The sequence below is a fragment of the Pseudochaenichthys georgianus genome, chromosome 17 (genome assembly GCF_902827115.2).
Source record: "Pseudochaenichthys georgianus chromosome 17, fPseGeo1.2, whole genome shotgun sequence".
NCBI lineage: Eukaryota > Metazoa > Chordata > Actinopteri > Perciformes > Channichthyidae > Pseudochaenichthys > Pseudochaenichthys georgianus.
The window spans coordinates 13,789,968-13,901,264 of NC_047519.1; the positions used below are offsets into that span (position 1 = coordinate 13,789,968).

Below are 111,297 nucleotides of genomic sequence, written 5' to 3' on the forward strand. Positions count from 1 at the left end.
ACACACACACACACACACACACACACACACACACACACTGTAAGGAGAGGGAGCAAATCAGACGGAGTCAACAGGCTTGTTTGAGACACATTGCGGCTCGCCTCGAAAGTAGCCGAGAGTAGCCGATCGCAGCCGGGGGAGGTCTCAAAAAGCTTGCCTGAAGTCGGACAGCTCGGAGTGGGCTTGGTCTTCTTCTTCTTCTTCTCTCGGTTTTTTGGCGGATTGCCAACAACTTTAAGGTGCATACCGCCACCTCCGGAGTCGGCTTGACTCGGTTTGCATTTATAAAGAATGCACACATGTGTTTAATCGTTAATGTCAGATATGTAGGTACTAAGTAAATACATTTGTTCCTGCTCAAGATTAGATTCAACTTTATTGTTATTGCACATATTACAGGTACTGAGACAACGAAATGCAGTTTAGCTTCTAACCAGGTGCAACAAGCAGTAAAGTGAAAAGTAATGTACATAATCTACAGAATAACATATAGAATGAATTAGATGATGAATAAACAGTGAGGGGTATGAATACACTATATCAGCCTGTGAGCAGTATGAACAGTGTGTATGAATATGCTAAGATAGGCCTATATAAAGTATGAAAACGGTAAGCAGTATAGTATAAAATATATAGATATTAATTTCATGATGATAAACATTGTGGAACAATGATGAAAAATGGGAATGGATGTGGCGACGTAAAACTGACACAAAACAACAACAAACTTTTGCCAGCCAATTGGAGAGCTTCATCAGCAGCACGTGGTAAAAACCACCAATGAGCGCTCAGCTCGAGATACCAGCGAGCCGTTTCCCATCAAGCATTTTGCTTCCGCAGCTCGTGGAGAGCAACTGCGCCAACTCGCCTCGCCTCGCTCTCAAGGCTGCGGGCGTCTTTGTCCCGCGAGATTTCAAAGTCTCATGTGGGCGAGCCTCCAGAGCAAGTCGGACAAAATGACTAACCATCATGCAACGCACTAGCAAGACGTTGATCGCAACTGCGCAGGTCTGCGCAGGTCTGCGCAGGTCTTGCTTGTCTCAAACAAGCCTAACAACTGCTGACTCATTGCCTAGGGTCCCGCCCAGAAGTGAAACTGGCCAATGGAGAACTACCAGCTCACTGTCTTGGGCTCGCCCAGAAGTGAAATCGCCAATAACAAGGAGGAGCAACCGACACAACTCCTCCCACAGAATGTGTTTAAATACTGTAACATTCTTCCAGTCGGCGCTCTCTTCCTGACTGGCTGTCGTGGTACGTTTATCACACGGTGGTAGGAATTGACCCCGGAGTACTCTGTATCTTGTACTGTTGCAGAGTGCTCTGTATTGTGTATTGTTGCTCTTACCATTAAAACAGATTATTGTATAACCTTTATCCTGGTGCTTTGAATTCCTTCTTTTATAAATTGACCAGCTCATCAGTCATCAAGGGACGCCACGGAGCAGAAGTGAACCTTCCACCACCGCCATTGGGTGGTGCTCCAACATAACCCATCATCCAAGGTTAGTTTTCACTATAGGTACAAAATATTTTTTGGACGGACACTATCATTTACAGTTTTTTACCATGTTCAATCTGAACATCTATATTTATTCTGACTTTTCTACATCCAACTCACGGGTTTATCATTACTTTGAGAAAAAAGATTATTAATTTAACCCTTTTAGAAGGGAAGATATGGTCATTTGTTCTGGGAATGTCATTTTCGAGCCTGAAACCTGAAAAACAGGCTCGGGTTAAACAGGTTTTAAGACCTTCCTTTTTGATAAAGCTTATAGTTAGGGCTGATTAGATTCAGCCCCTAGTTTTGCTGATATAGGCTTAGTTTGTTGGGGGACACCTTACTTCTTCCTTCTCTCTGTCTGTACCTGTGTACTCTCATGTTCCAAATAACCCAGCTTCCACACATTTCTTTTTGGTGTCTATCTACGGCGGGATCCTGAGTCGTGGCTGTGCCTGTTGCTGGTCCTGGATCCTGAGTCCTGGATCCTGAGTCCTGGATCCTGAGTCCTGGATCCTGAGTCCTGGATCCTGAGTCCTTGATCCTGAGTCCTGGATCCTGAGTCCTGCATCCTGAGTCCTGGACTTCGAGTCGTGGCTGAACCTGTCACTGTGGTCCTGCCTGACTCTCATTATACTACTTCTCTGATGGCTCCCACAGGATTGTTGACATCCTCGTGGATTCATCTTCTTATTATAGACACATGCATTTCCAAACATTTGATCTACCTATGTTGTAAATGTATTATCTCTTAAATTTACACACAGCATCTATTGCACGTCTGTCCGTCCTGGGAGAGGGATCCCTCCTCTGTTGCTCTCCCTGAGGTTTCTCCCATTTTCCCTTTAAACTGTGGGTTTTCTTTGGAAGTTTTTCCTTGTACGATGTGAGGGTCTAAGGACAGAGGGTGTCGTATTGTCATACTGATATTCTGTACACACTGTGGAGTCCACTGAGACAAGTGTAACATTTGTGATATTGGGCTATATAAATAAACATTGATTGATTGATTGATTGATTGATATGAACATAACATAACGCTGACAAATTCAAGTCTCCATAACTGCAGAGCACTGTCATCACGTTGCACGTCTTGTCATCGATGAGAGGGTCTTTTTGCGTGACATTTTAAACGGAGAGAGTTACATTTGTCAGACTTCAACAGATTTACCAAAGTCTGGCAAATACCAGCTAACGGGAACACTGCTGTTAGCGTTGTTAACACTTGTAGCGCTGTTAGCACTGCTAGCTGAGAGCTGGGGCGAGGCATTCCCTGTGCACTGAATTCCATAACTAGCCCCTTTAATGTTCTAAACATTCATTGAAAGTCTACATTGAAACCAAGGAAACTGACTGTACTGCTTAAGACATGAACATATGAGTAAACCTGCATTCAGAATAAATGGACAATAAAGCCAAAACACCAACTCATAAAGAAATGACTGCAAACATGATGACAGTGTTGAGAGGAATCATGCTACTGCTACTGCTGCTGCTAGTGATGAAGGCAAACATAATGACTCACTGCTTTACCAATCCTCTAAAATAGAAACAGCTGGGCTGTATTTGCCCTTGCGACCATGGTGACGGCTGTCAAAACATGACATCAGAGGCTATGTATAAAGGAGCCAACTCATGTACAAATGATATTTTTATAAGCGTAGCAGTAGTAACAATTCAGCGAGACAAAAACAAATAATGTATACTCAATCACCCAATATTATGAGGGCTAGTTCTGTCGTTAAGGAAGTATTTTTCACGATACAAAACTGAGCAGCATGTGACTTCATTTAGCACATTACATTACTATCTGACTGGAAAGCAATAACCCCCCCAAATGCAACGCTACCTGATACTTCCTGTTATGCCCAGGACAACAGAATGGTGATCTTAAAAGGAGGGGTTATTTTCTAGAGATAGTATCCACCAGGAAGGAAGGAGGAACTGGGGCACAGTAGTTTCACATGCCTGAAGCTTTGTCAAACTCTGTCAGTTTTACTGCTGTATGTGGGCCATCGCTGGCACAGCTTGACTGAGAAAACGGGGCCACAAGAGCCAGTGGCACAATCCTGAGAGGGTGCCATAATGTAGGTTAACTACTGTATAAGTTATGTAACATGGACTCTGGACAGAGAGCACTGTAAGGCTTTACACTAGCTGTCCGCAGTTTGAGCAGATACAGAATAGAGACGGATGACACAGGATGGGAGAAAAGGAAATAAATCAGATTAGGAATCTGGGTTGGTTATGCTGCTGATTAGTTTTCATGCGGAGTGACTTATATCCAAAAAGCAAATGAGCACATATCTGGTAAACATAAGATTTAAGGTTGTACTTTTTCATGATATTTTTGAAGAAACTCAGTTTTACAGGTCTGTCGAGAATAAGAATACAAATGTCTTTATTCCAGGACATTCCTAAACTTTGATGGCTGCTTGAGAAAGTGAATAAATACATTATTGTGCTAAACTAACTGACCATTGCAGTGGTACTTTCCATGACTCATCTCCTCCTCTGCTGCACTAGTGTGGTCCGATCAAATCTCCTGACACATTGAAGCACACAACAACGTCACATAAGGAACAGGAAACACCAACTGTGTTGCATAAATGTATTTTCGGAAAGGCAGCATGATTGTGCTATTAATATCAACGTAGCTTGAAAGTCCTTTTTGATCCTGTATGAGTATGTCATTTCAAGATTTCTGAGAGGATACACTGTCTGGACGTACCCTCAAGATGCATAATTTACTTGAAATACCCTTTTCACAACCAGTCCATGTTTGAGAAATACATTTAAAAAACAACGTGCTGTTTCACTATGACCTCGCTGGTGTTTACTCCCCACCCAGGTCAGTGGAAAAGAAATACATGTGCACTCGAGTGCTCCCAGCCAAAGTGGGTCACACTCTCATAATAACACACTTCCAGTGAGTGCAGAGGACGGGACGATAAGCCCTTCCTCTGGACAAAGTATTTGGACCAACAGGTATTGAGGTGCAGTTTTTTACTCCAACTGAAGCACTGATGTGTATCAAAACATGGGGTCAAAGCTCAAGAGTATTTTGGACATGTCTGTCTTTTCGTCCACTGGCTCTGTTTGTCTGTTTCTCTAAAGCTGAGCTTCATTTTGCTCCAAGTCAAGGACACGGTGTAGCCTATGATTATCTTTAAAAGCAGAGACACTGGAATGTTAATCCAGTCGCTTTACTTTTTCTCACTCAGTATTTTTCCCAAAAAACACTGACTTGACAGTTTGAGTTGTTCATAATGAGCATGTTTGTGCAAAGGCCACATTTGCTCTCTTTTTTCCTAATGCCAACAACTGTTAACATGAAATACAATAGAAACAGGAAAGCAGGGAGGAGGCTGCACACTCAAATTCCATAATCCTGTCCATCTACAGCTTCTCTACAGTTTCTAGGAAACAAGGCGTGTCTGCGTTAAATCACCATTTTGGATGAACACCAGTGAGTCATGGTACAATAATGTGAAAAAGAATACCTGGCAGCATTAGTCACCTTTTAAAGAAGTCTGATCACCTTTTTTATTAGACCTGCCAGACACAAAATACCAGACATTAAAGAAATGAAAGACAATGAGGATTTGAAAGTTACCAGAAACTTTGTGTTCAATTGATTTTAGTGTCACTAATTTATTAAACACCACGGAAATTGTTAACCAGACAAAATAATTCTGGTTTTTAAATTGCTTTTTACATTTTCTGATAGAGGAACTCAAACCACTTACTACTACCAATTAGTATTCAAGTTTATAATCCTAAATGAATTGCAGCATGATGGTGCTGCTGCTTGAATTAGCCTACTGTTGAAAAAACGTTACATGATTAAATATAAAGAGGAGAAATTGAAGGAGAGAATTTTAAAAAGTAATGTCTACTTTAGTGTGACAATACTACACCCTACAACTGTCTCAAAAAGTGTCATCTTCCCTCAAAATTGTTTTATTTTCTTATTAGATAAAATAAGAGAATTATCAAAGTTAAATGCTAATACAGTAAAAATGTCCACTTGTTTTAACCTTTATATATACAGTCTATGGTTTTAACTCATGTACAATGTTGGCAGATCGACTTCTGATAATCACCAGCTGGTGGTTTATAAGTTATTAATGTACCCCCATATCACTGGTTGTAACAATACAGTGTGAACACACACTGGATTTTGGGCCCCATGAAAAGATATCACATTGGGCCCCACCACCAGGCCCAGGCCACACCAACCAAGCACAATTGCTGTAACCACACCTCCAGAACCCAACCCACTCATTTATGCTTTAAATAACCTGTACAGGCTTGCATCTATCTTGTAGTCCAATACTAACTGCACAATATTTACTGACACTGAGCGGTGAACATATGTGCAGACTGTAAATTCTACTGCAGTAGATTTCACTATTTGATATAACACTAACATTCCTGACAATAGACCTCAATAGTAATAATAATAATAATCCTTATATTTATTATAGCACTTTATCAATGACTCTCAAAGCGCTTTACAAATACACATTACACATACAGATCATACATACATGTAATGGTCATCTACTGTGGACAATACCCACAGGAGCAAATTCGGGTGAAGTGTCTTGCCCAAGGACACAACGGCCTGACGCAGTGGGGCGGGAGCGGGTTTCGAACTGGAGTTCCCCAACGCCCCCTTGATCTGATAATCAAACGCACAGACCACTACTAAATATACATAGCAACTACAAAATAAGTGGGTATTAAAGTGTAAATGGACAACAAAACGGAAATGGAAGTGAAAAGGCCTGATGGTGGTGCTAAATCAGAGCCTATCACCTGTTCTCAGTCTTTTTCTCATCATGCATCTGGTGTGTAGTGATCCAATATCGTTACCATAGCCTTGCCCTTTAACAGTTAATACGAGCCCTTGCTCAGCCTTACTCACCAAGAGCCCAGCGCCTAGCCTTCTTACAGGCAAAGTCACTGATCAAGTCCTTGAAGTCCAGCTTTCGAGCCAACTGGCTTTCAATGGACAGCATGGCAAGACTGCAAAGCCTTATGGGGGGGACAGGGCTGCTGAGCCTAAAGATGGATCTGTTGGTCCTGGCACCAGGGGGAGGGACAACTGATTTAGTATGAATAGCTGCTAAAAATGTACCTGCATTTATTAAATGTCAGCTAAAAGAGGAGTGAAATTAAAAACTTCTGCATTGTCGCCCTTTTGTCCCTCTCTCTTGTCTTTCTCTCCTTTCTTTTCTTTTTGAAAGCCTGACTTTGTTAGTCGTTGAGACATCGTACACACGTAAGTACTAGCATCCCTCCTCACATAGTCTCACTCTCTGCTAGAAAGTGCGGTGATGCACAGCGTTTGGAGGCAGGACCAAACCATTACATGTAAATATTCGATGCTTTGGATAATTAACTTTTGGAAGAAAATAAGTTAAATGAATCGTAAGTTTAGTGAGTACATTATCAATATGACGTTATATTAATGTTAATTATTGATGATTGATGAAAGGTTACTTTTTTCTTAATGTTCTAAAAATATTTGGGTCCCCTGTCAGTCACGGGCCCTTAGAATCGTCCTAACTTTTCACCCCCTTACGGCGCCCCTGTGAACACAACACAACAGTGAGTCTGTGGGCAGCAGTGACAGAAGAGCGTCTCCTGCCTCTGTGTGTGTCACCGTCTGCGTCAATACAGTCAGGAGAGCCAGGAGAAAGGACTATGTGGAGCAAGATGATTCCCGCTCCCAGCCACTTCCGGGTTCGTTTGGCAGAGTAGTTGTTAACCGGCTAACAATATGATTTTCCTACCTGGCTACAAGTATTAGAAATATATATATATATATTAAAGTATACCATTGAAAAACGTTCCTCGTGTTTGAGCTGTTGTGTATCATGTTTAGTCGTTTGGTTTGAATGAACGACGTTGTACCAATACTAGTATTTGTGTTTATGAGAGCGTTGTGATGTTGTTTTTTTAACAGTTACTACGTTGTGACTGTTTAATTAAGTAGGCTATCACGTCTATGTTATACTTTTAGCTTTTTCTCTGACTTTTCGTACTCAAATAATAAAGTTGCAAGCTCTTCTGACAATTGTACTTTTATGCAAAGTCTAAGGCGCTTCCAAGCGGGGGTTACTATCTTGCTACACTCTTCTCTTTGGCTGCTGCCAGCCAGTCCTCCCATGTTCACAGTGGTACTACAGTGTAGCTCCACATAAACACAGAGGGACACACAATGCTCAGCTGGCGGGACCGCGGACAAGACCAATAACTTCGTGTCAAATTCAAGCTTTTATTTTGTTATTATGCTGTAATTTACTTCGTGGTGAGTAACTGAAAAACAAATCACAGTCTTATTTTTGTTAAGCGTTATAGACTGTCACTATTTATTGTGGTTTTGGCTTGGGTTATCATATTTTATGTTTATAACTTCGTGATATGTTTATCTAGTATAGAGTAGTATGGGACATGCTGGCAACCTATACACCGTTACTGTGGAACTTGACCGTTTTAGGAAGAGTCTACAAGTTGTACACTACTGTTTAAACAAACTTCCTATCACAACCACACGGTCTCCTGTGTGTCTGTGCTGCTGTGAAGGAGCAGAGGCAGTTTGGTCGCTGTTGAATGGGACTGTGGCTGCTGTAAAGACAGGGGAACAGTGTTGTCGTAGCTGACATGGTCGCCGTGTCCGAGGGGTGAAGAGGTCAGCTATCTAATGTCTGTTATTCTGCCAAACAGGAAACGACTTGTGCACTCCAATGAAAACTCGGTCTGACATCCGTGCAACATTCCTATAGGGATTTAAATTGTGTAAATACAATAGTGACATTATTGGCTACTTATTCTACGTCATGATAGTTTTTTTCCCAATGCCACTATTAAGAGGAGTGGGCGATATAGAGAAAATCACATATCACGATATATATTTACCTAATATCCCGATATATTGCGACGATATTGTAGGATCTATTATGGGGGCTTAAATATTTATACAATGAGATTTTTGATAAATAATCATCAGTAATATGGATATAATGACTTAGTGGGTAATGAACAATAATACAAAGTAGAACATTAAATTACCATATTTTAATGGAGCCTTCAAAATCAGGAAAAACACTTTACGATATGCAAAATCGAACAGGATATCTAGGCTCATATCAACATATTGTTATAATATTGATAATATTGCCCAACCCTCTCATAAAAATGCACTGCAGTCTTTTGTCTTAGCTTTTCAGTACATACAGTATAGTCCCCCCTCCTGTATCGCACAGTGCATGTGCACTTTGTGCTTCTGCTGCTTTGAACTTTAAATTATTGATGTGGTCTCAGCGGATACAGTAAAGCCTCTCCACTCTGTCAGATTTTAACAGTAATACATGTGATATAATTGGAACAAAAGGCAGCTAAAATAACACCGCAATTATGCAACATTCATTAGATAGGCTGTGAGCCATGCATATGTCTTTTAAGCAGAGCTACATCTAAATGCTTAAGCAGCACAGGGTTCTACTGTGTAAACAGTAAAATGACACAAGAAGTTGTATCTTGTTTCACCGCTTATTTGCTGATGGATCCAGGAAGTTGCTCACTCTGAGTGCACGCACACGCACGCACACGCACGCACACACACACACACACACACACACACACACACACACACACACACACACACACACACACACACACACACACACACACACACTGGTTGAACTATTTGCTTACTACAGACAATCAGAGGCCCCTTGTCTTGTGGACTCAGAATGAGTGTGAGTTGTAGCAAGACGATGGCCTGTCAGGGCAGACGACAGTAGACAGTAGACAGTGTTTTACTTTATTTTTCTGACCAGACTCCTGACCTGGTGTAATTTCTGTTTATGAATGTAAAGATAAGCTCGAGGGGACTCGAGGGAAAGTCAGTCTAAATCCTGGTCAGCTGATGTATTACGGTCATGTATTGGAGCATGCTGGAGTTTAAAGTATGGCTGCACGAAATGAGGAAAATGTTACCAGAAATATCGTAATTACAACATTACTTCTATGTCTGCTACATTAGGGATACAGATCAAATAAAACAAATAGCTTTGTTAGGATGTTTTTTTGTTGTTGACTTAAATAAAACAGAATATTGTTGTTCGGACAAAATAAGACATTTGCAAGTAGCTTTAGGGAAATTGTGATTTGCCTTTTCAGTATTATCTGATATTTTATGGACCAAGAGAAAATATACCAAAAACTAAACAATAGCTGTTGGCATGATGTCCAATAGCTCATAGGTCACTACGTCCAAAAGGACTTCAATGACAGCTTTAAACATATTCTGCTAACTTGACCTATCTAACAGATTATTTTGAACAACACAACAGCTTTTCTTTATTTCACTGTAACACCACTCTGCTTAGGTATTTTACTCAGTGGCTCTGCACAGCCTTGCTTAAGCTTGTAACCCTGAATGTATTCATGTTTGGACTTATTCCCCATGTTCACATCCAAAAATAGCAGCCACTTGAACCATTACACCCCCCCAGCATGCAGCCATTGGACGGTCCGTTTCCACGTTTTCTTCACAAAAAACTTGAGGAATCATTGGAATGTTAATTACTTTTCAGAGAAAAGCAAAAGACCTTCTTAATGTTTTTCGTTTTACTCTCTAAAGTGCCCAGCTGGTTTGCAAGCGAGAGTTAGGAGTGCTGTTCATATTTGTACACCAATAAAACATCAGTTTGTGAGATAACAACTATCAAGATGTCATTAGCCTAAACAAACTCATGCCCTGAAACCGGCTCGACCGGCAACTCTCACCAGGAAGACCTTTCAGTCGTACAGCGATCATTTAATTTGCCTGTATATTTGTTCTGTCAAACAGAGCAGGAAACACAGCATTGTTACATAAAGTCTGATCTTATGTTGCTTGGTTAGGAATGCTCTTTGGATTTATTGCAACTTGTTTTTTGCCTATTGCATTGTGTATTTGTAACCACAGTGCGACCAATGCTCCTTCTTCTTTATGTTCACACAGAATGTATATCAACCACCACGGCCAAACAATGCGAGGCATCCTTAAGAGAAAGTTTGCGGAGGTAGATCCCTGCTACTCCTCCTCTTCCTCCTCCTCCTCTTCCTCCTCCTCCTCCTCCTCCTCTCCCCCGTCCTCCCTCTCCTCCCCTGCCTCCTCAGAGTGGGAGTCTGACGGGGAAAGCGGCCCCTCCGACAGCCAGGACTTCACACCTCACAGTCCTTCTTCGCCCACCAGTTTACCCAGTAAGTCAAACCAACAACCAATCATTTCCCCCCCCCCCCCTCCACTTTCATATGATGCAAACCTCGTCCATATCTGGCTTTGTATCCCCTCAGTGTTTAATAGGAGTGTCTCTTATCAGCCCGCAGCAGCACCGATATGAAAACCTTCTAGATAATGCACAGAGAATGACCCGCCTCTGTCCGGTTGCGTAGAAGATAATTTGCCTGAGCAATAGGATGTTGTGGAATTAAATTTGAATAGCAAGATCCTTTTAAAAAAAAAAGTCAATCAAATGGCATTATTAAGATATCACAAAGCTGCAACGAGGGCCTGCAGGGACAAGATACTCTGCAGTTGTTGTGCACTCTGACACCTGATGTACAACAGCTCCAGGCTTGTTTTCTGTTCACTATTGAGTCAGGGTGCAAACAGTGCCCCAGTGTGGAACTCTTTAGACACACAGCAGTGGAGATGAGCTCCGTCAGCTGGTCTCTGTTGTTTACTGACTTTTAGAGTTCAGCCTCAGTTATGTGTGAAGGTTTGAAGAAAAACTGTCAAACAAAACAGTCATCTGATAAATATTGAAGACTTAACTGTCAGATGAATTATGATCTTGTAAACCTCAGTTGGAGACGGCAGTACTTCTTGTCTCTATTCATCTGTCCATAGACCCTTTGCCTGGTATTTCCTCCCAACATGTTTTTTGTTGAGACAAGCCACTTCATTGAGGCACCTGTAGTGTGTCACCTAGTGGCCACTTGGAAAACTACAGCACACAGAGCACGTGTCAAAGTTCAGTGGCTCAGCTGTATTTATCAAGTCCAAGTATCCTTTCTCGGAATTGCACTAAAGGTTAAAAGACTATTCCACGTGACCATTTGTATATCATTAATCATCCCTTGTTATGCAGTTTTTGTGAAGAGGTTTTTAGTGTTCCTCCATGCTGGACAAAGAATCAGAAGTCTTGATTAGTTGAAGTAAATGGGGGAAAAACTATATCAAAACATCTGTTCACAAACTCTCACTTAACTTGTGCAGTATAACCCAATACTCATTTGCTCATTACTTCACACAACATCATTTCCCCTAATAGATTACAATCAAAACACGTCTGCAACAAGTAGAAAGTAGTTAGCATATAGTTTTGTAAGAGTTTCGAAACGGCTGTTTTGGTCAAGTTTTACTGTTGTTAAACGCAGCCCCCATTTACTTAAATGTATCAAGAATTGTCTCTGTTTTTTTTTTGTTTTTTTTTATATATATATATATATATATATATATATATATTGTAGAGGCCTGCGGAAAAAATAGTTTTCTTCAAGATTTCATAAACGCACCACTCTGATAATCTTTGACGATGTAGGACTGATTTTCCTTAATTTGATAAGGGGCCTGTTTCAAAGCGTATCATGAGTATCTGCAGTGCCTCACTTTTGTTTGTTTTTTATTTGAAGCAGTTCGGTCTATCCTGAAGAGGACGAAGCTCGCTGCAGGCCCGCAGAGCAACGTGCGCTTTGACAAGGTGACGGTGTTCAGCTTCCCCCGCTGTCAGGGCTTCACCAGCGTGCCCAGCCACGGGGGGGCCACCCTGGGCATGGTGCAGACGCACAGCACCCTGCGGAGATACACGATGGCTGATCATGCGCTGGAGCGACGGCGCTGGCGCAGAGAGAGGCTCAGAGACAGGCGGAGGAGAGAGAGGCTGGAGGCGCTGAAACACAAAGTGAGTGCAGTCACTTTCTACATCAGTCTGCAAGGAGTGGTGCAATGCTGATGTGCTATAAGCAGACAAGGAAGTTGACATCACAAGGGGTACCTCAACAAATATGTGATGGGATTTTTGTTGATTGGATTTTGGAATATTGCAGAAAATAAAACCAACATTTATAATACGTTAATAATACATTTTGTTCAGTTGGATAAACTTCACATTATAACACCATGTTATCAGAATCAGAATCAGGCTTATTGCCAAGTAAGTTAACACATACAAGGAATTTGCCTTGCTGTACGTGGTGCATACATAAACACAGTTAAAGAAGATACAAAAAGTATGAAAAACAACCCAAAAATTGAAACTATTATACGTTGAGATATAGAAAATTATTTACATGAAATCTGGATACACCGAAAAAAATTATACTATTGCTAAGTACGTATAATAATCAAATCCAATCAAATATGTGCAGTATTGGTATGGAAAGTGGATGAGAGGTAGCGTGTCTGCAAATGTGCAAAGTATTGGACGGTTGAACAGAACTGGCAAAACTTAAATGAAATAAATAATAATAAGATTTATGTAGTAAAAAATACATAAAATATCTTGTCTACTTATTTATTTCTTATATTTCTAACTGTATCTATTGTTGATTGCAGTTGATCACCAGCGGGGCCATGGACCAGGGAGAGGCAGACCGGCTCACAGTGGAGCAGGTCCCAGAAGAAGACGTCCCCATCAGTGATGCAGAGCTGGAGGACGAAGGGTTCCTCCAGCCATACTCCTCCAGGCAGCGGCAGGCTCTCCTGCAGGCGGCGGGGGTGAAGCGCGTGGACCGGGAGGAGAAGAGGCAGCTGCACGCCCTGCGGCTCTCCAGGGAGGCCTGTGGCTGTGACTGCCAGGGCTTCTGTGAGCCGGAGACCTGCGCCTGCAGCCTGGCAGGGATCAAGTGCCAGGTACGACACTGAGACCAAAACACAACTTCATTCACTAAAAGCATAGAGCGGCCCCAGGACACTTTATGCTGCATGAATGAGACAACAAATATTTCAACATTGTAGTTTGAGCTTGTTAAAGGTAGGGTAGGTAAGAATGGAGAAACCAGCTCGAATGCGCTAGAATTTGAAAATACACAGCCGAAAAAAATCTGCCCCTTCCTTCAGACTTCCTTACAGAGCCCCTCCTCCAACACACACCAACGCGCACATGAAGTTTATGCACAGATAGAAGGCTGACAGGCAGGTAGGCCATCCAATTATTTTAGCCGGGCCGGCTCAAATGATTGGTCGTGCTTTTTACAGCGCCACGGCTTCCACGGATGAATTGTTTTAATGTATTTATTGTCAAAGCATTTAATGACAAATAACAAATAATAACAAAAAGTGTTTCTGAAGTGAATTACTTACCCCACCTTTAACACTAGAACCGCCAGAGGTCGCTGTATACCTAAAACCGCCAACGGGTCAAATGTACCGGCTATTGATTTTCAAGGTACAATGTTCTTTTATTTATCATGTAGAACAGTGAGTTTTGATCGCACAGGGATGAAATTTATACCAATATAATCTGCGGAATCTCAGTTTTTCATATGCTATAGTTTGTGCAGATAGCATGAAGTAGACACTATTGCTACCACTGCTGATTTAAACGCTTGGTGTTAGACTTGTGTTTTGTTTAGTACAAATGTCTCTATCTCTCTCTCTCTATCTATCTATCTATCTCTCTATAACTATCTATCAATCTATCTCTCTCTCTCTCTCTCTCTATCTATCTCTCTATAACTATCTATCAATCTCTCTCTCTCTCTCTCTCTCTCTCTCTCTCTCTCTCTCTCTATCTATCTATAAGGGACCGCAGTAGACAAAAGGCATTGCTATAGCAACACGTCATGTTTACGCTGCATTTTCTATAAGGTAAATATTACCCGCTGGCGGGTATAGGTATAAATGGCAATTCTTTTTGGCGATTTTTTCAATCTGACTTCATATTGGCAATTTTTAACAACATAACGCACTTTCAGGAAAAGTCACGGACTGGGAGACTTTAATATTTTATTGAAAAAAAGTGACATACAATCAAAAAACAGCTGCGGGTAAAATAGACCCGTTGGTGGTTCTAGTGTTAAGCATCTCATATGAATTACAAAAAACAATTTTGATATTTACTTTAGGTAAGCAATTTATCTATTGTCTTAAGTTTAATGTCTATTAGCCAAACACCATCATTCCTATCTCGTGATTTTAAGCATTAACAACATTTCTATCAATTAAAACAGTATGCAGGGACATTAAAAGCAAGACAATATTTATGGATAATAAAAAAAAAAAAATACAATTACTCAAATAACTATTTATTATTAACAATTCAGCATAATCATTACATGTACATACTAAAGCTACAGCTTACTATGCGGACCCCTTTTACAGTACAGATCCCCACATTTCACATCAAGCGTAGCAAAGAAAGAGACAGAAACATATATACTCACAACAATGTGTCTTTCTGATCATGTATTTGTCAATCAACTCTTTTTTTTTAAAGGGTGCACCACATTTTCACACTTTTAAACCAATATATTTATTTACATTGGTCCTGTAATTTATTATTAAAACAAACAAATGCCTGTCAAATCATATTGACTTTCTCTCGTACAAACAACATGCTGTATTTGAGGATTTTAGACATATCACTCACCAAATGCGTGCTATCATTTTGCTTGTCACTGCAGTCATTTAATTGGAATCTGGCAAATCCCCTTTTGATTTAAAACACATTCAACCCCCCTCTCTGATGGTGAACTATTGATCATGGTGTTAATCCTGTGTATTCCTGCAGCCTTACCTTAACTTCCTGTCTTTTACTCACAGGAGGACCGCTTAAACTTCCCGTGTGGCTGCACTAAGGACGGCTGTGGGAACTCTCAGGGCCGCATCGAGTTCAACTCCAGACGTGTGCAGACTCATTACATCCACACCGTCATAAAGCTGGAGATGGAGAGGCGACTGCAGGAGGAATCAGTGAGCCAAGAGGAGCAGACGGGACTCCCAGAGGACCCGGACGTGTACGGGCAGCAGGAGGAGGCCGATCCGGGGCAGAGCGCACAGGACCAGAGCTGCCCCTTCGGCTTCACCTCGGAGGAGGACGCCCTTCCTCTCACCATGCCCACAACGCCTTCATTTCACTTCCCCCAAGAACGGTTGTCGATGGAGGAGAGCAGTTGCAGCAGCGACATGACCGAATCCTCCTGCTCCTCCTCCGACTCTGCGGGAGGAAGCCTCGATGGGAGTCAGGACCTCCCTGATTTAGATAGAGGGTTGTCACTTCCCCTCAGCATGTGTGAAAATAATAACTACTCTGCGTGCAGCCAGCTGAACCACAAAGTACGGCAGACAGCAAACCTAGACTTCTTTGACTCTCTGGAGGGCTTCCCCAGATCCCCCTCCCCCACCCTGGACTATTTTTCCGGCAGGTACATGGACCTGAGTCTGGCTTCAGACTCCGACATCGAGTTCTTCGACAGCGACTACACCTCTGGACCTCTGCACAGCTCTTTTAAACTTCACAGGCACCCCGACAGCTTTTTCCACCTGCAGCTGCTGAGCTCTGTGAATCTGCCGCAGTACGAGTCCAGCACATTCCTCCTGGAGTCCCTCATTGGGCTGACGGAGCCCGGCCCGGAGCAGGGGTAGCACAGGGCAGATGTTATAGCCACGCATTCTAGGGACATGACTGTGTAAGATAATTTAATGTACAAAGCACTGCCTATGCATTTGTAATAATATTTCAATGGAAAAAAGGAATCATTGATAAACTATTTTTCCTAGCTGGATATTTTTTCTATTGCCTACAAATATTTGCCTTTATTTGAAGAGAAAACGCACTTGAATAATTAATATGTATTTTTATTTGATTTCCTGATATTTTTTATGTTATTTAATTTCTTATACCATGGCCGCTGATATTTCTTGGTCTCGCCTCTGTTGCTACCGCTTCATCATTGTAAGTTAACTTGTTTTATGTCATATTTATTACAAAGGTCATAAAGGCAATAAAGCATTTTAAAAAGTGATGCCCCACATATCATAACACAAATGTGCATACTTTCCAAGTAGCTGGCCATGGTGCGTAAATCCACTTAAAGCAGTCAGTAATTAAATGATAACACTCCTCCATTTTGAGCCTTCGAGTTGTGAATTATTTTCTACTGCCTTTGCTGATTGTGGATTATCAAGTATCTGCTTAACAATATTTTATAATATGTCTGTATTGGAGTAATATAATAAAACTTTTCAAATGTATTCACTTTATGGGTATTTATTATATTCGTGTATTCCATTAAGACATATTGAGTTTGAATGTTTGGCCCTCAAAAGATTTCCGAAGCACTTATGCTATATATATATATATATATATATATATATATATAATATGCTACACAATTATAAATAGTAAATTCACTTAAATGTAAGATGCTCAACACGCTCGACTGTTGGACATTTTTTATTCAAGGATTATTTTAAAACGGTACAACATTTCTCCAATTTGCACTTTGATGCTTCACTTTTTTTATTATGACACGCTATAAAATGACGTATCTATGGCGTACTGTACTCAAGCTTTTTTTCAAGAATCTTAAATGGAATGCATTCATATAGCATTTATTTTCAGTCTTTTCGACACCATAAAGCACTTAAATATATACGAGTCATCTTTCATCCAGTCACACACACATACAGAGGCAAGGGCTGCCATGCAAGTTCCCACCTACACACACACACACACACGCACGCAGATTGGCCATGCCATTCGGAGGAATTTGGGTTTTTTAAGAGTCTTGCACAAGAATACATGTTGACAACAGGGGCTTCCGTCATAGTTGACTGTTATTTTTCCTCATATTTTAATCATACTATATTATGACTGTTTTTGACACACTTTACCATTTTGTCTTTTCAGATAATTTTCAACATAGAGGCCTACTATATTATGTTGTTGTTTCTGATAATTTCCACATAGACCTACTAACTATAGTATCAAGATTTTTATATATATTTTTGACAAACTATACTTTGTTGTTTTTTCTCATATTTGTATCATAGGCCAACTATCAGAGAAATGTATCATAAGTCTCCTTTAATATAGGTCACTAACTTTGATTTTCTCATGCCTTCAACAGACAGAAGGGTGTCATCTTGACCATTGTCAGGCATTTATATTATGGATGTTAGGTTTGTTTGTCTGATCACCATTTAAACTAACTTTAATGTACATTTTGATTGGATGTACCCTCCATTTTCCTGTGTATTTTTCCTGTAGTAAGTGCTTGCCTTTTAGTTTGAACTTGGCCAGATCATTGTAGGCTACTACATTGCTGGTGCAAGACTCTCCTTCAAGCTGGAATACATTTATTATGTTGAATGCTTTAACTCTTCATTGAATAACACAGTTTGGTTTAAACTTGTATATTTGTTGATTTCTTACCAGAGGGTGATTAATTGTGGAATTTCGACCACACTATAATATTTCCTTTTTTGTTATGTTTTTTTCATACTACACTAGGACGTATTTTCTCATATTTTCGACATAGGCTACTATATTATGGCTTTGTGTTGACATACTATACAATGTCATTCTTTATGAAGTCTTCTGCATAATTTCGAAATATATATCGATATTTTGATAAACTGAAGTAATATTAAATGTAGGCCTATAAACAAAATAAAGTCGAACAGTGACAGGGACTTTATAATGCGACATATTTTAACTTTCTTTCTCCACACACTCTACCATAATTTAAAAAATGTGCAGTACATTAAACGGTGACTTATCACTGATTTCCATAACTATGGTCACAAACACTACGATGCGTCATCCTGCGCGGTGTGTTCGATACCTGCCATGTTCGATTGTTTTGGACTACAGACAAGATGGCCGCCGTCTGTCAGCCGTAATCATTCTCATACTCTTGATATTTTCTGATGAAATTAGCTCATATTTGAAAGTTCCTTGCGAAAATGGGGTTATCACAGAGTTCAGAAGTATCCGAAGGAGGAACCTATGGATACCACGTGCATGGCGTAAGACGTTATTCCTCTTTCTTTGATTTAGGACAGCGTGTACAGCAGTTTATCATGACTGTTACTATATGCTAACTGGGAGCTAGCTGATGCAAACCCCACCGGTTAAACCCGATGAGCTGGCACTGTTTACTTATTGACCATGCCACATAATCTCCTATCTACTAGTGTAATACTGCAGTAAATACGGTCAAATGAGGCTTGTAACTTGTTTTATATAATGTCCACCAGCAGAATGGCGTTAGTCCCCTGATAATTACCCTACATAATTGGTTTTTAAAACCGTAGTCATAGTAGCATAATTGCTAAATATTAGCTAATGCTCTGACTAATATAGCTAATGGTTTTCAGCTTGATGGCAAATAAAACAAGATGAATTTTCACTAGCCTGCGATCCTCTCCTTACTAAAACCCTTTCTTTAATCCCGTTGCATGAAAAGTATATTTACAGTAAATAACATTAGTGCTGATTTGATTAACTAAATAATAAACAAAATCGATGCATCGATCGAGAGGGCGACCAAGCGATAATCCCCAACATTTGGTATTTCAAACGTTGGTGCTTTTCTGTTATTTATATGCTTGTAATTGAATATTTTGACTGTAAGGCTGACCAAACCACCATTATAAGGAGACTTAAAGATGAATATATAAATGATTAATCCATAATAGGAATCCCTATTTGCAGCTATTAACCTTGAAGTAGGTAGGGGAAGAAATAGATGATTTACATGCTCCAAAAACAATATTCTGGTTTTGTCATCATTTTCATATTTAGACATTTCCAACTCATTTTCTAAAAGCACAATTCTTTCGGTTTCCACAGCTGCAGCCAAATTCCCCCGCAGAAAAGGCCGGACTGCAGCCCTTCTTTGACTTCATTCTGTCTCTGGACAACAAAAGACTTGTAAGTTTATTGATTGTCCACTTTTGAGTAGTAATGTCCCTTGTCACACAGGTTGGTCATTAACAAAGATTGCACAGACATACAGAAGCATAAAATAATGACTCTTTTGACTCTTCACATCACCAGAACGAGGAGAATGACCTGCTGAAGGAGATTCTGAAAGCCAACATGGAGAGAGCCGTGGGTATGGTGGTGTACAGCACCAAAACCACGAGCGTCCGTGAGCTGGAGGTGGTGCCCAGCAGCATGTGGGGGGGACAGGGCCTGCTGGGGGCCAGCGTTCGCTTCTGCAGCTACCATGGAGCCAACGAGAATGTCTGGCATGTTCTGGTGAGCTTCTTCATCAAGAACTAGGAAAACCAAACCAACTGTCCTTACAGATTTGAACTTCAATACCCCATTATAGCTCCATCTTCAGTTTACTAACGCCTGTTAATGCTTTCCTGCAGGATGTGGAAGCTAGTTCTCCCGCTTCATTGGCCGAGCTTCAGCCTCACAGCGACTACATTGTCGGAGCGGATCAAGTGTTGCAGGATGTAAGAATCATTTTTATATAATGCTTACCTTTTTTTAAACTGATAATCATTAGTAAGATTCATTGTATCTTTTAACAAAGCTGTGAAAGATGGCTCGTGGTTAACTTCTTCTGCTGATTTCCAGTCAGAAGACTTCTTCTCGCTGATCGAGGCCCATGAAGGGAAGCCTCTGAAGCTGATGGTGTACAACACAATTTCAGATGCCTGCAGAGAGGTGGTGGTCACACCAAACGGAGCGTGGGGGGGAGAGGGCAGGTACGTGAGAATACACAGAAACATGCTTTAGTGACTGCTTTTGTACTATGTCAATCAACCATTGTGAGGGAACAGAGAGTAAGCAGTCCATTATTTTACAATGAAGATTTCCTCAGATCATACAGCGTTATTCTGTTTTCTCTCTTAGTTTGGGTTGTGGCATTGGGTATGGCTACTTGCACCGGATCCCAATAAATCCTGAGGAGACGCCGGCAGAGCCTCCCACCTCTGCTCCTGAGGAGGAGCCTGCTCCGGAGCTGCCGACACATGGATACACAGAGGTACATCTGAGTTCACATTAAGTCATTTTTTACGAATCTATTGTTCTCTTTCCAATTAAGTGAATAATTATCAAGACAAAAATATTTCCAAAATGTTTTTAATGTCACATTTGAACCGAGAAAACCAGCAAATATGATGGCATGTATTCTAGATATATTGCTTATGTCACTGCTTATTTTTTATACACAAGATTAATCTATTGGTAGAGGCAGGGCTTACATATTCTTCATCTGTTTTCCAGACACCTTTGATGGCACCTTCAAGTCTAAGTGAAGACGTGATAGATCTGGAGAAGATCACCCTCGATGAGGCTCCTCTACCTCCACCCGTCCAGAGGGTCATGGACCCTGGTCAGTTTCCTTAAGAGGATAATGATATGAGGATAATGATATACGAGTTGAGTCTTGTGTGTCTCCCTGCAATCTTATTGATTTTTTTTCCTTTAGGTTTCTCATACACTGAGGCGGCAGTTGCTACCCCTAACCCGGCAGATCTGGTGGACAGACTAGATCTGTCCGTGTCTTCTATCGACATGACCAACAATTTACTGGCCATGCACGAGGAGAAGGACGAGGAGAAGGACGGGGAGAAGGACGAGGAGAAGGACGAGGAGAAGGACGGGGACATCTCTGGCGTTGGTAAGTTTGGGACAACATCATACAAAGTTTCCTGGAGGAAAAAACGTGGGCTGAATGGATTGGGAGATAAGAAAGTTAATCATTCATTCCAATATTTTTAACCAAACACCTTCCTATCAATATGGCAGATTTGACCATTTACAACATATTTACAAATTGAGAATACTGATAAATAAACATCACAACTGTGTAATTAATGACTAAGTGGGTAAAGGCAAGTAATAGTACAGCTGAAAAAAAGTCAAAAAATGACATCACTTAGGATATTACATATGTATTACAATATCTTGTCTCGTATCACAGTATAGATATAATATCCATGGGCGTCGCAGCCATTATATGAGGGTGGGACAAGTCCCCCCCACCTTTTGAAATGATTAGTTTAGACCCCCCCACTTTTACTATGCGGAAAGACCGTGAATCGGTCTATCCACTCGCCGCTCTCTGTAGAGCGCTGTGTCAGTGCTTCATTATCAAATCCATTCCACTTGCTTATTGTGAGAAAGCCCAAATCAATGAAACACCGTACCATGTTTTCACTGCTACTTTGTACCAAGGCAGATTCTCAGAGCCGTACACATGGATGTATAATAAGAACGGGATACAGTGTGGGAGGTGGGGCCTCATTAATTCCTATGAGAGTTGTTCATTGGAGCATGATGATAAAATGGCCCAACTTTTGAGAGAGCGAAACGTCACAGATTACCCGGCATGCCTGAGAAGTACCCGTATGTGCGCTCATAGCGCATGCGCAACTTTAACCAAAATGCTCGTTCACATCAAGCACGTCAATTTGCGTACACGTAACAGCACCGCACGTTCATGGTAATGGATTGTTATTATGATGGATTTGATATTAACCAGGCGGCAGTTAGCAGCTAGCGGCTAGCTAGTAATTATGCTAATGTACATCAATCGTTATGTACTTATATTACGCTGTAACAGGATCTAGTGATATCCAAGCAACAGAGCTTCATTTAGCATGAAAGAATTATTGCACTGTATATATATATATATATATATATATATATATATATATATTAGGGCTGTCAAACGATTACAATTTTTAATCAGATTAATCACAGCTTAAACATTAATTAATCATGATTAATCACCATTCGAACTATGTCCAAAATATGCCATTTATTTATGTATATTGTTGTGGGAATGGAAAGATAAATGAAAGAAGGCGGATATATCCATTTAACATACAGTATCTATGTTTATTATAACATTTTTCCGCGTGTCAAAATGAAAGACAACCCACATACCTATCAATCATCAAACCGTGGGGTCTTAATTCATTACGTGTTGATTTCTATCAACGGGGGAGTACTTCAGAAAAGTCGACAGAGAGGGGGGGGGGGGGCTAGTGGAGTACTTCGTGACCACAGTGTGAACGTTGTGATCAGCTGTTTTAGCGCAGTTCTCCAGTGATGGGTGGAGTCTCCCTCCGCAGCCGGTTGGCGTAGTTTTGGCACAATTCCGTTGTACAGACCGACGTTAACAGCAGCCCTGTCTGTGCACACGGAGACCGACTCTGTCGTCCGGTGATCTAACCGCCTTCTGGAAAAGCTTCACAAGTACGTCGGTACGCAAATGCGCTTTGTGACACAAGTGACGGTACGCATTTCAGATTACGCACATAACCTGCGTACCAGTTAGTTATGTGCACCCCTGTACTACAGCAAAAGTATTCTCCGTCGGGACTTCCTGCAACAACACGATGCCGTTATCTTGATTCTGATTCGCCAGAAGACATTATCAAAGATGTTCTATTGAGAAGTCGATCACTACGTGACAAAAGTTTTCAAAACCGTGGCTACTGAAATCAATCTTACTAACTGCTGTCTGTGCAATTTACTCCGTGAGTTGCAGACTTTATTTTGCTTACTTTAACATCATTTTTCATGGTGGGGCTAAGCCATTTCTTGGTATGGGTGTAGCCTACCCCAGCCATACCCTGGCGCTGCCACTGGTGGCACGTATGGGGCGGGCCATTCTGCACATGCGTTAAATATTTTAACGCAATTAATTCAAAAAATTAATTACCGCCGTCAACGCGATAATTTTGACAGCACTAATATTATACATATAATATATATATATATATATATATATATACATACAGTGCAATAAGCTTCTTAGTGCAATAAGAAGCTACAGGGACCTTAATCTAATATTAACTTTATTTAATACAAGATTTACGGTACAAGATTTACATCATACAGCCCATGTAGTATAATATTTTACAAATGATGAATTACAGCAAACATGTGCAATATATCCATTATTACATCTCCGTGGGATGGCAGTAAGGCGATATGGTCCGTTCTTATTGTACATCCATGGGTAAAGATAAACGCATGTAGTACTGAACACGTAACATGAACGTGCCGGGCGGCGCGGTCCCGTGGGTTAGATGTGCGTTCATAATGCAGAGGGAAATAACTCTCAGAATAACGTTATTAGCAAATTTTTACAACTTGAGGAACGAATGTTTTTAATAAGGGCTATACAAACGTTCATACTGGGTAGTTTATTTAGTTTAAAAAAAATTATCCAATGATTTACAGAGCACTCTTTCCCCATGTAAGTCAATGGGAAAAAGTGTTTCCGGGCCTGGCAACCAAACGGAAGTGTAGTACCGCCGTTTGGCCGCCACGAATATTTTCATCTGAGTCCGGCGCACTTCCTGGGGGCTTGGGAAATACACATGCTGCGTTTTTTGTGTTTGTGTTTAGTTGTACAATTATTTCCACGCTGCGAGGCTCCGGTGTAGGTACCATATCTGCTCGGGGTACCATATCTGCTCGGGTGTATTTCCGTCGCTTACCAATGACGTCACGCGTTGTGATTGGCTGTACGCGGTAGCGTTTTTATATGTACAAAAGTGGTGGGGCACAAAAAACTTAGATGTCTATTTATTAGGGGTGTAACGGTATCCGTATTCGTCCCGTACCGTCACGGTTCGCACGTCACGGTTCGGCACATGCAGTCACACGGCGAATACGCCTTTTTTTTACGAGTGGGAAAAAAGTCTGTCACTCAGGGCAGTATTACACTATATATAATCCATGGGGCGGTATTGCGCCTAAAAGCCAGCCGCTCGTAAATAACAAATGAAGAACAAGAACAAAACACAACAAAACGAACACAATACATGAAGAAGAAAAGTTAGTAGCTACGGCGAGTTCACACAACACACAGGAGCTAGAAGACCCACCTGCTTCTTTTAAATCAGCTGTGTGGGAACATTTCGGGTTCCCTGTGGACTACAACAATGATGGGGTGCGAGTTGTGGATCGGACGAGGACGGTGTGTCGGCGTTGTTCGACAGCGGTGCGGTATGCTAGTGGTAACGCGTCAAACATGCTCAAGCACATCCGAGTCAGTCTCAGTCCCCAGCGAGAGGGTTTTTTCTCGACGGCAGGTGACATAGTTACCGCCAACAGATCTGCCCTCACCACTGACAATGTAGACAAACTCATCTTTTTGATGAACAACTTGAAAATAGAGTAAAGCTTGAGTACCTTTATTTAGGCATAATGGCCTCATACACTCACAAGTTAATTACACATGTTAGACATTGCTCCTAAAGGTACAGATTTTATTTTGTTTTATATTTATCATTGTATTTATTTTATATTTTGACATCAGGAGATGTCATACAGTTCTGTATTGCCTTTTATTGATTGTGATTCAAACACTTTCTTATTATTTATTTTTATATTTTCAAGACATTCTTTTTAGTTGTACAGCTTATTTAACCTTTTTGTTTGACATCAGCCAATATAAATAATATGGCCATCTGAGTGTTACTGTTTGTGGTTTGTTTTTAACTGTGTAATACAGTTAATGATCCCAAATGTTAGAGTTCCTTATTTTCACACCAAAACTTGCACTACTGTTAAAAATAAATAACTTTTTTTTGCTTGTCCTTGTTGTACCGAACCGTGACCCCCAAACCGAACCGTGACTTCTGTGAACCGTTACACCCCTACTATCTATATATAAGCTTCTGTAGTGAGGTTCATGGCTGGTGAGGCACTGGCACTGGCACTTCAGGTTTACAAATATTATATTTTGACCTAAATCAAAATATAATATTATTTTCAAAAGCTTTTTTTGTCTGATCCTTCGATTAATTTTAAACCGACAGTTCAACAAAAGGATACCCATCCATCCATCCATCTTCTCCCGCTTATCCGTGGTCGGGTCGCGGGGGTAGCAGCTCCAGCAGAGAGCCCCAAACTTTCTTTTCCCTGGCGACATCAACCAGCTCTGACTGGGGGATCCCAAGGCGCTCCCAGGCCAGCGAAGAGATATAATCCCTCCACCTGGTCCTAGGTCTACCCCTTGGTCTCTTCCCAGCTGGACGTGCCTGGAACACCTCCCTAGGGAGGCGCCCAGGTGGCATCCTAACTAGGTGCCCGAACCACCTCAACTGGCTTCTTTCGACGCGAAGGAGGAGCGGCTCAACTCCGAGTCCCTCCCTGATGACCGAACTTCTCACCTTATCTCTAAGGGAGACACCAGCCACCCGGCGGAGGAAACCCATCTCGGCCGCTTGTATCCGCAATCTCGTTCTTTCGGTCATGACCCATCCTTCATGACCATAGGTGAGGGTAGGAACGAAAATGGCCCGGTAGACAGAGAGCTTTGCCTTCCGGCTCAGCTCCCTTTTCGTCACAACGGTGCGGTAAAGCGACTGCAATACCGCTCCCGCTGCTCCGATTCTCCGGCCCATCTCACGCTCCATTGATCCCTCACTCGAGAACAAGACCCCGAGATACTTGAACTCCTTCACTTGGGGTAAGGACTCATTCCCTACTTGGAGTGGACAGTCCATCGGTTTCCTGCTGAGAACCATGGCCTCAGATTTGGAGGTGCTGATCCTCATCCCAGCCGCTTCACACTCGGTTGCGAACCGATCCAGTGAGTGCTGAAGGTCGCAGACCGATGAAGCCATTAGAACCACATCATCTGCAAAAAGCAGTGGTGCAATCCTTAGTCCACCGAACTGCAGACCCCCCCCCCCCACGACTACGCCTCGAAATCCGATCCATGTATATTACAAACAGGATTGGTGACAAAGCGCAGCCCTGGCGGAGGCCAACCCTCACCGGAAATGGGTCCGACTTACTGCCGAGGACCCGGACACAGCTCTCGCTTTGGGAGTACAGAGATTGGATGGCCCTGAGTAGAGACCCCCTCACCCCATACTCCCGCAGCACCTCCCACAGTAACTCCCTGGGAACCCGGTCATACGCCTTCTCCAAGTCTACAAAACACATGTAGACCGGATAAGCGTACTCCCAGGCCCCCTCCAGGATCCTTGCGAGAGTAAAAAGCTGATCGTTCCACGACCAGGACGGAATCCGCATTGTTCCTCCTCAATCTGAGGTTCGACAATCGGCCTGACCCTCCTTTCAAGTACTTTGGAGTAAACTTTCCCGGGGAGGCTGAGTAGTGTGATGCCTCTGTAATTGGCTCACACACCCTCTGATCCCCCTTTTTAAAAAGGGGAACCACCACCCCGGTCTGCCACTCCTTCGGTACTGTTTCCGACTTCCACGCAACGTTGATGAGACGTGTCAACCATGACAGTCCCTCAACACCCAGAGCCTTCAGCATTTCCGGGCGGATCTCATCCACCCCCGGGGCTTTGCCACTGTGGAGTTGTTTGACGACCTCAGTGACCTCCCCCCGGGAGATTGGCGTTGATCCCCCGTCATACTCCAGCTCTGCCTCTAACATAGAGGGCGGAGTTGTCGGGTTCAGGAGTTCCTCAAAGTGTTCCTTCCAACGCCCCAACACTCCATCAGTTGAGGTCAACAACGTCCCATCCTTACTGTACACAGCTTGGATGGTTCCCTGCTTCCCCCTCCTGAGGTGTCGGACAGTTTTCCAGAACAACTTTGGTGCCGCCCGAAAGTCCTTCTCCATGTCTTCTCCGAACTTCTCCCACACCCGCTGCTTTGCCTCGGCCACGGATGAGGCTGCTGCCCTTCGGGCCTGCCGGTACCTTGCAACTGCCTCGGGAGTCCCCCGGGATAACAAATCCCTGAAGGCCTCCTTCTTCAGTCGGACGGCTTCCCTGACCACCGGTGTCCACCAGGAGGTTCGAGGGTTACCGCCCCTTGAGGCACCTAGGACCTTGAGACCACAGCTCCCCGCCGCGGCTTCGGCAATAGAGGCTTTGAACACCGACCACTCTGGTTCAATGTCCCCAACCTCCACAGGAATGCCCGAAAAGCTCCGCCGGAGGTGTGAGTTGAAGGCCTCCTGAACTTGGGCCTCCTCCAGACGTTCCCAGTTCACCCGAACTACACGTTTGGGCTTACCAGGTCTATCCAGAGGCTTCCCCCGCCACTCGACCCAACTCACCACCAGATGGTGATCAGTTCACAACTCCGCCCCTCTCTTTACCCGAGTGTCCAAAACATACGGCCTCAGGTCCGATGATACGATAACGAAATCGATCATGGACCTTCTGCCTAGGGTGCTCTGGTACCACGTACACTTATGAGCATCCTTATGTTCGAACATGGTGTTTGTTATGGCCAATCCATGACTAGCACAGAAGTCCAGTAACAAACCACCACTCCGGTTCAGATCAGGGGGGCCGCTCCTCCCAATCACGCCCCTCCAAGTGTCTCCATCATTGCCCACATGTGCGTTGAAGTCTCCCAGCAAGACTAAGGAGTCCCCTTCAGGAGCCCCAAACAGGACTCTTTCCAGGGTCTCCAAGAAGGCTGAATACTCTGAACTGCTGTTGGGTGCATAAGCACACACAACAGTCAGAGTTTTCCCCCCCATAACCCGCAGGCGTAGGGAGGCGACCCTCTCGTCCACTGGGGTAAACTCCAACAACGAAGCACCTAACCGGGGACTTGTGAGTATCCCCACACCCGCCCGGCGCCTCACACCTTGAGCAACTCCGGAGAAGAATAGAGTCCAACCCCTATCCAGAAGTAAGGTTCCAGAGCCGACGCTGTGCGTAGAGGTGAGCCCAACCAGATCCAACTGGTACCGCTCCACCTCCCGCACAAGCTCCGGCTCCTTCCCCCCCAGAGAGGTGACGTTCCACGTCCCCAAAGCCAGCTTCTGCCGCCCGGGTCTGGTCCGTCGAGACCCTCCGCTTTCACTGCCACCCTTCTGGCAGCGCACCCGACCCCATCGATGTTTCCCGTAGGTGGTGGGCCCGCGGGACGGAGAAGCGGAGGTGTTGCCCACGTTGCCTTTTCGGGCTGGGCCCGGCCGGGCTCCGTGGCGGGCTGGGCCCGGCCGGGCTCCGTGGCGGGCTGGGCCCGGCCGGGCTCCGTGGCGGGCTGGGCCCGGCCGGGCTCCGTGGCAAGCCTGGCCACCAGACGCTCGCCGACGAGTCCTCCTTCTGGGCCTGGCTCCAGAAGGGGACCCCGGGCTTCCTCCGGGCCGGGTATCCTCACTTCTTGTTCTTGTTTCTTTCATGAGGTCTTTTGAACCAATCTTAGTCTGGCCCCTTGCCTGAGACCAATTTGCCATGGGAGACCCTACCAGGAACACAAGGTTCCAGACAACACAGCCCCCAGGTTCATCAGGGCACACAAACCTCTCTACCACGGTAAGGTGCTGGTTCTTCAGAGAGGATACCCAAAAAATGTAATTTTATCATTTAAATATTGAATTGTTCTCTCTTAGTAAGATCCCATTTTCAATAAAATTGCGGTCTGACCTTGACTTGAATATGAAGTCCATTTGCCTATCCTTCTGGACAAAAATCTCTACTTTTTTGTAAAAGTCCTCCTTATCTTCTTGTAGTTTCAAAAGTCTATCATAAATCTAATCGATAGATTTATGATTCGAACATTTTAAAAGTAGGGTAGACAGGTGGATATTATCCGGCTGAACAAAACGTGCATTTATCTAACAGGTACGTTTCCCACGATCTTATTTTGAGCTATTTTCTAAAATCCTATGGAGAAATCTCATTGCTTTTTTGTCGAGGGAAGTCATGCGCAGCTTACTTCCTGGTTTTAGGACGCGTCTCTCTCCTCTTCACACACCACACTTTTCGCGGCACACGTACTTATAGCCAATCAGCTCTGAATGATGTGAGATGACGTATGGTGGGGATGGCAGCTCTCTGCCCCTATGGTCATTATTTTTTTGCCACACACATTAAATAGGAAAATACTCTGAGCATGCGCAGTGTAGTTTTTACAGTCACCATTCAGTTAGACAGTGAGAGGGAGGGGCATGATCGGGTTTTGTCCCACATGGCTCTTAGAAGAACACAGACTAAAACAGCAATGTACAGACGAATCAGATGATTAAACATGATTTTAAAATATATTTTATATATATTTTTTGCATTTTTTTGTAATCATTATATTTAATACTTTCTGCTGACACTAGGTGGGGCTGTGTCCCTGAGTATTTTATTAAATATCTGAACTTTGCAGAGGAGTTGGGGGACACACGACACATCAAATCACATCTACAGATCAAGACGAAGCGAATGGAAGTACTCCCATACTCCTAGCGTGTGAAAATGTTTGTGAAAAACGTGTGCAAAGTCTCGGAAAACGGAGCAGTGGCTATGATGCTAGCTTTGCGGCTAGTTGTTATTTTTTATGTTTGAATGTTAAAAAATAACAATCGACAGTGTAAACATAATTATGTAAATAACCAATTTGTGTTCTGTGAAACGGAAAAGGATTTTACATTGTTTTTGTTACTTTCGTTGCAGTGTCTTAAATGTAATTTAGGTTAAATTCCTGTTTGAAGTTGTTGCTATGGAAACAACATGACGGAGAAAAATAGTAATATCTTCTACATATAATAACGGACAAAGTAAAGAATGAAGTGTAGGCTATGCCTGTTTGAAGTTGTTGCTATGGAAACAACATGACGGAGAAAAAAGTAATATCTTCTACATATAATAACGGACAAAGTAAAGAGTAGGCTATGTTTAAATGTTCGGAATTTGACCGTGTATGGTGGCCCTCTTGAGTTGCCGTACAATATGATGGATGCGACGGAAATACACCCGAGCAGATCGGGGCCCTTTCTCATTTCATCAAATCCCCCTCCTCGACTCCTCTGTCCTCCGGTAGTGACCCGGAAATGAATTTTAGCGCGCCATGTTGAAGGACATCCCATTTCTCTAAATGCACGTCGAGGACCGAGCATCGAGGAGGCTCTCTGGAGGAGCTCTAACCGAGGATACACTGATGGGTCCTCCACGGTCCTTCACGGATGCATTTCCGGGAACAGAGATGTTTCAAAGAGTCGTGACGCACGGCCGGACTTATCTCAGCCAATGACAGCTCTGCATGCATCCCCTGGATATTATTTTAGAAACTGCTTTCATCGCGACGCGATGTTTACAGTGAGAACAGCTGTGAGGTGCAGAAAGCAGAGCAGTGTGTAAAATATATATCACTCAGTATAACAGTCCTACTCTCTTTATTTGCTTTAGTTTAGTAGATATCTACAAAGAGTCGATATTTTTCTAAAACCATTTAGTGCTTCACAATAAAATACACTGTGTGTGTGTGTGTGTGTGTGTGTGTGTGTGTGTGTGTGTGTGTGTGTGTGTGTGTGTGTGTGTGTGTGTGTGTGTGTGTGTGTGTGTGTGTGTGTGTGTGTGTGTGTGTGTGTGTGTGTGTGTGTGTGTGTGTGTGTGTGTGTGTGTGTGTGTGTCAGTTGGTTTGGTGTCCTCTGCATACTTGTAAATACAACTTTTGGCCCGTAATTTATTTTCCTCATTGTAGCGGGGAGAGGGGGGGGATATATCCAGTCTCTGATAGTGTTACGAGTTATAAGAGTGCTCTGTTTGATTCTGAAATTGTATTTATTTACATAAATATATACACATATATATGTGTGTGCGTGTCCGCATCTGTAGCCTGTTATTGTCTCATGACACCGCACTGTGAATGAATCAAAGTAAATATATAAGTCGTCATGAACACATCTGTCCATCAGACAGAGGGCTGCTGTGCCTCCTGTCATCATTAATGGCCGTCTCTTTAAAATGACCAGAGGAGAGGAGTTCTCATTTCTCTAACCGCCTGCTGCTTCCCCTCCTCTCTCCTCGGTTCCCCTCCTCGGCTCCTCCGCTCGCATCTCCTGTGGGCGGGACTAAGTATCGAGGATAGGAGTCGAGGAGGGGAGTCGAGGAGGGGAGTTCGAGAAATGAGAAAGGGCCATGGTACCTACACCGGCGCTAACGAGCGTGCTCCACTAGCACCCGGATATAAGGTGCTGTTTTTAAAGAGGTGGAGGGAGAGTCCTCTCCTGTCAGACTGAGAGGCGTGTTCTCTAAATGGAGATTGGCTAAGATAACGCAGTATATGCTCCGACCGTCCACACTCACAACAACGTCATACAGACATAAATAAACCAGCGACTGTATTCGCCATGACACAGACAGTCTGTGGTTTGTACTTGTTTAACTTCTAGTTTCTGAACAGATATGAGGAGCTGTGAGCTTGAGTGCTAACAGCTAACGGCTGATGTTGTCTGTGGTTCGCTTTGACGATGACATCACGGCTCCGCCTAAATCAAATCAAAGTTTATTTATAAAGCACATTTAAAAGCGATTTTTGGTCGGGCCAAAGTGCTGTACATGTAATAAATACTACAATCACTTAAAAAAACATTACTACATTCATAATAAAAGACAATAAATTACAACAGATATATAGAAAACACAGGGAAAAAAGCTCACTGCGTTACTATAGTTACTGCCCCAGCTACTAAACTGTAATGGAAACGCAGCATAAAGTGAGCCAGTCCTAACAAGGCCTAACTATACCGTACTAAGCCGAGCGAGGCCCTGCAATGGAAATGTGCCATTAGTGACGTAACGACAACCAAAATGGACCCATTGGTGGAGCTCCTCACACACACACTCTTTTAGCGGCGAAAATGTGACGAGCTGGGGGGTGATAGTGGAGCTTCGCAGCGCGGCGAAACTGTGGCGCGCTTACACTGTAGGTGTGCCGCGTTTGGGGATGCGGGTGCTTGTGGAGCCTCGCAGATGGGGTTGATGGGGCTGCTGCAGCACCCTCAGCACCCTTCCCGTGTCCATTCGCGCTGTAATCCTGGATTACCAATCAGAGCACACTGGGCTCACAGGGAGGGGGGGGCAGGAGCTCCAACAAGGCGTTTAGGACAGAGTGAAAGTCAGTGAATACACATACTATACAGAGATGCTGTATGTGAAACCAATGTGAGTTTGGAAAATTGCACAGTATAAATATATTCTAGTAGACCTCAACAATGGAATTATGATCAGTAGAAATGGCCATGTCATGGGACCTTTAATGTATTTAACACTGTGCAAATCCAGAAATAATATCTTAATACACCACTGTTAATATTGTAATGTACATGTTACATTTTGTAGTACAATGTGCACATTAATAATTGTTTGTATACATATTTGATTATTTTTGTAATCTTTTATACGACATATCTTTAACTCAAGTTTATAAAAATAAATGTAATTTGTATTTAAAAATAAATTGAACATTCTAATGTGAATTGTATATGTCAATATACATATTTTTATTCTCTTTTTGATCTATTACATTCTAAAACAACTGTCACAAAACCCAATTTTCCCGGGATAACATTTGTTTTAATTCTACTTCCTGTTGTGCAGAGGAACTAGAGGACAGTGTGCTGCTCTCTTCGTCAGCGGAGAGCCAGCCCGACCCGCAGGAGCTGAGCTCCGAGGCGGCCATGGAGCTGAGCTCCGAGGCGGCCATGGACCTCAGCTCCGCTCTTGCTTCCACGGACACGGACCCATCCCCCCCGCTCACAGAGGCCACGTCCCTCTCTCTGTGTGAATCCACTGAAAATCCACCTGTGTGTGAAGCTTCTCTCCCTGTAGAGTCTCCAGAGCCCTCTTCTGTCCCAGCAGAAGACCCCACCCTGTCTCCTGTCCAAATCGACCAATCTCCTGCTGCCGATGAGTTCACGGCGGCAGAGGATTCTCCTGCAGAGCCAGCAGAGGAGACAACAGAGGAGCCAGGAGAGGAGACAACAGAGGAGCCAGCAATGGAACCAACAGAGGAGCCAGCAATGGAACCAGAGGAGCCTCTAGATGTTTCTCCTGCTCACCAATATGAAGGTGACGAGGAAGAACCGCCTCTTGAGTAAGCTCGCACAAAAAAAAAGTGATGTTGACAATCACTGGGGCTTTTTTAAAGGAACACTGTTTAGGGAAAAAACAGAGACACGCTTGTCTGATTTTATATTACAGTCTAACAATCCCTCATGAAGTAAGTTACGCTACAGAAACAAACTCATTAGAGAAATACTATTTGTTTTATATGTGGGAGAGTTACTGCTAATTTGTACACAAAGGTCAAAGCATTTTCATGCTTTGGTGCAAAATTATTAGATTATACGGGTGACTGGGCTTTGCTTCGGTTGAATGAATACTTTAACACTTCCAAAGGCATACAGCAAAGCACAGCCGCACCTTAATATCCCAAAACACTATACTACTTTTTTTTTAAGCGCATTGTTACATCTGTTGTGTTTTTAAAAGAAATCCCAAAGCTTTAAAAAGGTAGCATTTAAGGTTATACGAGGGAACATTTTACAGTACTGCCCATGTTATGGATTTTTTAAGTGTTTGTATGACGGAAATGTTTGTGCAGAAAATGAGTTTACTCCAGGTTTCACGAGGTCAGTATGTTTTAAACACCGTTTCTTAAATTTGATTTATTCAGCTATGCAGCCTGGGATCTGTTACAAATAATTTGTATGGCTGGAATCATATCCCCCATGTCTGATTTTACTCTTTTAAATATTTGTAATCTATGCAACAGTAGACATATGCTGCCTGTGAGTTGGCAGATAATGTGCAATTGTTAGATATACAGTATGTAAGACGTCTAGCCACAGTGATGCTGCTGTTGAGTTATTATTTCTCTTTCTAGGGGGCTTCTTAAAAGTTTTTCACTGTCAAAGTAGGTGCTAGTGTGTAAAATAAGGAAAAGTATTTTTGCAGATATTTTATCAATTAATTGTATGTTTTATTAGGAATGAGTGCAGAATCTTTTGATGAATGTGAATGGGTGAAGGTTAAACAATCATATCACTTTAAAAAAGAAAAATCGTCCCTTGTTTTTCTTGTTCCGCACACAAACACATCCATTTACAATCCCCATAATGTGTCATTGTTAAACCATTCCAATTTATTTCTTTGAATGCCTAAAATATACATATTTCACAAATTATTACAAGGGATATTGCAGCGTCATGGCCTAATTGTGGTACCCATCATGATTTTGGCCAATTAGATCTCACTCGATGCGTCCCCCCCCGTGATGGCGTTACACTCTTCATGGCAAAAATTAACTGCGGAAAATGTACAATGAAAAGATCTGCAAGAAGAAGAAAAAGTGTTTTCCTGTTCACTTTGGAGATTTCCACATGGTGATATATTTATATATTCTCTTAGATGAGATTCCCCTTCAAGTTCTATTCATTGAACTATTAAATCTAAATGAATACATTAGGAAGAGCCCTCACTGCTCATGAACCAAGGGTAAGCATGTTATTAAAGATATATAACTTTAATTTCCCCGATTGCTAAGATGACTTGGACGACCACTAACAAGATTTTTTGGGTTGTATTAAATACAACAAATTAAATATTTTAAACATCCAAGTCAAATTAATGACCGTGAATGTGCTCTAGGGATTTTGGAGAAAAAAAAGAAATGTTAAGTAAACTGTACAACAACGGAATAAAACTGCTGCAAATGAAAGTCACTGAAATCAAAAAAAGTTGTACACATATTTACAACAACGAAAAAGAACATTGAGACCAGCACAGCTAAAAAAGACAGACAAGTGCTTCTGTCAATGAGGTTTCAAGCTCTGCGGTAATTTGATGTCTAAGAGTTAAGATGACAGCAGAACAGAGGAGAGGCTGTGACGCTACCCAGAGACCAAGTGCCCCGATCCTGCTGAGTGTTTGTGGAACAAGGACAGTTTCCTGGAATGTACTAGAACAAACAAAACAGTCTACTACATCCATGTGCATACACACACACACACGCTTGGACACAAACACATACCGTCCCTTCAAAATAAAACGCCAATCAGAGGGAAAAAGAAAGTCCTTTCTTCAAACTGTAAAAAGAAAGAAAGATGAAACTACGGACCCTTGTGTCCCCGGTGTCTCTCGGCTGCTCCGGCCTGTTCTGGTCACTTCTCTATGATACACTGATACACCTCGAGCTTCGTTTCCTCACACATTTTTCTCATTGATACAGCGACTCTCGACCACACGACGATTTTTTTTAGGGTACTACATGTCAGAGGTGGGTGGTGATTGGCAAATGACGAAGAGTTCGTGTTTGTTTTTTAAATGAGCATTTTCACGTGGACTTCTGCCTATAGTGAAGCGTCAAGTCCCCTCCGCTCTTCCAGATAAAATGTTTAACTGTTCGCAGGTCCATGTTGGGATCTAGAACCTGGTTGGAGGATGAAAAGATAATAGGTTATTACAATGACTTAGCTCGTAGCTTTGACACCAATACATCTGGAGCAAAGAGCCCACCTGGTCTTGACACATTAGTTCGATCTTCTCCTCGGCGAGCATGGCCATGTCCTCCTCCTTCTCCTGATCCCCCGGCTTGTCGTTGGCCGAGGAGCTGGTGGTCTGCGACTCGTTGTCCAGGTTGATGATCTTCTCGTAAACGTGCTCCATCACCTTCCTCACCTGGAGCATGTCGCTGGCCGAGAGACGGTCCCTGCAGACAACGCACGGGGAAATCAGCACTCCAAGCATCCATGCCTGTAGATGTACGGTTGTTTTTGCATCCCATAATTAAAAAGGAATCACACCCCCAGAGTAGAAAAGACACTTACTTCTTTAGAGTTTTTGCTCCGGAGGAAGAATGGGGCTGGAGGTAGAATGGGATTTTGTTGAATTTGGGCATATTTTTCTGGAATAGAAGAGGAAAGATGATGCGTGAATATATGAAACATTGGATAAGGAAAGAAGATAACTGTTAGTGCACAAGGTGTTTTATAAAGATGCTAATAATGTCTTCCTTGGAGAAACAAAGAGACATTCTTTCAAGACGAAATTCTAATTTTCCAAAGCAAATAATGGAATAACATTAATGATGGCTGAATTCCATTTATCTCCTCCAGTGGCAGGATCTGTAGAATGCGTACATCAGCGGTTCAAATCTGTTTTTGTGAAGTACATCTCATTTTCCTAACTGTTAACAGCACCAAGCCCACAGAATCTGATCGGTTCCATTTGGATTAGGTCCACCTTCCTCTGCGGTCAGATACAGGGATTTGTTTTGCAATGAGACCTCAGTCTAAATGTTTAGAATCCATGTGACTTTAACTTCCCTCTAGATTGGCAGATGTGAAATGTCTGCACTGGCAGGAGTCACTCAGTGAATGCAGATGCTAATGGTGTTGTCAGCGAGAACCGCTAAGGACGTCACAAGTAATCCTGATTACACTTGTGATTAACACCTCCGTAGATAATTAGCCGCCAATGCTCCAAAAAAAAGCCAGTTAGAAATGTGTCTTTTTACTTATTCTAGACTTAAAACCACCTGAAATTCGCCATAAAAAAAGGTGAATACAAATTCTGAATCAAGCACTGAATCTCGCAGTGAGAACTTTGTGACCTTTTATATAGAACCTTAGCTTTTCCTTCTATGACACAAGGCCAGGCAAGTTTATTTATATATCACCTTTCAACACAAGGCATCTCAAAGTGCTTTACAAAAATGAAAACATTAAGAGCATTAAGAAACAGAGCAGATTGATATTTAATCATTAAATGTGAATAAAAGAAACGTACAAAAAGCCACTAAAAACATCCTCTTCCTCTATAGCAGGGGTATTCAACTAAAATTCAACAAGGTCCAGTTAGAGAAAATCTTCCCATGCAAAGGTCCGGAACTTCAAAATGTCTAACTTGCTTTATGAATTAGTGTGATATATATTTAAGTAGCCTGCAGCTTTATCAACGTCTGCATGTAATCAACAACTGACTGCCAGATAAAGAAAGTACAATTCATAAACAACAATATTTATTGTCAATTAACATTGAACTATAAAGATATACAGTAAATACTGTGGATATGTGTAATGTTCCTCTCGGGCTGCATTTAAAAATAAAATGGAAAAAATAAATAAAATAGCTTTTGAAAATGTGTGCATCTCAAAAGTGCTTAATTTTAGATAAATAATTATCACTGGCCCCGTGTATCTCCTAATCGCAATAACCGGCCTGCTCTCGTCTATCCCACATGCTCCACTGACATCCAACATCTAGTTTCAGGTGGCCTGTGGAACTGCCAGTCAGCTGTTCCTAAGGCTGACTTCATCTCTGGCCACGCCTCCCTGCAGACCCTGGATTTCCTTGCTCTCACTGAGACCTGGATTACTCCATTCAACACATCCACCCCAGCAGCTCTCTCCACAGCATATTCCTTCTCCCATACACCCAGACCCACTGGCAGAGGAGGTGGCACTGGTCTCCTGCTCTCTCCCAAATGGAGCGTTTCCCTCTTCAAGCTACCTAACTTCGCTCCTTCCACCTTTGAATTCCATGCCGTCACAGTAACCCATCCTATACAATTAACCATTGTTGTTTTCTACCGTCCACCAGGCGCCTTGGGGGACTTCTTGGAGGAATTAGATCATCTCCTCTCACACATCTCTGAATCTGGCCCTCCCGCTGTACTTCAACCTCCAGACGGGGACGATAGACGAACTAACATCTCCGCCTTTGCTTTCTCACTGTCTCCGTCCCCACCAACTCATAAAGCTGGCAATGTCCTTGATCTCATATTCTCAAGGAACTGCGCTACTTCTAACCTGTCTGTAAACCCGCTCCACACATCCGATCACTTCTTCATTTCATTCTCTCTACCCCTTTCCAAACATAACAAACTAATCTCTTCTCATCCTGCACCTGTCCGCCGTAACCTCTGTTCCCTCTCCCCCTCTACCTTTGCCTCATCGGTGCTCTCAGCCCTCCCTTCCTCTGACTCATTCCAACTCCTGCCTCCAAACTCTGCTGCAGAAACTCCTCTCTCATCCTCTCTGGACTCTCCCCGTCCTCTCACATCTCGGCAGGCTCGTCAGTCCCCTCCTGCTCCCTGGCTAAATGATGCACTGCGTGCTAATAGAACCGTCCTTAGGGCAGCAGAGCGGAAACGGTGGAAATCCAAACACCGCGACGACCTCCTAACCTATCAGGCTCTCCTCTCCTCTTTCTCTGCTTCGATCTCTCAGGCAAAAAGCACTTTCTTTCAAGATAAGATCCAATCTTCCTATTCCAATCCTAAAAAACTATTTTCCGTCTTCTCCACCCTCTTGGACCCTCCCCCTCCTCACTTCTGTCAAGCGACTTTGTTAACCACTTTGAAAAAAAGGTTGATGATATTCGCTCTTCTTTTTCTGACTCACCGATGAGCAGAGATGGGGTCGTTACTAAAAAAAAGTAATATATTACATATTACTTTAAAAAAAAGTAATATATTACACTACTTCGTTACTATCTACATAAAGTAATTCGTTACTTTACTCGTTACTTTACTCGCAGGGCCGGCCCGCCCCTCCCTACAGGCAGATCACGCAGACTGCTAAAGTTTCAAATGTTCTCTTTAGTTCAGTTTCCATTGTCGCATAAGACTGATCCAGATAGCTCCTGAATGTTTTCCTATCTGACCATGGCTGTCCTCTGTCTCCTGCTATCTGACCGTGGCTGTCCTCTGTCTCCTGCTATCTGACCGTGGCTGTCCTCTGTCTCCTGCTATCTGACCGTGGCTGTCCTCTGTCTCCTGCTATCTGACCGTGGCTGTCCTCTGTCTCCTGCTATCTGTATATTTTGCGCAGTCTATCTCTGCTCACGCTGTTGCGTCAGCGTATTCTCCTGCGTGTTGGCCATGTGTTGCACTGGAGCCAGACTTCAGCCGAGCACGTACGAACTGCGCATGCGTGAGTGGCAATAACTCTCCTTACCAGCAGGCAGCGGTACTGTGTATTCGTCATTCAAAACAAGCAACAACCGGAAAACAGAGAAGAAGAACTACGTGTGTGTGTGTGTGTGTGTGTGTGTGTGTGTGTGTGTGTGTGTGTGTGTGTGTGTGTGTGTGTGTGTGTGTGTGTGTGATATAAATAAACAACAGCTATGTGCGTTAGCTTCACCTAGCATGTGTTCTTTGCAGGTGTTTGTTGAGGTTTGATTATGACTGATTTTAGAAAGTAACGAAGTAACGCGTGTCGGGGCAATGTTAGTAACTGTAGTGTGATTACTGGATTATAAAAGTAGCGCGTTACACTACTCCGTTACCGACAAAGTAATATTATTACAGTAACGCGTTACAAAGTAACGCGTTACACCCAACTCTGCCGATGAGTCACCAGACCCTCTTTTCACCCACACACTGACCACCTTTTCCCCTCTCTCGCCAAGTGAGGTTCTTACCCTCATTACCTCTGCCCGCCCTACCACCTGTCCTCTGGACCCTATCCCTTCAAACCTCCTTCAGACTATCGCTCCTGATATTCTACCGTTTCTCACCCATTTCATCAACACTTCTCTAACTTCTGGTCACTTTCCAAACAGTCTCAAGGAGGCAAGAGTAAACCCTCTCCTAAAGAAACCCACTCTCAACCCGTCTGATGTTATAAACTACAGGCCTGTCTCTCTCCTCCGGTTCCTGTCTAAAACACTTGAACACGCTGTCTTTAAACAACTCTCCTGTTATCTCCATCAGAACAACCTTCTAGATCCGCACCAGTCTGGTTTCAAGGCAGGTCACTCCACAGAAACTGCTCTCATTGCTGTCACTGAGGAACTGCACACGGCTAAAGCAGCCTCCCTCTCCTCTGTCATCATCCTGTTGGACCTGTCTGCTGCATTCGACACGGTGAACCATCAGATCCTCCTTCACACTCTCCAAGAACTTGGAGTGTCAGGTTCTGCACTTTCCCTCCTCACCTCATACCTCAAAGACCGTACCTACAGGGTAACTTGGAGAGGGTCCGAGTCTGACCCTTGTCAATTAACTACAGGGGTCCCTCAGGGCTCTGTTCTTGGTCCCCTCCTCTTCTCCCTGTACACAAACTCGCTCGGATCTGTCATTCACCCGCATGGTTTTTCAAACCACTGCTAAGCTGACGACACCCAATTAATTCTGTCCTTTCCCCGCTCAGAGTCCCAGGTCGTCGCACGCATCTCTGCTTGTTTAGCTGACATCTCTCAGTGGATGTCCGCTCATCACCTCAAGCTCAACCTTGACAAGACTGAACTGCTTTTCCTTCCGGGAAAAGATTGTCCCACTCTTGACCTGACTATCAACATCGGCACCTCTGTTGTTTCCCCGACCCAGACTGCAAGGAATCTGGGTGTGATCCTAGATAACAACCTGTCCTTCACTGCAAACATCGCTGCTACAACCTGTTGCTGCAGATACACGCTTTACAACCTGTTGCTGCAGATACACGCTTTACAACATCAGGAAGATACGTCCCCAGCTGACCCAGGAAGCGACGCAGCTTCTGGTCCAGGCTTTCGTCACCTCACGCCTAGACTACTGCAACTCCCTCCTGGCTGGTCTACCTGCATGTGCCATCCGACCTCTGCAGCTCATCCAGAATGCAGCGGGTCGTCTGGTCTTCAACCTTCCTACATTTTCCCACACCACTCCGCTCCTCCGCTCCCTCCACTGGCTTCCGGTGACTGCTAGAATTCACTTCAAGACACTGGTACTTGCGTACCATGCTGCGAATGGATCTGGCCCTTCCTACATCCAGGACAGGGTTAAACTGTACACCCCAGCGCATGCACTACGCTCTGCATCAGCCAAACGACTCGCTGCACCCTCGCTGCGAGGGGGACCCAAGTTCCCATCAGCAAAAACACGTGGGTTTGCTATCCTGGCTCCAAAATGGTGGAATGAGCTCCCCATTGACATCAGGACAGCAGAAAGCTTACACACCTTCCGGCGCAGACTGAAAACTCATCTCTTTGGACTCCACCTCGAGCCATAGAATGACTAACAAATAACTGCCAACAGAGCACTTATATACTAATAAAGGACTGGCTTATCTATAGCCAGTTGAGTAGCACTTGAAATGCTTGGCTCTATGAAACCTGATGTACTTATATGATTCTGTTTTGTTCAAGGTTGTGTCTTCCTGGTCGAATGTACTTATTGTAAGTCGCTTTGGATAAAAGCGTCAGCAAAATGCAATGTAATGTAATAAAATAAAGTGTAGCAGCAGCTTGAGTTTCTCTTTTTCTTTGTTAACCGTTTCACATCATGACTTAACACTTTCAGACGATTATAGAACAATATTAATCTTTACACATCATAACAATTGAACAGTTTTAAAGTTTCTCTTTCTTTCCCTCTTATATTGCAGTCCCTCACTCACTTTTTTTTTTAATTCAGTGCGAGAATTGAGCTGGAGCTTGTCCTGCCAGGAGTTTAAATCTGGGCTGAAATGGTGTCAGGGCCATTCTCATACACAGGTGCTCATTGGTTAGCCTGCGCTGGAACGATATTTAGTTTTTGTGACCTCAGTTCTGACTTGAGAGGGAATGTTTGGTCAAACACTTTGTGTGTTGTCTCATAGTGGCGTGTCAGCACTTTTAATGAGCGGCACGGTCTCTGAACAAATGAGACACACTGGCTCTGTGCTCCCAGTGGGCAGGATAAACATGAATGAGTCCGTCCACTCGGGGTTAAAAGCTCTGTTCTCACTGTCCACTTTCCTCTTCTTGGAGAGCGCCATGTGTAATTATGTGTCTCTCCCTGTCTGCCGCTAACACGCCTGTTCACTCTTCTCTCCGCTTCTCTCCCTGTATCGCTAATTAATCTCTTCACTCACTTTCCTCTCCGCTTCTCTCTGCCGCTCTCTCGTCTCTTCTTCTGTGTTTCGCTCCCTGTATCGCTCACTCGTCTCTTTTGCCCCCTGTTGGCAGCGAAATTGAAATCCTCTATTAATGTATTGATTATAGGTCCGGGTCCGTATAGGTCGGGGTCCGGATCCGGACCATGGTCCGCCTGTTGCCGACCCCTGCTCTATAGTGACATTTAAAAAAGCATATCAGAGTAGAAAATGCTTGTTAGCATGTTGTGTTTTTTTAGCAACAAGGGTTTTGATTTATTTTACAAAAATTACAAAAGCACACACGTGTTACCTAAAATCACAAGCGGCATACTGGCAAACATGTATTAAGTAAGCTTCTCTGAATGAATGAGCTATACATGTATAACGCACAAACACATGAGCCTACAAATGTTCTTTTTATAGTCTAAATAACCTGTAATAATTTGTACTTATTTAGTGGGAATGCTGTTAACAGCATTCCCACTAAATAAGTACAAATTACAAATATGTTCTTCTACGCACGAAAAGTTTAGTATTCCGCCGGTATTTTGCCGCGCTTCTCCTCCCGCATTGAACATCGCAGAAACTCCGTTCAAACATCAAAACGTTCAGCGCGGTCGGGAATCGATGGCTCTTACTTTTCTCATTCATAATTTTCATAATTCCAGAGATACATCCCATAATTCATCACATTTTTAACATTGAAGTCAATGGAGGAAATCTTCAGACTTCAACAAATCTTCATGCGACTTCAACTGCTAACTGTTCATTCATACTTTCACTCAGAAACCTCATTCCAACTTTAAAATGTTACACATCTTTCTGACATTATTCGTGTAAAACTACTTTTAAATCTGATTCTTACTTTTAGAGATATTAAACATTGTTCAGACCTTGTTTTAGAGGTTTTCTTCACATTTTAACTAGAGTGCGTGATGTCACAGCTAGAGGGTAGAAAATCTTGAAATTTGCCTTCATATATTTTTTTTAAACTGCCATGATTCCCAAACCCTACATTCCTGAGACATAATTTATCATGACAAACGTAGGAAAACATCTCGTAGCTTGAAAAATGACAAATAATTAAGCAAAAATAATTAAACAAAACGCCTCTTGAGGGCATGAAGTGACAAAAACTTTCAACATGCCTCCATTAAAGCCCATTGTAATTTCAGGCAGATATTTCCTCACGGTAGCAGCCACACACCTTTAGTTAAACTGCCAAAAAGGCCACATTATTAACCCGAAAGTACACAAAAATTACACTCCAGATACTCAACTTCCTTAACATGCTTCATGTTTTGAAATTTCACAGATATCCGTTACGGTTCTTCCACAAAACGTTCACATGTAAGAGGTTTATCTCATTCAGAACAATAGAAACCTTTGATCTCTGGACACCTCGTTAGCTCAAATATAAACACACGTGTAATGGAACACGATGATGTCATCACTCCAACTGACATGCTCAGAGCAGCAGACTTCAACAGTCCAGCCGTGAAGACATCTTCGGGACAGTTTTGAGATTTCTTCAACTGTCGTTGCCATGGCAACACATTGCTCGCCTTGAAACACGGTTTTCTTATAACTTCAGTGAAAATACTCCAAACAGCCCAGAACTTCACAGGTTTGGTAACGATGCAGCCATCAACGCATCTAAGCGTATTATGGGGTGTCATCAAATGTCGTTGCCATGGCTACAGACTACTCGCCATGAAACAGGATGTCGCTGTAAGTCCAATCGTCCCCCAATCTTCACTTGTATATCACCGGTCCATGCCTCAACAGCTCTACGCCAAATCTGAGATCTTACCATATGCCATTTCCATGGAAACTCATTCCTCGCAATAAAAAATGATGTCGCTATAACTCCTATGCAAATGGTCAAAAAGTGCTCAAACTTTACCTGTGTGCCAACAGTCCGGCCGTGAAGACATCTACGGGACAGACAACACAATGCTCGCCTGGAAACATGGTTCTCTCATAACTTCAGTGAAAATACTCCAAACGCCCCAAAACTTCACAGGTTTGGTAACGATGCAGCCATCAACGCATCTAAGCGTATTATGGGGTGTCATCAAATGTGGTTGCCATGGTGACAGATCATTTGCTATCAAGTTAGTTCAGAAGTTTGCAGTTCAAATATTCTGCTGCTTTTCCAAGCCTTTTCACTTTCTTTTCTTCTCTCATCACACATTCAAGCCCCCAGTGTTCATGTATCATTTCAATCTAAATTCTTCACTTTCTTCTTACACATTACATTTCAGCATAGCAGTTTAGCATCAGATTTTTAGCATAAAGCATTCCCACTAGCAATTTCTTCAGGAATTGCATTCTCTAGTTAATTAATATTAGTTAATAAAAAAAAAAAAAAAATTAAAAAAAAGTTGTACTCACATCTACCGTTATGTCTATAACCCACTGTGGAACGGTCTCGTTCAGCAGCATGGACTCCGTCTCTCCACCTGAATCTCTACATAGCAACCTGCAACACCAGATCAAATGAGTAAAACATCTATAAACAAATATAATCTGATGAGGCACAGTGATATTGTTGATGGTGAAACATTACCTAAATAAAGTTCTGCCTCCTGCCTCTCCAAAGATGACTGGCGTGTGTGGTGGCACTTGGAAATATCCATTTCCTTTCTGGACCCGGTTCTCCTGCTCTCCGTTCACTGTGGGCACAAGAACACGTTCCTACTGTGAGACAAACTCGGTGAGGTTTACAGAGAGCAGCAGGAAGTGATGTGGAGAGAGCAGCCTTCACAGAGCATCACTGCAGAGGGGTGTCTGTTTTGCCAGTGGCTGGATAGTCCCCCTTCCTTACCGTGGTTCACCTCGTTCTCCTCCTCATCCATGGGGTTGATGCGAGTTCTGGGCCAGAACTCCAGCAGAGCCTGGAGCAGGAGTCCACCCAGGTTCACTGTGGGGAAGAGGGGGGGAATTAAGCTAGCAAGTTATCAGAAGACGCAAGTTGTCCTTGCATTGTTCTGTTCAGTTTAATGTGAAGATTGTAGTAGAGGGACATCTCGGTGTAGTGAATGCTTTTATGTGTGGAAAAATAAATCCGCAAAGAGTGAACATCAAGAAATCTCTGCTGGAAATTTTCTTTTCAAATGTTTTTGTACTGAGGTTACTGTGGAATCTGGTGCCGTCAGCCCAAAGACTTTAATTACTTTCAGTAAATACATTGAAACGAAAAAGACAGTAAAAACCACCAAAGCTGCCAATAGAGTTAGCTTTAGTTCTGCATGAATAAACAGTTTTTATAAAATGTAATTAGGTCAGATATCTTACACTTTGGGTCGGATCCATCAGAGCTTGAAAAGCCGGCGTCCTTTGCAGAGACCCAGGCAGCAAAGCAGTCGCTTTCATCCAGCGTGATGGTGAGCATCTGTTGAAAAAAAGAAAAATGTATAAAGACCATTACACTGACTTAGGAAAATAAAGTCCCATCCGCTGATACAGATGTAAAGCTATGTTATAAGCAGGTTTGAGACTCACCCCGGTTTTCAGATCGACAGAGAACCAGTTTGGCACGTAGACCATCTTAAAGCGCTTTTTAATCTCTTCGTCAAACTCCACTTTCCCCAAGTCTTCACCCTTGCAAGCCTGGAGTGATGAAAACATGAAGTCAATACAAACCACAGGTATCAGCAAAAGTGAATTAACACTGGGCTTTATTTAACCGGAGTGACTGATTTCATTGGTTAAGCTGATTTCATTGGTTAAGCTTATAAAGGGAACAGGGCTCAAATTAAAGAGGACATATTATACTCTGTTTCAGGTTTAATAATGTTATGTTGTGACACTACGGTGACATGTTTACATGCTTTAATGTTCAAAAAGGTCTTTCTTTTTCTCATACTTTGACCCTCTGTCTGAAACCAGAGCCAAGACTGCTCTGACTGGTTAATTGGCAGGGTCTGTTGTGATTGGTCAACCGCTTGTAGATGTCCCGCCCCTTAGCCCATCACGGACAATGTGTTGGAACGCTAGCCAATAGAGGCGTAAGTGATACGTAGTGATGACACTATGTTAGAACATTTTAACAAAGGATCCAATGGAGACGTTTCAGGCAGGTGGGGGTGTGTGTGTGAGGGACACTTCCTCTGGAGGGGAATTTGGGATTTTAGCCTTTGCAGACCCTTTACATGCATAAAAAACCTATACAACACAATACAGGAAAGGGAAAACCCCAAACACATGACGAGGGGTTACGTATGCAGTGTTTCCCCTAGGTTTACTGCCTTGGCAGGGTGCTGCTCGGGTAACCCACCAACACGGGGGTGCCCGGGAAAAAAACCGTAGGCACATTACGCCCGGGGAGGGCGTCAGATGCCCACTGATCCACAGCCCCCCCCCCCCCCTCCTCACCAGTCCTGTGTTGCCCCAGCAAGCACAGACGATGAGAAAGAGCCAGACATGTCCAAGAGATAAAACCTTTCTCTTTCTTTCTCGTCTATGCTCAGCTTGTTCACTCCCGCTCACTGAAGAGAAAAGGATGACAGTCAGGAGGCGAGGCCTTCTTTTATATGGTGAGATGCGCGCGCATTCAAGTAGGCCCGCCCCGGGCTTGCAGGATATGATCAAGGGGTAGTACCCATAGAGTCCAGTAGAGGGCGGAGCCTGTGAGATATATAACAGGGCCTCTTAAAACTCTAACATACTTAGAAATAACATCATGGAGTTTACCTTCAGGACGTCCCAGAAAGCCACATTGTTGTTGGTATCTTTGGTGAGTATGTGTCTCTTATCGTTCAGAATGTGGCACTGTATGATACTGGCTCCTCCTGCAAACACAACAGAGAAGGTTTGAATGTCCAGCAGGGGGATATAGAAAATAATATAGCTTGTTAAACATTTACCCTTGATGACTTGTTCTGGCTGAGTGCACAGAGGCGTCAGAGGGTTGGTGCAGTCGTTGTCGTACTCCCCTGATGATCGGAAGTTGTGCATTCCCTTTAGAGACTGCACGCACAGAAAATAAATAATCATGAGAGACTGTCCCAGATTGTAATAATCATTTAAATCACTCCCTTGCAGCAATAAAAGTGATTAATGTAATGCAATTATCTGTTGTGTATCAACCACATCCTCACAAAGCTGGTTTTAATTCATACACAAATTACAGGAGGATTACAACAGAACAGCATTAGCTTCAGCTTTGACCGCATGCAAACGTCTGTATTCTGCAGTCATTATGCTCACAGTGGACCGCTGATCTCAGAGGTGTCACGCATGCTTACCCATTTATTAACGGATGACTTGGTGGTGGAGACCCAGATTGCAGGAGGAGGGTCAGCAGATCTGTCTAGTTCCATCTGGTCAACAGAGAGGGGAAGGTTGAATAACTCCAAATGGTCAGATATGAGCACAGGAATAACTGAGGAGAATATGGGTTTTTAATACCTTTTCAAAGCTGTTGGAGCTATTCATTGATTTATATTATAACAGGCAGGTTTGGGCACCTGGTGATTATGTATATATTGGAGACAGGTATTGGTGGGATTAGCACACCAAAATTGGCTCGTGTTTTTTCCAGGGAAAGAGAATAGGTGAAACCTCTATGGTGTTGGATTATTGGATTACAACAAAATAAATGCACAAAAAGATGTTCATGCCAAACCTTGAATATGTTCCTGCTTTAAGATGAGCTTTTTGATACCCCAGCGGCAATTTCATTTGGAATTTATTCTTTTTTTAGTTTTGTTTCATCCGCTATAAAAACAGTACAACTTTTCTTTAAAATAACCGCTTTTGGTGCTATTCTTCTCGGGTTTGATTTCAAGTTTATAAAGTTAGTCGAGTTACATATAATATAAACTGCAAACATATGTAAAATAAAAAAATTAAAAACAATAATAATAATAAAAAAACTCCTGGAGAGGTTTTTTTTTGGCCGCCAAAGTTGAAAGGGAGAAAGAGGGGATGACCCAGGTCGGATTAAAACACGGGTCCTCCGCACAGGGATCAAGCACCAGTCAGTATACGGGCCGCTGTAGAGCTACATTTGGATTTATTTAGGCAAAAGACTCTTTCCCATTGATGCTGTGCGAGTATCTGTTTTCTCCTGGTGTAACATTGGACGTCACAAACGCACAAATAAAAGTCTCACAGTAGAAAGCAGCTACAGGGGTTAACTCTCCTTTATAGCTGTTATTTCAAACTCCCAAACCACAGTTGATTATTGCTGTAGGAAAGAATAATACAGATTTTGATGAGTTTTATTTAGTTTCTGTCAAGTTTGAATGAAGAATGTTTTTTAAAGATCAGCAAGGTAAGGTTACAGTTTCCTCCAATGGAGTCTGGTGGCTTTAAGGGATAGGATATTAATAGTGTGTTTTGTAAATCAATACATAATACCAATAGTCCAAATCCCTTAGATTCAATTTAAAAATGTGGGTTAAATTCTGCGTGTCCACCCAGGTGTCATGTTTAACTGGAGACAATTCTAAGGTTTTTCGTTAAGGACAAAAGCCAGATGTGTTATTTTTCTCCAGTGGAAAAAGGAGCATAATACATTTCCCAAATAAAAGTTACTAAAAATATTCAAGCATACATTTTTTATGAAACCATAACTGCAGATTTGTTTCAAGGCAACGGTTTCTTACTTTGAGCACCGGGGCCTTCTCCTCACAGATGAGCACGCGGATGTCGGGGTTACGCAGGTCGGTGCAGTAGATCTTCTTGTCTCGGCCTCCAGAGTACACGTGTGTGAAGGCCTCGTTGACCTGCAGGGCCCACACCCCCTCATCGTGGACCCTGTAGGTGGCGATGCACCTCTGCTGACCCAGGGACCACAGGCGGATGGTCCCGTCTGAGCTGCCCGACAGACACTGAGGGGAAGGACAGCGCTTTAGGCTTTATTATTCCTCTTTAAACAAGCCCTGCATGATTTAGATATCCAGACTCACTTGAGTGCCGTCTCTGTTCAGCAGCAACGACTTCACGTTGTCTGTGTGTCCCTTAAGCTTCATCAGTTTTGCACATGTTCGGGGATCCCACACTCTCAGAACCTGAAGGAAGAATAGAGGAATGTTTAAGACAGGAACACTTCTTCACAACATTTACATACACACTATGAACACATTACTGTGACTAAAAGTAAAATAACAGTTTAATTAAAGCATTGCCATGGTTACTTCCTGTAACCATAGTTTGTAAATTATTGTCCCCACAGATGTTTGGTGACCTACTGGAAATCTTACAAACATCTCAGCGGAAATGAAGAGAGGTGATGCACATTTCCAATATAGTTTCAGGTTAATCATTTGTATAAAAGTCATACACAGGATGTTTACATGTCAGGTGAAATGATCAGTGTTGTAATTGATCTATTTTGTTGTGACAGGAAAAGAAATATTTTTTAGATTAAAAAAATATTTTTCTGCCTTTTATATCACTATCTTTAAAAGGTGGGGTCGGTAATTTTGGAGAAATCAGCTCGAGTGCGCTAGAATTTGAAAATACACAGCCGGGAAAAATCTGCCACTTCCTTACAGAGCCCCTCCTCCAACACATACGAACGCGCACATGACCAATGAGGGCACGAGATAAGTTTGTGCACAGATGGAAGGCTGACAGGCAAGTAGGCCATCCAGTTATTTTAGCCGGGCCGGCTAAAATGATTGGTCGTGCTTTTTACAGTGCTACGGCTCCCACAGATTAAAAATTGTTATGGATTTTTTGTCAAAGCACTTAAGATATTCATTGCTATCGGGATGTTAAGAGCATTCCATGGAATATAACAAAAAGTGTCTCGAGCCGGTTTCTCAAACTTACCTACCCCACCTTTAAGTACAACTAAATCCATAGTTTTACAAAATATCTTTAGTCTGCTGTGATATTAGCTGTTCAATGAGGAGTCATTAAGACCCAACAGTCAGTCGCTGCATTTAATTCTCTTTGTATGTTATAATCCATAATTACCCGTCATATCTTGAGGATAATACATACATATTAATAAGCATTACATTCCCATTCATTCAATGACATTGTCTAGTTTATGTATTAGTGGTTGCATTTATAAAAGGCATGGAGGATAAAGATGAACACAGACAGCAAGCTCACTTTTCATGTCAACACACAGAGCAGATGAGAGATTATTTCCCCCTTTAGTTACAGCTGAGGACAATAACAACACTTTGGGCCTAAACAGTTAAATATGATCATTGCAAATGTACAAGGTTAGTTTATGTGTGTGTGTTGCCTCGGACAGATGACTTCTCTGGTCCATGTTAATATTGCACTCGCTACGCGGGCGGAAATCCTGCATTATGCGCTCCCTGCCCCTAATCTAGTTTCATTAAACTAATGTGGAAATGTGTGTATCACACTGATGAAACCCAAACCTTTTCAGTGGATCCGGATACAATGACCGTGCCCATCTGGTTCATAGCCAGACTGTAGATAGAGTCCTTGTTCCCACTCAGTGACGAGGCTGTTGCAGAAGGATTATAGTGAGTCCACAGGTACAGAATATCTCTCCAAGCCATTAAAGAAAACTCACAACACTCAAAACCACAGTATATTTTGGACATAAATTGACACAACTGCCACTGAGTATAACCACATACTTACTGGTGACAGTGTTGTTGGAAGCAGTGAGTGCTGTTAGTGTGTTCACATCCCAAAGGAAGATCTGCCGGTCGAGGCCTGCTGATGCCACAAGCTCCTTGTCCTTAGCGTAGGCCAGAGCTTTCACATAGTCCTTGTGTGTTCGTAACGTGGACATACAAAAGCCTTTGTGCGCGTTCCATACTTTGACTGTTGTATCTGATGAGGCAGATATCACTGAAAATAGAAGACAGTTATACAAGTTAGCAAGAATAGCAGAAAAATGTATGCCTTAACCCGTAATAAAGTCAACAGTAATAACACTCACATGTTTTGCCATTGCAACAGAGAACTATGTCATTAACCCAGTCTGTGTGATGCTCCATTGAGGCAATATATGGATCCTGCTGCAATAAATGGGAAGATAAATTAAGACACTAATACCATAAAGCAAAATAAAAGAAGATGCATTTGGCAATACAGCTCCATTGAGCCTAATAGTTAAATAGATTCAGAATAAAGGAAGTCGTACCTTATGCTGGTAGACACTCCATATCCGGATGATAGAGTCTCTTCCAGCAGTGAAGAGCCGGTTTAGAGCGGGGTCTAGCTGGAGTGCATTCACCCCATTCCGGTTGTACTTCTCCACCTCATCTCTAATGACATAGGACACCTGAAACACAAAGAGGAGCGTGAGCACCGAAATCACACTTTCAGGACCATTTCTGGATTACCCCACAACACACCCACCTGCAACGCGCTCTTATATTGCATGACATGCAGTTAGTTTAGGAAACGTGCAGCGTGGCTAAATGACATATATTAAAGATGGATTTATGTTATCTATGGACACAATCAGAATTTATATGGTGCTTTGATTTGCTAAACAGAACCACCGAGACATGTACGTTTCCCAGCAATTAGACCGAGCCGAGATACTGTGCAGCTAAGCTACCATAAAGGCTGTAACAGCATTAAACATGCAGCTAACACAGCGCATCAATCATTTGTGTTAACGTACAAGCTTAGTAGTAATGCTTTAACGTATTTACCACGTACGCATGTGCTAATTGTTTATAAGAATATGTTATCTTTTGGACGCCAGCGTTAGCTCAGGACGCTAACAACTATCGCGAGCTAAGCTAGGTGGGTTAGCTGGCTTGAGTCATGACTCATAAGAGCAGCAATTTAGCTGTCTGTCAAGTATCCGTGAAACACTTTTTAAAATGAATGACATTATGTTGCCGTTGCCATTATGCATCTGTTACAATGTACCTGTACTTTTCTCCGCCCAGCAGCATTTTGCCTGTGATGCGTGGCCATCTTGCATGTTGACAGTCAATTCATGTGATGCTACATCCGGGGAAAAAAGAAAACATATGCACCTGAGCTTTATGGGTAATGTGTTTTCCAGACTGGACTTGTTTCGCAGTAAAGATGTTTGTTGGAAGTCATTTGCATGGCATTAGACGAGCTAGGCATCTGGCTCGGGCACCTAACTAAAGGTCCCTTTTATTTACCAACTTACAATTCTAAACTGTTTTAAGGCCCTCTTCAAACTGCCAGAAATTAAATAGTTTTGAAGAAATGTGCTTGAATACCCCAAGTAGAACAACGGGTTAACAAATAGTAATCACTACATTTTCAGCCTGCCTATTTATTTTGAATTCTGTATCATGTCCAACATATGGCCGATCCTACATGGGATTATAAACACCATAGGCCTACATCTTCTGGGCGTGCATAATAAAGCATGTGGAAATAAGGAATTAAACACAAACACAAGATACAAAAAAGAAGAAAAATAAATAGAAAAGCAAAGAAACAAAATCATTATCCCATAAGAGCTATCTACCAGAACTAGGCCTACCTAGCATATATATATATATATATATATATATGTATATTCAAGGTCTCCCTTGAAAAAGAGATCAATGATCTCAATGGGACCTGTATACCTGGTTAAATAAAGGTTTGAAATGAAATGAAAATATTGTTGGCCACTAGAAGGCGCAAAAGAGACCAACACCAGGCGTTTGGCGGTAGACTGCTGGGTCATCCAAAAGAAAACAACACAACATCTGAACATCCCATTGGAAACACACAACAGAAATGTTGACAGTTTGTTCAAACCATGTCCTTTTACGGTTCATTGAAATGTAACAGGTTTCCATATTCAATTTATTAACAATTATATTGATTAATTATTCATTTAAGTCAATTGCTTTAAAAGTTTGCAGACACCTGTCTCTCAAACGAACTGATTTCGAATACATTATATTCAAGTCAAAACAAGTTAATATAGCCTTCTTTCAGATAACAAAAGTCATATAGCCTAACCCTAAAAAAACTATGCAAATTTACTTAGGCCTATTATGTTATATGAACCACACTGTTAAACGGAACAAAAAGTATTTCTCGCTCTGAACGCTGGGTAATACAAATTCAAATTACCAATTCAATGTGTCCCTCATAGGCTTCTGTATTTTGGGCGAGTTTGGGGATGTTTTCAAACTGCCAGCTCTACAGTTTATCACTGTCATGTTGAGTGGACATGTAGCAGCGGTAATCCCCTGGTCCAGCGGCAGCTTCCTCCCTCCCTCATGCTCTTGCTCAAGGGCAAACCAAGGTGCGCCTCTCCGCTGCGCAGCTGCTGAACACCGCGCAGCATCTATGCTCGCTCCGCGGCTCGGGAACCTTCCTCTGTGGGATGGTTAGGGAGAGACACTCGGAAGGCGGAAGGAGACAGCACGTCTTGCACTTGTGACAGCTTTCAAAATGTCCAACTTCAGGTGATAAAACGACTGGCTTTTGTTGTGAAGTCGGTTTTTGTTCGCTAAACTTTGGATTTTGTTGATAAAACGCACTTTCAGTCCGGTCGGGGTGGAGATTTCTGTCCATCATGAAGAATAAACCTTGAGAAGAAGTCATGGATTTTGCACGGAAATTCTGGATGTCGCTTCTTCTAAAACCCAAAGAACTTAACTATGGATATTTTTGCAGTAAAACTTAGAGTTTCATACGTAAGTATCCCTGTCAACTTTTTGTTTGTTGGTTTGTTTGTTTCTAGATTGTTTTGTATTCATATTGAACATGCACTTAGAGAGAAAACTACTTTTTGAAGAGTAGACTTTTAGTTTTTTTCTAATTATATTGGGTTAATGCAGAATTTCTCAATGGAATAATAACAAAACAAAACAAAAACTCCTTATTATTATTATTTTATCGTGTGGTTTTACGGTACACATAATTGAAAATAACACAAAACTATATTATACAGTCTATATGAAAATACAAAAATATGACATTATACAAAATATAATTGTCTTGTTGTAATGTGCGGTGTTGAGCATTAAAGGCTTACGTAATTCATTTGGATAATCTCTCACTTTAGCAAAATGTGTTGTGTATAGCATACATGGAGGACATCAAATCATTTTTCTAGTTGAAAATGTACTGTCCCTTGGCTTTTGTGAGAAATTACAAAACGATATGTGAGGAAATGGTTTCACATTTGAGATGCATTTTCCTCTTATGGTGCAATCTTATGGTGCAATCTGACACATTACTCCTTTTGTTTAATGTGTAGAATTTCTTAGTTTTAAGATTTCCCCTTTTGGAGTGGGTTACGTTAAGCATAAACTATATCTGAAACAGCATCGCTCATAAAGTCATTTTCGTAATAGCCTATCATCCCCCTGGACATTGTAATAAATTCCCCACTCTCTCATTTTGTAGATACAGTCTGTAACGTACATATTTAAGCTATCTGGTGCAATTACATTGAAAGGTTTGTGCAGAAGAAGTAGGTCAGTTTAGTTTGTGCACCTAGGATCACAGTATGCAGCTCCGAGAGGGCACAGACAACATGGCCCAGTACAGACCAAATGTAAGGTCAGACTCCCAGTCTCTTTTTAAACGTTGTTGCCTTAATTTGTGTAATTCACAAGTATTCATATGGTTTAATTTGATGGTAAAGCTGCTGTCAATGATTCCACATAATTGTACTTGTTTCCACAGTATAATATTGTCTTGATTTAGAAGGAGAGAGAGCAGATTGACAGGCCTTTGCAGCCTATAGTCTTAAAAAGACCCTCATGAGAGATTATATAATCATCACCCAATATGAGCAAAAAGGGTTATCCTGAAATGAGTTTCTGAAGGATTAAACCCCATACATTGCTAAACCCTAATATTAAAGTAACATAAAAACAAAAAAAATCACGTTCTTATAATTGTTTGTTTGCATATTTATCCCTACATGTTTAGTAATTATACATACCCAAAAGTCTCAACACAAATAATGTTAAAAATCGCATTTTTATAGAAAACACAACAATAGTATAAAAACCATTGCTTGAATTCAATAACAAATACATTACTTACAACTTCAATAAAATAACACACATGTAAAAAAAGAAAATAATGTGAATATGAAAACCAGATATACCGTGGTTTAATGATGTTTCATGTATTTAAAAAAATAATGCAATACAGTTTTTTGTCATGAATGTATCTATCCATTTATCTAAAATGACAAACATTCACTGTAATGATACATAACATATTATCTATTAGCATTACATTGTCACGTCAGAGAGATGTGTAATAGCATAAATGCCCATTCTTAAATAAATGTATACAATGACATCCCCATGATTTATTTAATGAGAAAACAGTAGGGAGGACCTTTAGATGTAATACATATATATTATTCAACCCTGTAAGGGATGTGCAAAGATTGTTTTCTAAGTTAAGAAGAAGGGGAAGTCATTGGTGGTTGATCAATCTTTCCAAATGGGTGACACAGGTTAGAGATAGCAAATTATTACAAATGTCTTTTCCCCCAGGTACAAAAATATAGCTAAACCAACAAATAGGCAGGCTGATATAACGTATTATGTATTTGTTGGTAGATAAATAAACTAATCAATGGTAGAAAAATGCTGAACTAGATTTAGAAACACTGTCCCTTTTACATAGTCTTTCCACCAAAGAGTAAGAAGACTTTTACCCAATAAAATGTCCTGCGACATATCTTAAGCCTCTTACACACCAAAGAACACCAAAGAACACCAAAGAACGGGACCACGCGTCGCCTCCTTTATATATACAGTCTATGGTCGCCTCACGTCTCCATGGATGTATAATAAGAGCTGGATACAGCGTTGGAGGTGGGGTCTCGTTCTTTCCTATGAGAGCTGCTCAATGGTGCATGAAGTCAAAATGGCCCAACTTTTGAGAGAGCGAAACGTCACAGATTACCCATCATGCCTAGCTGTCAGAGCAGAAGAACCATGAATGTATAATAAGAACTGGATACAGCGTGGGAGGCGGGGTCTCGTTCTTTCCTTTGAGAGCTGCTCAATGGTGCATGAAGTCAAAATGGCCCAACTTTTGAGAGAGCGAAACGTCACAGATTACCCATCATGCCTAGCTGCCAGAGCAGAAGAACCTGTATGTGCGCTCACAGAGCATGCGCCCCTTAAGCCCAGAGCTCCCACTCTCGGCTCATTAGAATGAATGGAGAGAGAAAATCCATCTAGGTTCGGCTTTTAGTGCATTTTACAACTTTAAGGACCTAATGATTATAATAAGGGCTATAAAATAGTTCATACTGGGTAGTTTATTTAATTTTAAAAAGTATCCGCTGATTTACAGACATCTCTTTCACAATGTTAGTCAATGGGGAAAAGTCTTTCTGGGCCCAGTGACGTCACGGACTGATACGGAAATTGTAGTACCGCCGTTTGGACACAACGAATATTTTCATCAGAGTCCGGTACACTTCCTGGGGGCTTGCACATCTCCTGTGTCTTGGCCATGTTTCGCTCTGGAACACACCGCAAAGACTTCAGCCGACAGCCAAGCTGCACATACGAACTGCGCATGCGTGAGTGGCAATAACTCTCCTTACCAGCAGGCGGAGGTAGTGTGTATTCGTCATTCAAAAGAGGCAACAACCGGCAGACAGACTGTGTGATACACCGAGAGAAGAAGAACAGACTGCGTGATATAAACAAACAACAAATAGCGTGTGCGTTCCATTTTCACTCTACAGCGAGAAGCTCATGGGGCTTTCCCGAACCTGTGTCGAGAGCTGGAGTTAAATTAAATCTCAGATTTGCCTTCTTAATAGTTTGTTTGGGTCCCTCACTTCCGTTTTGCTTCTCATGCACTGATTCGCTAAGCTGAACAGCCAATCAGAGTGATTTCTTTGGCCGACGGCCTCCCGATTCAACATGTCGAATCGGCGGCCGAAGGTGTCGGCACAGCCGAAAAGACACGACGGTGCAGTACACACCAATCTGAGTAGGGCGGCACGACGCTCATCGACGGCCCGACATCTATCGACGCCGAAAATCGGCTTGGTGTGTAAGGAGCTTAAAGGCCCTGACACACCAAGCAGTCACCAGAGAACTCGCCGACGCCGACTGTTGCGTCGCCGTGTTCTCCCGCGTCTTGGCCATGTGTCGCACTGGAACACACCGCAAAGACTTCAGCCGAAACACGTAGGAACTGCGCATGCGTGAGTGGCAATAACTCTCCTTACCAGCAGGCGGCGGTAGTGTGTATTCGTCATTCAAAAGAGGCAACAACCGGAAGACAGAAGAAGAACAGACTGCGTGATCTAAACAAACAACAAATAGCGCGTGCGTTCCATTTTCACTCTCGTCCATCGAAAACATGTTTCGTGCGGCACTGGAGCTATCAGCCATTGGAGTGTTGCTTGTGGTAGACATTCTCAAGCAACCGTTTCGCTTCTCATGCACTGATTCGTTAGCTGAACAGCCAATCAGAGTGAGTTCTTTGTCCGACTGGCTGTGGCCGACGCACGGCCATGAAAGGCCAAATAAGGCGTGTCACGGCCGACGGTGCGGGACACACCAAATTGAGTTTGGGCGACAGGGCACGCTTCGTCGTCCGACTAACGAAAACGGCCGATTTCGGCCTCGTGTGTCAGTTATTGTTCATATGAAAACAAACATATGGTGTGAATAATGCAGTATCAGTCAAGCTTTAGTTCAAACCACTACAGGTCTTCTGCCTTATGACATCATGTTATTTATTGTAGAGTTATGAATGTGTGTGTGAACATAGCCTATGTGCTATGTTTGTATGTCAGTCCATGGCTGCTCTCTACTTTAAATCTAATTATCGTAATTATTTGCCGTGATGAGGACCATATCACATCTGGCTGTTATGGGAATTAAATTTCATTCAACTAAAATACTTTATCTAATACTTTACATTTATTTTCCCAGCCGGCAAATCCAGACCATCCCAAGAGCCGAAATAATCCCTCTCTTTGACTAACTTATTATATTATTCATGTATAGTTTGATGATGTAAGCTACAGAGTATAGTCAATGTCATTTCTTCTTTCCAGAGGACCGTGTTTCTGTGATTTGTTGTCACATCCTGACAGACATGTGCTTTGAACCTGTTTATCTGCTTTATGACGTTGCAACTAGACCTTAACCTATTTATTTTGATAGCAATGGAGTTTATGAGACGAGCTGATCTGAGATCAACCTGGGCCAAATAAGCAGATAAAGTAAAGCAGATAACTAGCGTCTGGCTGGACGTGTGAAGGGATCAATGCATTTCAGGACAGGAGGAGATGGAGAACTCGCTGAGCTTAGTCAATATGAAAAGGATACCATGGTTTTTCTCTGTCAAAAGGGGAACACAGAAATGTAATCCTCTTTTTGTAAAGCTTTTTTAGTTATTATAATATCAGACTAGGTCACTGACTTAAATAGGGAGGGATATTTTTGGGAGTGGGAAGGCCTTTAGGTTTGTCTTTATTTAGACAGTGACTCTTTTCTATAATCAGATCACACACTTATACTTTATTTAATTCTATAAGAATCAAGGAAATTAGGATTATTGAAATCCAAAGATAAAATGTAGTGAAATTAGTAACATCGTTTAGTCTGTCATTTTTCAAACTGATTCAATAAAATATATAAAAATTGGCTATACGGCCAAAGTTTGACATTATTAAGATGGAAATACATGGGAAATGCCCTAGAAATGTTCTTTGTACAAACTAAATGTATCACTACAAATGAGTGATGTCGGTTTTCTGCTATTTTCAGATTTCAGTCAATCTTATTTTGGAATATTAATCTTTTTGTATCGCAACAGTTTCCTGTTCTCGAATAGCTGTATGACTTTGAACGTCCCCTCAGGTCTATGCAGCATTTTAGTGCCTTTAAGCTTGTTGTTTTGGTTTTATGGACCGTTATTGCTGTTTCAACCAAAATCAGTTTGGTATAGCTGGAAATAATGTCAATGAAAGCAGTTCAAAGTAAATTGAAACCAGAACAATAAGCTGAAATATTCTGAAACGCTCTGTAGAAAATGTAGTGTGGTAGTTACCCTCTCTTGCCATTACAAGCAACCTCTTTTGACATACACACATCAGATGATCCATCAATATAGATTAAATCAGCTTTAAGACTGAGAATATATCTAACAAAAAGTAGCTAGCCTTTATACGCGGTGAAAAGGTTGAAGAATAAAAGGTTCACAACTGGAGATTCAAAATGCATTGCAAGAGCTCAAACAATCAGACTTATTATGTACTTATGCTTTGCCTTGACGTTAGAAATAAAGCAGGTGTAAGGCACTTCAGCATTGCCTTCACTTGCAGGTTGTTGCAGACACACTCCAGTTTGCATACAAAGCAAAACAAGGGTTGAGTAGGCCTGCTTTTCACTACTAATAATTACGATGACCAAAAGTTTTGCCTCCTCGATTTTCTAGGATTTTATTCATGAACATCTCCTCAGCTTTTAGACAACATACATACCTAGCTTAAATGCCTCGTATGTCACCCAACTACTGTTGAAGTTAGACATACAACAACCCTCATCACCTTATTTCCCCTTTCAACCCTATTATATTATTTTTTCAAGGTGTATGCTTTTGTCTGATCTGTGTATGGAATGATGGAAATTGCTGTTTCAGAAGATTGAATTAGATTACTTATTCTCTCTCACCTTCCTCTGTCTCTACTTTTACTCTGTCTTTACCTACTACTTTACCCACCTATAGCTGTAAGTAAATTCTAGTACAGGAGAATCAGGATGAAAAGATGGCAACCATGCTGTTACCAACGGGTCCTGATGGCTTGCGGCGGTTCACTCGCGAATCCTTGGCTGCGCTGGAGCAGCGGATTGCGGAGGAGCAGGCCAAGAACGTCAAGGCTTGCCCCGAGGCTCACAGGAACGCAGAGCCCCCCAAACCCAGGGCCGACCTGGAGGCAGGCAAGCAGCTGCCGCGCATCTTCGGGGAAATCCCTACAGAACTTATCGGGGTGCCACTGGAAGACATTGATCCGTTTTACTACAAGAACAAGAGGGTGAGTGCATGTGTTTATCTGTGTGTGGGCGTGAACTAAAACTCTGCAGCAAGTCTAGAACATTTTCCTCAAACAAATTCCCTCAATAATCTTTGTTTAATGAATGTGATTATATATAAATAAGGGAAGCTGAAACTGAATTTTGAACCATCTGATCTTAAAGAAGAAATGGCTTGATAATGATTTATTCTACAATACATATACTTTAAAGGAGTTTGGGAAGAGATATGCCACATTTGATGGTATTTCAACAGACATAGGACTAGGTTTATGAAAGGGTTCAGAAAAAACAGTTTCAATGTACATATGGACACCTGACAGACTTGAAATATGTTGTAACATAATTCTACGACTTCTTCCTGTGAATGTCTTAATAGGTTTACATTTCAACCATTCACTTACATTAATGTCAATGATGCTTCTATACGACTGATAGACATTCCTGCATGTTCAATTGTCCACAAAACCTCTCTTCCCGAGATAAGACGAGAGCGACTGCGTCTTTTGTGAAATGCAGAAATAGGATTAACAAGTTTTGGTTTGCAGAGTCGGTAGATAAGGCTTCTGCCCATTAATGGGCCGCTTATGAAGAGATGAAAAAAAAAAACGTGGCAGTTATTCTCATGGTCTCTTTGTTTTGGCATGTGATGCGCTACTGGATGGGAGGATTATCCAAAGGCGGACATATATTTAAATAAAAGCCACATCTGTTGGGGAAAGGTTCAGCCCACTTTGTAGTTGCCTCCATTATCTGACCCGGCCTCTCTGGCTGCATGTCGCTGCAACTCGCTGCTTTCTTGGAGGCAGGATAGTGGGGGTTAACACCGATGGTAGACTGAGTGGTAGACTCAACAGAGCTACGCCATAATCTGCTGGAGGGTTAAGAAGATGGCTTACCTCTGCAGAACGGAAGAAAAAGGAATGTAATTTGAAATGTATTGACTTTCTGTTTTTTTGTTTCTGTTTTCTTTGCAGACTTTTATAGTACTTAACAAAGGGAAGGTCATCTTCAGATTCAGTGCCACGTCTGCAGTTTACATATTTAGTCCATTTCACTTCATAAGAACACTCGCCATCAAAGTTTTAGTCCATTCATATCCTTTTTTTATATCGCACAGAGCATGTGTGTCTTCCTGCCATGGACATGTTGAAAAAAATCATGTAACTGTGTATACTGGTGCCGGTATTGGCTTAATAATAATAATTATCATTATATGCTATGTCCATACCTTTAATGTCATACTCGCAGATAAGCCAATTTCTAATATTTACTGATTTCCCCCCTAAGGTCTCATTGGATTTTCCCATTTTTGAAACAGCTTTGTAATGGTCCTCTACGGCCTTGCAAAACAAATCCCCTCATATCCCTCTTTTAATCTCTGAAATGAAATAAGAGCAAGGAGATTTGACATCATGTGACGGCAGCCTATTAGTTCTCAGACAGCCGATTCGTCCTTTACATGCTGGAAGGAATGTTCCCTCTGGATCTCCTCTGTGTTACAGATGAGAAAAACATCTATCAATGAAATCATTTAACATCTAACAACCTTTATTGATTCCTTGTGTAACTGACATCATTATGCTCTAATCTACATTTAAAGAGCTGTATTGGGATTTTTAAATATAATAAAATATTTAGATTATTTAAAGAAACTCAAACTACATTTCATAAGATTATTCTGAGGACTTTCTAATTATTTTACCCTGAAGATTTTTTTTATGATTTTCAAGATAGTGCATTCTTTGTTATTGTTTATCTTCCCATCAAACCAAGGATAATATGACTCACTCAGATGTAATGTTAAATGGAATTTTCTTACATTTTCCATAATCTGCATCTACTGTAGTTTTAATACCCCTGGCACACACACAGGGATGGTTTATCCTAATGGGTATATTTCATAGGATTACAATACATATTATGTGATACGTTATTGGTAAACCATAAAAAGCTTATTTTACTCTATGTCACTTATTCACAATACACTTTCCTTAACTTCTTTCCACGTTGTTCAGCTTGTTCATAATGTTCACTATACTGACCAACTGTTGCTTCATGGCCATGTCTGACCCGGCACCATGGACCAAACACCTGGAGTAAGTACACACAGTATTTAGGATTACACGTATTTAAAAACGATTCAAACGGTGTGAAATGTGTTCTAATGTGTAGCTCTGCTGGGGTTTGTTTTGTCAGTGATGATTGCAGAGTCAGTTCACATGTAAGTATATGAAGCACGTAATGTTACTGGAGTAAGAAGGTCCCATGGGCATGTTAAAAGAAAGCATGTGCTGGGAAATTAAACTAAAATCTTCAGAAATGTTGTGATGTGCATGATGTGGTATTGTAATGTCATCATCAAGTGGGCCAGAGGCATTTTTAGCATGTAGCATGCTATCCGCGTTGACTTAGCTAATACAACTCTAGCCATTAAAGGGGCCCTATTATGCATTATGAAACATCATTGTATTCTGTGCCTCTACTGTTACATGTTTCCTTATTTTAATGTTCAAAAAGCTCTTTATTTTTCTCATACTGTCTGTGTAGCACCACCTCGTTTCACCCTCTGTCTGAAACCAGAGCCCAGTCTGCTCTGATTGGTTAGCTGGCCGGCTCTGTTATGATTTGTTAACCGCTTAGGGATGTCCCGCCCCTTCTGTCACTATGTTACGGAAGTAATTAAAGGAATCCAATGGAGGCGGTTCAGGCAGTGGGAGCATGAACTTTCGGATGTTAGTCTTTGCAGGTCATTTACATAACACACTACAGGAAAGGGAAAACCCCAAAAAGCACAATAGGGCCCTTTCAGTTTTTAATGAATTTGAAAAAAAAGAGAAGATCAACATTATACTGTATATACATGTTTATATTTTGCACAAAATTTGTCAGAGACATTACTCCTTCTTAAATAAAGACACCATAAATCATCAGATCATCAGCTGTATTCAAACAATTTTGGTCTGAGAGCGTGAACCCTGCTCTGTTTATTTGTATTCTTTTGTCTTAGAGTCTTTGTTGATATTGATTGTGATTTATTTCGATGCTCTGAACTGTATATTTCTCTGAATCTTTCCAGGTATACTTTCACTGGCATTTACACTTTCGAGTCTGCGATAAAGATATTAGCGAGAGGATTCTGTATAGTACCGTTCACCTTCTTGAGAGATCCATGGAACTGGCTGGACTTCACTGTCATCATCATGGCGTAAGTTACTATGACATACATGAAGAAAGTCCACCCTAATTCAGTCATTCAGTTATTGTACAAAGAGAAAATGTTCAGTGACTAGACAATGAGCCTAGCAGATGGCAGATTAGACAGGTGACCTCTTGATGCATTGTACGAGACCAATCCTACAGATGGGACATTTGCTTTGTTTGAAAACAGCGAGACAAAATCTCTTTTAGTGTGTTTGGACACACCTTCCGGGATTCATTTGTTTTTAGTTAATTATGCTTCAGTCAGCCAATTCATCTGTCATTTCCTGTCACACGTGCTCATCACATGCTGTTAATTCGGAAGGAGGCTATACTCAATATTTTCTAATGGTTTACATGACTATAATAATAATCAATTTTATTTACAAGCGCACTTTTCATTAGAGTAAACAAAACTCAAAGTGCTAGACTATGTGCAAAAGGAGTTGTAGAAATGAATTTGTGGTTTCGTTCAGCTCTAAGGAGCATTTTGGATTCTTTCAGTTGGTTGTTTTGGTCTTCAAGGTCATAACTTTACTGTTTTAGTTCACTCTCACTGCTCTCAAAGTATTGTTTCAGTCTTTAAGAAACCCTGTAGGCTACAACTTTTTTTTTTAGATAAAATAAGAATATAGATTGGATTTAACATTTAGTTTAGCCTTTCAAAAACAAGTTAGTATTTACTGTTGTCAAAAAACAGTTGTCTCCACCTGTCTGCAAAAATAGAGTTGCATTTGATAAAATCACAATAAAAAAAGAGGGTGAAAAAAATCTTCATGCAAAGACCTCATAAGAAGCTTTCGGATGTAAAACACATTCTGTACAGGCCTTGTTCAATCTCTCTGCAGAAGTTTATTAATCCCCTCTTATCACATTCCAGATATGTGACCGAATTTGTAGACCTGGGGAACGTCTCAGCTTTAAGAACCTTCAGAGTACTGCGAGCACTGAAAACCATCTCTGTTATCCCAGGTAAGATGACCCCGACACAGAACCACATGTCTCTTTATTCTATCAAACCATTCATACATCATCTCCTCTGCTCCGTCAAGGTCTGAAGACGATTGTCGGCGCTCTGATCCAGTCTGTCAGGAAGCTGGCAGACGTGATGATCCTGACCGTCTTCTGTCTCAGCGTGTTCGCCCTCATCGGCCTGCAGCTCTTCATGGGGCTGCTGCGGCAGAAGTGCATCCGCAGCCTGGCGCACTGCATCAACTCCACCTACAGCCCCAACGCATCGTTCATCTGCAACAACAGAACCTGGAGCTCCAGGGCGGACTTCCTGGGCAGCGAAGGTCAGCCAACAAAAGAAAAAAAAACTCATGTTCATAACACATTTCACACACTATGAGTACTGTCTAGGATCATCCATGTTAAAGGTCTCCTATCATGCAAAATGCACTTTTCGATGTGTCAGAAAACAAAACCCTCTCTCTTCTCCTCCATACCCACAACGGAGCACAATGGAGCTGATCCAGATTTGCGTCCGACGTAATATCCGAAAAGTGGGCTGGCTTTGTACCCACGGCCCTATCAGAAACGTTGCTATCAGAAACAATGCCTGACGTGTTTTCGAAGTAATATGGTCTTTGTTTACATTAGCAAGCATCGCTAACGCTACTGGAGAGAGAGTATGTGTACAAAATCAGGATATGAAAACGTACTCACCTTGTGGTAAACCTGCAAGAGAAAAAGCATTTGAGCTCCATACTGTTTCAGAAATAATCCTTAATGTGGTTTTGAACATGATATGGCGTTTAATCACGGCAGCATTTAGCTGTATCTGGGTAGAATTCTCCTGATCAGATACTCAGCATTAGCTCCCCCCCCCTCTTTTAAAAAAAAAAAAAAGCTTTAGACCCAGAATCAGCACTTCTCTAACAGGGCTGAAATAGAGGGATATAAGGGAGGTCTAAAATGCATGACACATCATAGACATGTTTTTTAAATATTTTTATATATCCCATAATAAATGCCTAAAAATAGCATGATCTGAGATCTTTAAGTGAAGATAAAAATAAACTCTTTCCCCCTTTCTATAGATAATTTCTACAAAGTTGAAGGAGCAAAGGATGCCTTAATATGTGGATATGGAAGTGATGCAGGGTAAGTAAATACTTATCCTGCTTTCTGCTCGTTAACCATCTGCTATTACATAATATATAAATATTTAGCATCTAATGTTTTTTTATCCCATGCCCACCCGTCATGTGTATAATTGGATAAAGTTGCTCGATCATCGGGCATGCCGGAAAAAAGTTTTTCTCAGAACACAGATACAAGAATAGAAGTCGATGCTTTAGGCTTCGAGTTTAAATCTGTGACTTAGAGGCGCAATGTACAGAGGAATGATTCCATCCGCGGGAGGGGTGTAGCGTGAGAGAGGCTGTGCACAAGACGACATGTGGTGTGGATAATCACCCACGCTCCACTGGAACCCTTTACTGAAAAACATGGAGTTGCCAGCTGGAGAAAGGGGGGTCTTTGGAGATTTCATCATCTCAAAAGCTCTATGACATAGTTAGGTTGACCGGAGCTGACCGGATCACTTCGGCTTCATATTCCGTTATTGTTGAGAGGAGGATACTGTACTTAAGACTTCAAACAGCACCTACTTTAGTTACAGAACAAAGACACTCCTTTTTTATTTCTAACATCAGAATATATTTAGACGTGCATATAGGTTACATTGTATGCGTGGACTTTGTTCCCAATCAAAAGCACAGTGTGAAACCTTCCAAATATTGCTACTCATCCTACGCACTGAATAATCCTATAAATCCAAATGCTTTTGAAACAAGCACACCAGGATGACTCTGCCGTGCCAGGCTCAGTTCAAGGGTTATAATGAAGTTAATACCCATCTGTGTGAAGCTGAAATCCTGCAGCGTCAACAAATGGCTTCCGCTAGGTGGTCCTGTTAATGATACAAGACAATGGATGAAAGCAAAGGGCAAAAACTGCAGGTGATGTTGAGCTTTACAAATAATCTCATAAAAGTGGTGTAGATATTTTGTACTAAATTATGCAAATGTATAAAAACAATTCCTTAATCACAGATTAAACAGTGTTCAAAGGACACATTTTCTTCTTCATTTGATCAAATAGTTATTATAATACTAAATAATAAATGTATTTTGTTGTATATGCATTTAATCCAAACCCCTTAAAACACTCTATAGCAAATGTCTATTGGTAAACACGCACAGATGCAGGCAGTGTTTTATTCATACTTTGATTAACTGCAAATAAATATAAATTGTATTTTACAAGTTCAATTCATTTAATTAAGTTGACTTTGATTTGATTTGATGACCAGCAAACAGCGAGTAAAACATCAACAGAAGCATAAAAGATGCTAAAGATTGCAATGGAAAAATAAAAACCAATGCTGCGTAATGTGTAGGATTCTCAATCTAATACCATAAATTAAATATTGAATATTAACTGACATGTTTTAGCATAATTTGATACTTGATAATTGCATGCATGCATTGTATGTCATGCATTCAGAGAAACAAAGAGTGTTTAAGTGCAAGATATAAGTATAAGAAATACTGCTAACGGCATGTAGCTTTCCTCTCCACTGAATGGCAAGTCAAGGCTAAACAATTAACTTGTTTTTTTCCCTGTACAAATATTTTTGATTTTTGATTTTTATAACAAAGGTTCTTTGAATTAGTTGACCCTAGCTGATATTTTTATGGGATTGTGACTGTTTTCACATGAGATTAAGCTGAAATTGATATTAACACAGTATTTTAATGACAGAGTGGAGGTAGTTACACATTCTTATGTATTGCTACCAACCATTGGTATCAGTGCAACCAACCCTTGAGCTTTAATCTCACTCTGTAACCTCCAAAAACACTGGAGCTTAATCTCCCAAAAAGTCAAATCTGATTCAGTGTTTTGTGTTCAATTCAGAGCGAACAGAGGATACATCTGAGGGCATTAAGGGGGAAATGACGTCAAAATAACAAAATAAGTGGTAGGTCAGTAATATCAGACTAGCAATATTTCCTATGCGGCTGTTGACATCTCTATTGACACTGTTTCCGTTTTAATCTGTGTCAATAGTTGGTTTAAAGGCTTTTAAGACAACAAAATAAATTGAAAGATTAGTCTTTTTTCCCCCCTATATATTAAAACGTTGCTTTGTAATCAGATAGCACATGGTGTTTTGTTTATTTTAAATGTCTTTGTGGTTCAATCAAAGGCAGAGTGACCCATCTGGCCCTTGGTACACTTGCCAGGTTATAGGTTAAAGGAACCATATGTGTCTGCTGCCTTCTGTGACATTTTAGATGGAACTTTCTGAGGTTGGTTCTGGAGACGGACGAGATATTAAGCAGGTCAGGATGGAGGACGTAAAACATAGAGGATGCTTAATCTTTTGAGTGTATTCCAACAAGTAATCCCTGAGTAGATTTCCAAATGAAAGCTTTGGATACTTTATGATGACAACACACACTCTCACACACACACAATTGTACACACATGCTCGCACACACACATACACACATTCAGGCATGCACACCAACACATATTCCAATTATATTTTCAGCCTGGATGGTTAACAAGTTGTGATAAATGATTTGCTCAAAGGTTCAAGCTGCTTCTCATCGTGCCTTCAGCAGAGTTCAGGCTTATCCCCTCACATCTTAAAGCCACTGTGCATCAAGGATTATGACTTTCGACTTCTGCCCTTGACAGGCTGGATGTGAGCATTGAACCCCTCCGCCCACCACATGAACGTATGCTGCTAAGGACAGATGCTCCTCTGTTGCTCTGTCACACAAAAGCAAGACAATTAGTATAATACTTAATTGCAACACATCCGGTGTTCCTGTCTCAGACTCCTGAAATGAGGTCTGTGGTTAATACCAGCTCAAAACACTTTTTATTCTTCAACATAAAATATGTCAGAAAAATTACTTACATGTAAAAGTCTGGAGCTTCTATGTGTTTAACAAGTGTCTAAATGTCACTACTTAATCATGCTGAAACTTAGCCACCTTTAGCTTAACGGTGTTGATGCGACTGTCCTGTAGCATTAGCTATTAGCATTAGCTATTTACTTCTGACGATTGTATTTACACTTAAAAAACATAAAAGTGGAGTTAATATGGTGAGCGTATAATAGTAAACAGCATGTTGTTGTATCATAAAGGTTGTGTTTGCCACAGATTTAATTTTCTGCAATATTCCAAACGTCAAAGGAAAGTCCCGTTACTTTTGTTTGGGGAGCCCTCACGATGCTAACTTCTGGATTAGCCTACAAAAACATGTCATCACTGAGCCACTCTATATAGATCATATAAACCCCTGTGCTTTGGTGACATTGGACGACCTGCTTATGGAAGCTTAAAGGACCATGCCATATTTGAGGGATTGTAGGACCAAACAAAAATAAATATAAAGCAATATTTGCCTTAGTAGGAAAAATACATCTGCAAATCTTAAAATGTCCAAATAGGCTGTGGAGGTTGATCAGATATCACAGTGCACGTGGCATAGCGGCTCTTCTTGAGGAGTGCTGACTCTGGATAAACCCATGCAACAGTCTCCAGGGCAGTAACTATAGATACATCAGGGACATTAGCCTGACAGCAGCAGCTATGATAAGTGAAGTGTCACAATAGTTGGTAAGTGAGCATGCTTGCAGTGTGGCATTAGAAACCAGAACGTTTCAGTGCATTACATGTTACACAGGCAATCTTAAACACTCAAAGGAACCATAAGAAATGTTTTGACTTTAGGAATCTACTCTATACAATATTTCTAAATGTAAGAAGGATAATAGGAATGACCGCCATACATGAGCCCATGACTAGTTATTGAAGTTGCCTTCATAGGGTTTTTTATTGATTTGGCTTTTATTTTGACCAAAATGTTTGTAAAGAATTATAATTGATGTGGTTATTTGCATTATTGTTAAATCTGCAGGTTATTTTCCAGATAAGAGGTTAAAACTGTATTTATATTATTTCAGAAAATTCTAAAATAAAACTCACTGCAGATTGTTGCCTGATCACGAGTGCTAAGAAAAGAAAGTGGCTAAATGTTTCTCCCATTTGCTTATAAATAATTAAAAGTTACACATTTGAGAATCGACTTCTGAATCATTTTAGCTCTAAATATAAACTGTGCTTATATAGGTAGGTAATAATGTATAGTAAACAAATCAGGGAAGAAAAAATTGTCAAATTCACAAGCCATGTTGAGAGACAATGTAAATATACAGTAGTTATTCTTTTTACATTAAAAACGTTGACAGTGTCCTTGAATAGAGTTTTTGTTTATTTTTAACTATCCATACCTTTTTAATTTGGGAATTTGTTTTAAAAAAGCCTCTCACTCAATCTAGAAAAACATATTGTTTGCTTCTGAAAAATGTCCAAAGTGGCATAATGTGTTAGCAAAACAACCAGTTTATGGGCTTATATGAAAGTAAAAGAGGTGAAGAGTGAAGTGGCAGCCCGACAGGAAGATGTCGCTGGCCTCACGCAGCCTCCTCTGTCCTCACGGCTGAATATTAGCGAGCATCCCTGCTCAGATGGCTGGTTGGTGACATCTACAGCTGTTCTCACAGCAGCGCTTTGCCCGCCCAGCTGTTTCCCGGCCATTACGAAATTATTCAGCACTCAGATTGACATGGTGGTCCAGCTTGTTCTCAGCTGCCAGACTTAAATATTTGCTGTAATGCCACTATGCTGACAATGAAGATCAGAAATGCATTTTTTTGAATTGCAATTTGATATCCATCTGGCTCACATAATCCCTTTTGCTGCAGTGTATTTTAGTGATCCTGCTATGAACAAATTTCAAGTGCCCTCTCTGGTTGAAATAATGTGTTGATAGCAGTGTACGTACTTACAGGCTCATCCGCTTCTGTCCCGGTGGAGTCAAAGGCCACCGGGCTTCATGTAGATACGGGGGATGTTTTTAACTCCGGCAAAGCAGCCTGCACGCTACCACAGCTATATTTGCTCCAGCTGCCTTCGATTTAATTGTGCACAGCCTTTGTTTATCAGTGCTGCCCCCTAATCGTCTGTCTTGTGCTTTTTAACTGTTTGTGCATTACAGGAAGTGTCCAGATGGATTTGACTGCCTAAAAGTAGGGAGGAATCCAAACTATGGCTACACCAGTTTTGATACCTTCGGTTGGGCTTTTCTGGCCCTCTTCCGACTCATGACACAAGACTACTGGGAAAAACTGTTTCACCAGGTGCCGTTTTTTTAAATCTCATTATAAATCTACCAATTCTCTGTGACAGTTTGCTGTGCCCTATTATTATCCATCTTTGAAAATGAGTGTTAATTTTGTCAGCATTTATTTTAGTCTTTATCATATTTAGTATTCTTTTTTTTATTTGACTCAATTGCATTTGCATTTTAGACTTATCTTAGCCAAAGAAAACTATACATGCTTCGCTTGTAGGATCCACCATGAACACAGTGTAATATTGCCTTCCTTAGGAGTTGGTGAAGATGTTATGTTAAAACTACGAAACATGACTCAGGTCTTAGAAATATCAGATTTATTTTTCTAAATGTTTTTATCATATATTGTTTAACTGTTACTTTATCCTCACAGTAGGGAATCAGACAGAACCTCTGTGAAAATAGCAAGATTTCACAGCGCCTGATGAAAACAACCAATCAGAGCCAAGACAGTGTCATCACTCCAATCCCACTCAGCAGCATTGATCATATATGAATCAAAACAGTGTTGTTGCCAAAATGTTTTCAGAACCATATTTAAGAGTACAGTTTAGATGTAAAATTAGAACGTTTGTGACCCGGCTGCCATTTTGAAATCAGTTAAAAGAAAAACCAAGCACTCCACTAAACCAACATTTCTTATTTACAGCTAAACAATAAACCATTTGAGGCCACAAATAGGCAACGTTTATATTTGATCAACTCTGCATAGTTTCAGATTTGTATCAAAGTGCAGGAGCGGTGATTGACACTGCATTAGAGAATCCTCTGCTCTGATTGGTTGTTTTCCTTTGGGCTTAGAAGCACTGTAGGGATGCAAAGGAACCAAATGTGTTCACATAGTATCTGTCTCATGCACAACTGTAAGGATAGTGACAGTTTCAGCAAATATCATACAAAGTTATTTTTACAAAAGATACCAACTGAACCTTAAATACTTTGATCATACTCACTTTGATGTGCTGCTCCCTCAGACGCTGCGTTCAGCAGGAAAGACCTACATGGTTTTCTTCGTGCTGGTTATCTTCCTGGGCTCTTTCTACCTTGTCAACCTCATCCTGGCTGTAGTGGCCATGGCCTATGAGGAGCAGAATCAGGCAACAATCGCTGAGGCCTGGCAGAAGGAGAGGGAGTTTCAGCTGGCGATGGAGCATCTGCGCAAAGAGCAAAGAGTAAGTGCAACGCCAACAGTCGGCAACAATATTGAAAAGTGTTCTTTCATTTGAGGACGAACAGAAATGTATCTTTTGTAACATAATTCCTTTCTGTGTGAAGTTGGCAAGAAAACAACAACAAGCACAGGATACAGACTCAGTGTTGTCCCCAGAGCTGTCTCCAATCTGTCTGAAGATGGGCAGCATACGTCGAAACAGCAGCAGAAGAAGAAGATCGCACAGGGCATTGTCAGAGGAAACAGAGGAGGAAGCTGCTGAAGAAAAGTTTGACCCTGCTGATGAGCCCATGGTACATCACCAACAATCATAATCTAAACCGGTCTTCCACTCTTTGGTGTTCTTACGGAAAGTAATAGAGCTAATGTGTCCTCTGTGTTTCTGCAGCCTTCTCTGTCTCCTCTTCCGGTCCACCCGCTACTGGCCACACTCTCTTCTCACCCCCTCAGCACCAGAAGAGGAAGCCAAGCCAGCGTCTTCAGCGCGTTCCGGCCGCGCAACAACTCGGAGGCGGACTTCGGGGACGACGAGTTCAGCACTCACGGGGACACCTTCAGAAGTCGAGCAAATTCAATAGCAACGCCCTGGAAAAGAAGGACCGGCAGTGTGCGGAGCCACAGCTCCCAAGTCTTCACCCCCAACTACAACATCAACGGCAGGCTCAATATCACCTTAGATCAGAACGGAGTCACCACTCTGGGTCTACATTCTCCCATGTCCATGCCCTCTTACAGCATGGAGAGATTCAGGGAGGAATTGGTGAGTGGTAGAGGCCCGGTTAGAATAGATAATCTTGCAAAAGTGAAAATGTTTTAACAGCTGATGGAAGAAGATTGGTTGTATTTCATGTTTTGGTGTTTTCCTGCCCACCAGAAGCCTGGCAGTATGGAAGACACAGTTCCTAACCTTCTCCTTCAGCCTTCCCCGACGATCACTGAGCCTCGTCCAGCGCAGAGGAAAAGAGTCTTGAGCTCTGTTAGCTTCTTCAGCGATGCCATGGGTGGTAAGTTATTTAGCTTTAGTAGTAGTAGTAGTAGTAGTAGTAGTAGTAGTAGTTTGAGCTACTTCGGAAAACCTTTTTTTTGCTTGAGAACAAGAAAAAGATAATAAATTAGAAGGTTTATACCTATGCCTATATGATTCATTTAAAGCTCTGACCAGCCGTTTATTAGCTTAGCTTAGCACAAAGAATCAAAACAGAGGGAAACAGCAAAACTGGCGCAATCTAAAGGCTACAAAATGCACTTCTAACGCCAAATCATTAATATTTTAAATCTGGTGGTTTTATCCATGCCAAAAACAATCCAAATACAGTGGTGAGAAAATGACATGTTGTTCTTAAACCATCCCGTAGCGTGTACTGTATTATCTTCGCTGCGTGTCTTAACTTCCTGAAGTTTTGTTGCACCATTACCTATCATAAATGTGTACATTTATCACAGTGCTTTTTTTGCACAGATTAACAAACAAGATTTACTGTTTTAATTAGTCAACTTCAGGTTGCAGGTGGATTTAATTAATTTTGGACAAAGCCACACTTGCCTCGGTTTTAAGTCTTTATGCTAAGCTAATCGGCTGCAGCATCATATTTACACTACAACACAAGATTGGTATCAAGCTTCTCCTTTAGCCCTCAGCTAAACTGAAATATCAAAAATATTCCTTTAAATAATGATCTTGTACCTCTCACATTGTTAAAGCCCATATACCTTTTGCAGATTGTAGATCATAAAACGTTTTGTCACACATGATAGGGTTTCAGGTTTTGTCCACTAGTGTTTGAACAGAAAAGAAGAGCCAGCATATAAATAGTTGACCTCTTTGCAGAGCTGGAGGTGTCGAGGCAAAAGTGCCATCCCTGCTGGTACACGTTCGCCAAGAAGTACCTGATATGGGACTGCTGCCCCTGGTGGCTGACGCTGAAGGAGTGGGTGAAGTACATGGTGATGGACCCTTTCCTGGATCTGGGTATCACCATTTGCATTGTGCTGAACACCCTCTTCATGGCTCTGGAGCACTACCCAATGACTGATGAGTTCAACACCATGCTTTCCATTGGCAATCTGGTAAGGGGCTTTTAATGATAGGGGTGGGCAGGTTTCCAGAATTTGACACACTTTATCCTAAGTGCTGTTGGGTCAACAGTTGAGTGAACAGAAAGCTTCACTAGAAAGAAAGTGAAGAGCAAATTCTTCGTTAAGATAATGATCATATATCATACTCTGTTGTTTTTAATAGCCAGTGTTGCTGCACTTAAGGTCAGTAGGGCCGTGTTGATCCTTTATCAAAGGTTCTGCTTTAGACTATATGTGATAATCGCCGGTAAGAGGAAGTATTTTTAGCTGGAGGTGGGACTGATTCCATGGTGTGTATTTTTGCCATATCATCCTACTGGTACATTAAAGACTCTGCTAGTGTCGTCAAGTTTGAAAATCTTCTTAAAACTAAATAAATAATATTAATTAATATTAATTACGTTAACCAAGTTTTTGCCCATGTTTTCTTTGTCTTTTGACCATTATTTAGCAGGATGTATCAAAATAAAACAAACTGAAGGAATATGAAAAATATTCTTCTCTTCAACTTTACTTATATTTGTTTCTACAGCTGGTACACTTTAACTTAAACCTCTAAGCCTCAGATATTTAAACCTCAACTCAAATAAACTTAAAGCTGCTTATTTGATCATGTTGGCTGCTACTCATGTAGGATACAGTGGCTTTGTCAGAGCTTTTTCACTGACAACGACTGCCTGATGCTGGAAACAAGGTTGATCAAGAGTCAACAAAACAGTGCTGTACAAAATAGATTTGTTATAATAATAATTGTATAATTATTTAAATAGATGTCTTTCTTTAATTTTCAGTGTATTTAAAGAGAATATTACAGAATAATTAATGTAAAAAGGTAGTTGAAATAAGGAAATGCTTCAGCCTACACTGTAACTGTAAATGTGCCGTTTTGTCAATATTTCAAAATTAAAGACTTGAATGAATTGTAATATGTTTGATTTAGTTGCATAAAATGCCCAATATAAATTAAAAGTATCTTTCCTATTTAACATAATCCATTTGATCATTTAAATGGATTATGTATCATTCCACTTTTTTGTCCCCCTGTATCTGCTACAGGTTTTCACAGGGATCTTTACAGCTGAGATGGTGCTGAAGCTGATTGCCATGGACCCCTACTACTACTTCCAACAAGGCTGGAATATTTTTGACGGCGTCATTGTTTGCCTCAGTCTGATGGAGTTGGGTCTTTCCAATGTAGAGGGGCTGTCTGTCCTGCGATCTTTCAGACTGGTAACAGAAGTCTTGTATTCTCACCCTTGTACATTTAATAGAACTTTAACACACTTAAAAAAAAATCAAATTGGTTGTCTTCTTTTTGTTCTCTACCTCAGTTACGAGTCTTCAAGCTGGCGAAATCCTGGCCCACTCTCAACACTCTCATCAAGATCATCGGCAACTCGGTGGGCGCCCTGGGAAACCTGACGCTGGTGTTGGCCATCATCGTCTTCATATTCGCCGTGGTGGGCATGCAACTGTTTGGCAAGAACTACCAGGACTGTGTGTGTAAGATCTCCATCGACTGTCAGCTGCCTCGCTGGCACATGAAAGACTTCTTCCACTCCTTCCTGATCGTGTTCCGGGTGCTGTGCGGCGAATGGATCGAGACCATGTGGGATTGTATGGAAGTGGCCGGGCAGCCCCTCTGTCTCCTGGTGTTCATGTTGGTCATGGTCATAGGCAACCTTGTGGTGAGTATTAAAGAGGCCCTCCTTTTTGGGGTTTCCCCTTTCCTTTAGTGTGTTATATAGGTTTTAGTGCATGTAAATGGTCTGCAAAGGATACAATCCCAAAGTTCCCTCCAGAGGGAGTTTCTCTCCCGCACACATTTGGTTTCACAATTCACATTGGGGATAAGAGCCTAAAACAGGCTGGGGGTTTCAGAAAATATAGATCGACAGACAAACATTTGGTTTTGGTTTTTATTTGAAATGTTGACAATAATCGAAACACCACAATATATATCCATCCGTTAACGGTATATGATAACAGGGAATCTGCTTGGAGACAAATTCAATTGAATGTTTATACAACCAACTGTAATCCAAATGATGATGTCATGAGCGTAATCAGGGATTACTTATGTTGCACAGATGAGGGTGGGTGGTTCCTTATTATGTGAATGGAACATCCAGTATACCGTTATTGGTGCTGCCACATCATGATATATTTTTGCAAACTCAGAAATGTGTTCAGACCATAGGGGTTCAGACACGGTGGTTTGTGCACTTTTTTCTTCAGTGCTCTTGACCATGTGCTCTGAGAGAGTGGTTGTGTCACATTATCATGCTAACCTTCTTGCAGATTAGCATTAGCGGTCCGCAAAACAGATCATGTCTGGACGACATTTAATCCATCTGTTTTCCCTCCTGAGTAAGATGTGTTTTCTCTGCACATGTTGTCGTGCAAACCGTAGCCCCAACAGATGCATTCTCTGCGGATTTATTGCTGCCTCATGTCCAACAGGGCTGTATGTTTTATCCACTGCTAATGAACTAAGCCTTATGGCAGAAATTGTGACCTAAGTACTGTACAAAGCATCAGCCAATTCCACAGAGTGTTTTGGTTTCAAGCCTTTTGCAGCAGGTATTGAGATTCACACAGGATGAAACGCTATGTTTATATCATTCATGCAGCTGTTCCTGTAAAAAGCAGTTAATCTAACAGCTCTGCTTGAACACAGCTGCTTTCATCCTGTGCCATAGCAAGGATATGTTTATAGTTGGGCACATGCCACACCAGCAACTGCAGCTTTTATTTTGAAATGCACTGTTCAAGCACTAATTCTTGTTGCTAATGCTAACCTATCTCTGAGCCAATGTTATACTCCCATAGAGCCAACATTTGCTTCAACTATGTTTGTATAAAGAAACCACACATGTGGCTGTTGCCAACCGTCCCGTATTAGGACGCCCCGTATTTGAGCCAAAAGGGGCGTGTCCCGGGCCCTTTCTCATTTTATCAAATCCCCCTCCTCGACTCCTCGGTCCTCCGGTAGTGACCCGGAAATGAATTTTAGCGCGCCATGTCGAAGGACATCTCATTTCTCTAAATGCACGTCGAGGACCGAGCATCGAGCATCGAGGAAGCTCTCTGGAGGAGCTCTAACCGAGGATACACTGATGGGTCCTCCACGGCTCCTTCGCGGATGCATTTCCGGGAACAGAGATGTTTCAAAGAGGCGTGATGCACGGCCGGAGTTATCTCAGCCAATGACAGCTCTGCATGCATCCCCTGGATATTATTTTAGAAACTGCTCTCATCGCGTGGCGATGTTTCCAGAGAGAACAGCGGTGAGGTCCGTGCAGAAAGCAGAGCAGTGTGTATAATATATATGACTCAGTATAACAGGCCTACTCTCTTTATTTGCTTTAGTTTAGTAGATATCTACAAAGAAAAAGTCAATATTTTTCTAAAACCATTTAGTGCTTCACATAATAAAATACACAACGGCTGTAGCCTGATTATATGCTTTAGGGAGCTGTAGGTGCGTGTGGTACAGTGTGTAGGTGTGTGTGTTGTACAGGCCCGGTTCCAGAACAAAATGACTCAGGGTGCATCTGAGATTAGAGAGGGTGCAGTGGTAAAGTGATATTTTTATAAGTGGGGAGTGGGCTTAACACCCTCTAGGGGTGTCCTCCATAGGGGGGTCCGGGGGCATGTTCTCCCGGGAAGATTTTTTTTTTAAATATTGAAGTTCAAAGCATCAATCTGGTGCACTTTGAGAGCAACATGAAGAGATCTATGGATTGGATACATCTCAACACCTATATGAAACAGAACTATAAACAGATTTACTTTTTCTTTATGGATATTTTACAAATCACTCCCCTTTTAAGACCGAAATGTCTACATGCATAGCAGAAGATGGCATCTTTTTTACAGGAATATTCCAGCCAATCTCTGTTTTGAAACCATGAGCTGCAAAATGAGCGCCTTACCCCACTGTACAGGCGAGTTGGGTACTTTTTTAAATATACCTGGGCAGGCTCTGTTTTGCGAGGTCCTCTGGCACTTGTGGGCCGCCGAGGGGTGGCGGTGTTTGGGGCAACGAAGACGGCTCCTCCGCCTCCGTGGGCGAGGCGGGCAAAGCCGGCGAGTCGGGCGGGAGGACGTTAGTGTCCACGACAGTGGCCGCAGGAAACGTAATGTCCCCATGATCTGAACTGTTATTACCTGCAATAGATGCAGTGTTACTGCTGGCGATAAGGGCTGGTTGTTTTAACCATTTTCTGATGTCCAGCATTGACTGCCATGTAAGCACCTTGCAGATGATGAACGCTCAGAGGAGACTCGGCACGTCACATTTTCACGCCATAGGACCCTGACCAAGCGTCGCTCCTGGACGTTCAGGGAGTGACACTGTGTTGGCACAGGTCACGCACACCTGACATAATAACGTTACTTAGGCTATCGTTTAAATTGACCAAATAAATGCAGCAGACAATGTTATTTAACCACAATTACAATTTATTACTATATTACTATATTCTTCTTATTATTATTATTACTATTATTATTATATATGTAATATCTTTCACTTTTAATTTCTTTTTTTTTTCCACTTTTAATAAAAAAAAAAAGTTTCACTTTTAATTTTTCAAATGAGGGTGCATAACGACTCAACTGAGGGTGCAATGCACCCTTATGCACCCCCGTAGAACCAGGCCTGGTGTTGTACAGTGTGTGGATACAGCGGACAGACAGGTCTCAGTTGGTTTGGTGTCCTCTGCTTACTTTTAATACTTGTAAATAAAACGTTTGGCCCGTAATTTATTTTTCTAATTGTAGCGACCAGAGAGGGGGGGATATATCCAGTCTCTGATAATGTTACGTTATTATGAGTGCTCTGTTTGATTCTGAAATTGTATATATTTAAATAAATATATACGTGTGTGTGTGTGTGTGTGTGTGTGTGTGTGTGTGTGTGTGTGTGTGTGTGTGTGTGTGTGTGTGTGTGTGTGTGTGTGTGTGTGTGTGTGTGTGTGTGTGTGTGTGTGTGTGTGTGTGTGTGTGTGTGTGTGTGTGTGTGTGTGTGTGTCCGCATCTGTAGCCTGTTATTGTCTCATTATACCTCACGGTGAATGAATCAAAGTAAATATATAAGTCGTCATGAACACATCTGTCCATCAGACAGAGGGCTGCTGCCTCCTGTCATCATTATTGGACGTCTCTTTAAAATGACCACTCAGAGGAGAGGAGTTCTCATTTCTCTAACCGCCTGCTGCTTCCCCTCCTCTCTCCTCGGCTCCCCTCCTCGGCTCCTCCGAAACATAACAAATATTTGTTCTGCTTGCGCGCAATCCAGTGTGTGTGTGTGTGTGTGTGTGTGTGTGTGTGTGTGTGTGTGTGTGTGTGTGTGTGTGTGTGTGTGTGTGTGTGTGTGTGTGTGTGTCAGGCCCGGTTCTACCAGTTGAGTCGTTATGCACCCTCATTTGAAAAACCAAAAGTGAAAAAAAAAAAGTAAAAATATATATATATATATATATATATAAAGTGAAAAATATTACATATATAATAACAATAATAATAATTGTAGTAATAATAACAATAAGAATAAGAATATAGTCAATGATGGCCATCAGAAAATGGTTAAAACAACCAGCTATTATCTACTGCAGGTAATAACAGTTCAGATCATGGGGACATTACGTTACCCGTGGCCACTGTCGTGGACACTAACGTCCTCCCGCCCGACTCGCCGGCTTTGCCCGCCTCAGCAGCCGTTCACATCATGTATACTTTGTATTACTTAATACCATTTTTCAAAAAAAAATTCAAAATATATTGGCAAAATATTTTTTTAACATTTTGGACAAAATAGTCAATTGTACATCGAGGTGCCCAGATGTCCCTAGTGCCCACCTATCCGATTTGAACATGCTGATGTACAATGTGATGTAGTAGCCTAATGCAGGTGTAAGACCATTGTGTTTGTATTGTGTTAGGTATGCATAGTTTTCTATGCATTTTGAGGGTTTTGGGGGGTTTGACCCCCAAAAACATTTTCGAACCCTAGGGGCTGGCTCCCCAAAAAGAATTAAATAACATAACCCTAACCTGACCCTAACCCTAAAACCGAAATAAAGTAACAAAAAAAGTAACTAAATCCGCCAGAAACCCGAAAATCTTCGCACGCACGCACGCGGGGGACACATACATGTGTCCCGTTTCTCCATTTCTGGAAGTTGGCAACCCTACATGTAGCTCCTTGCAGAACTAGCATCTGCATTAGCATGATATGCTATAGCTACTGTTGTCTAAATCCAACTACAAACAGCCAACACTTCGGCCCAATTCCGAACCGCCCCCTACACGTTCGCGCAGAGGGTCCGCCACATTAAGTGCTGTTCCACCAAACCAACGAGTGTGGAGGGGGAGTGGGTTATCAAGCCCTCCAACAGCGAGTCTGCATCGCACCTGACTTCACCTGCTTCACTACCTCACCGGACTCAACGCTGGGTCTGTCCGTCATGAAACACGCTGTTTACAAACAGTTCCATGGAAACATTCACTGATAAACTGCACAACAAGAGCTATTTAATATCTTCATACAGAATGTTAGGGTTGAGCAGTGCAGGGTGGACCCAAGTGCAGACAGAGAAATGTAAAACTGAAAAAAACCGGATCAATGCAAAAACAGACAGAACTCGATCTCCCTCTGATCACAAAAAGAACCCGCAAAACCCCAACAGAAAAACAGAACTTAACTAGAGAATGCAATTCCTGAAGAAATTTCTAGTGGGAATGCTTTATGCTGAAAAGCTGACGCTGAACTGCTATGCTTAAATGTAATGTGTAAGAAGAAAGTGAAGAATTTAGATTGAAATGATACATGAACACTGGGGGCTTGAATGTGTGATAAGAGAAGAAAGGAAAGTATAAAGGCTTGGAAAAGCAGCAGAATATATTTGAACTGCAAACTTTTTAACTAACTTGAAGGCGAATGATCTGTATTTGATGACACCCCGTAATACGCTTAGATATGTTGATGGCTGCATCGTTACCAAACCTGTGAAGTTTTGGGCTGTTTGGAGCATTTTCACTGAACCGTTTTTCATGGCGAGCATTGTGTTGCCATGGCAACGACATTTGACTGTATTTGACTGATGTAACTGTATCAGCATTCCCACTAAATAAGAACAAGAAAATAAAAGTCTAAATGCATGAAAAAGCAGTAGAATATTTGAACTGAAAACTTTAGAACTAAAAGCAAAGTTCACCAATAATGTCTAAAATATGTGGAACATGTTGAAGTCAGTATGAAGTCTCCATCAGATGGAAAATAATAGGCTGAGACAGTCTGTTAAACTCCAGTGACCACGTCATTAGTCTGCTGCTCTAATTATGTCAATTGGAGTTATGACATCATCGTGTTCCATGACACAGGTGTTTATATTTGAGCTAACAACGTGTCCAGAGATCAAAGGTTTCCATGGTGATTAGTGAGAGGAAAGCATTTTCGCACTTTTATTGTTCTGAATGAGAGATAAACCTGTTACATGTGAACGTTTTGTTGAAGAACCGTAAGAGATATCGGTGACATTTCAAAGCGTGAAGCATGTCAAGGAACTTGAGCATCTGAAGTGTACTTTTTGTGTACTCTTGGGTTAATAATGTGGCCTTTTTGGCAGATTAACTAAAGGTGTGCGGCTGCTGTGGGAAAAGGTAAGGCTCAACGTACAATGGAGTTTAATGGAGACATGTTGAAAGTTTTTGTCACTTCATGCACTCGAGGCATTTTGTTTAATTATTTTTGCTTAATTTTTTTTTATCTTTCAAGCTACGAGATGTTTTCCTACGTTTGTCATGAACAATTATGTCTCGGGAATGTAGGGTTTGGGAATTATGGCAGGTTTAAAAGAAAATATGAAGGCAAAATTAAATCTGTCCTCCACTCTAGCTGTGACATCACGCACTCTAAAATCTGAAGAAGGCCTCAGATTTAAAAGTTGTGTTACATGAATAATGTCAGAAAGATGTGTGACATTTTAAAGTTGGAATGAGGTTTCTGAGTGAAAGTATGAAGGAGCAGTTAGCAGTTGAAGAAGGAGCAGTTAGCAGTTGAAGTTGCATGAAGATTGTTGAAGTCTGAAGAGTTCTCCTTTGACTTCCATGTTAAAAATGGGGGTGTATTATGGGATGTATCTCTGGAATTATGAAAGTTATGAATGATAAAAGTAATAGCCATTGATTCCCGACCGAGCTGAACGTTTTGATGTTTGAATGGAGTTTCTACGATGTTCAATGTGGGAGGAGAAGTGGCACAAAATAACCCGACGGAATAATAAAGAATTTTGTGCGTAGCATAACAGATAGTTGGAATGCTGTATCAGCATTCCCACTAAAATACACACATGGCCAATCAAGATGACAAGACACAGCTGGGGAGGGGAGGGAAAACACAAAGACACCAGGTGAACATAATCAGGTAATCACACAGGAGGGAAAACTGGAGTTACCTACTGTAACTCCAGCTTCTATGAGTATAGGCGTAGCCCTCTAAGGCTATGGCTATTGGGTAATCCCCTGAGCACCCGCGCAGCACTGAAAACACTTGTAGTCCACGCCCACCTGCGAGATGGGCCCCACCTTCGGACTCACTTCCGGTATAAATAGGAAGGAGGCCCGACAATCTGCTCCCACACAAACAACTTTTCTTCAGCTATTCGTGGAGCCAGTGGGGCCCAGAACTTAGAGGGCTACGCCTATACTCATTGGGGGGGTCTGGGGAGGGTCGGAAAACCAGTCAGTATCTGGTGTGAGGGGTAGGGTTAGGGTAATGTTGTGAATCGAGTGGCCTGTGTTCGTCGTCCATAACATACGCCTGCCCATACCATAACCCCACCACCACCATGGGCCACTCGATTCACAACATTACCCTAACCCTACCCCTACCCCTCACACAGGGCCGCCCCTGGCCAACTTGGGGCCCCAAGCAACATTGTGAGATGAGGCCCCCCCCCCCCCCCCCAGACCGACAGGAGTGAAACACATTTTTTTGGAAACAAAGTAGGCTACTCTGCAAATATAATTCCTGTTTATTATTAGTATCAACACAGTTACTTTTGTATACAGTGAGGTAAATGGTAAATGTGCATGTACGTCTGCATTTCCTGCCAAATACTAGCCTCAAAAAGATTAAAATATAATGAATGCAAATAAACTACTTCTACTAATAATAATAATAATAATAATAATAATAGTAATAATCATAATCAATTCAATAATATAAATACTATATTATTTTATTATAATTTAGTTGTAATATAGTCAAGACAAAACATGCTTAAGACATGCTCAAAAACTGATATTTCTTAAATCTGTATTCATAGTTCCCTCTGTCAGCAATGTATCAACAACTACACACACATTTCTATCAGTATTTCTCTGTGTTGTGGTTGACATGATGATGACTGTTAGGAGTTAAGGGGAGAGGCTGAGCATCACCATGAAATGTGCAAATTGACATAAAAATGAATAAAAGGGGAAAAATGCTCCATGTTTTTAAGCTGTAAACTTTACTGTTATGTAAGCCAATAGACAGACAGTGTATCTCTCTTCCTCCTGTACATTAGCAGATAAAAGGCATCACATACTTGAATGAATGTTAAATAAAGAATATGGAAATAACTGCATCTCCATTAGCCTATATGCTATGCAGAGACTGCCTTCTTCATGTCGTGAATTGCAGCTGATGTTTTAATATGGCAATTGGCAATTTGACTTATACAACATTCGCAAGTTGTACATTTGACTCATACAATAACCCACCTTCGGGTGATGCTCTAGTTTCTTCATGTTTTGTTTTTTTCCCCTCTTGCTTGTGCCGGACTGAAACTGTCTTTTCACCGACATCTCTTCACCTGCACTAGTTGCCGTATCAAAGCCGTGATTGGTCAGATGTCAATTCATTGCAACGGTGTCGGGTTACAGAAGTGCTCCCCTTCTCACCTCTCACTCTCGCGGGGGTGCGCGGAGAACTGAGCGAAGAACTGCGCACAGCAGCTGAGGCCCTCAGGGCGGGGCCCCCTGCTTAAGGTGGGGCCCCATGCAGCCTGCGTGATTGGCCTGTAGGGAGGGGCGGCCCTGCCCTCACACTAGATACTGACTGGTTTTCGGACCCCCAATAAAGCAAAACTGCACGTTTCAGAGTGGCCTTTTATTGTGGCCAGCCTAAGGCACACCTGTGCAATAATCATGCTGTCTAATCAGCATCTTGATATGCCACACCTGTGAGGTGGGATGGATTATCTCGGCAAAGGAGAAGTGCTCACTATCATCTCATGATAGTTCATCTCATGAAAAATGGGAGCAAAAACAAAAGTGTTGCGTTTATATTTTTGTTCAGTGTATATATATATATATATGGACAATCTAAACAATTATTCAAAAGTATATTTCTATGACTAACTGCTTCATTTTCATGTCTTCTGCGTGGATCATCAGTTCCTGACATTTTATCTATCTATTTTAATTTTTAAGACCAAAAAACATTCAAAATGTAGTTTTAAAACCACTCACATGGATTTAAACCATGAGCATGAGCGTACACTGACAAGTTACAGCTGATAAATCAGCTAGTGACTTTTCCATGGTCATAGGCTAGAAGTGAAGAGTCTGTTTTAATTCACTTATGGTTTTGGAAATTACTAAGAATGCCAGGTGTTAAATCTACCTATCGATATGTGCCAGAATGCAATGACTTGGAAGTGGCAACAGTAACTAAGGCGTGTGAGGTTTAGCAAATGGACAATTGCAAAATCTCCTGTCTTCTCTACCTCCAGCTCTACAACATCATCTTTAAAACAGCTTACAACTTCTGACTCCGTAAAGGGGCCAGATAATTAAACACTTTTAGTCAGATTCCCCCCCAAAACAACAAAAATCCACCTAGGACTATACCAACATTGGCAACCTTGTAACATGCTATTTTTCACAAGCCAATCAGAGCAGACTGGGCTTTTCCTTTCAGCGGCACTGACAGAAAATGGAGACTTAAAGAGCAGCTTTTGTTGTCATGATACAGGGACCTTTAGTGAACCGGATATCTTACTGGTGCAAAGCACAGATCACAACAGTACAGGTCTTATAGAGTTTAATGGACAGGAACCTCCACTACACATGAATCTTGGGAAAGCTGTTTATCCAAGGGATTATCCAGGATGCTTAGGGGAGAGAAGGCTCTCATCTCTGACTAGCTCAGTGGCTAAAGATGATCCTTAGCAACTGTGCAGACACATGCTTATGCTTGCTTATGGTTGTCCATCGAATCCGATGATGACGTTCACTTCTATCGGTGAGTTATTTGGTGGCTGAATAGCCCTATCCTGGACCCACAAATCCTATTGCAGGTAGGACAAGTGTATGTGGTGGCAGTAGCAACGGCAACTGTAGGCGTGTTCAACACGCTGTAAGGTCCAGGTACTTCACCATGGTCAGAGGTGGATACCTGCACAAGGAAGTTTTTAAGTGCCATCGGGGGTGCGCACTTCCCAGTAGCACTATCTTCACCACGATGAGATAAACCCGGTGGCATGGGTAACTCATGACGACCAGTCCCCCATCCTGGCTGCAGGAGGCTGCCGGGTCCTTGGTTTTTTTAAGGCCCGCCTATAGCGCACCGCCAGCGCATTGCTTTTCTGTCAGGGTGTGTTCCCTTAGCCTTTGCCTAAATAGGCTTACCCACAAGGCAGCGGGGCTATTTACCCATAGTTGGACACACACACACACACACACACGCACGCACGCACGCACACACACACACTGCTGCATAGATGTGATTGATGCTACTGCTCTCTAAGCTAGTTGAAAGATTACTTGGGAGTTGGATGCTTGAAGACTCTGAGAGTTCAGTGTCAGCTCGAGCCATGTGTGCCTTAGCATATCAAGATAGAATATCCTACTGAATTCACAATGAAAAGGATTTGCCATTGGTGACATATCATCTAAAAAAAAAGATAAATGTAAATCAATCAAAGTTAATTTATATAGCCCAATATCACACATTTCATATTTGTCTCAGGGGACTGTACAGTTTGTACAGAATAAGAATACGACACCATCTGTCCTTAGATCCAGGGGTATAAAGACACAAAACATTTCGGGGGAAGCTGGGTTATTTGGAACACGAGAGTACAGGGGTACAGAGAGGGATAAGGAGAAAGTAAGGTGTACCCCGACAACAAGCCTCTAGCAACAAAACCAGTGACTGACTCTAGGCCCATAGATAATCCTAATGTAAATACAGCATTAGCAGGCAAAATGGTTATACAATTGTGATAATATTCTGATATTTCTCTACATCCAATATAATGTAACGCTACATTTGTCCGTCAACAGGTGTTGAACCTTTTCCTGGCCCTGTTGCTCAGCTCCTTCAGCTCAGACAACCTCTCTGCTCCAGACGAAGACGGTGATTTGAACAACATCCAGATCGCCATCGCCCGCATCGAATCCGGTTTCTCCTGGCTCACATCGTGCATCTTCGACCTCTGCAGACGCAGCTCGAAGCGGAGAGAGCAGAAGGCCAACGAAATCTCCAAGCTGGTCGGGAATCACGTGGAGAGCAATGGTGGAATTTTTGGACGCTATGGAGAGAAGTACATCGCGCCGGGGGAGGACAGCTACATGACAAACCCCAACTTGACTGTCATCGTTCCCATCGCACCCGGAGAGTCCGACGTGGAGTTTCTTGAGGAGGAGGAGATTTCTGAGTCTTCAGAGGATGAAAACAGCAAAGCAGTGAGTTTTTCACATCCACATATTTCTTTGCAACGGACAGAAACTCTCCATATTTACCGTTGTAGTGTTCTTTGGATGGTATTTTCAAGCAAAATAGTTCTTGTAAGAGAAAGGATCAAATACTGATCAGCTAAGAAACCTATGGTGCTAATGGTGTTACATCACTGCTATGGGTAAAGCCTGATGAAAATGTAAAACATTTCACATAAATATCAAGAAGTACTGTATGTTTAAGCAAGAAGAATCCAAGTTAATTTAACCTCTGTGTTGCATATTCCCTTTATGTCCTAGAAATGTATTTTAAAGGATTCATTAATTCAGCTCATTGCTTGCTTTGATTATACGTTTTAGTGAAACAACACACACCAATTCGGACTTATCGCTGCTAGGGTAAGGGGGAGGGAGAGGTGGGGGTTTTCTGCAAAAGAGGCTGTGATGTGTAGGCTTTCTTGACACATAGCATGTTAATCTGCAACCAAACAAGGTGAAATCAGAAGTCTCCTCAGAAAGCCGAGTTGTAGATTGATCACACTTCAGACTCAGCAGTTATTCACCGATTGGATGGTTGATGGAAATGCAGCCAACAAGTTGCATTGTGCTTGGGTTAGATAAAAAACCCCAAATTGCTTCCGATGACCAACAGTCACAATTGAAGTTTCCCCTGTGTAGGTGTTTCCTTGTAGAGCAGCCTCTGTATGAATGTGTGTGAATGGGCTGCCTTGTATTGTAAAGCGCTTTGAGTGCTATCAAAGACTCGCTATGCACTATGTAAATATAGTCCAATATTTTATCTGTTTTATTGTGTTGCACTGTTGGAAGAGCCTTGGCCCTAAGCTTTTCATTGACATAACTACACTGTAGTTATGTACGAATGACAATAAAAGCCTTGAATCTTGAAATCTTGAATCATCCACCCGTCCTGTTTTCTTCTGGATTCTTCTATCTGTGAGTGTCCGGGAGTTTGTTGAGGTGGAGGGTTTGTCGTTCCTGTCCTTTCTGGCAGGCACACAGCAGCGGGCCAGATGTGGAGCCAGACGCCGCAGATTAAAGTGACACAACTGAGCAGAGCCAGGGCTGCAGTCTGGCGCCCTCTCTTCCTATTTCCCTGCCATGCTCTGCTCCACATCACACTAGAATTAGGCATCAGAGAAAATGGAAATGAAAAAAAAACCAGGCCTCCATCAGCTTAACTGGGCATCAGCAGCTGCTCAGCCTACATGTGTATTGCTTTGAATACGCACTGAAAAATGCAAGATTGTGACTATTGAGAAGTTAGTTATGAATAATGACATATCAAAAAGTAGATCCCTTTGAAGAACAATAAGCAATCACGTTGTGTTTGAATGTATCACAGCTGCTTACACGTGGCAGCATTTGACCTAAAATCCCTATTCTCACGGCTCTGTTCTGGAGAACATTGGTAATGCTAGTAATCTGGTCTCCAGGTCCTGCGGATGCTCTTTAATGCTGGATTAGACTTCGTACCATGTTTATAGGATTGAAGCTGCACCTCTATCCTATAAATCACGTTAAATATGTTGCGCACGGAAATCTCATCAAAATGGCTCGGAAGAGATTGAAAGGGAAGGCAGTAGTGATCTTTGATGGGATGAAGCCACACTGAATACAGAGCAGGATAAAGCTACGCTGCTCTGTTCGGTTTGAAATGTATAAGCATGTGGCCAAATCCCAACTAATTATGTCACAGCAGGGTTTAAAAGCGCCCTTTTATGCTTTGGGGTTTTTTCTTTCCTGTAGTGTGTTATTTTTGTTTGTGCATGTACTGTAAATGGTCTGCAGAGGCTACAATCCCAGAGTTCTGCTCGTAGGGAGTTTCTCTCCCACACGCTCCCCTCCTGGCCTGAAATACCTCTATTGGACTCCTTTGTTTAAATCCCTAACATAATGACATCACTATGTAACACTTGTGCTTCTATTGGCTTGCGTTCCCACACCTTGAACGTGAATAATAATCCCTAAATAATCGAATAATCCCCAATTTTTTTAAATGTAAAAGTAGTGTATTTTTTATGTTACTGCAAGGGAATGGAGTTACCTTTTAATTAGTATCCTGATTACGTCAACCTGTTAATCTGTTTACCCCAAGCCTGTATACGTTTGTATTACAACTCAGCACTGTTTTATACACTGTTTAATAAGAATAAAAGTGAGATATTGGTAATAATAAGACTGTTCTCTTCTCAGGAGCTGGTCAGCCTATCGGAGGGCAGTACAGTGGATCTGAGGAAGCCTGAAGAAGAGATGGACAACATATCAGAGCTGGCTGAGGAGAACATGGAGCCGGAGGAGTGCTTCCCACAATGTGAGAATTTATAGTGTAAAACGATGCGCATAAAGTACAGTCAAAGTCAAGTCAAAGTCAACTTTTTGTCAATCTTTCAGTTTGTGTGTACAGACAGAGAGATCGAAATACTTAAGCTTTTGCAAGTTATTTGAATAGCGTTATTTCTTCATGTGGTTTCACCTGTACTGATTTGTTTTTCCTCCTGCTCAGTCTGCATCAGGCACTGTCACTGCTGTGAGGTGGATACGAGCCGCGGGCTGGGTCAGGCCTGGTGGAGGCTGAGGAAGACCTGCTACCAGATTGTGGAACACAGCTGGTTTGAGACCTTCATCATCTTCATGATCCTGCTCAGCAGTGGGGCTCTTGTACGTCATAGTCATGTATTCCTCAATCATTACAACACTTTGAAATACATTTAAAGCATTTTTTAATGGCGTCAAATTAAAAGACTCCTGGTTGATTTTTGTTATCGTTTGTTCATTGATATATTTATGTCTTCAAAGTTAGAAGGGTGACTTCAGAATTGTATTCCACTACAATTACTAGATACCTGAAATATTATCAGCAACCTAATCTGGGTCAAAACATAAAAGTAATGCAATCTGATTTCTTTCCCTTACTTTTGGATTGCCCCAATATCAAATGCAATGCTAATAAATACTAGTTTTTTTGTTTTTGGTAATATTGTAATCCTGCTAGTAATCCCTGTTTTTTATAAATGTAACAGTAATCTTATTACATTTTTTATTTTTTTTGTAACTGTAAGAGAATAAAGTTAACTTGTTTTTATATTCTGATTATGTAATCCCGGAAACAGTATACCTTTCCCAATTTGCCAATGGGACTGTAAACCATATCCTGGAAAGAGAAGAGGAGGTCACAGCCGTATATGCACTGGCCACATGTTAGATCTTGTTACTGTGTGACCGATGTTCCCAGAGGCTTAATCTTTGTCAGACCGATAGCTGGTGGCCGAAGATTGCCCCCATAGCATTAAAGCTTAACGGCTGCAGTTTAATATAAACCTTCCCACAGTGACTTCCAGCAGCATGTTTTCTCTCAGTGGTTTAAAAACCGTAGTGTAAAATAATGGCATCTAAAAACTGATTTCACTCTAATAATGGATGAAACTAAATGACTTTCTCTCACAGGCATTTGAAGACATTTACATTGAGAAGAGAAAAGTCGTGAAGGTGGTGCTGGAGTACGCCGACAAGGTCTTCTCCTACATCTTTGTGCTGGAGATGTTCCTCAAATGGATCGCATACGGCTTCAAGAAGTATTTCACCAACTACTGGTGCTGGCTCGACTTTCTCATCGTGGATGTAAGGAACTTTTTCTGCTTGTTTTCGTTACACTACATGAAAGAAAGGTAAACATTTTGAGAATTGAGGTTGAAGTGTCTCCAATGAATGTTGCTTCTTCTATTTTGTGGGATTTACAATGTGGTGAGTGTCATTATTTACGGGAAAGCACTTGACAATCCATACATACAGATGGCATCATTTGAATTTGTGCTTCCCCCAACAACTGTCTTACGACCTTGGTCAAACTCAGAAAACATATAGATGAATCACACACTTAGTAGTTACATTGTACAATTTTGGAAATAAAGAAAGATTTAAAAGTGCTGTTGGGTAAAATGGAGGTGGCGTGTAGTGCCCAAGGCTTGCAGCCCCTTGACTTCCTCTGATTTCACCTGCTGTTATACAGATTGCCACAGACCGCTCTATTGTTAGGGTAAGTTGTAGTTAGCAGGTCCCAGGTGAGTATGAGCTCCGGGATTGGAGACTTGCATCTGCCTCACAAATGCTTCTGTGTTTCTTCACTCGTAAGTGCTTTCTGTTTTGATATCAAAAGCCATCGTCGAGTTTACAAAACTTCCAAAAAAAACAGTTCTTCAAATCGGTTACTTCAGGACCTTGGCTTTAATATCAAAAACAAATGTTGCGCCATTTATTCTTAAGGTTTATCTACAGAAGATGTACTTGAAGAGAAAATAAACCTATAAAACGTATCTTAAACATTTTCAGTTCATTTAGAAATGCAGTGGTTGAGCTTATGTCTAAACTTTTTTTTGGACCAAAACTATGGGGTTTTGCCTGTTTAGAAGAAAATATTGTTGATCATTGCAACGACCACCTTACTTATTTTCTGTATTTAATGTTTTTCCATTTTTTCTGGAGCCAAAGCCTTCTCTTGTCCTGAGAAAACATTTTGAGTATCTTCTTTAGATATATTGGACAAACACATGTGTAAATAGACTTTTATAAAGAAATTCAGAACATTGGGACCTTATTAGTCCTAAACTATTTTTAATTAACTTATTGGATGAATTGGATGCAAATTGGGTAAGGAAATTTGGCGAAGATAGATATAAATTCTTTATAAAACTCACTCTATTTGATATATATTCATATTTAAATATGTATATATAGTGGAGTATGCATTCATGGACACTATTCGTCTATATATGCATACTTGTCTGTGTTTTGTCATCAACAGTCATGACATTAGATTTGTTTCATTTATTTCATGCCATTTTCATTCATAGCTTTCATCCAAGGGTCATTCGACAGCGGAATACCATTTAGTTTTGTCCGTTTTGGATGTAGAATAGAGTGGAAGTCTAAATTTGCTAAAAGATTACACAGCAAAAACAAAAAAATCTAAACCTGAAAATTCAATTTGTTGTGTTCCTAACTGTGGAATGTCCCAAAATACACAACAACTCTAAAAAAGTAGCGGCAAAACGGCTCTTTAAATGTTTTCTACTTGTCTTTTATGAACTTTTGTTTTATATATTTTCTTCAAAATGATATAGAATTGTTTAAAAAATGATATACAGTTATCAAACAATGTGTTGCTAAAACTTTGTGTGATATTGCTTTATTTTTCTGTTTGTTTTTTTCTATTCTTCTTCTTGCACTATAGAAAGACATATTACTACTTTACCCCAGGTTTAAAGGTGTAAAAACTGTCACACGTATTTAATACTGTATTGATTCTCACTGTTAACACTTCTTTTTGTGCTCCATTTAGGTGTCCTTGATAAGCCTGGTAGCAAATTCATTGGGATATTCCGACTTTACTGCGATCAAGTCCCTGAGGACTCTACGCGCTTTGAGACCTCTCAGAGCTCTTTCCAGATTCGAGGGCATGAGGGTGAGAAATATTTTTTCTGAACACCAATGATTTCACAAATCACTTTAACAGCAGTGTTTCTGTTGACAAGTAACTTTCTTATAAATTCCAGGATCATTACGTCTATCATGTAGTTTATATTTTCAATGTAGTTCATTGTTCTGTCCAACAACGGGATAATCTCCAGGTTGATGAACCTTCCAATGACAACAAGTCTAAGATAGTGTTGCACTGTAGTGTAAGGTGACCAGATTTTCAAAATTAAAACCGGGGACATTTTGAGTTTTGCGGTCAATATATCATTACCATATCCAATTTTCTTTACTGCTAAAGAAAAAGGGGGGACAATTCTGGTTCAATTTAATTCGAACATTTTAACGGCTGTAATAAACTGATGTGTAACTAATTACTATAAATGGTAAAATTTGATTTCAAAACCATGGTAAGTGAAGTTAGAGTAAAGAATGCGTAACTCACTTATTGAGTTAATAACAAAACATTTTCAAACTACATAGGTTATAGCCTCAAGTTTATTATATAATTAACATATGTACAAGATATAGAGACAACAGACAAGTAACACTAGCAGAATTACATACTATCAAAGACACTTCAACAGAGAGACACAACTGTCAGACACACTGGGACAAAGAGATCAAACAGTTTTTTTAATTTTTGGATAACCACCAGGACCTCAGCTGCAATTTCCTCTGCTGTTTCTCCTTTGAGTTCAACACAATCGAGTAGTTTTGTATCTTACTAATATTGGCAGCAGCTTTACAGATTGGATGCATAAATGGACAGAGACACCTGGTCGGTCCTGTGTTACCAAGGTAGTTGCCCACGGTGCTAACACGTTACTCACTATGGCATCACATTTAGTCCTAGCACATGTACATTTAGATTCATAAAGCTTCCTTGTCAGTTGTGCTGTGCAATCCAAAGATCTGAAACTATGATTGTGTCGCAAAGTGTGGTATGCAAAGACACCTTCCTGCACAGCTAGATCGTATTCTTCCTGGGAAGGGTGTACCTTCTTGAAGAATGTGGTGACAGAGGGCACACCAGCACGGGCAATGAGAGAGGCTTTATGCTTTTTTGTTTGTTGATGTTCTGTTACTGCTGTTCTTCATCCACTGGCAACTGAAAATGTTGAATTACAAATGGTACAGCACCCATTGTATCATCTTTGCCACCTGGGCGTATGAAGGAAAATTCTTTCGTCATATTGTCATTTAAGTGACATGTTCATTTCTTGGAAAGAGCCATTGCACATTTTCTTCTGCTCTTTGTCACTATCCTTGTATACTCTTCGTACTCTGTTAACTTTTTCTTCCCCTCCAAACTTTCTCCCTTTTCTTAACTTGTCTTCTCTTTCCTTCTCTTTCTCACTATTGTACAATCTATTTGCTTCTTTATCTCTATTTATTTTATGAAATGATTAAACCAAGGCCTGAATACTGGCATTGTATATGGAAGTGATTCATATATAAAAAACGTTTTAAATATTGGATACAGTACTATCAAGCCTACTGCACGAAATGGACAGGCACAGATCAATTTGATCAAAGATGCTCCAAAGTAGGGTACATGTTTCCAAAACCCAGTGAAGTAGCACAATGCAGAATTCCTACAATTAAGCGGGACAGTGAAGGGTGTGTTAGGGTGATCAAGAAAAGAGAGCGTGCGGCGCAGTTAAGAATGAGAGTTTATGGAGCAGATAAAGAGAAACAGGAAGACAAAAGAAGAAGAATAATGAGCAGTATACTCTGTTTACCCAGTGTTTCATGGCATGAAACGTTTTATTTCACCTTGCTATGTGATTTTAATGTATATTAAAAAACGGGGACATTTCCGGGGACAGTTTCAACCGGGGACAGGCCAATAAAAACGGGGACGTCCCCGGAAAACGGGAAGTCTGGTCACCCTACTATAGTGATGGTGAAGTTAGTCAGTAAATCGGTCAGTTGGTCATCCACCACTTTTGCTCAGAGTGAAATATTTAAACCTGGGTGCAACATTTGTACCTTTTACTAGCCAAATGTTGGTCAAATATGCTAGTAGATTCAAATTACTCAGCAGCCAAAAAAAAGGTAATCTAATGAGGGGTCCAGTTAGTCCAGTGGACACAAACGTTTTTTGCACCCTGATTTCAACCTTTCAATGGATATTCACAGGGTGTTTACAACCAAATGTTAACAGGTTTAACTAAGATAGTGAGACCGGTTAACATTACATCTGCCTGTTAGCATTGTTGTCATTGTGACCCAACCCAGTCTCACGGCATTTCGTGTTCACCAACACGATTTTTATTCTATTGATTCGTGTTCACCATCACGATTTGCCCCTTTTTTTCGTGTTGCACAGCACGATTTTAAAAGCAATGTATTTCTACTGGTAACGTGTTTCGTGCCTGCAGGCTGCAGCACGTCTTTTTCTCCGGTCGGGTCGTGGAAGACCGGAAGCTGTGTGGTTCATAAAAACATGTTCTTACTCAATATCAAGCCACAATTATTGCTTTTATTTTAAATCGTATAATTTCGGACTTTTGTTGCCGTCTGTGAGGAAAATAAATGGGGCTCAGAGCCTCAGGATACTGAAATCTGTATTTTTAAATATTTTTTTCCTTCTAATTTGTTATTCTTTTCAAAATAACACACTGTTATTTACTTACCAATAACATACAATTATCCTTGCTTTTATTTATTGGTTTAATTCCATAATCTCGGGCTTTTTTGGTGTCCGTCAGGAACTGAATTTCAAAATAAAAATAACCGGAAACAGACGTAGGCCTATAAGGGACATTTCAAGCATCATTGCGATTGTCAACATTTCTGAGTTTAGGATGGCCGAAGACACTACACTACCCATAATCCCCAGCTATCGTTTAGGACTACAGTTCCCATAAGGTTACGCAGAGCGTCAAACAGCTGTGTGAAATGGAACGAAACCACGCCAGACTATCCAAAACTGGAATCGAACGCCGCCCCAGAACTACATGCTGGCTATTGTGTTTCGCAAAATGTTCTATGGGACGTCTCTACTGAACGTTTTCGTTTTTCCCACAATTAGAAGTTGCCATTATTAAACACATTGGTGTTATCAAATGTAAAACGTATAATTAATAAATGGGTGAAAATCACTTGTGTCCATAATGCGCAGCATTAATATATACCCACATGACAGCTCATTGTTACTTTGTAATTCTACTCCACTACAATTCAGAGGTTAACCTGGTATTTTTACTCCACTGCATTTATTTGAGTTACTTTGCAGATTCTGATTAATTATGTGAAATATAAACAACCCTTAAATCAGACTTTAGTTACACCTGAGTAAAATTCAGGTAAGGTGATTGTCAAGTGCCAACAATCAGGAGAGATATTTGATAGTTGGTGCTTGAGAAGACTAAACATGTATCTGCAATTGACATGAATGGAAACAAGTAATAAAGTATATTCATTACTCGTTATTCTCTACTAATAGTTAATTAAAGACGGTATATTATGGCTATTTTGCACATCCCTTTCAAGATTTTCAAAGGTTTATTGACATATCATACACAACTACGGTGTAGTTATGCAATGAATGAAAAACTTGGGTCACAGGTTCCTCAACAGTGCATTACAAGACATCTATCAATATGTGTGTACCGCCACCATTAAACTGTCATATTCTGCACATTTCTTATTCTATCTACATACATAAGAGTATAATTAATGTGTATAATATCAGTTAAAATAAGTGCTTCAACATAGTTAACATTGCAGGAAAGCAATATATTAGACGTTAATTACTTTGTCAGGCTTAATATTTAATATTTAATGTTTAAATAAAGGTTAATTTTTCTGTTTTGCACCTCCTCCTATTAATATCTGTGTACATCCTGCACTAAACTGTTTTATTGTAGAGATCACTTATAGTATCTTCTTGATTTTTTATATTCTATATTTCTATATTTATACTTTCCCCCTATGAAAGTATGTACTCATAATATTTTTTTAATCAAATATAACACATAAAAACAATAATTCAATAACGTGCTTTAACCACTAGGAGGTGCACACAAGGTGCACACAGCCATAATAACTTTGTATTATTAGTGTGTATGTACAACATCTGAAGATGTATAGTTTTATGCATGCTTTCACATCATTTTACAGCATATTGCTATACTATTTCAGACTCAGTATTTACATTCTTACATTCAAAGAAAATCAGTAATATCTTTGAAAACTACAGTCCTTTTCTATCAGCTGTGCACCGTTATGGTGTAAATATATATCTGTGAATTAGATCAAATATAAAAGTCAGCCGAATTAGTGTTGATACTGCAAGGAGACGTATTGTGTGAATAGAAATTGAAGATGTTGTTTAATTGTTGATATATTTATGATCCACGTCAAGTATTCAGTTTCGGCGCCATTTCTTCCAGTTTTTCCAAAGGTCTTCTCATCAGGGCTCTCTAAATAAAGAACTACGGCAGATCTGTAATATGTAATGCAGCCGAACCGTGTATTACAATGCCGTTATGTGATGACTTTCAAAGAGAAAAGCAAGAGCACTCGGAATTAAGTATTATTTTATACTTTTAAAATGTTTTCCGGATTTCATATAATATAAACACCAAATCCCAGCATGCATTGCGGCTAACACATCCAATCAGAGAGCTTAAAACCATAGCTGAGGATCTTGGGTAATCGCTCGAAATGCCTACGTCTGTTTCCGGTTATATTTATTTTGAAATTCAGTTCCTGACGGACGCCAAAAAAGCCCGAGATTATGGAATTAAACCAATAAATAAAAGCAAGGATAATTGTGTGTTATTGGTGAGTAAATAACAGTGTGTTATTTTGAAAAGAATAACAAATTAGAAGGAAAAAAATATTTAAAAATACAGATTTCAGTATCCTGAGGCTCTGAGCCCCATTTCTTTTCCTCACAGACGGCAACAAAAGTCCGAAATTATACGATTTAAAATAAAAGCAATAACTGTGGCTTGATATTGAGTAAGAACATGTTTTTATGAACCACACAGCTTCCGGTCTTCCACGACCCGACCGGAGAAAAAGACGTGCTGCAGCCTGCAGGCACGAAACACGTTACCAGTAGAAATACATTGCTTTTAAAATCGTGCTGTGCAACATGAAAAAAAGGGGCAAATCGTGATGGTGAACACGAATCAATAGATTAAAAATCGTGTTGGTGAACACGAAATGCCGTGAGACTGGGTTGTGTGACCATTCTGTCGTTAGCATCTAGCTCAAAGCATGGCTAGCTTCATCAGCCCAGAGACACTGTAGACATTTTGTCGTGTCCTGTCATAAATATGAAAATACACATATAGACCAAGTAGGTTTCATTCCAGGCCGCCAGTCTTCAAATAACATGAGGAGGGTTTTTCAGATTATTCTAGAAGCAAGCTCCAGCAATTTGCCAATGATTGCAACATCACTAGATGCTGAGAAAGCTTTTGACCAAATAGAATGGGCATATCTATTTTACACGCTCAAAAAATGTGGCTTTGTGCCCAAGTTGATTAGCTGGGTAAAGGCTTTGTATAGCGCTCCCTTCTCTTCTGTTAGAACTAATGGATTCATCTCAAAACCTTTCCCCTTACACCGTGGTGTGAGGCAAGGGTGTCCAGTTAGTCCCCTACTTTTTATTATGGCTCTAGAACCATTAGCCTGTGCAATTCGCTCTAATGGTGACATACATGGTGTGAACATTCATGGACACGATTTCAAATTAAATATGTACGCTGACTATATACTTCTTACTTTGAGCAAGCCAGCACTCTCTATACCCGCAGTTCTTGATATGATACATTTATTTGGCAGCTTCTCTGGATATAAGATAAATTGGAACAAGAGGGAAGCAATCCCACTTAACTCATACACATATAAGCACAACCTAATGAACACCCCCTTTGGAAAACAAATGGAATGAGGTATTTGGGAATTAACATCGTCTCTCCTATCTCTAAAATCTTTAGCCTTAACGGCCCTGCTATTTTCCAGTCCATTAAAGAGGACATCAACAGATGGATGGCCATACCACTTTCTCTATGGGGCAGAGCAGAAACCTTGAAAATGAATGTTCTCCCAAGGCTTTCTCATATCATCTCCTCTATCCCTCTTGAATTCCCACTAAAATGGTTTAAAGATATCAAATCCCTATTCACTCAGTTCCTTTGGAATAATAAAAAACCCTGAATCGCACATAATAAGTTGATCATTCCAAGATCAATGGGAGGTTTGGGAGTCCCGGATGTATTCCAGTATTATCTGTCCTTCAATGCAAAGTATCCATTATCGTGGGCGTACAAAAGTGCCTCTCCGGTAGGCAGTTGGCAATGGCTGGAGCAATCCATCATGTCTGTAAACCAAAACATATCTCTGGCCTCAATGTGGTACTGCCCAAAACCACCACCCTCAATGGATAATACCATCATCCGCTCTTCATGCTCTATTGTAAAGCAACTGCACAGGAGACTCAACATAGAGGGGCTCTCTTTGCCATCTTGCCCCATTTGGAGTAACCCCTGTCTTTCTGCAGGAGGAGGAACCTTAAGTAATAATATCTGGCAGAGGGCGGGTATTACTACAATTGGACAGATATATAGAGACCAAACCCTTCCATTTCAACCACTCAAAAATCAGTATGGTCTCTCAGACTCATCTTTTCTATCATATGCACAACTAGCATCTATTATTAGTACAACATGTAAGGAGGGAGCCATGCCTGCTTCATGTATGGAAGAGGACCTGCGCCTCAAGAAAGCAATCGTATCATCCGGTGTGGTCTCTAACATTTATAAATTATTATCTAGGGCTGCCCCGAATACCTATTCTCCTGTCCAACTGTCCTGGGAGCATGCCTTGAATATCTCTCTGTCTGCTTTGCAATGGAACTCCATTTGGAGGTCAGCTATGTTCTCTTCTAAATGTGTAAGATTCAGGATCATACAGTTCAAAATTCTCAACAGAGCTTACATCACCCCTGTTACAAAATCCAAGATGGACAATAAACACAGAGACTTATGCTGGCATGAATGTGGCAAGCGAGGTACATTGTTGCACCTACTCTGGGAATGCCCAGCGGTAAAAAAAACTTTGGTCAGAAGTAATATCCTTAATGTCTGAATCTTTAAAAGTAAATTTCCCTACATGTCCCATTGCATGTCTACTGGGTCTCAAGCCAGATGGCAATGTTGCAAGGACTGCCGATCGGCTCTGGACATTGGGCTGTTTAGCCACAAAAAGACTCATCCTACTAAACTGGAAGGAACGCAAACCAGCCTGCTTTACTAGGGACTCATGGCTGAGGGAGTATCTGGACCTACTGAACAATGGAGCGTGCAGGTTCTCTGCTGGGGGATTTTGAGGGGAGACAGGAGGATTGCGGTTCACTGTCCGCAGCTCTCCTGTCTGACCCTGACAATATGGCATCTCCTGTGTAATGTATAATGTATTGTGTATGTAATGTCCTGTGTATGTCACAATCAGCTGTCTTAGGCAGTCATCCTTGCATCCCCCCCCCCATTACGTTTTGTTTAGTTGTTTGTTGTTACATGTTTTGTTGTATATTCTGTTATCTGGAGCAATGTCTGTTTATTTTATAATTGAAAAAAATATATATATAAAAAAAAAAAAATTCAAATACGATTATGGCTCAGTTGCAAATCATACATGCATGTCTTCATTAGATGTACCTTTTAAAAATAATGGAGATTTATTTAGGAAGTGTGACACATGAGTTACATTTAAAGTTGAAGGCGCATAACACAAACATAACCGATGTTTAAATCAGCCTAAATGTAATGAATGCTTGATTGTTTAAAATGTAAAATTGCATACATTAATTATAAGTCCACTCTACAAACAGATCATGAGCTAAATAAGAAATAGCTTTATAATCAGACTCGAAATGCTCAAATATTTAAAGAAGCGGGCAGTGATTTGTAGATCTGAAATCTGTTCATCGAGAACCTCAGTGCTGTGAGACTAACCTGTATTTACCTGTTGTTCATCAGGTTGTCGTGAATGCTCTAATAGGAGCCATCCCTTCCATTATGAACGTGCTGCTCGTGTGTCTCATCTTCTGGCTCATCTTCAGCATCATGGGGGTCAACCTGTTCGCTGGCAAGTTCGGGAAGTGCGTGAACAGAACTGGTTTCATTCACAATGTCTCTTTGGTCAACAACAAGTCAGAGTGCCTCTCTATGAACGACACCCAGTTCTACTGGACAAAAGTGAAGGTCAACTTCGACAACGTGGGACTTGGCTACCTTTCCCTTCTGCAAGTGGTGAGTTTTTATCTGCTGCACTGTGTGGGATTTTGGCAAATATGCCAAGCACGCTTGGATTTAAGGTATTGTGCAGGGCTGAACCCAAATCACAATTGTATTAATCGGATGTAGCTGCTCAATACGAAAATATGACTTTCCGTTCAAATATATATCAATCTAAACAACCTAAACAAAAAGACAACAGCTTGACTTATTCAACCTGCTCGACTTTTCTTCAAGTCACGCCATTACTTTTTGTTTTAGTTCTTTGTGTGAATTACATAATATTTGTATAGGGGTCAAGTCACGGGTTACCAACAGATGTTGCGCCTCAATCGACTTTCCGAGAGCAGCCCTAGAATCATGCCTTTCTTCTGTTTGCAATGCAGTACCCATACAGCAATGTGACATTTTGTATTGTTTTAAAGGCTACATTCAAAGGATGGATGGAAATAATGCACGCAGCTGTTGATTCAAGAGGAGTAAGTATTTCTATCTGCATACATACAGAGCCTTACATACAGAGCCTTCATCATGAACATGTCGAAGTGACCAGCTGACTTATACAAATGTTTGGTTTTAGGTGGAGGAACAACCCATCAGAGAAATCAACCTCTACATGTACCTTTACTTTGTCATCTTCATCATATTCGGCTCCTTCTTCACCCTCAATCTTTTCATCGGTGTCATTATTGACAACTTCAATCAGCAGAAAAGAAAGATGAGTATTGGCAATACTGGCCTCCATCACTTTGATATTTGCAAGTAATTCTTTTGATGTACTAGATGCAATTTTACTTGCCAAAAATTGCACAGATTTAGATATTTTACGTATTCCTTACATATGTTTCTTACCGGGCAAAACCACAGAACTTTTTTCTGCCACAGGCAAATTTTAACTGACCTGGTTTAGAGGGAAATAGTATCTTCTGTTGATACTGTAGCTAAACTGTTCTTGTCCCATTTGTTTGTAAAAATAATGTTTGGTGTTTTTTGTTGCTTATACTTAGGTGGACAGGATATCTTCATGACTGAAGAACAGAAGAAGTACTACAATGCTATGAAGAAATTAGGATCTAAAAAACCCCAAAAGCCAATACCAAGGCCTACGGTAAAATAATAGTCTCAAATGTAACACATTTTTCACACATTCTTTTTTTTTGTGATCAACTTTTTATTGTCTTGTTTTTTTTGTTGCCCTTATGTACTTATATACACAGATACAAATTATATAGACAATAATACAAAAAGAAAAGACAAAGAAAAAATATAGGGAATCCCTTTCCCATGCCACCCAGTCCCTGCCCCTTCCCACCCATCTTGCCATTTCACAGAAAATCCTACCTGATGTCTTTTAGCAATCGCATCTATCTATTTTATTATATATATTATTTATATTATAGCATAACAATTCATCCACATCAAATACATTCATACCTTTTTTTCACACATTCTTGATACTAATAATTGCCATTTATATTTCCCAATCCTAGAACATTCTCCAAGCCTTCTTCTTCGATCTTGTGTCAAAGCAAGCCTTCGACATCATGATCATGATGCTCATCATCATCAACATGGTGACCATGATGGTGGAAACCGACGAGCAGTCAGAGCGCATGGAGTCCATTCTCAACAAGATCAACCTGGCCTTCATCGTGATCTTCACCACTGAATGCCTGATCAAGATCTTTGCTCTCCGCTGTTATTTCTTCACAGTTGCATGGAACATCTTTGACTTTGTGGTGATAATTCTCTCCATTGTGGGTAAGTTGAGACGCAAAAAAACCAAATGCCATTTACTGTTAGCCTCCGACAAGGGTGTTCGATTTTTCAGTACCATTGGTTTATCTGCTGTTTCTTAGCACCATATCTTTTAACATTGTGACATTTGCATTTTTTGCTATTTTCTCTTGGACTACTGTACATGCTTCAATGACAGATTTCTGGCAGATGTATCCACGTCAAGGTGCAGAATAAAAATCTCTAATCATTTATATAATTCAAATGCATTCTGGACAAAGGCTTTGTAGTTAATACTCTGTTAATTTATTTTCGTTCTATTTATAATAATTGCTGTTTTCTCAGCTTTAACTCTGGCATACAATATACACTTCTGGCTGTGAGGAAGTCTTAAAGCTCGACTAACTTTTTTTCTTCTTTTTTTTACCATTGCAAGCAGTGGAATAATCTGCAAATATAAATACTTCCATAGTATCCCATTATAAAGTTGGTATTGCTAAGATTTTAGCAAACAGTTGGAAATGTGTGCACCCACTAGACATTGGCATTTACTTACTGTTATTTGTATGACCACCTGAAGAATATAATTCCTGAATTTACTCTACTTTTAGCTCTGTTTTGGTCTCTACCGACTCTCAAGGAAGATATATGTCTACTTAATGTTCCACTATGTTTATTAACTAGAAGCATACTTTGTCTGCCATTTGGTGCTAGACAGGTTTATTTTAAATGTGCCTCCTCCTATGGCTGGAACCAAGGTTTGTAAGAGTGTTAAGTGAACCAAAACAGTGAAGTTTGTCATTACCAGTGACACAACTCATTCCTAAACGATCACTGTACATGAAAATATTGATAAGTGCAGCTTAAAGTATAAGTTCATCATTGTGTAATGAGGTCAAACTACATTTTTCTTGTCTTTCTCTCTTCCTTTAGGGATTGTTCTCGCAGACATCATTGAGAAGTACTTTGTATCTCCAACCCTGTTTCGGGTCATCAGACTGGCAAGGATAGGACGTGTACTTCGACTTATACGTGCAGCCAAAGGAATAAGGACTCTACTGTTTGCCTTAATGATGTCCATGCCAGCGCTGTTCAACATTGGCCTCCTGCTCTTCCTCGTAATGTTCATCTATGCTATCTTCGGTATGGCGAACTTTGCCTACGTGAAAAAACAAGATGGGATTGATGACATGTTTAACTTTGAGACCTTTGGGAATAGTATGATCTGCCTTTTTCAGATCAGTACCTCGGCAGGCTGGGATAACCTATTGAGTCCTATAATGGCCAGCTACTCAGAGGAGTGCGACCTTCACTTTGTCAATACTGGCACTAACACCCGGGGAAACTGTGGCAGCCCCTCAATGGGCATCGCTTTCTTTGTCAGTTACATAATCATTTCTTTCCTCATTGTGGTAAATATGTACATAGCTATCATTCTGGAGAACTTCAGTGTTGCCACAGAGGAGAGTACGGAGCCACTGAGCGAGGATGATTTTGAAATGTTTTATGAGGTTTGGGAGAAGTTTGATTCTGAGGCCACGCAGTTCATTGAGTTCTCCATGCTGTCAATCTTCGCTGACAATTTGTCAGAGCCACTGCGCATAGCCAAGCCCAACAGAATCAAGCTGATCTCCATGGACCTTCCCATGGTCAGCGGGGATCGGATCCACTGCCTGGACATCCTGTTTGCCTTCACAAAGCGTGTCCTGGGAGAGTCGGGTGAGATGGACGCCCTCAAGCAGCAAATGGAAGAGAAGTTCATGGTCACCAACCCATCTAAGATTTCCCACGAGCCCATCACTTCCACACTGCGTCGCAAACTGGAAGATGTGTCTGCAATCATCATCCAAAGGTGTTACAGGAGGCATCTGGTGCGCCGGCAGATGAAGCAGGCATCCTACCTCTACAGACAAATGAACTATGAGACTGAAGTGGATGTGGAGAATGCACCAGCAACAGTGGGGCTGATAGCCTCCATGATGCAGCACTATGGAATCATTGACATTGTACAGACAACAGAGGACACTCTACTGTCCTCACCACCATCTTATGACAGCGTGACCCTGGCAGCCAGTGACCTCTCTGAGGTCGTCAGATCAATATCCAGAGACTCTGAACTTGGGGAGCCTGGTGAAAACTACGAGGAAACTTTCCTTTGAGAATCGATTGTGTGGAGACTGGAGAGTGTTTGTGTGGTTTTGTCTGTTTTGTTAATATAGCTCAGATAACTCATGGTCAAGGAGAAGAAACTTTTTTATATAATATATTTATATATGCAATATTTTTAAGTAACTCAGTCTCTGTTGAAATTGAACAATGCAGAAGTACATTTTGTAACACAGTAAAAAACTTCTCAACAGAGTTGAACTTTTCCTCAAGCCATCTTAAATTTTACATTTGGCAGATCATTTATAACATAGCATACATTCACTCTCAACACCACGTCTGCAGTTTTAACATATCAGTAAACACTGTACCTCATTCCAGGAGAAACACTAAAAACACTGAGATGACCAAGACAACAGAAATGCACACGGACATACCCAAGCCTGCAAAACAATAGAAAAAAACAAAGAGAATCAAAGTTGTGAAAAAGTCCTCTAAATAAATTATTTGTATAGTCTGAAGAGCTAAAGTACCAATCAAACAAAACTATCCAACAAAATGGAGCTAACGAACCAATGTAACTAAGGAACTAAAGTAGCTAACAAATTAAACTATCTAACAAACTAAAGTAGCTCACAATCTACTTCAAGAGCTACCAAACTAAAAGAGCTAACAAACTAAAGTAGCTAAAAAACTGAAGTAGCTGAGAAACTAAAGTAGCTGAGAAACTAAAGTAGCTGAGAAACTAAAGTAGCTGACAAACTAAAGTAGCTGAGAAACTAAAGTAGCTGAGAAACTAAAGTAGCTGACAAACTAAAGTAGCTAAGGAACTGAAGTAGCTAACATATTAAACTATCTAACAGACTGAAGTACCTAATAAACGTAGGTGGCTCACAGTCTAGTACAAGAACTACCAAACTAAAATAGCTTACCAAATAAAGTAGCTAACAAATTAAAGTAGCTGAGAAACCGCAAGAGCTACATAACTAAAGTAGCTAACCAATTAAAATAGCTAACACAAAACAATTTCAGCTAAACAATAGCAAACAGTTCTTATAAAAACAAACAATTTTGTAGGAAATATATATATTTGAACACATACTGTATCCATGCAACTCATAAACCAACAGTAGATTCAGAATTTAGAACACAATTCCTCCTAAACACGTTGACATAAGTGGATTTCCATTAGGATTGTAGCCGTTATTGCGCTCTTATTCAGCAGCAATATGATTTGAACCAAAGCTAACATTTACTCATAACATGTTTCAATTAACATTTCAATAATTAAAAATTCAAAGTAAAACATATTACATTCACAAAACAACTATTTGTAAGCCACATTTATGATTCAGATTTAAATGCTAGTGTTTGGGATTTCTTAATTTATTTAAGAAATCACTTTGAATTAAGATGCTTGGTAGTGTATGGTTAAAATAGCATCAAGTGTATTCAATTAAACTTCAAATTACAAAAAGCAGAACTTCAGAAAATTGTATTAAACTTTTAAACTTGTACAAAAGTTTTTGTGTGAACAACTAAATATTTATTAATTTCTCAAGTATAACGCATTACAAGATGAACTTGTATCACTTACAAAGAAGAACTGTGTATACGAATAATCCCTGAATTATGTGCCTGATTTTGATGTTGTTCGCACACTTCACTGACTCTCTTTAGGCCATCTAATTTGATCTAATGGATGTGGATTGGAAGTGCATGAATGGACTGAAAGCTCATTTTGTAATTAACTATAGAATACTTTGAGGCTGTGTAATGTATGTAAAGCTGATTTTTAACTATTTTTTGTAACGTATTTATATTCAAAGACCATTTCAGTGACTCTCATGACAGCCATAACAAGATATGATAAAATTATATAGTTAAACTGTATTCATTTTTACATAAAATACTTTCCTTGAGAACCTGATTGTCTGTATTGCATTTAGGTTGTTCGTTTCATGGATTGTTTTATGAAATGTTAATAAAACTCTTTTCCATATTTTTGGTTTTTCCAACTCTCACTACAGTCCACATTGTTGGAAGACGTGTTTTGGATTATTGAGAAAATGTTTGCAAGGTTTATTACGTGTAAACACTTACACTGCCATAAGCGTATTAACATTGGTGTACCAGAATCCAACATTCAAAACTGCAAGTGCGCAGTGTCCCTCCATTTTCATATGAGGAAACAGTTGGCTGATTTGACCTCATACAAGGCAGGCGCTGTTAAATCTCGCTCTCTGAGCCCATTTGTATAAAAAAACAGAACAGATGTACAAAAACCTCTGTATCTCCATGGCTGTCTGTCTCTTTGAATGCATCACTCTTTAAAGCATGAATTTGTCTATAATGCATATTTGAATACAGTACAACAACATAGCTTAGAGCTGTGATGATTGATATGTAAGCTAGAAGAGGCTAACACACAAATAAATACCATGCAGTAATGCTGCTGCATGATAAGCTACCAACATAGTCCTGGAAAATTATAATAAATAGTGCCCAGTCGTAAAAAAGAGAATAAAAACATAACAATATTTGGAATATTTAAGGAATGTGTGTGTATTTCCCTTCTCTTAAAATGTCCTCTTCAAGACATCAGTGACTTGTAATATTATATGGTTTGTCGTGTTCATAGATTTCACTTAATAGTTAATAGTTGAGCACTCCCACATTTTCAGTTTGGAAAAAATCACCAAGGGTGCCAATTTGGATTTAGCCCCAAAGAGATTTCCTCTCTCTGGTTGTCGGGGTGGTCAAATCCAACTCTGACCAGCTGGGATAGAGGGATAATCTGTGTGTAAAAAAAATCACTTGTTTTAATTACACACTCACAGACACACAAATGCACGCACTCTTTCTCTTTCGCTCTCTCTTTCTTTCATACACACACACACACACACACACAAATGCACATACAGTACACGTGTGGACATACATTAACACAACTATGCAAACACACACTATACTTCCCCATCTATCCTCATAATAGACAGCTGCTTACTTTGAATATCATTTGGATTTGTGCATGAAATGCCAGAAAAATGTGACTTGACTGAATGTGACTTAGTAATTGATCTGATTTTTAAGCGTTTGGACATGTGGCGGAGATTAAAGCTTCATCAGAGAGAGCAAACATTTTTAAAAAGATTAAAAAGGCACTATGTCTAATTACAAAATGCAGCAGTGAAACACAGCAATGTCAACGTAATGCATTACAAATAGTCTACATATTATGTAGACATGCTAAACTCTAATAAAAAAGACATTTCATGTATTGCATGTTCTATCTGTGGCAAATTCAAATAACATTTAGATAAAGAGGATCATGAGTCACATTGTGTCGCGTCATCATCAGTCAAAGAGATAAATGGGAATTTAATTCTTTATTTCTACTAAACATGACACACTCTCTTTTACATACAAAATCAGGAATTATTTTTATAAAAATACAAATGTTATAAATATACTGAGGATGACAAAAAATTACAATCCAGTAATTGGGACACTCTATTTAAGGTTTAATAAAATTCTACTTCAACTCAGCATTTCGTCTGCCCTGGATGTTAGCTGTAAGCTTCCTTGGGGAACATGTAAACCCTGTGCTGCTAGGTGGCTGATGGTGGTACAAATCGAGGTTGGCTTCACAAAAAGGGCTGAGAATCTGAGTCGAGGAAATAGCCTTTTTAACTACAAGAGGATCATTCTGTCACACAATAGGCACTGCAGGGATTTACTTGGTGTCATGGGCCTTAACACTGTCCAGATGGTCTGATGAAGCACTATCTAATTACTTTTCCAACGTTCCCTTTATTTCTGATGAATACTGACCGTTAGAAAGACTGCACTGCCACCACCAGGGGATTGTTGCACCTACAGCAGGGTCGGCCCTCGGCATAGGCAGTATAGGCGAATGCTAAGGGCGCATCAACCCATAGGGGGCGCCGAAAATTGGAAGAAAAAAAAAAGTTAGAAATTTAAAAAAAAAAAAAAAAATTTATTTCATAACAACACAATTTCCCGATTTTGGATCAACAAAGTACATCTTATTATCTTATACTAACAGAACTAAGCCTATATTGCGTACAGCACCCATAAACTATGGCACAGCCCCCCCCCCCCCCCAAAAATCAAGTTGAACTGCCCCAGTCCCAGTAAAAACCAAAGGTTTATGTGAAATTGTTCTTTTTTTGAAATAATGGTTTTAGTGTGCAATTATAGGTTTTAATTTTGTATTTGTATTCATTTAAAATAAATCAAACTCCCAAAAAACGTACACAGCTTCTGTGTGCTTTTATTAACATTGAAATGTACTGTGTAAGCGGCCGCGAGGGGGAGAGCTTTAGAGAGCTCTCTCCTGAAAGACTGAGAGGCTCTGATAACCTCAGCTCAGTGAGGTAAAGGCACACCTTTATATGATCATTATAGTTATAAAAAAATAAGAGAACAGGTGAAAAACAGGTATAAGATACTGACAGTACAAAAAAGTTGTTAATAAACAAGAATACAGTTTGAAAGGGGAGTGATTTGTGAAATATCCATAAAGAAAAAGAAAATCTGCTTACAGTTCTGTTTCATCTGGGTGTTGAGAGATGTATCCATAGATCTCCTAATGTTGCTCTCAAAGTGCACCAGATTGATGCTTTTAACTTCAATATAAAAATAAGTCTTCCCGGGGGTGAATGCCCCCGGACCCCCCTAGAGGAGCCCCCCCCCCCACTTAAATCATGTTCAAATGGATAGGAAACTAAATACAGTTGCACACATCTTGTGTCAATATCTTTGTTTTTGTGGTCATGCCACAACCATGATCGTGCGAATCATAGTGAGTGTCTGCATTTTGGGGGGGGGGGGGCGCCAGCTAAAATCTTGCCTAGGGCGGCAAATTGGTCAGGGCCGGCCCTGACCTACAGTTACAGAATGTAATGGCAAAAATAAGCTTTAAAGTTTACTTTTAAAACGGATAAATATTCAATGCATAGTTAATTTAAAAAAAGGAGGTAAACAAACATTTGTGTATCTTTGATGATTTACTAGGTGTTTAAGATTTTCTGAGCTCACAAAGTGAAAAAATAATCCTCATTCTTTTGAGGTCATACATAAAATACATACGTATCATCATCATTGTTATTGTTTTAATTGTTACCTACACTGTAGACAAATAGACAATGCCATACGTGTAGGTCCTACACTCCTACAGTATGGCATTGTCTATTTTTCTCATGGATGTATGGAGGCGGGGCCTCATTCATTCCTATGAGAGTTGCTCAATGGCGCATGATGACAAAATGGCCCAACTTTTGAGCGAAACGTCACAGATTACCCGGCATGCCTGAGAAGTACCTGTATGTGCACTCATAGAGCATGAGCAACTTTAACCACGCCTGTCACTACCCGATCCGTTGTCAGTACCAGATGTGTTCGGGGTACCAGATGTGTTCGGGTGTATTTCCGTCGCTTCTGTCATCCGTCATATCTGTCTACTCACCTCCCTCTGCTCCCAGCGCTCTGCTGCCACACACCGGCCGTCTGCGGAACTGCAGCCGGAGGAACTCGGTACAGTTTGTTATGTGTATGTACTTGTGCACATAAATAATGTTTCTAATTATTTACAATTAAAATATATATATATTCTGCGTTACTTTAGCCAACACTTTTATAAGGCCACGAGATTAGATAATTACGAAATGTGTAGATAGAATACATATCTTTCAGGTTGTTATTTTGTCATTGTTTAATGTTTTATTTATCTTTTAGTATTTTTATATAGTATCTGAACTTTGGAGAGGAGTTGGGAGACACACGATACATTAAATCACATCTACAGATCAAGACGAAGTGAATGGAAGTACTCCTAGCGTGAACATGTTTGTGAAAACGTGTGCAAAGTCTCCGAAAATCCTAATAATAAGCTCATATTTGAATTCCCCATAAAAAAAACACATCATTCAGTAAAAACAAGGCACCACTGATCATCTGCTCCCTGATCTCTCTGCGAATTGAAAGTACTTATTGCCGGAGATCGCATGCTGTGGTTTTATTAAATGGGCCAAGTGCTAGGACTGTCTTATGGAAGAAAGCTTTTAGATGTGTAACTCCACTAACATGGAACAGTCTGCAAAAATAATGGAAAATTACCAAGCTAGTACCACTACATGTTTTTAAAGCTTGGTTGGATGCTACACAATCAGATGCTGTTGGCACCTGTACATGTCGATAGATATGTTGTTCTGTTGTTTATGTTTTGCCTTTGATGTTATTCCATCCCATTTATCTCAACTCAAGTTAGTATTAAATGCAGACAACTCCAAACTCATGATATTCTCAAATGGCAAAAAGTTAACTTCTTTTCTCCCCAACATTTGTACTGTTCAAGGGACTGACATTTACATTGAAAGGGTCACTACATACACATATCTAGGTTGTATTATTGATCAGAATTTATCTTTCAAATCACACACTGAAAATGTTGTTTTAAAAATTAGGTTTCTCCGTTCAGACAAGGAAACATTTGATCTCTGCAATGTTTTTACCAGTATTGGATTCAGTATCTGCTTTACATGAATGTCTCTGACCAGTGCCTAAAGAGTTTGGATACTGTGTACCATTGAGCATTGTTTTATTACATATATATATTGTGAGTTTGGAATAAATATGCACTTTATGAAAATTATTAGTTGGTTACTGTTAGTAAAAAAACAGTAAGGTTAATACTGGATGTTTGTTACACTTGGATATGTTTTCATTGGACATTCAATTCAATGCCTTTATTTATCCAGTTAAAATCCCATTGATATCAATGATATATTTTTCAAGGGAGACCTGCAGCAGTAGGTTCCACATGAAGACATACAAACATAAACAACAGAACAACATATCTATCCACATGTACAGGTACCAACAGCATCTGATTGTGTAGCATCCAACCAAGCTTTAAAAACATGTAGTGGTACTAGCTTGGTAATTTCCCATTCTTTTTGCCGACTGTTCCATGTTAGTGGAGCTGCACATCTAAAAGATTTCTTCCATAAGACAGTCCTAGCACTTGGCACATTTAATAAAACCACAGCATGCGATCTCAGGCAATAAGTACTTTCAATTCGCAGAGAGATCAGGGAGCAGATGATCAGTGGGGCCTTGTTTTTAATGAATGATGTGTTTTTTATGGGGAATTCAAATATGAGCTTATTTTTAGGATTTTCGGAGACTTTGCACACGTTTTCACAAACATGTTCACGCTAGGAGTACTTCCAGTCGCTTCGTCTTGATCTGTAGATGTGATTTGATGTGTCGTGTGTC

At 40.9% G+C, this 111,297-nt stretch overlaps 4 protein-coding genes across 6 annotated transcripts; 3 read left to right on the forward strand and 1 right to left on the reverse strand.

Moving 5' to 3' along the window:
* The first annotated feature begins 7,696 nt into the window (after positions 1–7,696).
* LOC117463038 (cysteine/serine-rich nuclear protein 1-like) lies at positions 7,697–16,731 on the forward strand. Of its 2 annotated transcripts, none has more exons than XM_034105457.1 (5): positions 7,697–7,826; positions 10,527–10,768; positions 12,203–12,471; positions 13,125–13,421; positions 15,333–16,731. In XM_034105457.1, the coding sequence occupies exons 2-5, from the start codon at positions 10,528–10,530 to the stop codon at positions 16,152–16,154; spliced, it is 1,629 nt and encodes a 542-aa protein (XP_033961348.1). In that variant the 5' UTR covers positions 7,697–7,826; position 10,527; the 3' UTR covers positions 16,155–16,731. The 2 variants fall into 2 exon arrangements, with proteins under 2 accessions (XP_033961348.1, XP_033961349.1); XM_034105458.1 differs by having other exon boundaries at positions 12,206–12,471.
* Positions 16,732–18,391: 1,660 nt separating this feature from the next.
* Positions 18,392–34,235, forward strand: gorasp1a (golgi reassembly stacking protein 1a). The gene is made up of 9 exons (XM_034104354.2): positions 18,392–18,542; positions 19,369–19,449; positions 19,576–19,779; positions 19,899–19,985; positions 20,110–20,240; positions 20,389–20,521; positions 20,764–20,872; positions 20,969–21,160; positions 32,820–34,235. The coding sequence occupies exons 1-9, from the start codon at positions 18,480–18,482 to the stop codon at positions 33,317–33,319; spliced, it is 1,500 nt and encodes a 499-aa protein (XP_033960245.1). The 5' UTR covers positions 18,392–18,479; the 3' UTR covers positions 33,320–34,235.
* A 102-nt stretch (positions 34,236–34,337) lies between these two features.
* Positions 34,338–51,995, reverse strand: LOC117462224 (WD repeat-containing protein 48). Of its 2 annotated transcripts, none has more exons than XM_034104353.1 (18): positions 51,899–51,995; positions 51,156–51,296; positions 50,952–51,027; positions 50,648–50,860; positions 50,419–50,507; positions 48,982–49,083; positions 48,679–48,903; positions 47,314–47,388; positions 46,933–47,035; positions 46,760–46,857; positions 45,569–45,676; positions 45,362–45,458; positions 44,892–44,987; positions 44,634–44,739; positions 44,459–44,546; positions 36,050–36,126; positions 35,739–35,931; positions 34,338–35,652 (listed from the first exon to the last, which is right to left on the reverse strand). In XM_034104353.1, exons 1-18 carry the CDS (start codon positions 51,944–51,946, stop codon positions 35,557–35,559), a joined length of 2,031 nt encoding a protein of 676 aa, XP_033960244.1. In that variant the 5' UTR covers positions 51,947–51,995; the 3' UTR covers positions 34,338–35,556. The 2 variants fall into 2 exon arrangements, with proteins under 2 accessions (XP_033960244.1, XP_033960243.1); XM_034104352.1 differs by having other exon boundaries at positions 50,952–51,030.
* A 1,098-nt stretch (positions 51,996–53,093) lies between these two features.
* On the forward strand, positions 53,094–105,997 carry LOC117462223 (sodium channel protein type 2 subunit alpha-like). The gene is made up of 27 exons (XM_071206205.1): positions 53,094–53,646; positions 59,690–59,996; positions 60,972–61,090; positions 62,004–62,093; positions 63,074–63,202; positions 64,076–64,167; positions 64,248–64,490; positions 65,238–65,301; positions 70,285–70,426; positions 71,397–71,594; positions 71,698–71,886; positions 71,982–72,353; positions 72,468–72,597; positions 73,422–73,660; positions 74,726–74,899; positions 75,001–75,357; positions 86,009–86,410; positions 88,616–88,733; positions 88,926–89,080; positions 89,867–90,040; positions 91,758–91,880; positions 99,895–100,167; positions 100,578–100,631; positions 100,733–100,874; positions 101,160–101,260; positions 101,643–101,913; positions 102,823–105,997. Exons 2-27 carry the CDS (start codon positions 59,730–59,732, stop codon positions 104,046–104,048), a joined length of 5,844 nt encoding a protein of 1,947 aa, XP_071062306.1. The 5' UTR covers positions 53,094–53,646; positions 59,690–59,729; the 3' UTR covers positions 104,049–105,997.
* The last annotated feature ends 5,300 nt before the right edge of the window (positions 105,998–111,297 follow it).

Bases quoted from the DNA above. Each gene is read 5' to 3' on its own strand.
- LOC117462223 (XM_071206205.1), top strand. From the start codon at position 59,730: ATGGCAACCATGCTGTTACCAACGGGTCCTGATGGCTTGCGGCGGTTC. The intron at 71,595-71,697 runs GTAAGTGCAACG...TTCTGTGTGAAG, and splicing joins ATCTGCGCAAAGAGCAAAGA to TTGGCAAGAAAACAACAACA. The intron at 71,887-71,981 runs GTACATCACCAA...GTGTTTCTGCAG, and splicing joins ACCCTGCTGATGAGCCCATG to CCTTCTCTGTCTCCTCTTCC.
- LOC117463038 (XM_034105457.1), top strand. From the start codon at position 10,528: ATGTATATCAACCACCACGGCCAAACAATGCGAGGCATCCTTAAGAGA. The intron at 10,769-12,202 runs GTAAGTCAAACC...TTTTATTTGAAG, and splicing joins TTCGCCCACCAGTTTACCCA to CAGTTCGGTCTATCCTGAAG. The intron at 12,472-13,124 runs GTGAGTGCAGTC...TGTTGATTGCAG, and splicing joins TGGAGGCGCTGAAACACAAA to TTGATCACCAGCGGGGCCAT.
- LOC117462224 (XM_034104352.1), bottom strand. From the start codon at position 51,946: ATGGCCACGCATCACAGGCAAAATGCTGCTGGGCGGAGAAAAGTACAG. The intron at 35,932-36,049 runs GTAAGTGTCTTT...CGTTGTCTGCAG, and splicing joins GGAGCAAAAACTCTAAAGAA to GGACCGTCTCTCGGCCAGCG. The intron at 35,653-35,738 runs GTGGGCTCTTTG...TCCTCCAACCAG, and splicing joins AACTAATGTGTCAAGACCAG to GTTCTAGATCCCAACATGGA.
- gorasp1a (XM_034104354.2), top strand. From the start codon at position 18,480: ATGGGGTTATCACAGAGTTCAGAAGTATCCGAAGGAGGAACCTATGGA. The intron at 18,543-19,368 runs GTAAGACGTTAT...CGGTTTCCACAG, and splicing joins ATGGATACCACGTGCATGGC to CTGCAGCCAAATTCCCCCGC. The intron at 19,450-19,575 runs GTAAGTTTATTG...TCACATCACCAG, and splicing joins CTCTGGACAACAAAAGACTT to AACGAGGAGAATGACCTGCT.